Source organism: Diabrotica undecimpunctata, chromosome 6 (genome assembly GCF_040954645.1).
Source record: "Diabrotica undecimpunctata isolate CICGRU chromosome 6, icDiaUnde3, whole genome shotgun sequence".
NCBI classification, from domain to species: Eukaryota; Metazoa; Arthropoda; class Insecta; order Coleoptera; family Chrysomelidae; genus Diabrotica; species Diabrotica undecimpunctata.
Genome location: NC_092808.1, coordinates 97480577 through 97586682, shown reverse-complemented (window position 1 = coordinate 97586682; position 106106 = coordinate 97480577). Strand labels below are relative to the sequence as shown.

General features: G+C 32.7%; 1 protein-coding gene and 1 long non-coding RNA gene across 2 annotated transcripts; one reads left to right on the top strand and one right to left on the bottom strand.

Moving 5' to 3' along the window:
* Positions 1 to 30888: 30888 nt before the first annotated feature.
* On the top strand, positions 30889 to 87821 carry LOC140443607 (lysosomal acid glucosylceramidase-like). The gene is made up of 9 exons (XM_072534958.1): positions 30889 to 30988; positions 37466 to 37892; positions 45175 to 45346; positions 50788 to 51078; positions 60921 to 61031; positions 65404 to 65548; positions 73971 to 74035; positions 74634 to 74908; positions 87638 to 87821. The coding sequence occupies exons 1-9, from the start codon at positions 30937 to 30939 to the stop codon at positions 87735 to 87737; spliced, it is 1638 nt and encodes a 545-aa protein (XP_072391059.1). The 5' UTR covers positions 30889 to 30936; the 3' UTR covers positions 87738 to 87821.
* On the bottom strand, positions 58527 to 60718 carry LOC140443608 (uncharacterized). The gene is made up of 3 exons (XR_011951241.1): positions 60366 to 60718; positions 59779 to 59993; positions 58527 to 59095 (listed from the first exon to the last, which is right to left on the bottom strand). It is a non-coding gene; the product is annotated as an uncharacterized lncRNA (long non-coding RNA).
* Positions 87822 to 106106: the final 18285 nt, after the last annotated feature.

The window sequence follows — 106106 nt, the reverse complement described above, 5'->3', positions numbered from 1 at the left end:
TTGATGTTCCCGTTTGCTTCCGCTGAAAAATATTACTGATTTATTTGTTTTTAGTGCACCTACTCCAGTACATCTAATCTCTTGTAAAGCAGTTATGTGCATGTTTCTGGATTCAAGTTCTTTGACCACCTGAGTTAAGGCTCCAGGCCGATATAGGCTAAGTACGTTTGAGGTTCCTATATTCATTGTCCTTTGTCGTCGCTTTTGTCGTCTTAAAAGATCCTCCTTATCCGAGGCATATGCTTCGTTTTCATAACTACGTTTTTTTTTACAAGAAGGAATAGTTAGTCCCTTGCTAAACCCTCCACCTTTCTCATCCATGCCATCAGATATGTACCATTTAGCTTTAGAGGATCCAAGCTATCTAAATTCCTCTTTCTTGTAAATTTTATGATTTTGGACCTTCTGAGGGCTTATGTAAAGCCCTACAATTAAAGGATATTCTGCAACAAATCTCAGAACCTGTTGTATTATATTTCTGACTGTTTCATTAAATTTTCCGTGAAATAGGTCACGATGCTTTCTTTTGTTGAGTTTAGCTATCAGGCCATCCATGACCAGATTCAATTGGAGAGGAGATAAAGACAAAGTACTCTTGTGATTACTTCTTAGAAGCTGTTATCGAGAAATGCACCAAAGCATCACCTCTTGATTTTTAAGGATATATTCCACTCCCTGTACGAGAAAGTTTAGTGCCGGTTTTACAGAGTCCTACTCGATATGAACTGCCTCTGTTATATCGGATTTTCAACCAGCACACCATCTCCAATATACTTATCGAGCAGTTTTATTATAGTCTTCTGTACGAACGATATCAAACTTATCGGCCTATCGGTTGAATCATATCAATTCTGCTCATTCTGCCTGACACCTTAACTCCAACCTAATAGTCGGTTTCTTCCACAAGTATGATAAAAAAATGTTTTAATGGGTTTTTTGTGGAGGCCAATATTCCGCCTTTTATGTTTTTTTAAAGAAGTAACATAACTTTATAAAGGAAAAATGTAGATTTTCCAACAAATGGGATCTCTCTTAAGTAGTGCTGCTTTTTAAAACTTGACCATAACTCTTACGATGACTTGCAAACCCAAAACGCACAGCTAGCAAATAAATTTTTACACGCTTCAAAAATACTTTTCCTCTTAATTCTTTGGTTTTTAACTAAATTTGATTTATGCCAAATTATCATTACATCCAACATTTCTTTCTAGCAAGGTAATCAACATAGTTTTAAGTTTTAAGTTCTTTTGAAAAAACATTGTAATTCATCTTTACTGGAGGAGAGTACATTGAGAAAATAAAAAAAAAGGAAAGTTTAATCCACTTATTATCATGCATGAAACGACAGATATGTGCGCCAGGTATATAATTTAACGATTCAAATTTTGAATGAAAACTTTGCGAGAACAATTTTTTTAGTTGCCATTAAAGAATTTAATGGGAAAAACAACCAACTTAACTAACTTAATTAACGAACTTGTTTTTAGCCAACGTTATACCGTTATACAACGTTATACAACGTTTATTAGTGAATTAAATAGTTTTAACGTTTCCAGATGCTGCTGCAATTTATGTTAAACCCTACTGGTAATTTAAAACTTTTTTGTCCTAACTTAATTCATTGCACTTGTGTAGCCAACGGGGTAAATAGCAATGCAGAAGAAATAAGAAATATGTTTCCGCTGATAAATGATTTTTATAAATTTTATAAAAAAAGTTTACGTAAAAGCTCTGTTAAAGATGCGGATATATAAAGAAAGACTTCTCCACTAAGACAGCCTTTTCACCTAAACCAGTAATTATAAAGTGGCTAACATGGCTAAAAGCAGTTTTTAACTTTGAATACTGCAATAAAATAAGGATTAGTAATGTCAGAATTTTATGATAATATTTCCGTAGCCATTCGAGAAGCAAAAATTATAAACATTATAAACAAAATCTAACTTGAAACGACAACCATATATCAATAAAAATTATAAAGTAATAGTTACCACGATCACCTTATTTAAAAGACAAGAGGTAAATTGAGGTAAAATTAGTTGATAATTTAAGACAAAAATTAAATCGGCACCTGGAAATAACAGTAAATTAATTAAAAATAAGATATTAATATTGTTTAGAGAAAAAAAAACGCTGTTTAAAAAAAACGGGTTTTTTAATAATAAATACCAACAAAATAAAGTATATAAAAATAAGCACGCAACCACAAATCCTACTTCTACTTGTTATAAAAAACCACGTCATCTAATCAGTAAACGAAATTGTAAACCTGGGAGCGCTTGCTAACGCTGAAATAATAACGTCTAACAAATGTCTAACGTCTGGCAAATAATTAGTGAAATGACTCATGAGCATGATCAGTTGGATTTCTTGTATCGTTTCGCTATTGCAATGAACGTTATTGGGAAACGTGTCAGTAGCGGAGAGAGGGTGTGTATATAGTCAGTATAGGTATATTTAGTTTTCTCAGAGTTACAAGTACATTATGTCGTGTTAGAAGTATACAGGTGCCATTGTGATTAACGATATATTGCTTTTGTTAAATAATGTTTAATTAAATAAAAATGGAAGAGCGTAGTAGCACGGAGAGTATAAATGTGAAAAGTTCTCGCAAACAGTAAGGACTTAAAGCTAAAAAAATCGTGTCTCATGTGATAAGTATTTGAGAAAAACATTGTCTCAGACGGAGGCAATAAGTCGATGTTAATGTATGACAGTTGTATCGTCATCCACTGTTTATAGGATTGTCCGTCAAAAACAACACTTGGGTGTGAAGTTCAGGCCCCACAGACACATCTACCAGGTCAAAAACCAATTGAATTTAATAAGCATAACAATTAAGAAATAAGACGTACAGTTCATTCTTTTTCTTTGAAGGACATTCCTACTCTAGACAATATCTTTTTTGTAATAAAAACTAATGAAGTTTTTTAACCCCAAATCGGTCGTGACACTTTGTGTAAGCAGTTACATAAATTGAAATTTAGTTATGATAAGTATTTCAGGAATTCAGTGTTGATAGAGAAACCTGAAATCATTACATGACGTCGCAGCTATCTGCATAAAATGTCCGTTCCCTGAACAAAATAAAAAATCTATTATTTAGACGAAACTTGGGTCAATGCTGGTCAAACTATTAAAAATATGTGACTTGACGCTACTGTAACAAGTAGTCGGAGCGCTTTTGTTGAACGTCTATCTCAAGGATGCCGATGACCGACAGGTAAAGGATAGCGACCCATAGTGGAAGTGAGAGAAAAATAGACAGTAAGCGAGGGGCATGCAGAAGAAGACACTCGTGGCTCCAAAATCTGAGGAAGTGGTTCGGGCTCACATCGGTCGAACTATTCAGAAGCGCCGCAAACAAGATCAGAATTGCCATGTTAATAGCCAACATTCGCAACGGACAGGGCACTTGAAGAAGAAGTGGAAGTGACAGCGGCTTTCTAAAAGACAGTGGTTTTAGCCGGTGATTACCCTGAGGATATGAATGCAGATAGTTTTGAACAGTGGTTTCAATATGTTTTGCAACGTGTTGAAGATAACTGCGTCATCGATATGGACAATGCATCATACCATAGTCGCCAGAGTGAACAAATTCCCACTTCAAACAGCCGAAAGGCTGAAATGTAAATATGGTTCAGGAAAAAGAATATTCCGTATTATTAAGATGCAGTTAGGGTTAAATTGATGTGTTTAATCAAACAACATCGCCCCAATTATATCGATTATGTATAAGATTTCCATCATATCACTGCGAATTAAACCCCATTGAGCTAATCTGGGCACAAACAAAGGGTTATGCGGCACGACATATTGTATCTTTTAAAATTGAAGATATCAGTCGTCTGCTAAATACTGCTATTAATAAGGTTATCCCATTGGCATGGCAGAATGCTATTTCCTATGTACGGAAGGTCGAAAAACGAATGTAGGTGTTATGTCCTCCGGAGGCGTGTCAGCCGATAGCTGACAGCCATGCCGGACGCATCAAGGAATTTGGATATCGGTCAAAATACTTGGGAATTCCAAGTTTGGCCAAATCCAAATTTCTAATTGATTCGATGCAGGGAAATTCCACTTTCGCTACGTAAAACAAAGGATTTGTTTTACATAAAAGCAGGTAGATTTTCTCTCATCGATCAGTCGAGCTTGCCTCTTCTACTGTAGACCTAGTCGGTGCTATTATTGTCCCAACTAAGTTATTGTTTTATTTCTGATTTCCTATATACCATTTTTTTTATTTTAGCATTATTGTATATTCAGACCTTTTCAGGTTAGAATATTTGTTCATGTACTGATTGTTTGATATTTTGATTATTTTGATTGTTTATTTTTCTTGTATTTTGTGTTTAAGTTGTTCTTCTGTAAGTTAAGAACACTTAGAAATATTTATCTTGATTTTCCTATTTTATATTTTGATTTGTACTTTGTCTAAGTAGTTCTTTCCGGTAAGTCAAAGAACTCTTAGAAATATTTCTCTGATATCTGACTTGTTATTTTATTGTGTGTCTAAGTCGTTCTTTTCCGGTAAGTCAAAAGAACCCTTAGAAATATTTTCAAATCGCATTGTTATTTCTGATATTTTATCTAAGATATTTTCTTCCGTAAGTTAAGAAAATACTTATATATTTGTCTATTTTCCTTTTTCCATTTTGTTTTTGCTAAGCTGTTTCTTCCGTAAGTCAAGAAACACTTAGCAATATTTTCACATCTTTTCTATATTTGATTTTTCTTATTTTCTATTATAAGTCGTTTCTTCCGTAAGCCAAGAAACACATAAATATTTGTGCATTTATTTTACTATATTTGATTCTCTTGTTTAGTTTCTGTTCTAAGTTGTTTCTTCCGTAAGTCAAGAAACACTTAGAAATATTTCCATATTTTACTCTCACATTTACATATTTCATTTATCTATATCTCTGTCCTAAGTTGTTTCTTCCGTAAGTCAAGAAACACTTAGAAACATTTTTCTTTGCATTATATTAATTTACTTGTTTACTAAGTTATTCCTTCCGTAAGTCAAGGAATACTTAGATTATTTTTACCTATCTGTTTTCCATTTTTGCTCTGTTACTTTGTAACTGTTCCTTGGAACCGTTACCTATAACAGATATTTGTCACTGGAACTGTTATTTATAACAGCGATGGTATTTAACCTTTCTACCAGCGACAAACCAAAGATGGTGAATACCCGATCCAATTCCGGGGATAGGAAGAAGCCCGAAGAGCCGGCGATGGGTCCTACAGGCCCAAATGCCCCCTCTCGGCAACATGGCGCCCAACCCACAAAATCCGAATCCACGACCCCAGGACCGTCTTCAAGCCAGCCTTCCACAGCTGACTTTATCTCTGCCCTAATGCAAGCGATGACGGCCCTATCCACTACTCAAGGCACTACACCCCAGATGCCTCAACCTGAGCCACCGAAGCCCAGGATTACATATACGAAGCCCCCTCAATTCTCAGGCCGGGACACCGAGAATCCGCTCAGCTTTTCGACAAAAGCTGAGAATTTCTTAATCAAACATAACGTAGACGAGGACCAATGGATCGACTACCTCATAGACAACTCCCTCCACGGCGATGCGAAGAAATGGACTCAGAATTTCTTATACACGGACCTGCCATACACCACATTTCGAGATTGTCTCCTAAGGATATAGAATGACCCTGCCGCAATTTCAACTCTGACGTCGAAGCTTCATGGAGAACATCAACGTAGAGACGAATCCACGGAGGAGTTCATTAACCAGAAATCTGCCTTATTCAGACGTCTCATGCCACATACCCCCGAGGACCAGAGGTGTATAACGATAGCGAACTTACTGAGACCCGACATCGCGATCTGCCTGAGAGCGAACATCCCCAGGACCGAGGAAGACCTTCTGACAATCGCCCAGGGCATGGAATCTGACATCCGCCGGACCGGCAAACCCCAGCAGCATCAGCAGCAGCAACAACAGCCGTACCGTCCCCCACGTCAGGATAACGCTCCACGACACCCTGAGGCGATAGAAGAATGGAGGAACCCCAGCGGACAGTTCAGGATGCCACCGACGAGTCAACCACCACCTCCACTACCTCAGAACCAGGGAAACGCCAACAGGGGCGCCAACTGAACCCTGTTGTGAAGATGGTGCCCCAACTGAATCCTATTCAGGTAAAACCCTCGACAGCAGGCCTCCCCCAACTCTATGGAAGGATCAACGGGCAGCAAGTGAAGATTTTGGTCGACACCGGTGCCTCCGGGAACTTCGTTCACCAAAGGTTGATCCAGAGACGGGACCTGCAACGAGGACCAGGACTGGTTCAGCTGGCATGCACGGGCAGCACATCCCGCACCCTAGGGACTGTTGCAGTCAATATGAACATTGACACTCTGGACACGACTGTAAACTGCATGGTTATGGAGGATTTGAACCACGACGTTGTGTTAGGGATGCCTTGGTTGGAGCAGGAAGAGGCCAATGTAGACATACCCCGAAAATGTCTACACGCTGGTACTGCCTGCCGAACCACCATCTACTGGGCGACCCCAGCAGAAAAGCAAGCCAAACCACAACAGCTGGAATTCCATCAAACCCCATCCCAACAAGCAGAGCAGTCAACCCAAGAGGACAATGAAGTATTAGACAACCGTCCACGTCAGCCGACCACTGAAGAAACTGAAACAGCGGACATCAGTACAGGCACACACGAAGAAGAAGAAGAAGCCTACATCGTTCCATTACTAGAGACGATGGAGGACGTCGACGAGGAGGAAGAACCTAGCCTGACAGCAGATGACATGCCAGACGCCGAATGCCTTCTACTGATAGAGACAATGGAGCACGGCGACAAGGAGGAGGACACCGACCCCATCCTCGACGGTCCGGTCGACATACCACTCCGAGAGGAAATCCGGAGAAGTCACCGGACACACAAGGGAAAGAAACGACTTCGGAGACGCGAGCAGCAAACCTCCGAAGACGTACCCAGGAGCGAGATTGAAGAGAATCTCCTCCAAGAGTTCACGATGGTCGACGATGCTGACCATAGGACCCTGACCCCTCCGGACGGACGGGATGAAGGAACCACAGCGCAGCCGACCACCAAAGATGACCAAGGATAAGGTCCCATTACGACACGTGGAGATATCAAGGTGAATTGAGTAGCCTTATATCTTCACGACGTCGTAGGACCTCCTCAGGGTGAATAAAGTAGCCCTGACGGAAGCAGACGAGCCACCCGGCACACCTGGACCACCCGGGCCTACTGGACCATATAGAATTAAGTTCAAATATCTTAAGTACAATATCTTAGTTTTTTTTTTATTTTAAGTCTTTTACATTATATTCTTTTAGGGTAAAAATTTTATTATTGTATTCTTTTTTGATTCTTAAATTGTATTTTTCTATTATTTTAATAAATTTTCTTAGCACCATTAGGTCTTTCAGAGGAGGGGGGGATGTCCTCCGGAGGCGTGTCAGCCGATAGCTGACAGCCGTGCCGGACGCATCAAGGAATTTGGATATCGGTCAAAATACTTGGGAATTCCAAGTTTGGCCAAATCCAAATTTCTAATTGATTCGATGCAGGGAAATTCCACTTTCGCTACGTAAAACAAAGGATTTGTTTTACATAAAAGCAGGTAGATTTTCTCTCATCGATCAGTCGAGCTTGCCTCTTCTACTGTAGACCTAGTCGGTGCTATTATTGTCCCAACTAAGTTATTGTTTTATTTCTGATTTCCTATATACCATTTTTTTTATTTTAGCATTATTGTATATTCAGACCTTTTCAGGTTAGAATATTTGTTCATGTACTGATTGTTTGATATTTTGATTATTTTGATTGTTTATTTTTCTTGTATTTTGTGTTTAAGTTGTTCTTCTGTAAGTTAAGAACACTTAGAAATATTTATCTTGATTTTCCTATTTTATATTTTGATTTGTACTTTGTCTAAGTAGTTCTTTCCGGTAAGTCAAAGAACTCTTAGAAATATTTCTCTGATATCTGACTTGTTATTTTATTGTGTGTCTAAGTCGTTCTTTTCCGGTAAGTCAAAAGAACCCTTAGAAATATTTTCAAATCGCATTGTTATTTCTGATATTTTATCTAAAATATTTTCTTCCGTAAGTTAAGAAAATACTTATATATTTGTCTATTTTCCTTTTTCCATTTTTTTTTTTTGCTAAGCTGTTTCTTCCGTAAGTCAAGAAACACTTAGCAATATTTTCACATCTTTTCTATATTTGATTTTTCTTATTTTCTATTATAAGTCGTTTCTTCCGTAAGCCAAGAAACACATAAATATTTGTGCTTTTATTTTACTATATTTGATTCTCTTGTTTAGTTTCTGTTCTAAGTTGTTTCTTCCGTAAGTCAAGAAACACTTAGACATATTTCTATAATCTGTTTCATTTTTGCATTTCTCGTTTTATATTTTGAGTATTTTATTTTTCCACTTTAAGTCGTTTCTTCCGTAAGACAAGAAACACTTAGAAATATTTCCATATTTTACTCTCACATTTACATATTTCATTTATCTATATCTCTGTCCTAAGTTGTTTCTTCCGTAAGTCAAGAAACACTTAGAAACATTTTTTTTTGCATTATATTAATTTACTTGTTTACTAAGTTATTCCTTCCGTAAGTCAAGGAATACTTAGATTATTTTTACCTATCTGTTTTCCATTTTTGCTCTGTTACTTTGTAACTGTTCCTTGGAACCGTTACCTATAACAGATATTTGTCACTGGAACTGTTATTTATAACAGCGATGGTATTTAACCTTTCTACCAGCGACAAACCAAAGATGGTGAATACCCGATCCAATTCCGGGGATAGGAAGAAGCCCGAAGAGCCGGCGATGGGTCCTACAGGCCCAAATGCCCCCTCTCGGCAACAGTTAGATGCTCATATTGATTCTATAATCAAATCCGTATTGCTTACGTTAATAGGTGACAACAGCAGTGATAGTGAGAGTAATGATAATCTCCCTTAAATAGACATATTAAGCTGTGAAAATTAAATGGAAATATTAAAATAAGCAAAAAATATTATAATATATTATTAATTCTGATAAATCTTATTGCAAGCGAATATAGTCTACGATAACATGATCTATTATATTTACTGTAAGTCTGTCTTGGTGATTTCCAGGTGCCTTTGTGTATATCTTTACAAGCTAACTTAAAATCATACAATCGGTTAAAAAAAACTATGAAAACAATTTCAATAAAAAAACCGATTTTTTTTAAATCACAGCTTCAAAAATATTTAAAATTTGTTATTTCTCAATCACCATTTTTTTTTTTTTCATTTTTTTGGGCTGCGATATCATTCCTGTTTTATACCATGCAAGCGTTTACAGCGTACACAGTTATTCTAATTCTTCATGTGGCGGAATTTTCAGGTTTTATTGACGCTGATAAAATGAAAGTATTGGCTTCGTTGCGTAGTTGCAGCAATGTGCTGGTTAATCTGTTATATGTTTATTTTTCTGTGTAAACACATTTCGGCAAAATGTCAGGACATTCATTAAATCCGCTATTAAATAAACTAACTCGGTTATTTGACACTCAAGAGAATTAAATTTTTTAGAAATAAGCTTCGAATCCTGATAATTGCGTTTCACGTTTTGAGATGTTTTTAAAATAAATTATGTACATACAGACTAAAACAAGCATCTGCGGTTGCTAGTACTTTTTCTATTAATAGACTGAATAATTGAATATCATTCTGAAATAAAAAGAATATACTAATTTGAGTATCTTACATCATCAGGTATATAGTCGACTTCCGCTCATCCACTCAGTCGAAATATTATTAATGTGAAAAATTATTTTTTAAACTAGAACAAATGTATTATTTTTATTATTAAAAGCAGAAATATATTTTACTGTTAAATGTATCGTGGCCCCAAGGAAACACATTTTTTACGCGCCTCCAATGATTGAATTCAAAATTTCCTAGAATTCATGAAGAGCACGTGATTTTGGTTATATTTCACCACTTACGGCACGTGATTTTTGATATTTAATTTCCTTTAATATTTGCTAGTCCTTACTAAAGAGATAAACCGCAAAATCGGCACGGCCAACAGGTGCTTTTTTGGGCTAAATCTCCTTAAATCGTTAATTATATCGAGAAATATAAAACTAGAACTCTAAAAAACAATAATACAACCAGTAATAATATATGGGTCAGAGACCTGGACTCTAACAATAATAATGAAACCAAGTTGGGATTTTTCGAAAGCAAAGTAGTAAAAGTTTCGAAAGGCAAATCTATGTTGCAGTGAATTACAATGGAGTGTGGAAATAACGATATAACTTCGAACTTTGTAGAATATATCAGACCCAGATATCGCAGAATACATGAAAATAGGACGTCTGATGTGGATAGGGCGTGTAATGCGCATGAAACGAAATGACCAAGCTAGAAAAATTCCGTTTGATAGACCCATTGGTCAGAGTAGATGAGAAATATCACGGACAAAGTTCTTTGATAACATCGATGAAGACCTGAGAAATATGGGAATACGTGCTTGATGGAGAAAGGCGATTGATAGAAACGACAGCAGAGAAATTCTTGAGGTGGCTTGGACCCACGCAAGGTTGTAAAGCCAGAACGATAATGATGATAACTACAAACAAACTAAAATATATTTTTGACAACATTCTATTTTTCTTTTTTATCTAATTTTGGTAAAGTTTTGAACAGGACATTTTTTGTGGAATTACAAATTGAGCCAGAATGCGCCAGATTACAACTGTCGATGTAAAATGTTCATTTTCAATGCCCAAATTAATTTAATCTGATAAAAGACATAGTTTTAAGATCGAAAATACTAAGAAGCATTTGGTTCTAGCTATGAAGGATACAATTTTAAGTAGTTACACTGTTTAATTAATAATTAACAAAAAAATTTTTATTTCAAAATTTTTAGTAAAAGGTATAAATAAAACACCCAAACGGGCGATAACACAAATTTACTAGTTCACTACTAGTGAGTGAAGTAGAAGTGACTAGTGAGTGTAGTAGTGTCTGGGGGCTTGGGAGACTGAGACCTCGGAAGCCCTGAAGAAGACATCAGAGATGATGTCGAAAGCTCGGCAAAATGGATATCGACGCGGTTCACCCCGGAAGACTGGTGAGTTTAATATTAATTTTTATAATAATATCAATCTTAGCTCTAAGTTTAATTGTACTAACCGCGGAAATCTTTCCGAACATTTTATACATATATATATATATATATATATATATATATATATATATATATATATATATTTCTAACTTATTTACCTGTATGTTAAGATCCTCTGTCTTTTCTAATAAAAATCTTTGCCTTTATGGTCGCCTTTTCTTCAATTTTTGTTACTTATAAATTCCAGCTCTGCTTATGTATAATTCTAATTTGAAGTGTACTCTAGTGTATAGGATTTCTAAGAGTGTGCGACATGAAAATACTTGCTAGGCAGTCTTTGTGTTCTTTTAAATACTCCCAATTTAGTTGACATATGAATTTCCATTTTAAACTATCTCGGGAGACAGTTCCTATTCATTACATTTTATTAAATCATCTGACCAAAATATCCAGATTTTTGTAACTAGTTACCATCAATAATTTGCTTTGTATTTTTTCCAGACAGAATATTAACCCTAGGAAACCAACCATAATTTACACTCCCATAGACACTAACCATTCGTAATATTTACGATTTGTTTCTATTCCAAAGTAAAAACAAATTTTTTTAAAAGTAAAACAATTTTTTTTAATTTTAAAATTTTTAAATGAACAAAGGAACATTATATGCCTTAAATATGCAAAAAAAATCAAAATTTATTTATCTACGTCACAGGTAACCAAACAAAGAGCACGGTGATCTGCGCCAAATACTCTTTTGCAGTGATTGCAATGAAGTAAAGTTATTCTTCTTTTTTTGGAGGGACGGATGTAGCATATAGTATGTTTGTTAGAAGGTTGAGGTCAGTAACTTCCAAAGAAATTTGAATTAAATCGCTAATCAGAAGCTTCACCCAGCGTTGCAACGTCGGCATCGCAAAACGTTTTTCAAGCCATAATCTTGTGAGTTGGTGATGTAGATTTTACAAAAAAGCCTTTCTCGTGATTAATTCCTGTTTATTTTTTGATAAAGTATGATTATATATAATTAGACTTCGGCAAATATGCAAATAAAAATGTAGAAAATATGCGCATAAATATGCACGTGTTTGCCCGAAAATATGCAAATATTTTACAAAATATGCATACAAATAAATAAAAAAATCGTAAAATAGTAACAATTTTATTTAAAAAAAAGTGTACATAACTAAATATTTCCTACTATTCATTAAGATTTACATTTATTTTAAGTAACTACATCATTTTTAAGTATGAATAAACTTATTTAGAATTATGGTAACAATAAATGACCAAGTGGTGTTCAAAATTTTCTAACAAAAACTTGTGGCTTCTGTCTGAATAGATATATTTATATATGGAAAAACTTTGTTCAACATCAACTGATGTAACGGGAGCATTTTTCAAACTAACCAAAACATTTGGTTCTAAATTAATTGTTTCCGAAATATTTCCAGCCAGAACACTGACTACTTCAGAAAGAATATGGTAACCTTTATTTTTTTCCATAGTAGCTTCAAATTTTTTTAAAATATCTTTTCCAATATTACCTCTAACGTTCCGACAACATGACGCAAATTCTTTTATTAATGCTGTACTTTCGAACAATGACAGTTTTGGTGATTCTAACTGAGTAATTGTTTTTTGAACAAAACTAAAATTTGATTTTATAAATGAAAGTTCTTGTTGAAGCAAGTTACTCTGAAAAGTTTGTTTAGAATTTAAAAGAGATTGGGAACTTTCATTTGTTAACGTATCAATTATGTTCTTTATTTTAACAAAATGATCTGCATAAAAATTAGCTTCTTCTAACCATGTTCCCCATCGCGTTAAAATAGGTTGTGGTGGAAGAGGAATGTTAGGTAGCATTTCTTTATAGAGTTGAATTTTTATAGGAGATTTAAGAAATACTTTTTTGACACTGGATATCATGGTATTTACAAGAGGAAACTTTTTTCGTATTTCCTCTGCAACTCTGTTTAATCCATGCGCTACACAAGTAACATATATTAAATCTGGGAAAAATATCCTGCTTTCACCATATAAGGAGCAGCATCCGATAAAATAAGCAGTAATTTATTAGAAGGAATAGTTGTCGGAAGAAAAAAAGTTGCTAATGTTTCTTGTATAAAACGCTAAATTGTTAAAGCATTTGTTTTCTCAAGTTGCTGGCATGAAATAAGATGAGATTTTGGTAAGGTATCTTCTTTAAGAACACCAATCAATAAATGAGCAATATACTTTCCTGAGGAATCAGTGGTTTCGTCTACAGATATGTAAAAATAATTATCTGCAATTTCTTCCTTAATATTAATTAACACCGACGAGTATAGCCCGTTCACATTATTTCTTCTTAGAGACCGATCACTTGGAACATTAAGTTTGCAATATTTTTTTAGAAACGAACTAAAATTTACATTTGCTAATTTTGAAAGCGATATGTTTGCAGACACTAATGCGCGACACAAGTCTTCATTAAAAGTTTCTTGCTCATCTAATTTTTTTGAAGTAGATTGGAAACATTTAGCCATTGAAGTTTGATGTTTTCCTCCTATTTTTCCTTTTTTTGCAATGTGTGATGCAGTTCTCACATGTTGGTCTATCTGAAATTTCTTCTCACATGCTATCTATAAATAAAAATAAAAACCTTTATTTTAACCCAACCTTTAAAATATAAAAATATACAAGGTGTTTTTGGTTAATCAAATAACTGGTTTGGAAAAAAATAACACTCGCTAAGTGTTTTAAATGCAGTATTAATCCACAAATTAGTTTTTGTTACTAACCATTAGTACATCATATAACTTATTTTAAAATTCAAAAAAAGTTTTTTTTTTTGTTAATTCAATTACAATAAAAATAATTGTGTTTTAAAATAGCTGACTTCATAAAAAAAAGTAAAGGTGAAAAATTTTTCTAAATACACACCATTGTATTGTACCATGGACAATTTTTTCTCACTAAAGGAAGCTATTTTTCATTTAAAAACAACCTACGAGTACTAAATTTCAAGTAAATACGTTTATTGGTTTTAAAGTTATTGTTGTTATTAACTAAAAGAATTTAATTTTTTTTAATTTTAACACCCTGTATCTCGAAAAGTAAATAAGTTTGACCCCTCATTAACTATATCGTTTTGTTCAATTTTTCGAGAAGTATCTACAGTCAAACGTTGTAAGTGTCATTTGGAAACACCCTGTATGTATGAAATATTAGATAATTAATAGAAAATATTAGATACTTACAATTTTGCCACAGACTGAACAGTAGATTTTTCCCATATCCATAGACAGCTCTTTATAAGGTTTAATCCAAGTTAAAGCACTGATTGTTTTAGGCATTATAAAATCACAATCTTCCTTTTTGTTACGCACAACGAGTGTTTACGCTTTGAATATCAAAACAAAAATGATTTACAAATCTGAGTATCAAATTAGAAATGTTTAGGTACCTAATTCAATAAACTGGGAGATTTTGGAAAATCCCTAAATTAGGAACAAAACTATTAGCCGTTTACCTGCTGTTAAGATACAATAAATTGTAGATAGATTTGGGGATTAGATTATAAAATGCAAATGAGCGAACCCTTAGCGATTATCCAATAACTGAATGCCTCAGTGACCGAGACTTTCTAAGAATGTTGAGGGCTACTTAAATTGATCTTCTTTGAAATTGTAAATGTTTTGTACCTGTAGAGATTACGTACTTAGATCATTTCTTGATTAAAATGACTACAAAATTTTATACAAGAATTGAAATAAATTGGTATGTTCAAAAATTTTCAAATACAGTATAAAAATCTGAACTTTTATGCACTTTATGCAAACTTTTATACAAATATGCCAAAATATGAAATATTTGCATAAAATATGCACAATATGCAAAATATGCAATATGCATATTTGCCGAAGTCTATATATAATCCAAGAGTTTATACACGCTAAGTTGATCATACCATGGAATATACAAAGCTGCCATCTTCGCGTTTTTCGGAAGCAACTTTGGTGACCACATATTTGGTGGAAAGTGATCACACAACCCTTTGTTTGGAGCGGCCATCTGCGAGTTTTTCTGGAGCAAATTCGGTAGCCACACATTTAGCCGAAGGTGGCCACACCACCCTTCGTTTGGTTATAGTGCAATATGATTTCTGGTTTTTTAGTAGTTGGACAAACAACTGAACCTTTGTGCATTGTCGATAAAACTAGAACGATTTTGTTCTTTTTGAATTTATACGACACTAACGTCTTCTCTCGGTCAAAGCAAAATCTTAAATTTTCGAGTTCTCTATTTTTAAGATTAATTATTTCAGGGGGTATCTCTCGTTTATTTTGCGCAAAGTAGCAATAATTGCAAGGGGTCTTCAAAAGAGTATCTGCAAGGTTTACTGAAGTGAACCAATTATGCAATATGACGTTTTGGTAACTTCCGTAAATAGTTTCAGTCAACTTTTCAACATAGTATTCTCCTATAGATTCTCCATTTAAAGGGTCTGCGTTCAACATGTACTTGGTACCCATGTCGCAAGTCATCACAATTTGATTTCCGTACTTGGTCGTGTTATTCGGGATATACATCCTAAAAGGACACCGACTCCTAAAAGTTAACAACTTCTCGTCAATAGTTACGTAGTTACCTGGACTCTTTACAATTAAAAATAAATTCCTTCGCGGATAGGGGCAAACCTATCTATATTTTTTATTTCGGTTCTTGTGGTTTTAAAGTCGCACCTAAGATTATGTAAAAGAAGTAAATCGAATATTTCGCGGCTTATTGTTAGTCTACAAACGGAGCCAGACATTTTGAAATCAAACATCTCTCTACTATGAAAATTTTTTTGTGCTCCAGGAAATATAAGTAGTCCAACAAGAACATTTAATTTATCCCTTATTACGAGAGAATTAGTATGTTTAAAAACTTTAAAATATTTAGACTTTAGGCTGATTTGAGTATTGGTGTGCAACAGAATTTTACGAACATAGAATTGTTCATTAAATACTTAAATACATTTAATAGTGTATTAGCATCTTTTGCCTGTCCAGATGGTGCTTGAACAATATGCAAAGTATTCCTTTTTGTAGTACGTTTTCGAAGATTTGACGCAGTACACCAGCTATGACCAGCTTTGATACTCGTAGTCAAATTGGAAGTATGCGGTTCAGATTTGTCCACAATACTTTAGATTTCTCCCTCTTTAACTTGTGGAAAACACACTTTTTTATTACCTTTTTCGTTTTAATGAGGTTAAGTTATTATTTGCTAAAATAAATGGTCTTGTTGAATGTCGGTTTCCACAGAAGAAATCTTATATTAAATTTTGTTTTAGGACTGCTACACTTAAAATCGCTGCTTTTATCGCCAGAAAATTTTTGGCTCGTACTTCGATTCAGTCGGGCTGAAACAAAATTGCACAGAGTGTAAAATTTAATCTAATTCACCCATTAATATTTTTTCGGCTTCCAATTTCAATTCTAATCGTGTTAAGGGTCTTTTATCTGAAGCTACTCCAATACCTACGATTCTATACTTCATGCAAGTTTGCCAAATTTTAAAAAAATAATCAGCGTTCCTTAAATTTATGAATGGTTAGTGTTCTGAGATTAATTAGCTTGTATCAATATAATTGCGTGAATATCCTTCAGTAGTCGCGAGTTATACATTTCTTTTTATATGGTGTATGGAGAAATTTCCTTATCTTAAACTAATTTTTCCATATATATCTAATAATACCGAAAATTACTAAAAGCTTGAAAACTAAAACAAAAATCTTTCCTTTCCAAAAATTAAAAACTTTATAAAACAATTGTCGAGTAGATGATTACACTATATAATTATAACCATTTAAAAATGACAGATAAATAATCCGTTGCTGAAAGCTACTTGAACCTACTTCAACATTTAAAATAAATTGATATAGTTCATCAACTTCATATAATACACTCGCGATCATAAAATCCGGGTCACCTTGAAAATCGCCGTTATTTCATTTTTAACGAGCTTTATCGTAAATAATAATAACACAAATACAAACTAATGCATGTTTCTGAGAATTGTTGTCAGCTTAGCGGTTTCCTTTGTAATAAAGAATTCCAATAATGGCGTTTGCGCGGAAAACTGTACACTTCCCAAAATGAACGGTACCTGTAACTGCCGCTTGTTTTAAATGTCTCATTTGTGCTTCGACTTTCTGTTCAAACTCAACAAACAAAACGTTTATTATTGCCGCTATTAGTGTTTATTAGTGCCATTTATAGTGTTTAATATTGTTTATTTTTTGCCAAAAATGCCTTGACTGTTGTTGAAACGGCATGCATTGTTGCGTTTGTGGAAGACGGTCACACTCAACGGCAAGTCGCAAGAACTGTTGGCGTAAGCCTTTCTACGGTTCAACGAGTGCTTCAACGCTTTCAGAAGACGAGTTTGCTAACCAGACGACCTGGCTCTGGACGAAGAAGAACGACCACGGCACGAGATGACCGTTCTCTTGTGTTTCAGGCTTTACGAGACCGGACCTCAACTGCGGTTCTGCATCGAAATTGCCTACAGGAAGTACGAAATTGCAATGTTAGCGTTGCAACAGTTAGGAGAAGACTTCGTTCTTCTGGACTATCTTCTCGGGTAATGGCTACAGGACCGCCACTTGGCCGGACGCATCGAGTTGGACGACTAGCTTTTGCTGGACAATACGTGCATTGAGGAATTAATGATTGGACAAAGTGTTATTCTCAGATGAATCCCGTTTCTGCCTAACTGGATCCAATGGACGTGTAAGAGTTTGGAGGAGAACCGGTGAACGATTTTCACAAGCTTGCATTGCTCTAAGAATTCCATTTGGTGGAGGCTCGGTCATGGCTTGGGGAGGTGTATCTTCCGACTTCTGCACAGAATTACCCTTCATCGAAAATGGGTCCTTAACTGCACGAAGGTACATTACGGAGATTCTGGAAGAACATGTTATGCCCACCATGGCAGGGCTTGGAGAAGATGCCGTTTTTATGCAGGACAACGCGCGACCGCACGTTGCCAGGATCAGTATGCAATACATGGACGAGGTTAGAATTACGAGGTTACCCTGGCCAGCTAGGTCTCCGGACCTGAATCCCATCAAACATCTCTGGGACGATTTGAAAACGTATTCAAACCCATACACGTCCTCCTAACAACGCACAGGAGCTTAAGGATCTGTTAGTGAGAGAGTTTAATAACATACCACAACATGTAATCCGGAGAAAAATTGAGAATATGCCCCGTCGTCTGCAAGAGGTTATTAGAGCAAGGGGAGGCAATACACGATATTAGTCATTGAAATTCCACTGATGTTTTACCACGTTGGGTATTTTTCATTTTTTCTCTCGTATGTCTGTTTCAACAATTTGGTTTGTTTTCTGCTTTTTCAATAAATACGAGTACAATAAAAAAACCGTTTTTTTTTTCTTTCAAAACAAACATTGATGACAAATAAAAAATACATTAGCTTAAAAAAAAGGTTATTACTGCACCAGATGCAAAAATATTCAAGAAACTTGAAATTTTCAAGGTGACCCGGATTTTATGATCGCGAGTGTAGAATGTATATTCGCTCCGTGCGTGACCATAGTAGGGTTACCATGGTCACGAAAAATTGGACCTTTTGGAACTTTTTATGCATAAATTTTATCAAAAATGGGTGCAAATACATGTTGCGTATTTAATTGTGCTAATAATAGCAAAAATAGTGAGTGTAGTTTTTATAGGTTTCAAAGATTACATATAAAATAGAGAAAAGAAAAAGATGGATTCGTGCTATTAATATGAAAAAGTAAATATCACATAATTCCATTTTTATGCAATTGAAATAGGAAAAATTTATTTCATAAGGCTTCAAGCTATCTGCAGCCTGCCTGATGACTTCAGTTTTTATATTATAATTTTTACTATTATTGTTTTTAATTACATGCTCTTATTGCTCTTCCATATGCAAAAACTTGATTTTCCAGCACTAGATTTTTCCCTTTCTTTTCGGTTTGGGGTTGAAAAGATAAAGTTGATGAATTTTTAGAGACCCAGTTTTTAATACCAGATTTATTTTGTACATAAACTTAAAAAATATAATTAAAAAACTAATTATTAATACTTGTCAATTTATTAACATATGTTTAACCTCAAATTGCGAGGTCCAAAACTGTCAGATGAAGGCGGTAGATGTCCCGTCAGTCAAGCACGGAGCGAATAGAGATGTCCTCAAACATTTTAATCATATATTATTAATTGGCTTTAAGTAAAAAAGTAAAGCTTCTTATTATCATCTATTTCAAACTTGCTTTCCATATCTATGATTCAAATATTTTATATAGAATCATTAATTTACTACATATTTGGCACCGTTACCAATATACAGGGTTGTGTAAAGTATGGAACCAAATAAATATCTTTGAAACGAAATAGACGATATTCATGAAACTTTGTATGTAAGTACAATGACACGTAACTCATCTGATGACATTTTTTTACTACTCTCTTTACTACATTTTAATTGAAATAAGCTACAATTAAAGTTTAAAATAAGTTTATTGACGTTTCAATTTCCACTTCGAAAATCGTTCTTAATTTAAATAGGGATACCCAGTATAATTTTGCAGATTTTAAACTAAGTTTTTATTCCTAATTTACACATACTAAGTTTGTGTTTATTATTTAAAACACTTTAAAGTTAAAGAAGAGGAACGTTTATTTACTACGACCAATGAGAACAAAAGGTTTAAAAATAACTTAAAATTTTTCAAATGTTCGCTGTTAACCTCCTGACAATACGCAACCTCTTATTTAATTCGTAAACCCTTTTGTCGAGAATTAGAAAGTAATGATACAACGTGATTGGTCTCTATTATTACCACACAATCCATCATATTCAATTATGATAGAAAAACTCTCTTGATAGTAACTTTAGTGTAAATCATGAGAAAAGACAAGATAAACACAGCAAATTTCGTTTCATTTTATATTTTCAGATAATCCATCTGTGATATATTTGATCTGATAACATTTTACAACTTCTTTAATTTGTTTTGTTTGTTGTTTTAAAACTACAAATATTTTTACAAGCACATATCAATTTTCGGATTATTAAAAGATTTTTTAAATAACTCTTTTTATTTTTGCTCGGTGATTGCTAGGTTTGATATTCCGAAATAAAATTTTATGTCGATTTGATGTCGATAGAAAAAAATTTAAATTATACGAAATATTTACACAAAAAATATTAATCTTTAATGCCAGAATTTTCTAATTATACGTTGTTTTCTGAGTTTATAAATTGTGCTATAGTTTATGTTTTAGTGTTTTAATCGCGAAACGACAACACGCTTAACAGCATTTCGCCAACTGACGGAGTACAACTTATGGTTGGTCACTAAACTAAACTCAGTACAGCTGACTTTAACGTGAAAAGTTTATTGTTATAATTATAGGCATCGCCATATATTCTTTTAGCGTCAGGTAACATGTCAATATCAAATAAAAAGTGGAAATGAGTAAATTAATGTTTAGCGGGTGTTAAATGAAAAATATTCAAAATTACTTCTTCTCCTTTTTCTTGTTGTGCCACTCCTGCTTTTACTTACAGCTACAGTTTACAGATTGTGCATAAGAAAAATGTATGACCTTATTCACACAAATATGCCGCCATTAACCACTAAGGGTAAACAGCCTTCTTGTTAAAGTTATATTTGTGCGTACGTAGAGTATGTTCTATTTGAAGTCGGTTGATGATAACTCGGTCTTTTCTATTACTTGATAAGATGAGTCTGGTTTTGGCATTGTTTGATATTGATGGCAGTGTGATCCCAAGTAGTCTGTCACGCTCTATACATGTGGCTTTTGTGATAGCAATACACACAACCAAACTTATATGGAATCACCCAGTATTTCTGATTTTGTAAAGTATTACTAAATTTTTTTAATGTAAAATGAACTTCGTTTTATACTAAACTAATTTAATTACTATAAAAAAAGTCAACAAATGCTTGAAATTAACAAAAAGGCAAAAAAAACACGAACAAAAATGAAAACATTGCAATGGTTGACTAAAGAAAGATACAGTCTTGTTGTTCATTTTAATAGTCAGTGTTACCACCTCTAGCTCTAATACAAGCTTCAATCCGACGGGGAATGCTTCTAATCAAATCGTCAACTTGTTCTTGAGGTAAGTTTGCCCATTCTTCTAGAGCGGCTTGAATGAGCTGATCCGCATTACCTGTTTTTTTTTCGTCTTTAAAGAGGGGGGGTCTGGAATCTTCAAAAGACATCTGAGTCCAGGACGCCGCCTGACTAACTTTAGTGCAGGATTCGTTCTTCGTACTCCCGGCGATAGTTCCCGAGGTACTTTAAAATGCCCTTTGGTCGCCGAGTCTACGCCGAACGCCTACCTGCTAAACCAGATCCTCCTCTGTCATCCAGCGATCTGGAAGCGGAATGGCCGCTGTAAGGCTGGCATCACTTCCGAATCACTACCTTTATTCATTTATTCTCCATTTATACATATCCACACTCTATTCATCAGCCAGGAGGCTCCCTGTCTCGTACCAGGTAGCGCGTAGAAGACACTTATCGCTCCTAGTTTGGCATAATTGCTAGTTGGGTATTTCCTCCTTCCCCACAGTCTGACTCACGCATTCTAACTCATACAGTGTAACCCACTTTTCTAGCTTCACCTTTCAGCATCATTCACTTTTACCTTTAGCGTTGGTCCATAAGTCTTTCTTCCTCTTCCTTTTTCTTGATCACTGCACGGATATAGCTGTGTATGTTAGTCCAAACTAATTTATTTTTAATCATTCTCTCAATCATTTCTCTCAATGTAACAAAATTCACACCTGTCTCTCTCTCCACTCTGTTCCCTTCCACTATCCATCTGCTGCAATCTAACATCATATGTGTCACAGTGTCCGAGTATCCACAGTATAGGCATTTATCTGTATCAGCCTTTCCGATCCTATAGAGGTAGGTCCTAAAACACTCGTGTCCTGTGAGCACCTGCGTTAGGAAATAATCCAGTCGCCTGTGGCCACAGTCCACCCAATATCTTATGTTCGGGATCAGCATTTTCGTCCACTGTGCCACATCTTCCGTGTTATTCCATTCTTCTTGCAATCTTTCAACTGACCTTTCCCTTTCCTGTCTTCTCTCGGCCATAGTAAGGTTTGGACCTCTTCTCTCATAAAGTTCTTTGCTTTCCACCGCCAAAACATGCATCGGAACACATCCAGTGATGGTTCATAAGGCTGCCGTAGACACAGTCCTGTAGGCGCATGCCACTCGCAACAGACTTGTTCTGTCTACTCGTGTCATGAGACTCCTATAGGCCGTTATCTCTACCGCCTCGCTCCAGACTGGTGCCGCGTAGAGGACGATCGACTGTACAACACCGTGTAAGACCCTCCTCCTTTCGGATTTGGGTCCTCCAATGTTCAGGGCATAACCCACAGTGTATAACCCCGTCATATGCCAGATTTCATAGCGTCGGGCCCAAGACAGATCCCTGGATTACCTCGGCCGTCATGTCCACGATCGTGCCCTTTTCCACCATAATCCTTCTCTCGGACAGATACTCCGCCACCACATTCATCAGGTAACCAGGACATTTTCTCTCCTCCATTGCCCTGATTACCTCGTTCCACTGCAACGTATTGAATGCATTCTTAACATCAAACAACAGCAGGGCCACCCAGTGACGTCCATCTCCTCTGTAATTAATTATGTTAATCCGCATTACCTGGATTATCCATTCGAGCTCTAACCCTTCTTTTAATAGGGTTCCATACATGCTCAATGGGATTAATATCAGGTAAGCAAGCAGGCCAGCTCAGAACAGTGACATCTTCAGTTTCCAGAAAGTTTGTGGCACATCTGCTGGTATGTGAATGGGCATTATCGTGCACGAAAATGAAAATATTTCCCACTGCACCTCGCCACAGCCTAACTATGGGTTCTAGTACCAAATCGGCATACCGGCAACCCGCTAAACTTTGCCGTAAGGGACGCAAAGGTGTTTTTTCTCCCATCATAATACCTCCATAAAACATTACAGTTCCTCCTTTATATGTTGAAATGGATCTGGCAGTTTGCAGTCTAGCTTGTCTGCCTCGACCTCTTAAAACCCCAATTAGACGGTCATCTGATCTCAGGCCAATTCGGGTTTCATCTGAAACAAGGACATTTTGCCAATCTTCATTTGTTGAGTTGTGGTGTTCCAGACACCAATTTAGCCGATCAATTTTGTTCTGTCTGGATAACTAGGGAACCCTCAACTGCTTTTTCAATGTGTTCTTGATTAAATTTTATCATTATAAATCGTATTTCCAACAAAAACCCTTATCTCTTATTTGCAAAAAAAGTTGTCATACATTTCTTATTATTAGTAAGAAACACTGGGTGATTCGATATAAGTTTGGTTGTGTGTATTTTGGTCGGTTATTGCATTGCTTGTCAGGAAGTACACTTCCTCATTGTCACTCATTTTCATATGGAAAGGTACTTAAAACAAAAATGTGTCTTTTTTTAAGCCTGTGGAAAAAAGAATCATTCTTTGAACTTAACAACTATAGCGTTAGTTATATATATATATATATATATATATATATATATATATATATATATATATATATATATATATATATATATATATATGTATATCTTTTTTATTTTAAATAATGCGGTAATTGTATCAGATCTAAGCTGCAGCTTACCCCTTTACACATTTGAAAGCATCAGTGAAAATTTACGTAAATATATATATAAAGCTAAATAATAATGAAGAATGTTACCAATACTACAACTAATGAAAATGAAACCAATGAAACTAAAACTAAGATAGTATATCTCTGTAATGTTCTGCGATCTAATACAATCTGATATTTTCTGGCTTCTGGCTTGTACCGGTAAAATATTAGCCCATAAGACGTATGCTCGATTCCTGTATACCAAGTTCTTGGGTATCTCTTGCCTAGATATGCCGCTACGTGTCCCTGGATACTGCAGCCTTCACTAATTTTACGAGGAACAATGTCTTTCAAAAACTTTTGTATTTTTTAGTCGGTTCTTCAAAAAAACACTAGATATAATAGTGGGTATCATCTGGACACCTTCCATCTTCCGTTCTCTCTTGATTTGTACTTATCCTACTTGACTTTTGTATTGGTTTTAGACATCGCCACTACAAGCAGTCCTATTTGTTTTGATAGTTTATTGTGTGCGTAAAATACGGCCATTTGTGTGCTACTGGTAGGTCTGTTAACCCTAGGATGCATGACTGGATCGTTCTTTACATTTATATAGCATGGTAAAAAATAATCAAGTAGTATATTCGCTTTTATTGAGCAATTTTTTTTATAAATAATACACTAAAACAGATAAAAGTAAAAACCTTTATTAAACAGCATGTTTTGCATACGTAAATTTTATGTTTTTTGCAAATAAATGCATTATAGTTTGCAAACATGAGTTCGGATTTTCGATTCTTTTTGGATGGACACGTGGAGCATCATTTTTTTTTTCACAATTTTGTTGACAGTCAGACGCTTATTTTAGTTGCAAATTTTTATAAATTTTCGCATGTCTTCAAAAACATGCTTTTGGAGTTTTCCGTTTTCAGCCTTTCTTTTCATGCAAGGCAAAATTAATTATGTGGACAGTTCTTCGTTCAGGAATAATCTCCGTTTATCATTTAGTCCATTCTTATAGTCAAAGTGTTCAGTTAAAAATAAAATAAATGCATTGCAAGCTGCTACTTCCATTATATTATTTTAAAAAACAACTGGCCATTTTTTGTTTGTGTTTTACATGTATAATTCGCAATTTTCTGATCCATTATGTCAACACCTTCTATTCTTTTATTAAAGAAATGTAAATTTTTTAATTTTCTTTTTTCTGTTTTATCAATTTGTTTGTCATTATAGAGAGCTAAGGATACTAAGCAATATAACAGCTTTTTTTTGGGTACATAACTCACCAATGTAATACTTTCGCGAAATCCCAAACAAGAAGAATTTCCAGGTCTTTCCTTGTTTGCTTGCATTTCTTTTGGAATGCCCCTTTTATTTTTTCTAATAATTTTAACGGCAGTAATTCCAAGTGACCATAATTTTTTAAACAAGTCAACACTCGTAAAAAAGTTTTCAACTACTAGGTTTCTGGAACTATGGCCTATTGAATCTATCAATTCATTCACAATATTTAAGCCCAAATTTCTTTAAATTGTCTTACCTGATTGTCTTCCAACATATATTTTTCCATCAATAGCATACCTACTTTCTGATTCACATATCCAGACCATATAACTTAAGGCCATATTTTGTCTTAAAGCCTTTGTACTAAGGCTTGGATATTGATGCCTTTGCCAACTTATTATTTTGGTGTTATAGGATCTTTTTGATTTTGTGTATGCTATAAAATATTCTTTTTAAGTACGTTAGAAGATATAGCTAGACTGTTTAATAACTGTTTAATAACTTTTTTAAATACATAAGTCTATCTTTTGACGAATACAATATTATTAAATGCTAATGTTTTTATCATTTTTTTAGTATAGTTTTTTTTTTATTTTGTTCAACGCAATATATTAACAACACTGACGTGGTGATCATCATAATCCGTTGCCTGTATTTATACTTTTATCATATTATTTAATACCCATATGTCCTTTTAGTATATAATAATGTTGGCATGAGACAACAAAATAAAATTTCTGGTAGTTAGATAAAACTAGACCTAACTTTCTGTCATTGCTCTTCCTCTTGATCCTATACTTCGAATTACGAATTCTTCTCTTTTAATATCATCACGGAGCTACAGCCTTTAATGCGCCTGGGCCTTCTGAAGTTTCTTCGTCATTCTGCACTGTCCCTCGCTTGGATTTTCTAGGTGGCAACACCGATCTTCTTAGCATCCTGTGTTACCCCGTCAATCCACCTGAGCTTTGTTCTGTATGTCCTTTTAATGTTTTGTTCACTTCATACGGTTTCTATTTATTATACTAGTAACATCTTTTTAATTTGTTAATACTTTTCTTTCAAAAATAGATAGAGAGGATTTCTCTGTTTTGGTTCTGTTAGTGAGAACGGGGACTATCCGGATTTACCAGCTGGGTACTTTGATAGATCATGATAACGTTTATTTGAAATTACGATTTTCCTTTTTCTTTCCTCTGCTGTGTTATTATCATCGAGGTTAACCGATGTCCATAGATATATTATCTCTTTGACCGCTTCGAAGGTTTAATCATTGACAATGAGATCTGCGTTAACATTTCTAGCTCTGGTTTTTGTAGTCGGCATAAATTAGTTTTTATTTTGGTTTATTTGTAATCCCATTCATTCTACTCCTGCTACTAACTTGGTTATAATTTCCATGGTTCTCGCCCTAGTTTTTGTTATAATGTCTACGTCCATAAATATATTAAAATGTACAAAATTCTAATATTCATAAGCTTCAATTCTATATATCGTTTAATAAAAGTAGATAATTTAAAATTTCTTTTAACCAGTTTCCTAAATTAATATTATTTCTATCGATCTAGGTAATAATATAATCTAATAAAAAATACAACTTTATTAAAACTACTAAACACAAAAAGTGCAATATTTATAATAGCAAATCATCTTCTAATTAAAAATGCAATTCTATTTTTTGATTAGATATCACAACCTCAAGTGATACTTTCTTACCTAAAGACAAAAGATTATCTTTAAATATCTTATGCTATTACGTAAAATTACGCTTTGATAGTTGGTTTTGCATATTTTTTTAATCGAAAGGAAATGTCTTTATCTCTAGATGACTACGCAAATCAAGAAAGTTATTCGGTTATGGAAAAAATTGTAAATTTTTGCTACACCGCGTGTGAAAATATTTCGTAAGATGTTATTAAATGTATTAAACATTAAGCGTCCCTAAAGTAACGCATGTATTCATTATTAACTAAATAAACAACAGTATTAGAAATTCTCGAAAAAGGTCGATTTTTGATTTTAATTTACTATTTTTTAAATTATATTCTAATATACAGGGTGAACCAACTTCGTATGATGACGTCATCATCATTTTTTTCAGTGGAGCCCCCTTTTTTTTTAATTTACATATTTCTCTTGGTGAGCTCATTCCAAAAATACATAACACGTTGCTTTAAATTGGTACCGAGTAGCAAAAAGGCAAAAATTCCAAGTTACCTACAAAATAATAAATTAAGGATAAATGTAATAAACACATTAAATTAAATTACATATTGTTATACAACTACTTTACTATTATGCAATACATTAACAAAACAAACTAAAATTTACAATAAATGTTCAAATCGTTCTCCATTGATCGTGAGACAATGACGGAACCAGTCATTACTTTGATCTTTAACATTCTGTGGCATAGCGGGTGTTATGTTCTTTATTTCCTGATTAAGTCGGTCTTGTAGTTAACGGATATTACCAGGTCTGGTTGTGTAGACTTCAGATTTTAAATAAACAAATAGAAAGCAATCTAACGGCTTCATATCAAGTGATCTAGGGGGCCATGTCACTTATCCCCTATTTTGTTGAAACCATATTCTGCAGTCTAAATTAGTGGGTGTTTGAATATCAGAAAAAAGCTGGATTAGATCAGGAATTATTGTATTTTGTAGAAAATCCCGTTATAAGGCTTCTGTTAAAGTTTTATGAAAAAAAAAATATGAACCAATAATTGTATTTCTCAAAATATCATCCCATACGTTGGCGTTTTGTGATCTTTGCGTATGCAACTTTTGTATCCAGAATGGATTTTCATGAGACCAACAACGGTTATTTTGTCGATTAACATGACAGTTCAAATGAAACGTTAGGTTGGTTTATCATAACCTCGCAGAATTTAGTTCTTCGGTTAAAGTCGTCTTCAGCCAATTCATGGATAGGACGTTCTATATAATGATGGTATTTTATCTTTTTAAAAACGTTTAATACTAAAGACTTTCCAACACCAAAAGCCACAGATAATTCTCGCACTGTACAGTGTAGATTTTCTACTGCTGCCAAAATTATGTCTTGTTAAATATTTTCATTAATTGTTGGCTTACCTTACTTTGCTGCATCACTCACATGGCCCAATTCTTTATATTTTTGCTCCATTCTGTTTACCCTAGATTGTGAAATGGGTTCTGGGTGCCTTTTATGAAAAAATCGTCATATTTCTTGTTGATTTTGCATCTTATCGTCAATACCAATCATCATTAAAATTTTATTTTTATCACTTTCGCTTGAATGCATTTTGTAAAAAAAAGCTGCAAATGATAAATTGCAAAAAATAATAATAATTATAAAATACTGTAAAATATTAAAAATATTTTTATGGTTCAGGTTCTTGGGTTACTAATAAGGGCTGGTAGAAAATATATTTATCATTCAGTGTCTTGGATCACTAAAAAAGCTGTTACAATAATGCAACGTGTTTTTAATAGGTAATTAAAGTAGTTGTACATTAATACATATAAAATTTCATTTAATGTGTTAAATACATTTATTTTTCATTTATTATTTTGTAAGTAACTTAAAGTTTTTGGGTTTTTTTCCACCCTGTACCAATTTAAAGCAAGCAAGTTCAGCAAGAGAAATCTGTAAATTGAAAAAAATGGGGTTCCATTCAAAAAAATGTTCATGACGTCATCATACGAAGGTGGTTCACCCTGTATATTAAATTATTATTTGAAAAAATAGTAATTTTAGATCCAAAATTGACCTGTTTCGAGAGTTTCTAATACTATTGTTTATTTAGATAATAATGAACAGAAAATATTCCAAAATTACAAATTTAACTTATAAAAAATAGATTGTTGGCTTTATGTACGGTTCTATTGAACTGTGGTCTATATTCAGCAATCCCATCCGAAAATGATTTAAAGAAAAAAGAACGTGGTTTCATTAAAAAAAAGTTTCTTGTGTTAAAGATGTAAACAAAAGTCTAATAATTTGGTTCGATAACAAGCCAGTAAATATGTTATCAACTTACGTTGGTGGTAAACCTAGAACCATAAAACATAGATACTTCTGAAAATTTTTAAAATTTTTTAAATTTTTTAAACTTTTTTTTCTGAAAATAAAAAACGTACAAAGATATTTCATGCCCTTGAGCTTATTACTTTAGTATTTATAATAAGCTTATGGGAGAAGTGGACGTATTAGACTCGATGCTGAGACTTTACAGAATCCATCTAAGATCAAAAAAATGGTATAAATAATTTTATATGTTAAATCTTAGTGTTGTAAACACTTGGATACTCTGGCGTAAAAAAATGAACAAAATTGCAATATTCCATTGCTTGAGCTTAAACAAGGTGTTTCTGAATATTTATGTAAATCTGAAAAGTAACTCCCAAGAAAAAGAGGTCGTCCAGTAAGACAAAATGGAACTCCAACGCCTAGTCGTCAAGGAACTCTACCTGTGTTAACCAATGGAAACCCCTAACACCATTAGAAAAAACAAGAAAAACTGCACGACATCAAGAGATACCGTCAAATTCTGTGCGTACAGACAACATTGGACACATGCCAGAATGACAAAAATATCGCAAACAGTGTCAAATATGTACAAAAAAAACTTACACCAGTGTACAAAGTGTAAAGTATTTTTATGTTATAATGAATATCTGTTATAATTTATGTAACTAAATGTAATTTTGTATGTCAACATTTTATTAAAATATGTTGGTCTAATGCATGCGAAACCATATATCGATTTTCAAAAAGGTTTTCAATTTGTAATTATTGCATATAAAACCATATATGGGTTTGCAAAAAACCTTTTATATATAGGAAAAACAATTATAACTTAATAATAATCATCATACATAAGAATATTTTTTATTTCATGTTTGCAAGTACTCATGTAGTAAAGGGCTAAGATCAAGATCAAGATATATACCAGACCACTGGAATACAGCAAATATACTCGTTCATAAGAAAGGTAGCAAAGAGGATAGTAAAAATTACAGACCTATAAATCTACTAACAATAATATTCAAGATATTTAGAAAGATCATCAATAACAGATTATCAAATGCATTAGATGCTGCACACAACAGATTATCAAATGAATAGAGTTAAAGAATACGAAATACCGCTAGAACTAACCGTCATAGATTTCGAGAACGCCCTCGATTCTTTATATTCCAAGGACATAAAAGAAGTTTTGGTCAACCAAGGCATTAACAAACCGTACACAAAGACTAACTAATTAGTAGGTAGTAGGTAATTAATTAAAAATATATCTACAATGTGAAAAAAAATCATTTATCTTTGAGGTGGTGCGTTAACTTTGGAGAGTAGTATATAAAAATTACATGAAGCTGTCTTCCGTATGTAATTTATTCAGCTAACTCTTTAAAAATATATTATATTGTCAATAAGTGATCTGAATGGTCTAAAGTCGCTTTAATTTAATTTAAATAATGAATTTGAAGTTTGGTTTGGTTCTATCATCCATAAATATATAATGATTTTTGTCTTAGATAGCTGGGTCTTTCAGGAAGGTACAAAGGTTACTGCAACCGTTTTAATGTTAATTCATCGTATATAATTTAAATTACCTAGAGTTGTTGTTTTATCGATAGCAATGTGATTAATTGGGAGCTGGCTAATCAAGTTTTGATAAAATATCTTAAACCAATAAAAGGAACTAAGCAATACAGCTGATGATTAAGAAAACCAATTAACACGTTTTATATATAAAATATGTGTTATCACTGCAATAAAAACATATAAATAAAAGAGCATTTTAATTTTCTCCGTTACTTCGCGCAGTACAACATGATGTTTCGTGAAAGTATTTTTTTAACGTTAGGCATTATCCTAGTCGGAGGTAAATCTTATTGTTTAATAACTTTTTTGTCGTCTTTATGATTAGTAATGTTTCAATATTATGAATAACCAATTTATATGACCAGATTTAACATACTTTTACTTATTTATCATACCTATGAATATTTTTATTTCTTTAATCGCCCTTTTTATTTTAACAAAGATATTACTTTTTTACTTTATTTTTACACTACTTCATTGTACTAATCTTAATTATAAAAAAGTATACATCAACTTTTATAATTTGTTCTGTTTCTTAAGTTGCATTTTTAATTTTTAAAAATTGCTGATACTTTTGTCAAAGTTGTATGGCAAAGCTCTATCTTTTGTGCCGTTGTTTATATGTAATTAACTTACAATTTTAACAATCCTCTTAAAACATTTAACGCTATTTTTAGGTGTACTAATACCCGATTCTCATATACTTGCTTCTTATTTTCTTTTATACTTATTCGTTGCATTTATTTGTGTTTGAATTAAAAAAAAAATTCTTGTAACTCTTTGAAGTCTCAACTATTACGGTTTATTTTATGGCAATTTTTAAAAACATAATGTATATAATATATACATACATATATATATATATATATATATATATATATATATATATATAATCACTATTTCTTAGCGTATTCTACTGATTATGATACAGCCTCCTTTACATAGTCATTCTTAATTTCTGCCCACGATTGTCTCATATTCACTTTTCTTTGCCATGTTTCACCGGATTGTTTTCTTATTATTATTGTTTCCATTTTAAATTTGGACATCTTCTTGGCCTCTTGACGTCGTTTTGATACCACAGAGTAATTTTAGTGGACCATCTATTGTCAGTTCTTCTCGTTAAATAACCCGCATACTGCCATTTTAAAGATTTAATTTTGTAGATTACATCAGTGACCTAAGTTTTCTGTCTTTATTAGTTAATTTTTTCTGTTTCTCTTATGCATGTTACCCTATACCTAGCATGCATCGTTCCATTCACCCCTGAGTGACTTTAAGTTTCGCTATTATCTCTTTCTTTAGCGTTCAAGTTTAGCAGCCGTATGTCATGATTGGTAGTACACACTAATCGAATGCTTCTTTCTTCTGATGGAGTACCAATTTCGATTTAAATATAACTGCATTTCTAAAAGATGCCCAAGACAGTTTCATTCTTCTATTGATTTCTGGGAGTAAGGAGTCAGATTTATGTATTAATTGTCTCAGGTATAAATACTGTCTCAAGTGTAGTGTTGTTTATTATTACATCTTGGACATTCACTAGTTTGTTGTACATGGTTTTTGTTTTTGTCAAGTTCGTTTTTGGACCAACTTTATTGCTAACTGCATTAAGGTAGGTTATTATATTCTTGTACCTCTGCAGGATTACTAGAAATCAGAACGATGTCGTCTGCAAATCTTAGATAGCTAAGGTATTCTTCATCAATGAGATCAATAAATTTCTAGAGTTGCAGTGAACAGCTTTGATGATATTGCGTCTCCTTGTCGGACGCCTCTGGTAGTGGGGAATTCTAAAGTGTTTTAGTAATTTTTATGTTAGCTTTTGCTTGTCTGTATATATTTGCTTTAGTCTATATGTACAGTTTGTCAATGCCTTGGTTAGCCAAAGCTTCTATTACTACCTAGAGATATAAAGAATCGAAAGCCTTCTCGAAATCTATGAAGGTTAATGCTAGCGGTATTTCATATTAAAAAAAAGGAAAAAGAAAAAAAAAAAGAAAAGAGGTTAATCTTTGTATATGGGTATATTTTATAAAAACCCTTAAAAGGGCTACATTAAAAACACGAACGTTTTCGGAACAACAGTTCCATCATCAGGTTAACTAATTGAACTGATTTCGGAACTGTTGTTCCGAAAACGTTCGTGTTTTTAATGTAACCCTTTTAAGGGTTTTTATAAAATATACCTATATACAAAGATTAACCTCTTTTTGTGATACGTGGTATACAGCCAGCTGCAGGAATTATTTTCCTTGTGGATTTTGTATTTCATATTCTTTAGCTCTACTTATTTGATAATCTGTTGTGTGTAGAATCTAATGCATTTGGTAATCTGTTGTTGATGATCTTTGTGAATAAATTGTATATAATTGGTAGTATACTTATAGGCCTGTAATTTTTGATATCTTCTTTGCTACCTGTCTTATGAATGAGAATTATATTTGCTGTATGCCAGTGATCTGGTATAAATCTTGATGTTGGTCTTTGCCAGTTCGTAAATACGTCTGCTAAGATATTCCAGGTTTTTCTGCCAGCGTTTTGAAGCAGTTTTGCTGTTATGTCATCTATTCCGGCAGCTTTACCGCTTTTTATTTTTGTAATTGTCGATTTTACTTATTCCGGAAGGACTTCTGGTAAATCTTCTTGGTTACTGATTGCTTCTTCAAGTGTTTCAGGTGCTTTGTATAGTCTGCTGTAGAATTTATTGATGAGCTGTATTATTTAATGTCTATATGTAATTCTGGTGCTTTCGTTAGTTTGAGCAACTATTAGTTTCTTCCCAATGATGAATAATTTCTTTGTTAAAGTTATCTGTTTTCGAGTGCATTTTCTACAATTCTTTCATTGTATTTTTTTAGTCTTTAATAATTTTCCTTATTGTCTTACAAAGTTCTGTGTATTATATTCTATGTATAATACTTTTTACTTTTATTTTACTTTTAAGAACTATTTTGGTTTTATCAAACAATTTACTATGTTCATATAGATGTTGCGGATCTCTGATTTCTTTGGCACTATCAAGGATAATTTTCTTAAATAGAGAGCTGTTTATTTGGTTACGTAATTTTTCATTAATTGTCCTTCACTTTTTTTTAGATTGTTAATATTTATACTGGTTACTGCTAGTTTTGTGATTCATTTTATTCTGCCTAGTTTCAGATCTAGAACAATTTTTTGGTCTGATTAGTCTATGATCGCTGTATGTTTGAAATTTATTTGTTACACTGGCATCTTTTATTGAAGCAATCGTGTTGGTTAAACTGGAGTCAATTTTGTACCTGTTAATTCCATTTAGTGCTACTTATGTTTATTTTCTATTCGGTTTTTTTTAAGAATGTGGTTGCCATAGGCAATAGTATTCCATCCACTTTTTCTGTCTTTACAGACCAAATCTTGCGTTTTCAATTGATATTCAGCCTTTCTCTTTTCCGATGTTCTGTAAGTTGCCAGTTTGATATTTACTAAGGGAGACTTGCTAATGACATATGTTGTACATGTCTTTACTATTTCAACTATTTTTTCTCGGTGTCGTCGCTAATTGTTTCTTAGAACCTATTATTTCTTTCATATGGTCATTTCTCACTTCTATCTTCTCTTGAAATTCTAAGTAAACATCCAAATAATCTTTTATTATATTTTTATGTTAGTTTTTAATTCTTAGATGCATACAATAATATATTTTTGATTAAAATTTATTGTATACTAATTTTTTTGTCATATTCTTTTACTTCATAGATTGCTCTTGAGAAAGAATACTGCTTTTTTTACAGCAGTTGTTCTTCTTTCTATTTCTTTGTTTTTCGGTTCAGTTAACTCAAACATTACTCCCAGGGAATTATCTACTTGGCAGTATGTTACAATTACATCACTATTAAACGTTAGATTACCAGATTATCCACCTATACAGAGATATTTGTTCTTTTGGTTGTTGACCATCCACACAAAAACGTAATCTTCAATGAACTTTCGCATCGCTTACTTAATATTTATATTTCTTATTTTTTTAATATAACTGCTTGGTCATCGGTCAAAACAGGTCGAAAACAACTACAAAATGTAAAGGGTCATGTTTTCAATTTCTATTCCTTTTTATTTTCCACTGTTCTCATTCTACCACAACATATATTTTAAAGAATGTTGGCGATATACAATATCAATGTCCCAAACCTTAATTAACTGAGAATTTTTCCGTAACATATATTTTGAATTTTTACGTTTTATTTCATCTCATTGGCTAGAATGTGTATAGCTTAGGGATGGGAAAAACCTACCGGTTTTAACCGAAAACCGGTTTTTTTACTTTGCAATAACCGGTTTTATCGGTTGTTTTTTTTGTCCCGGTTAAAACCGGTTTTTTATTTTTAAAGTAAAAACCGGTTATTAGGTTTTTAGGGGTGATTAGGATTAGGTTAGGTATTATTTTGGATCCCAATCATAATTATTATTCTCAAGTAATTATTAAAAACAAAACTATAATTCAAATTTTATTTTATTTTATAAATACAGAAGCAAACTTGTAACCTATTGGATTAAAAAAACCAAAAACCGGTTTTTTTGACCGGTTATAACCGCCAGGTTAAACCGTAAGCAAAAAAACCGGTATAACCGAAAACCGGTGTTTTGTCAAAAACCGCCATCCCTATACAGCTGTACTGAGAATGTTATTTATATTTGTATCTAACATTTCTCAGAGTCACTGTTGGTATTGTATAATATACTTTGTGTAAGTCTAAAATTTTTTAATTTAATTTAAATTCAATTTATATATATATATATATATATATATATATATATATATATATATATATATATATATATATATATATATATATATATATATATATATATATATACGAGCAAAGCCCAAAATTGGCGAAATTAAACAATCTTAGCATTGTACGGAAATTATTGTCCACTCCTAGCATTGTACCCACAAACTGTACAATGTCTGAAATGACCAAAATTAAAAATGATTATCGAAACGCTCGTCGATTAGAATGATTATGATTGACAAGCGACACACCAAATCAAAAATCGAAAATTTCTTGTTAATTATTTGATATTTTTATATTTTCTCTTTATATAGATAGTTGTTCTTTTTTAAATTGACAAGAGAACAATAATAAGAAGAAATTGTTCTACAATAGTGTGATAATGTTAGTAAAAATAGATATGAATCGATATGTGTCACATTCTTTCAAACTTTGACGCATGGCTACTTATTGAAATTCGAACTTTGTACAATTCTTTTATATGAAGTCCGATGATTATACCTATTTCGGAGTTTGTATAATAAAGAGGTACAATGCTAGGAGTAAACAATATTTTTCGTACAATGCTAGGATTGTCCAATTTCTGACATTGCTAGTAATAATATATCCTGTATATGTATTATAGTTACGTCTGATTTACGTTACGTTTTATTTGATGTGCCTATGCTAGGATTCGGCTAGTTATTTATTTTGTACTCAATCAGAGTCCTTCAGGTTAATAAAGCAAGTTTACCGTACAGTAGATCCATTATCATCCATATGATATCTCATGTGATATCTCGTATATTGCTATGTGTTCAATAATACCTTGTTTGTTTTCTCCATCTTAATATATTCGTTATATCCTTCCCTTCCATTTTCTGTGTAGCATGTTACGTTAGGATTCAGTCAGTTGTTTATTTTGTCTCAGCCGGATTACTTCTTTTAGTCAATAAATCAAATTTTGTCTTATAATTAATCTATTTTTATCTATAGTGCCCTATGCGATCGCGTTTGTCACTATACGTTCATTAATAATGAAGATACTATGTAGTGTCCTTTTGGTATTCGCCTTTTTTGTTTTTTCTGGCTTAATATATTCGTTATATACTCCCCTTTTATTTACTATGTCGCAGATTAGGATTCGATTAATTAATTATTTTGTGCTCAGCCAGAGGCCTTATTTAAGTCTATAAACCAAAATCCCAATATATTGGATACCCCTTTCCTTTTCAATGATATACAATACCGCATGATCCGACGAACTATTAACTACACCCACCACAAAACACTAAAAAAATATTTTTTCATCACAAAAGAGTGTCAGCCATTTTTTTCGTACAAAAGGAAATACTGTAATAAAGAAAAAAGTTTATCAATTATTAGCAACTCAGTTGTTTAATCGATTGTTATTATGACAATGTAGCCTCCCTCTATATATCGTTCGTCGCGCGTCGGCAAATTGAAACAAATACCACCTTTAGTCCAGACAAATTAAGATATTTTTTGCCCACCAAAAATGAGATGTTTTAACCAAATAATGCCTCAAATAAAATATACAGAACAATTTTAAATCCGATTCCGCTAATGAACTTGGTAATTTTGTCTTTAAAAGCAGAAAAAACGTTTAATTTCTCTTGCTTAATATTTATCCTATAATAATTTTAACTGCACTAATATGGAATAAGTTAGAAAATTACTAAGTTACAATGAGTAATGCGATTGCTCAAATACCGGTAAGTGCTTATTTTTAAAGAGACTGGACTAAGAAATTTTTCCTGTAGTTGTCATCTTTGCAACGAGGTTGTTTATAGATGTATATTACATTGCTTTAATTTTGAGCCTTCAGCTTCAGCTTCTAATAGCTCGCTGACTTCATTTTCGATTATTGAAGTTTATTTTTGGTATTAATTTATTGATTGGTATTCGCTGTTAATGTAATATTCACATTGGTTAAATAATTAATCTTTATTTATATACATTTTTTATTTTATTTTCAATAGTGTGTCTCGTCAGATCAAATAAATGTCTACCCAGAGATTATGGAAAGGGAAGTGTTGTCTGCGTTTGTAATGACAATTATTGCGACAGTACTCCACCAGTTAAACCAGTGCCTAGAGATCAATATGTTATATATACCTCCAATGAAGCAGGTTTAAGATTCGAAAAAGAGGTTAAGCACTACACAAATGCTAAAACAGGAAGACATTGTTTCGTACCGCCAAATGATGATATCTGCGAAGATGACAATCAAAGCAGCTTCAAAGAATGTGGAGTCATTACACCAACCCATCTTATACCTAGCGCAAATATCTTTGTCGAACCCTCTATTCTTTATCAAGAAGTACTGGGTTGGGGTGGAGCTGTCACTGACTCCACTGTTATAAATGTTGCTAATATGAGCGCTACCCTGCAGGATTATTTGATAAGGTAACTATGATTTTGATTTACTTTTATTTTATATTATTTATAATGATTTATTTGTTTCACTTAAAGTAAATATGACTTTTTTGTGGCTCGCAACCATACTTTTGTCTGAAAGATGGTAGCTGTAAATCGTAGTTATTTAAAGCAAAGAAATTATTAAGACTTGCCTCCTGATAACCTCACCGACTGTCAGACTGTAGACATTCGAATATAATTCGTAGTCATTATAAAATGATTCTTTATACAGGCGATGAAGTCAGCTTTACTTAGTATCAAGGCAATTACTTAACATATACACACTACAATATACACAATGTACAATAAGCTAATTTGATGAAGCATGATCGATTTATTCCGGCACTACTTAAAAAACAATATTGTTAAAGGACACATTTTGAAATTGTTTTAAAGAGTCATTTGAGAAATGAAGAAAGTCCACTAAAAGAAGAAGCCATTGTTTTTATCCATTTTATTACATTCAGAAAAATGATGACTGCCTTGAATTATCTATTTCTACTTATCTGTTAGTCGATCTGTCCGTGAACAATACTTCTCCGTTATTAAAAAAGATAAAATAGCAAATGAGATGTCGAATAAAAGATCACAACTCAAAGATCCAGCAATTTTCTTATGTAAAAGTGTTTTAGTTAAATTGGCGGAAACTTTGCAGAGAGTTACACAGCTTTGGTGATCAACATTGATAGACGTGTTGGCCATAGATGGATTATTGCACCAAGAAATCTATTGTTTCTGAATTGCAGAAGTTTAAAATGTCGGTTTTTCAGTTTTTGCTTTTTTAATTAATACACAGTCATTTGTAAAATATACAGAGTTTTAGTTGATACATGCAACTAACTTCAGAAAGCGATTCTGCATAAAAATTAATGGAAGTTTTCTATATAAATTTATGCCCGCAAAAGCTTCGTTTTCTGAGATTTGGGGTGGTAACATTTTTCATACAAACTAACGATTTATTTAGGGGAGCACTTGATATGCAAAGTAGTTCACTTTTTCCATTCCGTCCCATATACGGAGTAGAACGGGATTTCATTTTTTAATAGGTTTTATTGAATACAGTCATAGGAACAGCCTGGATTAAAAATATATTTAGTGAAAAATAACTTTTATTAATTAATATTCCCCTCATAAAATGTTTAACTGACACATAATTCACAGATAAAAAGTGGTTCATCACTTCAGTATCACTGGATTCAGAGTCTCTTTTCTTGTGTTTCCGACTTTTATTTAACAACACCGTCCTTTTTTTAAGCGCCTTCTCTTTGGTGGCTTTACTTTTGTCTTTATTAAACGTAAATTATCTTTTTACTTGCTCTACTTTTTTAGCCGCCTCAGATTTTGTTTCTTGGCCTTTTTTTTAACTATTTCAAGTATAAAGTCATAATTATTATTTCTCCTTTTTTGTTGAGTAGTTCTTTTCTTATTATGTTTTACTTTCCGTGTCGGTATGACCTATCCACCGTTAGATGCTGGTGTTTCAAAGTTTGTTTCGATGAGTAAAGTAGTGGCATCATTTTGACTACAGCTACTTTATTTGTCAATAACAAATCTTGGCGTTACTAGGCTTTAAATTATCATCTATTTAAATATCTGTTGGTTTAGATGGAAGGAAATCATCTTCAGTAAAAGCATTAACATCTAGAGGCCATATTTTTCTTCTTCTGTAGTTGCTCAGTGCTGTTCTCATTGTAGCTGCATTAATGAATGCTGCTACATTAATAAACATGAGACATTCACCATCACTATGTTTATTCCATATTTACCGGACGTACTACTCATATAAATTTTCAATGGGCGTTTCTTCGTTAACATTACGACCTGTTCATCCATAGTGCAAAACTCAAAAGGATTGTTTTGAAGATAAAAGTATAGTTATAAAGATTTCCCATTACTCACGTTTGGGTGCAAATAAATCCGCTATTTTTCCTATTGTTCTTGTTTCTTTATCATCAGACCTTAGGTATACTGCTAGGGATTCAAACTTCTGCTGCGACATCTTAGCACGAAACATTTCATTCAATTATAGGGATTAAAATTCATAACCGTTAAAGTTAGAAACATTTAATGCACCAGATAATAACAGTAGATAATAGAGAACCCAATAGAGGCTTTGACTTCTGTTTTATTTGTCGATATGGTTTAACTTTGCACAGCTATTCTTTTATATATATAATAACGGATTTATTACGGCTGTCGCCGCTTCTCCGCCCCCAATTTCCATCTTTTTCTGTCATATGCAGTTGCCTCTTCCAAGTCTCTTGCCGCCATTGCTTCATCAATATCGTTGCGCCAACTTCTCCGTGGTCGTCCTCTCTTTCTTCTTTCAGGAGGGATCCATTCCAGTACTCTCCTAGGCCATCTGTACTCTGGCATTCTTTTAACATGTCCGAACCAGATTAATTGTTTTCTTTCTATGTCATCATTGATATTTCTCTCCATTTTCATTTCGTTTCTTATTTGTTCGTTTCTAACTCTCTCCAGTTTCGATCTACCGCAGCTTCGTCTCAGATAATCCATTTCTGTCGTCAAAAGTTTATTTCTATTAGCTTTGGTGACGTCCCATACTTCCGAACCGTAAAGTGTAATACTTTGGACTATACTACCGTAAATGTGTTTTTTGGTTTCTCGTCGAATTGTTTTTTGCCAGAGAAGAGAGTTTAAGGCACGGGTCGCTGCTCTGCCCTTGTTTATTCTTTCCCTGATTTCATCTGCGCTATTTCCCTTCTTGTTGAAAATGACCCCCAAATATTTGCAGGATTGCACGCCTTTGATTTTGTCGTCTTCCAAGACTAGGTCACATATTTCATCTGTTCCCACTGAGAGATATTCACATTTTGTCATATTCATGTTTAGACCTGCCACCTCATATTCTTCTTGCAGTTTTCTTACCATATAGCTAAGATCGTAGCTGTCTTCGGCAATTACTACCTGGTCATCCGCAAAGAAAAGTGTATATAGCTTGTTTTCTTCCACCGTTATTCCCATGTTTCTACATTTTTTTACCCATTTCACTAAGGATCTGTCCAAATAGATTTTAAATAAGGTGGGTGACAGACAGCAGCCTTGTCTTAGTCCTTTTGTTGTTTGAAAAGGAGAGGTGATTTCTTGTCCCATTTTAATTCTTGCAAAGTTTTGTTCGTAATATTTTTGAGTGGCGTTAATAAGAATTGGGTTTATTTTCAAGTTACCCATTTCTATCCATAGTTGGGAGATCGGTACACTGTCATATGCTTTTTCCAAATCTATTAAAGCTATATGAGTTTCTCTATTTCTCTGCACTCGTTTTTCCATTGCAATTTTTAATGTGAAGATATTATCCATAGTGGAGCGTCCGGCCCTAAATCCCGCTTGTTCTTCGGGTTGTTTGTCTTTGATATCATTTTCTATCAGGTTTCGTAGTACTTTTGAGTATAGTCGGCCTATAGTAGCAATCACTGCGATCCCTCTATAGTTTTTAGGATCTTACAGCTATTCTTTTACTTTTGCGAAATATTTCTTTATTTGTATAAAACAAGAAACAATATTTAACATTTTTTCATTAAACAGTAAGTTCCAGTCTTATTTATAGGACTGGAGTGTCCTGACTTTTCCTCTGGGGCCTGGTAACCGCGTAACAATATTTCTGACTGCTGTATGATTACGTTTTGAGGGTTGTCGATCGAACGATGCTAGTAAATGTGCAATATTTCTAACTGGTTCATGACCTTCTTTCATAAGTATCGGTATTGGAGTTTTGTTCTTCGACATATTTCTTGTCAGATTCGAAATCGGCACCCAAGTTATCTTGACCATTATTCTCGTTGTATTATTTAGCAAATAAATTTTTAAATTTTCTTTGCACTTCAGTTTGGGTCAACAGACGACGTTTTTCCCAGTGTTTTTTCCTGCTATATAGGAGTTATTTTACTAAAACATAATTTTGAGGAAAATTAGTAAATTATCACAAGCCTCACATATGGGTGCGACATACACTAGCGGGTATTCAATAATTTTTTTTGTGGTTAGATCATCGAGCAAAAAGACAAAAGAGGGAATGTAAAGGTAGTGGGAGCAAAAATATTGTTAGACAGGAAGTGCCATCTTGAGAGGCCAAATTAAACAAGGAAAGAGAGTCTTTCCTTGTTTAAGAAATCAAATTTAGTTGGGTTATGTTATTATTTGTCCCAAATGTCACATGAAATCTTATTTATATTGAAGTTTTTTAACAATTGTTTCACATTTTAGACTGTTATCGTTAATATTTAATTAAAATTTTCTCGTCTAAGACACATTCTGAAAACTATTTTATAGCTACTGTTAATAAGTGTCGGAAAATTTAAATTTGGCGCATTCGCATTTCCGGATATGTGCGCCATCAGAGGCCACTTTTTTGGTCGCCTTTTCATAACGATTAGATTCCCTCTATTGTCTTTTTGCTCGATGGGTTAGATATATTGCTCAAATTAGACAGCAACTTCACACTCGTTCTTGATAGACTATCGCATAAATTTACATGACAAGGCAACAAAATTACTGCTGCATTACTTCTGCGCATGCTACGTCAAGCCAAGTGTCTGAATTGGTACCTTACACTTAGGAATGAGCTTCCAGGGTTAATACAATTGACTATTTTTACCGGGAATAAGCTGCTATTTTACTTTAAAATAATTTTATTCTGACTTTTCGATTTGCAGTTGTAAAATCGTTTATAAACTAAACTTATTTTAAAGTGAAATTGTGGAAAACTGAAACAAATTTCCAACAAAACGTTATTTTTACAACTCTTTTTCGCAAGTTTTTACTTCTACGCACGGAAAAATTGTATTCTAATAATTTTACTAAATAATTTTTTTAGGAATTGTACTAAACATTGTTCTTTTAAGTAGGAAATTTAAACTCATATATCAGAGGCCTTAAACAAAAGACAAGAAGTAGCTGCCATATTTGATATTGAAGGTGCTTTTGACACTATAAGTAGGCAATGTATATTAATCAAACTTATCCTTCTTAATATTAATGGTAATATATTTAACTTCATACGAAATTTTCTATCTTCTAGATCGTTCAGAGTCTCTGTCAACGGTATTTTATCTTCTACTTATACTCAAACTGATGGCGTACCTCAGGGATCGGTACTGAGTCGTTCACTTTTTAATCTAGCAATAAGTGATTTATGCTCTTACCTCATTTCCCCTATTAAACATATCATGTATGCTGATGACCTAGTAATTTACTGTCATGGACAAAACTCTTCTACCACCTCGAAGCTTATTCAAACTGCTGTTGACACACTTTTAAAAAAAACTAGTGACATGGGGTTATCTTTATCCAATGTAAAATCTAAAATTATAAACTTTAGTAGACGTCCCCCTTCTCCATCTCCACTTATTTTGATCAACAATGTCCCTCTTCCTGTTGTTAAACAATGCAAAATTCTCGAATTAACGTTTGACTCACGACTAACTTGGAAGCAACATATATTTGCAATAAAAAGAGAAACGAGCATAAGACTAAACATAATAAAAACTCTATCACATCATTATTGGGGATCTGACGAAAACTCACTTCTTAAAATATACAGATCACTAATACGCTCCAAGCTAGATTATGGTTGTCACATATATATATCCGCCTCCAAAACATATATTAACCTTCTAAACTCAATTCACAACACAGCCCTTCGTCTTTGTATTGGCGCTGTTCGATCTAGTCCTGTAGATAATCTTTATTGCGAAGCTAACGAACCTCCTCTTTGTATAAGACGAAAACAACTGCTACTCTCTTATGCAGCATCGGTATCAGCTAACCCCTCTAATCCAGTGCATCCCTTATTTGTAATGTCCACGTATAATTTACACAATACCAATTTCTTACCACCAATAAAACCTATTCCACTAATTTTAGCACAGACACTTAATGATATCTCTCTTACACATACCCTTCCTCTTTATCTCCCTCCATCTCCTCCTTGGATCATGTCCACGCCCAAATTTAACACCTCGCTCACCAACTTCGATAAAAATAAACATCCGAAAGAGATCATTATAAATGCATTTAAAGACATTATAGATACAAATAAATACAACCTAATATTATACACGGATGCCTCAAAAAATGACACAGGAGTAGGCTGCTCTGTTACAACCTCTCATTCACTAATTAAGTCATCACTTATACCAGCCATCAGCAGCGTTCATACTGGCGAATTATTTAGTATATTGCAAGCTTTTAACCATATATCTCCACCTAATAAGCAGGTTGCCATATGCACAGATTCTTTAGCATCAATCTATTCTATCAAAAATATATTTACTGATCATCCAATCGTCCAAAAGATCCTAGACTCTTACCAAATTATCTTGTCCCAAAACATAACAGTTACCATAATTTGGCTGCCATCACATATTGGTATAGAAGGCAATGAAACTGCAGATCACTATGCTAAACTTGCTACAGCATCACCTGAAATCACCGATAAAATTCAAATTTGTAAGGACCTAAAATCATATATTAAAAGAAGAACCAGACTTCTTTGGCAGCAGCATTGGAACTCTAACCATTCGATCTTACACGAAATACAACCGTCAATAACCAGTCAGCCTACATTTGACTATTCAGCCCTCTCAAGACGAGATCTCATTGTGATAAGACGACTTCGGATAGGACATTCAAAACTCACACACGGCTACCTAATGTCCTCTAGCATCCGTCCCTCCTGTCAAATCTGCCAATCATATTTGACAATCAAACATATTCTCACTGAATGCCATCAACATTTGGCCAGAAGATTACAATACAAACTCAAAAGTGAAGTACGAGATATCCTAAACAACCCTGACCAAATAAAAGCTGTGCTACAATTCCTTAGAGATGAACACTTATATCAAAAAATATAATTAGATTTTAATTTAGACATTGTATAATATATTATTATCATTCCGTATTATTGTAACATATTCTTAATGTAACACTTAATGTTTGTGTAATGAAAATTCATGTTATAGTACCTGTGTAAATGGCCATAGTAGCTGAGCACGTTAAAGTTGAAATAAAAAAAAAAAAAAAATTTACACAATTTTGAAATTTGTAATATCACTTATCAACTGGAGTATATTTAAATTCTAATTATAAACAACCTTTTGCAAAAATTTATACGGAAAGCTCAGATTCAACTCATCATACCCATTTTAAATTATTTTTGAACAAATTCTTAGTGGAATAAAATTTAATAAGTTATCATTTCTGTATTTAAAATTTGTAAATTTCTAAAATTAGTTCAATATTTTAGATCGTACTACTCCGAGGATGGTCTAGACTATAACTTGGCTAGAGTTGCTATGGGTGGAACTGATTTTTCAACACGCTTTTATTCTTACCTTGACACTCTCGAACACGTTGTAGATTGTGTTGATTTTAGCTTAAAGGATTTTAAGCTGGCACCAGAGGATATCGATCTTAAGGTAAATTTATTTCAATAATTTTAATACAATTCTCAAAAATATCAATTTTTTTTACTTAATAAAAAAAAAATGGGGTAATACATTTTAATAAATAAACTACTGTTTTCTCAACTTTTACCAAATTATCATTATACCTACTGTTCCTATATAGCGTGTAAACAAATCAAATGCAACTGCTGAATTTTTCGTTTTTAATAGCTTTTTCAGCTTTTTTTAAAGATTCCCAAAAATTCAGTTTTTTTTAATTATATTTTTAATTATCTTAATTATTAATTAAGATAATTTTAGGTAATTTAAAACTAAAAAAAAACTAAAAAAAGGTTTTTGCATGCTCAAAAAAATAAAATATGTTTAGTGGGCTGAACAATCGGAAGGAAAATCTTGCTACTAATTCTAATAACGTGCCCTAGGTTATTATTTCTTAATTAATTCATGTCAAATTATTGCGTTTTTAAAGGGTATATTGTTTGCCAAATTAAAAACAAATAATTGTTATCACTTTTATCTATAATCACTTGTTATTCTCTTTTCAAATCTATGTCTTTTAGTTTTAAAATTGAATGACGTATTGTCCACAGAAAGACTTTATTTTACTTTAAAGTTACCCTGTTTTAAAAACTCAACAGGTCTTTGAAGGTTACAAAAGGTACATAAGAGATAGGTGATGACAAATTCTGAAGATGTACAGCTGATTTTGTAGATAAGAAATATTCTTAAATTTCTACATTAAAATACATAAACAACTGACCGATATAAATGTAAATACCCTTATTTTTTCAGTATTATTTAAATAATATTACCTTTTTTTGCATAGTGATATGTAATCAAACTACAGTAGAACCTCACTAATCTGACCTCAATCGGAACAGAAGGCATGAAACGGTCAAAAGGATGGATTAACCTAAGACAACTAAAAAACGTCTTTACTACATTGTAAAGTGTAATTAACAATCAAAAAAATAACTACATATTTATACATAATAAAAAAACCAATCTTTAAAAACAGAGTTATTGTTTTTGCTGCAACCTGGTTTCTCGTCCTTTTGCTGCTTTATCTTGCCATCCTTAAGCAACAAAATATCTTAATATTTGCAATTTTGATAAACGTCGACGTATCATAAAGCGACCTCAAAGGCATACTTTGCAGACTCATGAAAGATTTGTTGATTTTCTGCAGGTTTCTCGCCATTTTCAACATTTTCTTCTGATGTGAAAGTGGCAGCTATTATTTGCTCATCATTCAATTCCTTTATAATAAATGAAGAATGAACCAACAACCAGGACATTCGAGCACGCATCGGAAATGCTAGATCCACTTTTAGTCGGATGAGGACCTTCTTCAAGAGTCACAACCTCTCTGTTGATACAAAAGTAAGAATGCTGGGATGCTACGTCTTCTCTGTCTTTTTTATGGTGTTGAATCGTAGACCTTGAACGAAGATATATGCAGAAAACTGGAAGCATTTGAGATATGGCTATATCGGAGACTACTTAAGATCCCGTGGACTGAGGAGGTCCTCAGAAGAATCGAGAGGTACTGACCACCATCAAATCTCGAAAGTTACAATTCTTCTATATATTTGGAATATTATTTGGGATATAAAATATTTGGAAAACGAGATCCAGGAAGAAGAAAGAACATCTTGGTAAAAGAACCTTAAAATATGGTTCAATACAACATCTGTGCAGCTTTTCTGCGCTGCTGCAGATAAGATAAAGATTGTCTTGATGATCGCCAACATTCGTAACGGCTAGGCACATCAAGAATAAGAATATTCAATTCCTTACAATCAGAGTAATTTTCGTCAATATTTGCCAGCCATTCTTTAACGTCACTGATTTTTATTGGTGGACTTAAAATTTAAAAGGCCTGGGCAATTTCCAATGTTGTAAGGTCTTTGATGTTGTTCTCAGTTGCACAAATGTTCATGAACTGTTTTAGGAGAAATTTCAGTTTATGTGATAAATTATATCTTTGATCGCAACTTTTTTTATTTACTGTATCATAAAAGTGATTCTTCAGATATCTCCAGAAGTCAGAATAATTTTACCTGGATGCAACTGTGCGTTGTTAAGAAGCAAAACTGCTTTTTAAGACAAGTTTTTTGATTATAAAACTTACCAAAGAGTCGAAACGAATTTGTTTTGGAACCACACTTTAAAAAGACGACAGTCCATTTAGGCCAATTTCTGGCATCTGTAGAAAACGGGAAGAGCGTTCATATTAAGATTATGTAATGCTTCCGTTTTTTTTATTTTCGATTACGAACAAGGAAAGTTTGTGAACCCACTTGCATTGCTACACAAAGCAATCGTTAGACATAATTTCGACGATTTTTATTCCGAAATGTGTTCTTTTCTTGTTGACAATGTTTTATTTGGAAGGATTTTCTAGTTCAGGCGCATTTTGTTTACATGATAAACTTGCTCAGAAAGCAAATTGTCCAATAGAAAATGTTTCAGCTTATCACTGAACACGTTTGCCCCACCAAAAAAAGATGAAAGTTTTTCACCCGAAGTAAAAAACTGTCGAATTCCATATCGATTTTTTCACCGCCCTTCTGAGGCAGTAAACGTACTAAAGAAAGAACTCTGCTTGGTTATTTTTGCATGCAAAGCAATATCTTTCTCGTGAATAAGTGAAATCTTTGCTATCCAGCTTGTATGATCTGTTCTTCTCACATGTCCATACCAAATTAAGGGTTTTTCTTCGATGTAGTATGTCTTGTTCTACTGCCATTCTTCGGTTTATCTCCTCATTTCTAATGCGATCCATTTTTGTCACTCTGCAGCTTCTTCTAATGATTTCCATTTCATCCATTTCATGTATGTATATATATATATATATATATATATATATATATATAGGGATTCAACATATTCACTACCTTCCCTCGCTCAATTCCATTCTCCATCGTTTAGGCCTCTCTTACTTATGGCGTCGTCTACTTCGTTCCTCCAGGATTTTCGGGGACGTCCTCTTTTCCTCCTTCCTATGGGGCTCCATTCGGTTATTCTCTTTATCTATCTGCTGTCGCTAGTTTTTTTTACATGTCCATACAACTTTAGTCTTTTTTGTTCTATATGTGTTAGTATGTCTGTTTCTATTGATGTTCTTTGCTTTATTTCGTCATTATTTCTCCTATCCATTCTTGTTATTCTGCAGCATCTATGCAGGCATTACATCCCTGTTGCTACTATCTTACTGCTGTTTTTCTTGTTTACGATCCAATTTTCAGCTCCATATGTCATAATACTTCTCACTAATGCTATATAAATCTATGTTTTTATCTTTATATTTAGGTGTCTATCCCACCATACTGAGTTAAGTATTCGGATTGCTGTTCTTGTTTGTCCTAATCTTTGTGTAATTTCTTCCTCTGTTGTTGCCTTTATCGTGATTATAAACCCCAAGTATTTGAATTTAACCTTTATTTATTCCTTTGATTGTTACGTTGTCATCAATCTGTAGATCTCCTATGTCTTCTTCACTTGTAGATAGGTACTCTGTTTTTGCGAGGTTTATATCTAGGCCAGTCTTGGTATATTCTTTTTGTAGTTTCTTCATCATGTAGCTCAGATTGTCTTGGTCTTGTGCAATCACTACTTGATCATCTGCAAAGCTTAACGTATATAGGTATTCGTTTCGTACCGGTACTCCCATGCCTTCGCATTTTCTTTTTCATGTAGTCTAGGCTTTCTCTAAGTATATTTTGAATAGAGTTGGAGATGTAGAATAACCCTGCAGGAGCCCTTTTGTTGTGGTGAAGTCTCCTATGATTCTTGTTCCCATTGTAATGGACAATTTATTTTCTTTATACAGAGCGTTTGTAGCTTCTATGAGGTCCGTCTTTATTTCAAATTTGTACATTGCCTCCCATAGTTCTGACCTTGGTACAGAGTCATACGCTTTTCTCAGGTCCACAAATGCCAAATGTATATCTCTATTTTTTGCTTTTTTCTTTTCCAACAGTTGTTCCAGTGTGTATATGTGGTCTATGCATGATCTTCCTGCCGTGAAGCCTGCCTGATCATCCCCGATTTTGCCTTTTATCGCTTGCTCTATCTTTTCTCGCAGTATCTTCCCATATAATATTCCTATTGATGATATTACGCTTATTCCTCTGTAGTTTTCGCATCGTTTTTTAACTCCTTTCTTAAATATACATGTCATATATACCTCCGTCCATTCCTTTGGGAGCTGTTCTCCATTTTTGGCTTTCTGAAATATCCATTGTATCATCCGGTGTAATTTTTTTGATCCGTATTTTATAAGCTTAGCCTCAACCTTATCTAATATTTGCAATTTTGTTTGTTTCGCTGTTTTCCTTACTGTTTGGTCATTATCTACTGTCCTAGAAAATGACTCGAATATCCTCCTTGTACGTCGCCAGTCTTTTATGGTACTCACTCCGACTCCTAGTATTGGCAAGATTATTTTAGGCTTACGTTTAAAAAAAATATATCCCCAATGATTGCACAAAAGTAAACGAACAAACATTGAAAACTCACCTTTTCCAACCGTTCAAGAACCTGTATATTTCTGTTTATTAATCACACTGCCGTGAATCTCATTCAACTCTCATCTAATGATGCCTATGAAAATTGGTGAAATACAATGGAAATACAATGATCTGTTCAACAGAGTACATTTGGATTTCAATCAGCTGCATACCCAATTAACCTTAATCTGTTTTTTATATTTATAATAATATAATAGTTATTATTAATTCTTCTTGTAAAGTTTAAAAAGATTCGTTTCAGTATTTATTTTAAAACCATTCTACGGTTTTAAAATACCGCCCTTCCGGTAGAGATCTATGGAGGAGTATCACCGAGCTGCAAGCCCTTATCTCTTGCCGTACTGCTCCAACATAGGCCGATCAGACACCAGCATATTCTAGTCTAAGCCACAGATTCATTTTAGAATTTTAAACTGCTGCGTTACCCTTTTTTATTTTTCTGTGCACCGAGCCGCAACTTGAACCCACATCCACTGAACCATTCGACAGTGAAGCGAATGAGAATCGGCCGCCTGGCCCGCTTGGCTATCTGACCGACATATATATTTATATAAATAATATAAATTTATTATTTAAATACGTCTTACAAAATAATAGTAAAATTTCATAACTTCTTGATGGAAAACCTAATTATTTTTTCGGGATTTTCCATTTTCGCTGTTTGTACAAATAATCACCCTTCGGGATAAAGAAATTAAATAAGAAAATTAATAACTAGCTGAGTTTTAGCACCTTACTATTTTTGTTACTTCGGATTTCCATCCTAACACATTTAAACTAAGACCGTTATTTCACCTTTTCTTAGATTGATAAACAGTAGTTTTTATGTTTACTGAATAAAATTAAATATTAATCATGTGATTAAGATAAGCCATATTCATCTCTATGTCTATATTAACATCTACATCTCTTTTATAGATACCATTTATTAAAAGAGCACGTTCACTAAGACACGATTTAAAACTATTCTCGAGTACATGGGTGCTTCCTACAGCATACAAGGAAAACAACAGCTACATGGGATTTTTGGGTTTTATCAGAAAAGAAGTGTACCAACTGTTAGCTGATTATTACGTAAAATTCTTTGATTCATACAAAGAATATGACTTAGAATTCTGGGGTGTTTCATCAACTAACGAGCCTTTTATCGCTATGGCGGAATTTAGTATTCCTGGTACTCCAGGAAATCTTTGGACTCCAGAAGAATTGGTTAGTATAAACTTTTATTTATCTCTTAGAAATATTGTTGTACAGGGCTTATAATAATTTTGTATATATTGTTTGTTCCATTAAATCGGTCACTCAAGAAGTATCAGTTCAATTTAGAGATAGAGATTAGTTTTAAAAAATAAAAGGTGTAAATTATTTTACCCCTTTTATTTTAAAGGTGGGGTATTTATATATTTGTTAAGATACTAGTACCTTTTTGGTATTTTAATAACTTTTTCCTCTACTCCTTTATTATAGTACAAAATGCTTTATTTTGCAAAGGTAACTTAACTATTGTTTTGTACAAAAATATCAGTTAATCTCCGGATTGGCTGGCCCAAAATAAAAAACTTAAATGAAATTTTAAAAAGGATGATTTATCCTATACCAGTTTACTTTTTATTAATTAAAAAATATGAGAAAAAAAGAATCGGACTTGAAAAAAAGTCCAAAGTTGACCACTGACCAGAATATTTTACGCCAAACTATTATTTTTCTTATTTTTTACCCTAATTGAGGTGAATTCACATGTAAGATTTGATTCAGTAAAACTACAAAGATTCACTTAAATCGGTCCAGTCAATTCCGAAATTAAACGTCGACAGTGCCAAAAAAAAATGATACTGCTCCTTTGTTAATTTTTGAAGTTTTAGTTGCTTTTCTGCAAGGTGTAGGCATTTTTCCGTAACAAAAATATACTTGTAAATGTCCAAATAACTACTGTAAACACGATTGAAAGATAAAAATAATATACTTTGTGGTGTATGTAAAAGAAACGTATAGCGCACGTTGCGCACCAGACAGCTGCATAGTACCGAGTAGTCATAATATGCGCTAAATACTGTTTTTTAGAGACTTTAAATTTCTTTATAATATTTAAGTAAATCATTTCTACAGGTATAAGGAGGTACATAATAAAAAAATATTTTTTCATAATTCAAAATTGTACTAGCACCTTAAACGATGAAAATTATTTTTTCATTTTTGTGTATTTGTTGAACAAACATTATCTTACTTTTTGAAAGTATTTATGTTAAGATAGCATTTTTAACAAACGACTGAGACACGAGACAGAGAGGCGAGACTGAGAAACCAATAAATAAAAAATAAAATAAAATAAAACGTTTATTGCCTTAATTAAATTTACATGTCACAAATAAGATATTTTACACTTAAGATATTGTAGCTTCTTTCTTGACGTCCCGCTTCCGCACCGTCTACTGATTAAACTTCTTTCTATCGGATCTTGAATTTTTTGTCGTGGATTCCTTGGCTTCTTTTTCTGTAGGTACTTATTTTCGGCATCGTACCTACTTTCCTGATTGGCTGACTTCGGCAACCACCCGGCTAGACCTGATCATATGGTTGATCAATCTGTGAGTCGATCTAAACATCCTCTTGATCCTATTCTTGGCGGGGATGTCTCTGGTCTTAAGGAGTCTTTTTGTGGCTTGGTGAAAGAAATACCTTGCCCTTTTTTCAGCCACCTCCCTCAGTGGTGTATACTGGAGCCTTTCTTTGATATTCCATTTATTGATTTATTTCGTGTTGCATATATCGCCGTGTCGTCTGCCTAGAGGACTGTAGTTGTTCTTGGATCTATTGATAAATCTGAAACAAAAATGAACTTCACTAGAACTGAATTCTAAAAAGTTTTCCTGCACATTTAAATAACCACAGCCAGGTTTTAAGTCTTCTTTCTTAAAGGAACAAGTTTTTTTTGTCTAATTTTTTGCAATCGTTGTACTAAGTTTTATGTCTACTGCTATATAGCTATATGTGCTATATATGCTATATATAATAGTCATTACTCTCTTAGTTTTTTGGCCAACAAGAAAAGCTTTTTCTATTTTGGGTACTTTTTTTGATTTTTCACACTTACATGTTTGAAACTCACACTTGCAAGCAGGTATATCAAATAACTTAGAGGCCTCTTCTTTAAATGACTCTAATTTAAGTTTAATGGTCTGAGTATTCTTCCTGTTCTTTAAATTTCTCTGAATAAGTTTGTAACATTGGTGAAACGTTTTGATTTTGTCCCATATTAGATTTTTACTCACTACAAGAATTGAAGCTTTAAGCCAAATTTCTTCACTTTTTTTCACCGTTTGTTTTAGAATATCACTAACAGAAGGATTCTTTCCGGCATTCCGGATTCTTTCCGACACATAACATCATTAACCGTTGGCAAGACTCTATCATTCAATAATTTTGGATTATTGATAATTTGGATTAATTATTGTTCAAAAACAATATACTTGCCTTTACTTCTAGTTGCCATTATTGTTTTCCCACCTACCTACGATAACGTTAAAATTTCACACAGAAATAAGCCTGGCAGTCGTAATAGTAAGCGTAAAACACTTGAACAAGTTAATACAAGTTGTTACATGCGCAGTACAGCTACAAAATTTGTTTTAATATATTGTTTTGAGTGACAAAATGTATCTTTTTTCCGCTATGACAGCTTAAAAATGCTATTATTTTATTAATATCTTTATTATGGCAACTTTATCGGAAATCAGTAAAATTCAGAAATTTAAGGACCTTGAGAAATATTAAAATCGGTCAAGCAACTTTTGCCACTCTTTTTTTCTTAACACGCATATTTTAACAACTATGTCACACTACTTGGAGAAAAAAAAAATTTCGTTCCACCCTACTGCCCATCTTGTGTATCAGTGCCTTCTTCCAGCTCGTGTCTTAAGCCTTCTCGATGTCCAGGATGACCATTCCTGTTTTCTGTCTCCTGTTAAAACTGATCTTTGTGTCGCTGATGACTCTTGCTAGTTAGAGTTCGCAGTTTCTTCCTCTTTTGAATCCGAACTGGTCCTTCTAAGTAATTATTCTTCGTTCTGCGTGCTGCTTCATCAGCCTTCTGTAGATGATTTTTTTCACTACTTTTCCCAATGTTTCCAGTGGTGAAATGGGTCTGTAACTTTCCGGTCTTCTTTCGTCCTTCCTCGATTTTAGTAAAGGGATGATCGTGCTTCCAGTTTCTCGGAAAATGTTGTTTTTCCAGGCAGTATTTAAAGATGTAGTACAGTTGTACTATTATCTTATTTAATAGTTCCTTGAGGACAATGTTGTGGATTCCTTCTAGTCCTGATGCTCTGCTTACTTTTGGCTTTTTGGATTTTTGCAATTTCTGTTGGGTTAATGTAGTCTTCTTCCTCTACTAAAAATTCATTTCTTCTCTTTATTCTTTCATATTCTGCTTTGACCTCCTCGATAATTTTTACATCCGACATGTTTTGGTTTTGCCTGAGTATTGCTGCCATTCTTTTTGCGATTGCATTGCATCCACTTTTTATGAATTTCGAAGTGAGTTCCCTCAATATTTATGATTTGTGGCATCTTTTGTGTTCCTCTTCGTTTGGCTTTTAAACACGTGGTTTTCTTCTGCTTTCCTAATGTTGTGGCACTTGTTTTTTGTGAGACTCCTGAGTCTTAGTCTTATTTCTTCAGAAAGTTTGTCTCCTTGAGTTCCTTGTAGTTCTGCCTCCTGTAGCCCCTGTAGTCCCTAAATTCCTGCCTTTTTGTCCTATGGAAATCTCTTCTGGTCCTATTACTGTCCTTAATGATGTCCTTAAGTTTTTTCGGTATGATTAGTACTCTATTGTTCGTCATTCCTTTAGGGATGTTGTCTTCCATAGCTTGTTGAATTTTGCTTCTTCTATTGATTCAAATTCTCTCTTTTTTTGCATTTGTTTAAGTTGTCTTCTGTAGTTTGGCCAGTTTGCTTTTTTCCATTTCTACCTTTCTACTGGTTTCACTGTTGGTAGGTGTACTATTAAAGTTATTTTTCCTGTCACTAGTTTGTGATCGGAGCTGCATTCAAAGTGAGTTCTTACATCTTCTATGATGACCTTTGGTGATGAATAAGTCCAACGTAGAATTTGTTTGTCCTTGAAGAGACACCTAGTAAACTTTTGCTCCTTAAAGTGTGTACGCCATTGTCAGCTTTCCCCTCTTTGCTAGCAGCACACTGCCACACCCACTTTTGTTCACGCTGCTCTACCCTCCAAAACTCCTGCAAAAAAGGAAGACTCTTTCTTAACAAGGCATATCCTCTAAACGAGGTAATGATGTTTGATGTTCGAGACAAGCAACGTAAGGAAAACGTTTATACTTAAGTACATCAGATGTAGAAAAAGGGCGTGTAGCGGCTTTAAAACTGTTCTTTAAAAGGCTATTGGACAAAAAAAAAGACGATATATTTTTCGTTTTACATATTAAATATGAAAAAACGGAGGTGTATAAATTTTAAATTTAAAACAACACGTGAAGAAAATTTTTATATTTTCTATAACGATAACATCTTTGCAGGATTCTACTTAAGGATGAAATAGTGGTGAGTCCGAAGTTCGTCTTCCTTATCGTGTAATTTTATTTGGGAGGTTATTATTTTTAATACGAAACCATGTACAAATCGGTCCTAACACAAAAATATCGCACAGCGACCGATTTCACTACTGCTCTTGAACGAGACTGTCATGACACAAATAGGCGACAGTCGTTTGCCGCTTTTCTCCGTCTCGGGCTGTGGAAAAAGACATAGACATATACAGCTTGTAGCATTGAGACAAGACATAAACATACTATAATCTGTTTTGCCTACCTCTCGCCTGCCCCCGTCTTCTGTCTCGGTCGCTTGTTTTGGAATGATACCACAGTTTAACCACAAACAGTTAGGACACTCGGAGTCGGCGCCTTTGAAGTATAAAAGTATCCAGACGCCATATTGAAAACAGACCAAATCAGTTACGGACTGGCACAAGAGGTTAGAACAGAGACGTGTTTATATTATTTCAAAGTTAGTAAACAAGTTAATTTGAATTAATTACAATCGACAATATATTCGTTTTAATTTTAATCCTCAGCTGGTATCGTTATTTTATAAACACACAACTGGTATCGTGGGGTGCGTAAATACTCCAAAATTAAAGTGACCAGCATTTATCTCTGCATTGAAAAAAAGAAGACATGTCTCATACAATATTTATTATTAACTAAAAAATACAAAAGTTAAATATTACTATTAAAAATGTTTTATTTATTTTATATAAAAATAAAACTTTTCTACCATAACCAAATAAGAAACTGAAAAACTTCTATTCCTACTAAAGTAAAAAACAACTCTTACAATTATTTCGGGAGGCAATTTTTTTGTGTAAACTAACTTAAATAGACTTACTTTAACTTCTACAACAATAATTTAACAAAAGTAAACTTACAAAAAATTTTAACAAGTAAAAATTTAATCGGAAAAATTAAGAGGGAGTGATGAATACGTATATATCTTAATTTCTAAAACAATCTTCTAAAAACCTCTAAAAATTAAGCGGGAGTGATGAATACGTATATATCTTAATTTCTAAAACAATCTTGACAAAAGTTTCGGGTGACACTACGTTCCTTACAACTTGCTCTCTTACAGTCACCACATGATTTCACTTTTCTGTCTTTATGTTGCGGACATCTTGTTTGCTTAGCAGGTTGTCGATTTGGAAGTTTTTCAGTTGGGTTTCTTGAACTCTTGTCTTGACCTGTTCCAAGAATTTTTATGATTGTGGTTTTTAAATCATTAGAGAGCTGTTTCATATCTTTTCTTCTTTTCAGATGTTCATTCAAAAGACTTTTACCGAGTAATATCGTGAAATGTTTTTGAGACAAAGAACATTGACTATTTGCGCTTTTATAAAAAACATGCATTTTTTCTTGTTATATCTGAAATTACATAAAAGACAGCCAGAGGCCATCTTTTTTATTATAAGTTTTTTACCTGCCTTTTTAAATTGCATTCACTACAGTTTCTAGTAGAATAGTTGTGAATTTAAAATTTTTTAGTAGCAATTGTACTTATTTGTTTTTAAAAATATTTCGTACAGTTCTAGCAGTGATACCAGTTTCTGTTGAAATTAGGGTGTTGTTACAAGGAAAATTGATTTCAGTTAGACTACTTACGGCAGTTTGACGCTGTTCCTGTTCTTGATTAATTGCACGAGCTGGTTTATCTCTATCACTATCCGTGCATTTTCTACAATTCTTTTTTCACAATCAGTTTTTTTAAATTTCAAAATAATGTTGTGAATTGCAGATTTTGATGGTACAGGGCCTTCGAATGAAAACGAAAACGTACCGATTATATCGTTGGCACTACTTCCAGAATAATATCATTTAATAATTTGAATTTTATGTTCAGTTGTAAAGGTTACCATTTTCCTAACTGGAAATATCAATTCCATTATTTTTTTTGCGAATAAAACCAGAATTATTATTTATTTATTTATTTATTAACGGGATGTCCCCATTTTTTACAAAATAATTAACAACGTAAAATATCCTAACCATAACACCAATACTAAGACTAAATATTAAATAATTATTAAATATTGTTAAACAATTATTAAATTACATAAATTAAATTTTCCTGAGAATCGTTTTAAAATGAAATGAATACCTTAAGTTCTTATAAAAATGAAATGAAAACTCCCAAGTTAAAGGTCACTCATCTTCGATCCCTAATATACTAAGTCAAACAGTGCTTGAATCTTACAGATTTTATATCCAGCAGATCCGACACCCTGATAGGGTAAAAGGAAGGGGAGAAAGAAAGAAATATCCAGCAGATCATAAGATTGACTAAAGTCATTTCCCAGTATCTGAATTCTGATATGGGAATTTGGCATAGTTAGTGTGATAGTGTTTTATAGAGAACAAAGACATTTCTTTAAGAATTCTAGTGCTACATCTAAAGTTGACAGGACCTAATAAATCAGAACAGTCAGTTGTATGATTAAGTAGTTTATAGAGAAAGACTAGATCGCATTTTAGTTCTATAGTTTTCTAAGGAACTGATATTTAGCCTTAACCTTAGTTCAACCAAAGACAAGTTCTTTAAGTTTAATCTATAAGCACAAATCCGGAGAAACTTATTTTGAATTTTTTCGAGGGTGTAAATATGGTTAAAATAGTATGGTGACCATTCTCTAGAAGCATAAGACAGGATGCCACAAATAAAAGTAAGATATAAAATTCTATATGCGGGTACCGAAATATCTCGAGAATTTCTTGTGATAAAACCTAGATTGATTGTGATTTCATTACTAATGAAAAAATAGACATATATTTGACGTTTCCCTTATCAAAACTGAATGTCACTTTAACAAAACTACAATTAAATCTAATGGGTGATAAAAACAAGCTCGTATGTCGGTACTAGTTTCATACTATATTTGGCTTCTCTTTGCTAGTAGAACAACCTCATACTGTTCTTTTCGCACTAATTATGCGTGCTATATACAGTTTTCAGATTACCACAACTGTATAGTATTTTTTTGCTACTAACATTTATATATTAGCTTATTCTTAATGTAAGCTTAATTTAATCTAAACAAAAAAAAATGAAAAACAAAAAATTATAAAAAAACTATTATTTGTAATATTTGGAACATGAACATGTATTTAATCAGACTTGGAACATGAAAATTTGGTTAAAATTATAATTAATTGGGCAATTGTTACAAACCATTATGTATTTCTGCATTTCCTGTAACAGAGTTCTCTGAGGGAATATTTACTTCACTATTGTGAACAGTGTCGGCAAAAGAAGTTAAATGCATTGTAATACTTTTATTAGAAGTAAATCAACAAATTAAAACAACTACATGGCACTATACTAACATTTATTTTGCATTATTTACCTATAGAGAAAATTTACTTCTTGTAGTAATTAAATAAATAATAGTAATTTTTCATGTTAGTAGTAAAAAAAAATCTATTTATTGCTCCAAATGATTAATTTATTTTTTATAGATTTATTTGAAATATTTTATAACTTGATTCTCAAGTTCATTTATTTTTTGGGACAAACGATAATTTTCATTTCTCAATTCCTTTACTTTTGATCTGAGAACTTTCTTCCTTGGAGTATGGGAAGATAGAAGTAAAGGTGTTTGCGTGCTCAATGTTGGAGAAAATTCTGACAGTGGTGAAGTTGATTTGTCTACATTATCTGTAAACAGAAAAAAATGTATTATATATAAGTCAATACTCTTGTAATAATAGAAAAAAGTCCAAATTAGAAATGTTATAATGTATTATATATTTCTTTTGGAAAAAGAGTGCTAATTCTATCACTTGTTATGAATGAATCCTCTGAATGTTTAATAATAGTATTAAAATTCATATATCTTTCAACAACTTTTATTTTTAACTGTTTTTTAAAAATAGGATTATACATAGAGTGAATCAAACATATTAAATAACCATGTATAACCTGTAGAGCACTCTTAACTTTGATATATAATAACATAAGGAACACTATTTAAAATTGAAACATAGGTTTCAATAGTTTAGAAACCGCCTTTTAATTTTAATAACGTTTTGCACTTGATGTCTTATAATGAAACATTAATATTTGATATTAAAAATAAATATCTTTTTGGGATAACCAACATATTTAAAACTTCACTGTCCAATGAATCACATATGATTCAAATAGCGTGGTTATATGCTAAATGGATTATATAAAATCCATTCATGATTCAAATGTGATTCAAGAGCAGGTCATGATATTTAATATTAAAATAACATTGGACTTAGAGACTCTTCGTAGCTATTACCATTTGGACAGTGAAGTTTTAAAAATAATAGATATAAGTATTTACCAAAAAACACTAATAGAAAATGACTTACCTAAAAGTGAATATGAATGATCACGGTGATTGTCTGAGGATCCCTGCATACATGAAAAAATGGTAGGAACTGCAGTAGGCTTAAGCCTGTTACGGAGATAATTTAAGAAACAATTGTCATCAAAATGTAGATGACAAAGTTGATAACTTTTATGAAAAGCTGGAAGCTTTACTTATAAATGCTCCCGTACAGCAGCTCGTGTCCAGGTTTCTGCCCTGAAACAAATATATTTTAAGAATTTGAAAATTATTGAAAATTGACTAGATAAAATGGATAAAAAATATTACTACGCGAAAATTTAATCATTATAGATTACAAAATTTAGCAAATTTGAGTTTTATGAACTTTCATAACAAAATAGAAATATCATTTCTATATAATATATATATATATATATATATATATATATATATATATATATATATATATATATATATATATATACAAAAGTAAGTACACAAATATTATTTTAATAGTTGTAGAGGTACAGCAAAAAGTAGGGGTCTTCAAAAATGAACCAGTCTTAAATCATTTAAACTTGTAATTTACCTTTATTAGTTACGGATATTGACAAAAGTAATACATACCTTTGAGGATACTTGGGAAACGTAGAAAACGTACCTCCCGTCTTCGAACGTGAATTTTTGCAAGTGTTCACAGCACAATGGTCTCCAGGCATAATGAAATTACAAATATCTCTTGGAAACCACAAAACTAATTTAACTAATATATACCTACGTATAATATACGAAGTTGAAATTTGATAATACAATTTAGTTCTAAAAAGAACTATTTTTAGACTTAATTAAAATAAAACGACACAAAAATAAACAAACAAATCACGACAGATGACTACACGTCACATTAATACCAGTCGGATGTCACTACGTCACTAGCGGTCGGTCTGTTTTCAATATGGCGATATGGCCTGCGCTAAATGATGCGCGTACTTTTTCCCGCCTGTCGAGTGTCCATACTATTTCTTTTTATACTATGATGATACCTTTAAACAACATACTATGTAGATATATTTTTAATTATAAACCTAAGTCTCGTATAAGAGGTTGTTGATAATTCAACGCACACTCAAATGACATGCTTATTGGTGCTTTTTGTGTGAATTAACGTAAAAAATATTTTAGGGATACTGGATCAGGGATTACCTAGGACCTACAATTAGACGGTCAGCTCATAACCATCTTAAACTGATGACTGTAGATGATCAAAGAAGTTTATTGAGAGTCGTTCCAGAGGTAAGTTAAATTATATCTCCTTTTTCCACACGCATCGATTTTTGTATGATTCTTTTGTCGCGAGTATTACTACTTTTTGAACAGTCTAAAATTTTCAAGAATACCCAGATGTTTCATATATATGTATAAGAGGGTAATTGGTATCGTTTGGATATTTTTCATTTTATATTGCTTTCGCATTAGTTGTATCCCAAGATTTCTGTACTTGGCGATCTTCTCATTATATATAATAAGCATAATAGTATTATAATATAAAGCCCGAGTAATAATTGTTGCTTGTCTAGTTAGTTTATGAATTAGTAAGATATTCGATTAATTCTATCGCATTGCTAGAATCTGTCAAGATGTCGTTTTTTCTATTCTGTTCAACACCTATACCGACATTTGTCATTTTACATCTACTCCAGGATATTAAGCAAAATTTAACCATGTTCAGGAGATCATAATACCCAAGTATTTCACTATTAGGGTAATATATACCTACAATAAGAAAACTTATATATTTTCTGTAAAAATGTAGGCTTCCTTTTTTAGTTATTGACAACTTAGTAAAAAAATGGTAGTTTTAGAATTTTTGCCCATTGATAAGCAAATATTTATTTATACTTAAATACAAACATTTGTCTATTAAGAATTAGAAAAACCTTAAAATTGTCATATTCTGAAATATTTTAAATCAATTTGTTACTTCAAAAACTGCAGAATAAGGCCAAGTCGTTAATTGTTTGTAACTTTGTATAAAATGTACTTACAGTTTTGTGATTGCTCTCAAAAGGTATCGTGTTGTGCTTAACAAACCCTTAAAATTTCAGCTTGATGCATCAATAAGTTTAATAGTTGTTAATTCCATCAAAAAATTGTTTATTCCAGACGTCATTTTTTGGGACAGTGTGCACCGTTACACAGTCTTGTTGGAATGTTTTTCAGTCCCAATCTGGACCTTGCAATTCCAACTTTATCCATTAATTAGTAAATTAATATTAAGCTTTTAAAATTGTTTATTCCGGAGGTGATTTTTTGTCATTTTTTTTGGAGCTGTGTGCGCCGTTACACGATTTTGTCAGAATTAGGTACACATTTTCCAATGCCAATTCACCCAAGTTTGGTAAAGATCACTTCTCCAACGCAGTATCTTTGAGTGGGTCTCATGGCTCGTCCTGGGTGATACACGGATTTTTGAATTATCAGAAATGATAGTTTTGTTTATTCACGTAACCGCTAAAATAAAAATAAGCATCGCTCATGATAATTTAAAATCGTCATCCTCTTCTTTGATATTTAAAATGGCTTGAGCGTAGGTTAGACGCGTTTGGAGATTAACAGCTAACAGCTGATGCACGGCCTGCACTTTGTAACGGAATATCTTTATATCTTTCATTAAAACTCTGAGTAAGGACTGCGAGGTAATGCCAATTGTGTGGCACGTCATGTTGTCGACGTTCCAGCTTCCTCGTCGCCATCTTGGACAACAGCAGCGATATTCTCAGCAGAACGGCTGCTCCAAAGCAAGCCAGCCTTAGAAACTTCTAATATTTTTTCTATTTTATCTATGTACTTGGGCAGTTGTAAAATGTTTACGTCTGAAATATGATATTTCTCAAAGACATGGCACAGATCATTCATTTCTGTATCTAGGGGTGCTTGAAGGGTGATTTCATTAACCCTAGGACACTAACCTTAACTAACACTACCGCAGATACTAACCATTCGTAATATTTACGACTTTTTTTTTCAATTCCAAAAAAGTAAAACAAACAATTAAGATAAAATTTTAATAAAAATTTTAAATGCACAAAGAAACATTTATATGACTAAAATATGCTTAAAAAATTTAAAAATTATTTATCTAAGTCACAGGTAACACAACAAAAAGCACGGTGTTCTGCGCAAAATGATCGTTTATAGTGATTGCAATGAAGTGACGTCATTCTTCTTATTTTGGAGATATATATATATATATATATATATATATATATATATATATATATATATATATATATATATATAGCATTTAATACTTCTGTTAGAAGGTTGATTGAGGTCAGCAATTTCCAAAGGAAATATAATTAAATCTCTAATCAGAAGCGTTGCCGAGCATTGCAAAGTCGGCATCGCAAAACGCGTTTCAAGCCATAATCTTGTGAGTTGTTGATGTAGATTTAACATAAATGCGATTCTCGTGATTCATTTTTGATTATTATTTGACAATTTATGATTATATATAATTTAAGAGTTTATACCCGCTATGTTGCTTATACCATAAAATATACAAAGCGGCTATCTTCGAGTTTTTCGGGAGCAACTTCGGTGACCACACATTTGGTCAAAAGTGTCCACACCACCCTTTGTTTGGTTATAGTGCAATATTATTTTTGGTTTTTTAGTAGTTGGACAAACAACTGAACCTTCGTGCATTGTCAATAAAACTAGAACGGTTTTGTTCTTTTGGGATTTATACGACACTAACGTCTTCTCTCGGCCAAAGCAAAATCTTGAATTTCCGATTTCTCTGTTTTTAAGATTAATCATTTCAGGGGGTATGTCTCGTTTATTTTGCCGCAAAGTATCAATAATTGTAATGTTGTAAGTAGCCTTTAAAAGAGTATCTGCAAGATTCACTGAAGTGAACCAATTGTCCATTGTGACGTTTTGGTAACTTCCGTAAATAGTTTCAGTCAACTTTTTAACATGGTATTCTCCTAGAGATTCTCCAACAATATGAAAAATATTCCTTTTTGTAGTACGTTTTGCATAGTAACTTTCTCTAAAAAATATATCTTCTTCTTCTTATAGTGCCGTGCACCTATAGTGCGTTGGCGAATTATCTTAAGGCCAGACGTCTGTCTTTTGCGGCATGCAATAGATCGCCAGTGTTATTTGTACCTGTCCAGTTCTTTATGTTTCGTTAGCCAGATTTGTTTGCGACCTACACCACTCTTGCCTTCAATCTTTTTCTGGATGATTAGTTAAGGGATTGCGTATTTTTTCCTCTCAGAATATGGCCGAGGTATCGAATTATTCGTACCTCGATCAAATTGAGTAGTTCTCTTTCAGTATTTGCCTTTCTTAAGAGTTTCTCGTTTCTCACCCTATCTGTCCATGGTATGCGGAACATTCTTCGCAAAGTCCACATTTCGAAGACCTCCAACATATTACTGTAAGGTACTCTTAACGACCATGTTTCCATGCCGTATGACAATATGGACCATACATAGCATTTAACCATCCTGTAGCGAAGATTGAAGGAAAGATTGCGATTATATAGTAGCGGTATAAAAATATATAGGGAGGATTATTTGTTTTGGTTAGTATCTAAGCCTTTAATTTATATGTGATAACGTTCACTTTAGTGTTCTATACAGTATTATAAGAGTTTTGAGTTTTTTGAGATAGACCTTTGTTAGCTTGGTACTCTGATAGACCATGATAAGGCAACTGTACAAAAAGGGTGTACATATGTGAAATTATGAATATAATTTCAGTTAATGAGGACTGTATTACATAGGGCTGGTTCAAATAAATTAGGATATGTGGTAAAAGGTTATACAGATTATAGCAAATTAAGTTTATACAAAGTCTTACCAATTCTTCTGCTGCACATACACACACTCGCGGTATTTAGAGGCTTTCAGTCGCGGTTGTTCTTCATACGGGGAAACTGTCCGGTTACCGATTTCTGAACACGTGTTTCGCGTATTAACACTTAGATCACGATGTAGAGCACATTTGCGTCTGTACACGATTTAAAATAGTACTTGCGGTATTTTTCGCGTAACTATAAGCGAGAGAGATAATTAGAGTGGAGAAAAAGCGTGGTGAGTCTGTACCAAGCGATAGAGAGATCGAAAAAGAGGACGACTGTTTCTAGCAACAGTCAGCAGTCAAGAGAGAATGTCCGGTATCATCGAGAGCCGACAGGGAAGAGAGTGTGACTTTCTTTGCTATCTTACAACTGTCTGTATTTCTAATGGAGTGGGGTTAAAATGTGAGTAGGAAGGGTTGGAGAACGGGAAATAATTGTAAAATTGTGGTAGAATGGTAGCTAGTAATACAGCGAAAAAATGACATGATTTTTCGCATGTGAAAAAATTGAACAGCAACTACTATTTGCAATTAGTAGTTGCCTTTTGATTTTCACTGATATACTATTATTGGAGTTAACGTTAACCTATGTTCCTAGATACATGAACTGTGACCGCTTTAAAGTTTTTGTCATTGACAATTTGATCTGAGTCAACATTCCCAGTTCTTGTGTTTGTGTTAGTCGCCATAATTTAGTTTTCTTTTGATTTGTGTGTAATCATAGTTGATTACATTAGATATATAAACTATTTCTTATTTTGGAAAGTTATATATTTTTTGTCTTTTTAAGATCATTAGAGACAAAGAAACTGAAGATTACATAGATGGATTTGCCACACACTTTTATATGGATTTCCCAAATAATACCTACTTATTAGACGATGTTCACAGAGACTATCCTGACAAATTTATTATGTCTACAGAAGCTTGCGTAGGTAAGAAAATTTTAATATATAAGTACATAATATTATCGGTGTAAATATATAAGTTTTTTAATTACCACGAATATGTTCAAGAATTTGTTAAAATATATACATTTAATATTTTAAAAGCAGTCCTGACTACCAATTTTTATCACTAGATCTTGAGATGCCATATTTTGAATATAAACATAAAGACACTATATTTTGGATATTATTTATAAAACCGAATGAGCTTACGAGAAATGGTAATATTTCACAAAGAATATTTCTTTCGAAATTTAAAATTCGTTTGAAAATTATTGATAGCAGTTTATGAGCTGCTTCAGCTCATTTTTAATTTATTTTGTATTGTATTCGATAGAATATAGAGTACTAAAGAAGATACTGATTGTGTTGGGTAAATAGTTAAACACGCCAAGTAGATATCCTAACCATCTGAACATATTTTGTTATATGTGTGGTGAGTTACCTTTTAAAATGTCAAAGAAGAAATTTTACCCCTTTGATAAAAAAATGTTGATGAACTTTATTTTGGCTGTAAGGTAGATGACTAGAACAAAAACTGGGACTCACACATATCTTGTGTAACGTAGACGGTTGACTGGATGGGTCAATGGTTTTCGTCACAGGCGATTGCAGTTCCAATGGTGTGTACGGAACCATCGGATCATACTTTAAACTGTGACTTTTGCTTAAACAATATAACAGTGATAACTAGAAGGTCAAAGCATACTTTAAAAGCCTAACTTGTGATCCGACCTGCATAGTCATAAACTAGCAATACTAGGTCCTCCAGCATCCATAGAAATTCGTGACAGTATAAATCCTGAACAAGATTAGAAAGAAGGTGAAGATATACCAGATTCTAGATATTAAATAACCACCAAGCCTCATTTACTTGCTTAAAGTGATCTTGGCTATTTAGTTTGTGGTTTGAATATATCTAAAACACAAGCGGAACTGGTGTGATTACCCTTTAAGGCAATGGAATTTTAAGGCAATTTGGAATTTAATTTGTAAAAGTACTAAAGTATTTTACTTTAGCAACAGGCAAGATGATTTTAAGATTTCTCTATTCCAATAAGAAGAGTTAGTGTATTTTAATGATATTTCATCAGAAATGAATAGTTTAGATCATAAGCATACATCAGAAGAGTGGTCTATATTTATGGACTTAACCAAAGTTAGCTTTAAGTCTGTTCCATGGCATAACGATCATCAATTCCCTTTAGTCCCTTTCGCCCATTCTGCACACATTAAAGAGACATATTGTAAAATGAAACTGGTTTTAGAAAATATCCAATATGTTGATGCATTTGAAACTTATGTGGATATAAGTAATGGATTCGACTTATAGTCTCCCAAAATGTCACTATTAATTTTTAAAAGGTTATTATCATTAACTGTTAGCGTGTATAATATTCATATTATACTAATAATATATTCAGGTTATACCGAATTAAAGGATTTCTTATAATCAAAACTCATGAATTTCCTTATGATTTCGTATAATTTAATAGCATTTCCTCTAGCAAAGTTTTTTTAAAAATGATGTTCTCAAAACGCTTAAAATGTTATTATGGGAATTTAAGCTGTTATTGACAGAATTTTAAACCATAAAGGAAGACAGCTGCTCAAAGCTATGCAAAATAACAACGATCCCAACGATCCATCCAATGGAGAGCCTAAGTATTAGCCTACTGACAGAAACAAAATGCCTGATTTGCTCGATTTCTGTGTTACCAAAAGTATCACAAAAATACTTTTGTCTGCAAAGTCATGTTTGACTTATCTTCCGACCACTCCCATATTCTAAAAACAGTAAACTGTAAAGCAGTTATAAGAGGCAATCCAAAACTTTTCAGTAATAACTATACTAAGACCAATTTAGAACCATCTTAGATAAAAAAAACTGTAATTAAATATCCCACTAAAAACTAGTTCCCAAATCGACGAAGCCGTAGAACACTTGACTCGTTCAGTACAGCTGGCTGCACGGCATTGTACGCCTTATTAAAGAAAAAATATGTATTACAATAATTTTGGCTTACCAATACTCATTAAAGATGAAATTGCTTACAAAAGGAGACTTAGGAAAATCTGGCAAAAAACAAGCTCGTCACCACGAGATAAGAAGGCAATACTTAACAGAGCAACGATGAAACTGAAAAGAACTCTTAACAATGAAAAGAACTCTTAACAATAACAAGAACTATTGCATGAACAACTACCAAAAACATAAAGGCGATCGAGTCAACAGAGTACTCATTATGAAAGGCTACGAAAAAAAATGAATAGACTTCAACTCGTTATTTCACAAATCCGTACGAAAAATGGTAACTGGGCCAGAACTAACCAGAAAATGCTAAGCCGTTTGCTAACCAGTTAGTCAGCGGTTTTCAACTACACCTCTCAAGGCTAAATCCTGAGGAAGAAATTGATATTTTTAACTTCCTGAAAAGTCTATTACAGCTTAAAATCCCACTTAAAATTTTTAAAATCAACCAAGCCAAAGAAACTATTAACACTAAAATTAAGCGAAAGAAGTCTCTTGGTTACGATCTAATGATAACTATAATAGTTACAGAATTAATCATCAACGTTTTAGGCCACTTTCCGACATAGTGGAAACAAGCAAAAGGTATACTCATTCCCAAGCCTGGGAAACCTCTGAATAGTACAACCTCTTAAAGACCAATTAGTCTGTTGTTAATTGCAGGAAAACTACTTAAAAAGCTCTTGTTCCTAAAATTAGAGCCCATGTTAAAAAATTTACAGATAATACCAAATCATCAATTAGGTTTAAGACTGCAACACGCAACTATAGAACAAATACATCGAGTAACAAAAAAACAAGTTTTAAATATGTCAAAATCTCAGTACTTGGGAATGTTCATCTTATATCTAATACACAGATTATTGCTATTAGATATCGCTTTATTACTACGCCATATTAGTATAAGTATAATATCATTTATATGAATAGTGTATATATACTAATTATCAACACGGTATTACATATGTCTCCTGTGCGTATTAAATACACAGATTATTGCTGTTAGATGTCGCTATAATATTACACCATATTGGTATTAGTAAAATATCATTTATATGATTCGTGTAGGTATAATAAACTAATTATTAGCACGAATTATCTCCCGTGTTCTCGCATAAACGAAAAACATTGTATTAAATAATTTGGATCTACTTAACAATATTGATACATAGTAATTCTGAATAAACTTCCAATTAATAGGATTAATGCAATTTCCTCCTTTAAAGGTATTTTAACTGATATAGTGAATATGATAATAAGTAGGAATTTAAGATTTACACACATTTTATATCAAAAATAAAAATATATCTTTACTAAACCTTCACGAGTATATGCATGCTAATTAAACTGAATTACTCATATGCAGTATTTACTTTTTTTTTTAATTTTTAATGATAATAATGGTACTTTGATTTATTGGCAACATATATACATATATGTATATGTATGTGTCTGTATGAGTACGTGTGTGTGGAAATATAAAGATATCTCTTGTGACACCCCTTATGATATAGTACCAAAATATCGGTTATTTATATGAAAAGGACCAGCCAAACATACAGTTTCTGAGATATACGGATATTATGTGAGTTTTTAAATGGGACCACCCTTATTATTTTACAATCTTATGCTATATTTTTTTATTGCCCATACGGTATGGACAGCGACTAACCTTATCCTCATCCATAAACACCTGGGAAAGAAACGGAAGAACCAGATGCTTTCAGACCCATATGCCTGCTAAATACACTATGAGGGATTATATCACAAACATGAGGATTAATATAGTTAAAGATGATACAATGAAGATATCTGTGGAAGTGCCACAGGGCTCGGTCTTAGTACCGCTACTCTGGACTGTACTTTATAACGGCATACTCATTACGCAGACGACCTGGTCATGCCGGTGTAATCCTTCAAACATGACTCCATAATGGATGGTGCAAGTACAGGCCTTGAACTAGGATGTGGGTAGAGGAGAGAGAAATAACGCTAACCAAAAAACGAAGGCCATAATCTTTAATGGCCCAAGAGCGAAAGAGCATATCTCCTTCACTTTAGCTAGACAAAGTATCTTAAATGCTAAGACAGTCAAATATTTGGGGGTCATACTCGACACAAAAGAGAGTTTCGGTGAACACGTAATATATGCTGCGAAAAAAACTGATCAAGGAACATAAGCGCTAACAAAGATCATGCCAAACATAGGTGGTTCGGGTAAAAAAAAATACTCATGGAAGTAGTCTACTCCACAATACCATACGCAGCATCAGTATAGCAGCAGGTAATGCGTAAACAAAAATACAGAAGAATTCTGAGGAAAGCTCAGAGCTATATTTAAAGATAACACAATGAAGACATCCGCGGGAGTGCCATAGGGCACAATCCTAGGACCGCTGCTCTGTTCTGTACTCTGTAATGACATACTGGAGAAAAGGAATGCAGGCAATTGCTTACGCAGACAAACTGGTCATGCCAGTGGAACACTTGCAGAATGGTCCCATAATGAATAGGGCAAACACAGCCATTAAACTAGTTAGGATGTGGCTAGAAGAGAGAGAAATAACGCTAACCATACAGAAGATGAAGGATATAATCTTTAATGGTTCAGAGCAAGAGAGCATATCTCATTTATTTTGTCAAAAAAAAGTAACCTACCTATCAAAGACGTCAAATATTTTGGGAGTCACACTGAACACCAAACAGAGCTTCGGTAAACATGTAATATATGCTGCAAAAAAGCCAATTAAAGGACAGAAGCGCTAACAAAGATCATGCCAAACATAGGAAATCCGGTTTAAAGGAGAATTCTCATGGAAGTAGTTTACGCCACCAAACTATACGTATCACCAGTATGGCAACAGGTTATGTGAAAACAAAAATAGAAAAGTATTCTGGGAAAAGCTCAGAGCAAAGTCATGCTGAGGATCATCTGTGCATCTAAAACGACTTCGACAGTTGCCTTAAAAGTGTTAACAGGGGTGCCACCAATTCACTTACTAATGAAAGAAAGAGAAATCACGTACCGCATTAGTAAAAACGAAAAAGCAGATAAGAGAGAGGTGACGAACGCGAAATGTTAAGAAGAGTGGAAAACTAAACATATTATTGCTAAATGGACAAGAACACTCACACCGGACTCAAAATACTAGTTAGGACATGATTATGGGAAGACTAACTACCTCTTCATACAGTTCCATACGGAGTATGGTTCTTTTATAGCCTACGTGGTAAGAAAAGCGAAGTAACAAGACAGCAACTGCGTTTACTGCGGGATTAAGGACACGACGAACACTGTGTGTTCGATTGCAAAAGGTTCGCGAACGAGGGAGCAAAGCTGTACGAAAGAGTGGGTGAAGTTAGGGCAAATAACATAATGGAAGTGACGGGAAGAGAAAAAAAATAAATAGAAAAAATCCTGAAGGCAATGACTAGAATAATAAAAAGGAAAGAGATCCTAGAAAAGAAACGACAGAAGACAAACACTGAAAGAAAAAAAAAAGAAAAGAAGGAAGCTGCACATCTGTGTTAGGACAGTCTAAACAAGACTAGCTGCGCGTTGTTGGCTAAGGCTGGTTTTAGTTTAGCATCATGGATGCATCTGAGGATACAACTTTCAAGGAAAGAAATAAACTCTGATGTATCTTTTTATCCTGAATCCAGCACACGTCTAGAGATGATTTTACAGCGTTAACAAAAAAAAATCCAGCAGAATTTAACATACTAAATAACAAATTTAATGATAAATTTAATTCATTCGCTCTAATTAACTGTTTTATTGTCAAAAGTTGTTATATTCCAGATGTGTTTGTCACAAATAATGCGGCTTTATATTCACCTAAATTTATTTTCTACTTTCTACTAGGATGATACTAGATAGTAAATCAAACTGTACAGAAAACTAACACATAATAACAGAATTTTAAACTACTATTCAAATCATATTTTTAATCTCTTGAATCTTATATTACATTAAAGTTAAAGAATTATATTGTTACTATTCTCCTCGAACTAATCTAAACCGGGATATTTCGTGCCAGGTGGATTTATTTATTTATTGATCGGTATTTCATTTGGTAAGGCTGTGTTAGAGATAACTACTGAAGTGTTGAAAAAGACAAGACACATAATCTGGGAACAGTCAAAATAATCTATAAGTTCTTTGCAGTTACGAGAATATTCCCGACTAAATGAATTCTGGTTTATTCTTAGAACATTTCTTCTTTTTTTTCTTCTTCCTCTTTATAAGCAATTCTGCTTGTTCATTTGTGAATTAATATCTCTATGGAAGGTTGCCACTTCATCTTTTGCGCGGTCTTCCGATACTTCTTTTGCCGATTGGTGACTTATCTTTTATTATTTTGATCACGGGTCTCCTCCATTCTGCTTATGTAATTATTCCATTCTTTTTTTCTATTTTCTGTCCATTTAATTATACATTGTACGTTACATTTTTTTTCTAATGTCTTCACTTCTCTTTCGATCTCTTAGAGTATTTCCTGTAATTCGTCTCAATACTCTCATCTCTGCCGTTTCCAGTAGCCTTTGCGTTGTGGCTGTGTGGGGTCTTGTTTCTGAGGTATATGTTATTATTAGTCTTATACTGGATTTATAAATTCTTAAATTCATCTTAGTGTTAATGTGTCTGTTTCGCCATATAGTGTTATTAAGGCATCAGCAAGGCAAGGTTCAGCTCTTGAACCATCTAAGGTACTCTGATGACATCGCATTAAGAAACGATAAAAAAGAAGAATTATTTGAAATGATGAAAGAACTGGACGTAGAAGCTAGAAAGATAGGCCTTAATATGAATTAAAGCAAGACCAAAATCATAACAAATACCGATGAATCACAATGAGGAGCGGACAAGATGAAATAGAACAAGTTCAGGATCTGGGCAAACTATAAAACTTAACAAAGAAAACCAAACAGCAAAGATAAAAAGACGAGTTATGCTGGTATGGGCGGCATTTGGCAAACTAGGGTACATTCTTAAAAACAAAAGATATCCACAGCATTTAAAGACCAAAGTATACAATCAATGCATACTCCCCGTTCTCACTTATGGTTCCCAAACGTAGACATTTACAAAAGCAAACATGGACAAAATCATAAAAATCCAAAGAAAAATGGAAAGACAAATGGTACACATAAGACTAATGTATAAAAAGAGAAACGAGTGGATAAGAGAGAAAACAAAAGTGGAGGATGTTAGACAAGAAGTTGCAAAATTGAAATGGAGATTTTCCGGACACAATATAAGACAAAAAGAAGACCGATGGAACAAAATTCTCATAAGTTGGAGACCGTGGGAATATAAACGAAGCAGAGGAAGGCCCCAAATGAGATGGGCAGATGATATCAAGAAGCAAGTGGGCTCTAGGTGGATGACTACAGCGACAGACAGAGAAAAATGGAAAATGATTGGGGAAGCCTATGTCCAAAGATGGACCGAAGAAGGCTAATTAGATATATAGAAGGCATCCTGCCAATCTATTTAATTTTTGTACTTGATCTCTCACTTATTTGTCCGGGTCTCCATAGCTGGACAATGCAATTCCTAGGTAGTCTATTTCCATTACATGTTCAATACTGATGACATCAATTTTTATTTTACATTTGGTTGGTTCTTTTCTGACTACTATTGTTTTAGTTTTCTGAGACGAGATTGTTATATTCATTTCTTTTGCTATTATGTTAAATCTGTGGACCAGTCTTTGCAGACTATCTTTATCTTGGGCTATTAATATTGCGTCGTCTGCGTAACAGAGTATTTTTATTTCTTTGTTTTTTCATTCTGTACTCTCTTTCTTTGTTAACGCTTTTCACTTCCGTATAAAAGAGAACTTCTCTATTATACGGAAGATAAATTACATCTTTGAGACTCACTCTGTGGCACGCTTTCTCTAGGTCAATTGGACACAGAAATGCTGGGTCAGAAATTTGCTTCATAAATAATATTGAATCTGTACACGATCTTCTACTACGAAAATCCTGTTGTTCATCAGCTAACCTTATCCTCTGATTTATTAGTACTTGCAAAATTTTAGTTTTATATTAATTATAGTAGAATTAGTTCGCTCGTTCTCTCGTTCGCTTAGAAAATGTAGTAGCTAAATAATATGTACCTACATATTAAAAACAATTTTTTTATTATTTATTTTGATACACAATAACAATAAATTTTAACTGACATAAATAATTAGATAACTCCCAGTTCTTACTTATGATACCTATATTCCTACCCATACCTTTTATGATTAAAAACACTCATAAACACGATATATTAGTGAAACAAATTCTTTACATTTAAAAATATTATAATATTATTATAAGTCTAAATTTTCTAAAGCATTTCTGATATTGATCAAATTTTAGGTGCTCTTGGAATCTTTTTGGGTGACTGGTCCAACGCTGAGACATATGCTTACGATATTATTCAGGTCAGTACAAAAAATTCTTTACATATTAAATAATAATTAATGACAAAACAAAATGCTCAAATTCGCTACCGGTAACACTGACTCCGTAACGGAAAATGTCATGGTGCTCTCTAACGCCATCATGCGGCTTCACTGCCACGCTATTTGCTCCTTTGCATCTGCTTGGAGTAATAACATATACTTCAGAAATTATATTATTGGTCTGAGTGTCTTGAGGACTTCTTCCTCTTCACTATTACATACTTTACGCGTTCAAGTATAAATAAATTCTTTTGATAATTATCAATTTCGATATTTCACATTTGCTGAACACCCCATTTCATGACAATATTGTTTTAACTTTTATACATTATACCAATATTTCGTTTAAATGCTAAATTGAAATTTTGCAGCTTTCCTAGTACTGTTACTGTTACTAATCTTTTTAATTTTCCTATAATTTTCATCGAGATCGAGTTATGTGTTCTATTTAAAATTTTGTTAAACATTTAGAATCGGATTAAATGGCAATCAAACAGATGGCATACAGTTAATTTTAAGTTATAAATTTCATTTAAATTATATTAATTACTTATATTTACCGATTACTTTTATACAGAACATGAACCACTGGGTAACAGCATGGGTCGATTGGAATATGGTCCTAGATACTCAAGGCGGTCCTAATGTCGCTGCTCCAAGAGATGCACCAATTTTAAATAACGGCACCGAATTTTACAAACAACCACTTTATTATGCAATTGGACACTTTTCCAAATTTGTACCACCAGGTTCCATAAGAATTTACTCATCCCAATGTAATGAAAATGAATTGGTCACTCAAGTTGCCTTTGAACGTCCCGATGGAGGAATTGTAGTGATCATTTTAAACAGGTATGATTTTTATAAGCAAATAAATAGCTCTGTTGATGACAAACATGAGTGCGTAACTGCACAGAATTTTATATTTATATTTTTAATATTGGTATGAAGCTATTTTCTTGCAGAATTTTTAAAGTAGTTACTATTTTAATGGAAATAAGCCACAATTAAAGGTTAAAATAAGTTTATTTCCACTTCGAATATCGTTCTCAAAACACAAAAAATTATAAATTAAACAAATTTTGTTTTTGGTTACTTGGTGAAAAAATCTTCTAATAATTTAATTTCATCTGACTAATTTAAATTGACAAGTCAGAGATATATTATTATACAGTTTAAAATAGATGATTTTAAATAAAATGATATGGCTAATATCGTTGAGTTGCATTCCTGGAACCACTTTATGGTAACACAGTTCATTCGATTACATGAAAACTTCAGAATATGCGTAGGAAAAAATCATAGCATGTAATTCGTCTTTAAAAAGACAACCACATGCCATGATGACAGTCAAATTCTCCTGTTAGTGATTCCATAGTAAATGATAAGGAAAAAACCAGAAAAAATACCTCATAATATATTATCCCGATATGGTAAGTATTTTATCTTACATTTAGTTTACTCTCAATAAACACCAAATTCTGATTTTATATATTTTTTATTTAAAAAACAAATTACGTATCCTCGATATGGTACTGACTTATTAATAGTTGTATTTTCTTTTTATTAACTTCCTCTTTTAATATGGGTAACCAGATCCTACTACATTGTGCTGAAGAATTTGCGACACAATTGGTCTCATTTAGCATAATTAGAGCCGTTTCTTTGATTGTTTTCTTTTTACCATCTGTTTCTTTTAGGACTATACTTGAATCACTCTATTGAAGCCTATGTTTATTTTCCCATGCGTGTTTACATATTTGAGATCTATCAAATTCTCTAAACAATACAAGATTAATGTTCACTTATTCTAACATTTAATGGCCTTGATGTTTCACCTAAATAAAAGTAATCACATTCACAAGGTATTTTATAAATACAAACCTTTGTTCTTTCTTGTTCACGGTTGCGTTTAGTTTTAGATAAAATAAATCTTACTGTGTTTGTTGTTTTGAATGTTGTTATTTATTTTCTATCGTGTTAAATATTTTTCTGATAATCATTTTATGTATGGAATTGTTTTTTTTTTTTTTTTTTTTTTTTTTTATGGCCTTGGCATAGCCAATTGACCAGACTATTTTGTAATTTGTATTCACAGAACAACAATCAGAGTTCGAGTTAGTACTAAATGTAAGTTTTAATTTTTCTTTTTATTTTTATTTTTTTTTTTTTTTTTTTTTTTTATTTTTATCTATTTTTTTTTTTTTTTATTTCGTTATATTACTTTTTGATATTGAATGTAATATGTATATATATTTTTTATTTTTTTTTGGTCATCTTTTGTAATAATTTTGTTTTACATTTTTTTTTTGTTTTTTTTTTATATATATATAATTTTTTTTTTTTTTTATTTTTTTTTTTATTTTTATTTTTTTTTATTTTTTTCATATTAAAAGGTTTATTACATGATTGGTATGTTCGCAAATTGCTTACAAGTTTCATCTTAATTCTATGGTTAGTAAATTATATTGTTTAAAGTTTATATTTACAATTCCTTATTAACTGATAAATACAATTATAGATTTCTACGTTTCCAGAGAAAATTAATTCATTTATGTGAAATGGGAAACAGACATTTAATTTTCGTAAGTTTTCATATAAACACGTAATATTTCCTTGTTGGTTTACACATTCTAATAGGATATGTGTTAAATCTCCATATTTACCACAAGTACAGTTTGGAGTGTCTACTAAATTCATTTTGTACATTCTTGAAGGTGTTAGAGCATGATTTGACCTTAGCCTATTAATAGTTTTAATAAAACTTCTGTTGGACTCTGAATGAAACCACCTTTTTTTAAGAAGTGTGGGTTGCCAATATTTAAAGGATGACTGACTTTCTGATTCCGTATAATTGGCTTGCCATTTTAATTTGAGCTGATGTTTATTATATACATCTATATCTGACACCGGTAAAATATTGTTGTCTATGGTTTCTCCGCTTGATAATGCTTCTTTTGCCAGAGCATCTGCTATTATATTACCCATTATCCCAGAATGGCCTTTGATCCATGCGATAACAACTTCTCCTCCGAGCTTTGAAACCTCGTAGTACAATTTTAAAATCTCTGTATCAAGATGAGTCAATTGCTTGGATTTATTTGTTACACATAATCTTTCCACTGCACTTTTACTGTCTGTAAATATTACACAGTGCTTCATTTCATTTGTCAAAGCGTGAGAAAGAGCAAACTTTAAACCCAGCATTTCGGATGTGTAGATGGTGGCTTCATCAGGTAACTTATATTTATGCTGTAGTCCAGAATTCTGTTGGTATACTGCGCAAGCAGTGTTATTTCCTTTTTTTGAACCATCAGTAAATATATAATAATAATTAGGCCATTTCTTCTGAATTTCTGCGTTAAACATGGGGCCTTGGACATCATTGAGAAATTCTGTCTTGACTTTTATTGAGAACAGTACATGAGGCTTTTCAGTATAAACTGGTGGAAGATGACCCTTGTAAAGCACCTCTTTGAATTTAGAGAGATTTCTATAGCTTACCGCCACGAGTGGAGATTTTTTCTTAAACCAATACCTTTTAGTCAAATCTAAAACAGCCAGATTGTGTATATCTTTAAGAAATACTTGGTCTCTGCTAATGGTACGAGCTATATATTTGTCGGTAAGATACTGCCTCCGTAAATTCAATGGCGGTTCAACAGCTTCAATTTCCATTACATTAATTGGTGTAGATTTCAGATACCCAAGGCACAAGCGTAGGCACTTATTTTTCTGTACCTCAATTTTTGTTAAATGGGTGTTCGATGCGTTTCCATACAAGTGACAGCTATAATCGAAAACTGGACGTATCATAGATCGATAAAACATTAAAGTAATGTTGGGATCTGCACCCCAGTTTGTTTTACAGAAAGCTCTTAGGATATTCATAGCTTTTTCGGTTTTTTTAATGATATGTTGAATATGATCTTTCCACAAAAGTTTTCTGTCTAAATAGGTTCCCAGGTATTTGATACAGTTTTTAATTGGAAATTTGAATTGACCACAACTTATATACCCTTCTGGAATTCTATGTTTTCTGGAAAAGAAGCAGATTTCTGTTTTGGATTCTGATAATGTTAATCCATTTGATTCATAATATGCATGTATTGTTGAAATAGCTGTTGTTAAATTTTTTTTAGAAACATCGATTGATTTGTCTGATGAATAGAGTACCACATCATCTGCAAATTGTAGTATTTTTGTGTTAATAGGAACAATGACTTCTAAATCTATATTATATAAAATATATAAAAGTGGACTTAAAATACTTCCTTGCGGCAGGCCTATATTGGACAGTCGAGGAGAAAAAAATTTCTCATTGATTTTTAAGTAAATCAATCTCTCTGAGTACAAAGTTTTCAAAAAGGATGTTATACCTATAGGTATCCCGACTGACAATAACTTTTGTTCAAGGATATCCAAATTTATATTATCAAAAGCAGATGATACGTCCAGAAATGCAGCTGCAGTAGATGAGTTTTCCGTGAAATTGACTTGAACTGTTGTTACGAGAGAAGTTATGGCATCTTGCGTGGATTTAAACTTGCGAAAACCAAATTGGGAGTGTGGGAGAATGTCATTAAATTCTAACCAATGCTCTAGTCTATTTTTAATTAGTCTTTCCAGGGTTTTAAGAAGACAAGAAGCTAGAGATATTGGGCGATATGAATTGTGATCGTCATCACGTTTGCCAGGTTTTCTTATAGGTATTACAATATACTCCTTCCAGCTTTCTGGAATTGGTGCTTGTTTCTGCCAAATATTATTTAGAATATGAAGTAGATGGATTTTATGTTCGTTTGTCAAGTTAGAAATCATAGAATAAGATATATTGTCTTTACCAGGAGCAGTATTGTTATTTTGTTTGAGGACCCTTCTTAGTTCCCATAGATAGAACGGACGATCTAAGCAAAGGTTATCTCTAGAAACAGTGGCTATGGAGTTGGTAATATCATTCGGAACCCAATCTGGAGAAATTTTTTGGTAAAACTCTGTTATCCATGGTTCGTCCGGGTCAATAGGTAATTTATTGGATTGTTTGCGATTTTTGAAGCAATTTACTTTCCTCCATACCTCCTTAATGGGAGTATTTTGATTCAAACTTTCACAATACTCCCTCCAGTTTTTCTTTTTCTTCTCCTTAAAGGTTTTCTTCGCTAATGCGTCCATCTTTTTGTATTCTATTAGGTTACTTATTGTGGGATTTTGCTTATATTTAATATAAGTTAATTTTCTGCGTCGGGCTGTTTCCTGGCACGATTTGTCCCACCAAGGTTTTGGAATGTGATGTTTGTTGGTAATATTCGTGTATTGTGGTATTGCTGTATTCGCTGAGAAGTAGAAGTTTTCAATTAGATCACCATACGTCCTGGGTTGGTTTAGAGATGTAAAGAGTGATGAATACAAATTCCAATCTGCTTTGTTGAAATTCCAGATTTTGTGTAGTCTCTTGGTTTCTTTTCCCTTTGGGTGATAAATTGAAAAGATAATGGGTAGGTGGTTTGATCCATGGGGATCTTGTAAAACATTCCAATTCAGTAGCGCTATAATATCTTGAGTACATATTGTGAGGTCTATTGCAGATGCTCGTGAATGTGTGGTTAAAGGAACAAGAGTGGGTGAACCGTCATTTAAAAATACAAGGTTACACTGCTCGATAGCATCCAATAATGATTTTCCAGATGTGTCATCAACTTCACAGCCCCATGCGACATTGTGCGCATTAAAGTCACCTCCCAAAATAAAGGGTTTTGGTATAATTTTAAAAAAGGATAGCCATTGCTGTGTTGTTGTTTTGTTTTTCGGTTCATTATATAGGGATACAAGATGAATGGTTTTATTTGTTGATGGTAGTTTAAAGGAAATACATGTGTATGTAATAGGAATATTTATGTTAAATCTAATTTCTTGACATTTAATATTTGTTTTCAATAAAATAGCTGACCCACCATATCCATCTATACGATCTGTTCTAAAGCAATTAAAGTTTTTAAAGTTATAATACAAACCAGGCTTAAACCATGTCTCCGATAATAAGGCAATATGAATTTGATTTTGATGGAGTAAAAATTCTAAATTTACTTTATTTGAGACTGCCGAACGACAGTTCCATTGCAAAACGTTTAATTTTGAGTTTAGGTCTGTGAATTTGATAACATATCTGGATTTACATGTTTACTAATTAGTTGGATGATTTCTGATTTAGAAACATTTAAATTATTTGTTTGTTGTAGAGAATTAACAATTTTCATAACCAATTCTAAAATTACATTAATTATACTAGGATCTAGGACCTCTGACTGTCGATCTGTGATAATTGTTTTTTTGTATTGAGGGCTACTTAATATTCCTCCCGAAGTACTGGGAACATTAACATGAGAAATAATCTCTTTTCTGATCTGTTCAGATGGATCAGGAGTATTTGGTCTTGGCCTTTTATTAGATTTATCTTTTAATTCGTTTGAGCTACTGTTATAAAGCAAATGGGAAGCAAATTGTTTTCTAGAGGAGTTGACTTTTGGAATATTCTGAACAGAAGTAGAGGAAGAACTAGATTGTAAATAGGTAGAAGAAGTGGGTTGAACAAGTAAGTCAAATGGATGGCTCGTATTGCTTTTATTTAAAATATCTGCATAGGAAGTTTTGGGAACCTGTTTATTAGCATCAAAAAAGTTTATGTTGGAAAAACTCATAGCTTCCTTAATTAATTTTTGTCTCTTAAACTCTGGACACACTGATAAATTTGTTGTATAGTGATTTCCTTGGCAACTGAAACATTTTGGGATATAGTCATTTATTTGGCAATCTTTTGTATTATGTGACTCTTGGCATTTACCACATCTTGGGCGACCTTTACACTGACTGCCCAAATGCCCATATCTGAGGCAATTAAAACATATTAAAACTTTTTGTGTATAGTGTTCAACCTCTTTAATAACTTTATTTATTGAAATATAACGCGGCAATATCTGAGATTTAAAGGAAACAATACACGATTTTGTGGGAACGTAAATTATTTTTTTTGAATCATTTTCAATTACTTCCTGTTTGCGTTTAATTCGCCGAACGTTTACAATTTCAAAGTTACAATGACTATCATATTGTTTAATTTTTGATTTTACATATTCTTCAGAAAATTCTGTATCAATATCTCGAATTATCCCTTGTCGGAATAGAATGAATTTAGGTATATACAATTCTAAGTTATTTGTAACAAATACTGATGAATTTTTTTGATTTATTAAATAATTTGCATTTTTGTAGTCTGTTAATTTAATCCTAATCCTATTACGACCTATAGAATCAATATTTGTAATTTTTGAGTCCAATTCAGGAAACGCAGAAAGAATAATGTCACCAACTCTTAAAGCATTTAACTTACCGGTGTAAGATTCCGAGCAATTTTCTACGTAAACATGATATGGTCCGGTATCTTTATTTGTATATAAATAAACCTGTCTATTATTTACCTTCTCATTAACGTTAGAAACATTATCGTTTTTTCCCAAAGAATTAGACATTAAATTTGTACTTACATTCTGGTTCTCTTGTTTTTGTGAAATTGTTTCCATATTTGTAAATTCCATCATACCAACCTGAATTTCATCTTTATCATAAGGGGGAGGGTCTGGGGGCTTGCTGCCCCCATTTAATTCACTCATCTTTATGAAAAAACACCTATAGTTTCACCAAAAATTAATTGTTTATCGCAAAAACAAATAGGAAAAAAGTTTTGTTATCGATACTATTAACGCCGATAATTTACACACGTCCGATCGATTTGAATTCTACCGAACAACTGTATGGAATTGTTATTTTCCTCGTATTATTTCTTGTGTATGCTGTAGAATCTCGTTCTAAGTTGTTCTGTTCTATACGGTCGATTGTTGAAAATGAATTAGTATTCTTTATACCTCAACGTTAAAGGATAATCATGTTTTAATAAAACAAATGTTAACAATTTTTTTTCCTCTAAGAACGAATTTTCGTTAAAAGAAGTCATTTTGGCTTTTTGGAAAGGATGTAATGATTCCCTTTTTACTATTGATATTGTGATTTGATGTAATTTAAATATCTGTTGTTGTGTGTTGATTTTTTATGCACCTGAGTCTCATGTCCAGTATCGTTTTTAGAGATTTAAACATCCAGGAAAGGTAGTGTCTTATTATACTCCTTTTTTTTGCTTTTTCGTCATTTACTATGCAATCACTTATAGTAAGAGAATATTACTGTTATCATGGCATGTATTTGTCTCTTTAAAGACAAATTACATGTTATGACTTTCTCTGACAAATATTCTGAAGTTATAGTTGATTTCTTGTAGTCGAATGAAGTACCTCACAATAAAATCGTCCCAGGAACGCAACACAGCAATATTGGCCATATCATTGTAAAGTACTTTAAAACATGGTATTTTCCTACTGTGTATCCACATTTACCTTAGCTGATGTTGGTGTTAAAATCTTATATGATTACAGTTATATCTATACATTTTGTGAGGTGTAATCTCTATTTAAGTTGTCTAAAATTTCTATTTACACAATTTACTCTTTTCGTTGTTATCAGTTGGTGCATAAATCTGTATGAAATTTAAGTAATATTTAATATTCAATACCGTTCAATATTTAATGGCGACAGTGTAAAAACAGTATGAATTATTCCTAATAATTTCGTACGTTTCATCTTTTATCGAAGATATGTTAGACATGATTTTTTCAATTTATTTTGTAGTTTGGCACATTCTAATAGAACATTTTTATCTCTGTAATTTCATCTGTCAAAAATATGGCGTCATTGACATTTGTTTAAATATATGTCATGTTATACGTTATTTGAAAGACAATGTATTACTAACTATGTTTCTAGATATGTATCCAATTATGTCACTTTGTTTTAAAATCGTGACCACTGAGTTAGGAAAATAATATTATACTAACTCTCAGTGACAAATAAACTCTGTATTGTTTCTGGTGTTAAAGTAGCTGCAAAAGGGCTTTCAAAAATATATGTCATATACTGTCATTTAAGGAAAATGTGAACGTCATATTTGTTACCGACATCAGTAAATAAATACATGAAATATATTGATACCTATATGAAAAATTAATAAGATACGTGAATTACTTTAAGTCTGTCATTAAATCAGAGAACTTCCGGCGTATTAGGGACAGTTTAAAGTTTTTCCATAGTCGACATTAAATACTGAACCGTTGCCATTTTAAATCATCCAAACAGAATACAGAATCGTACAAAAATCTTAAAACCTATTTATGACACCAGAGCTTTTATAGTTATTTATGTACTAAGGGTATTGGTGAGGGTCTCTGGCCCAAAGGTTTGTAAGTCGCCCGAGGGAATATACATCTACCCTCGGTTCATAGAAACTTTTATGTCATACTAGTTCGTTATTTCATCTACAAATAAATATGTTCTAAAAAATCAAAAAATTCGATTTCATTTTGACAATATATTTACTAGTAGACATTCTATCGTCCGTGTTATGTTGCTTCGCTACGGAAATGCTGTCAAACGTGTCAAACTAAAACCGTGAAAATGCAAGATATTTGTGAGATTAATGTAATCTAAATATAACGGGATCCTTTCAGAATCCCCAGTTTTATGTGAATTCTAAATAATGTTTTGAAATGTGGTTGAATAAAGATGTTCTCTTTTTGTTTGTATCTTTACGCCCGAGAGGGCTAAAAAGTACACTTTATGCCCGCGCGGGCATAATGTACACTATTACTAAGCGGGCAACTAAGCAATAAAAACACAATACTAAACTAGTATGACATAAAATAAATTATAATCCGCTACCCATACAATAATTTTTAATGATTTTATTAGAATTAAAATATAAAACCAATTAAAAAAATTCACCAGAATAAAGATTTCGTGAGGAGCTTTAGAATAGTTTAAACTGCATCTAAATAATGGGAAACATTGAATCCAAGTGTTTTTATAACAAGTTATTACACTTTTATCAAAGGAGCTGCGTTCAAAATAACCATATTTAGTAATAAAACACCCTACATACTTATGATTAATATTACCATATGTCATTATATCCGAAGAGTTACGTCACAAGTTTAGGTTTTCATTTTTTCAGCTTTTATTATTAAGAAGGTAATAAAGGCTGTTTTTCAGTTTTATTGTAACTCGTAAAATGTTTCTGTTGCTATTGTAAAAAGCAGAAATATCTTTTTTTTTTTATCTTAAATCGTAACGGTTTCCTTCGCACAATATTTATACACACTTTAAAATGTTCTTGAAAGCTGTTCTATAAATACATATATTATAAATGTAAAAAATAATATAACAATCAAATATAATACATTTTTATATAATCCAACAATAGAACATTAAAAATTTTGTTTCGAAAACTTATTCTAATAATATTAAATAAATAAAATTTATTCTAATGTATTATCACTACAGCTGTTTCGGCAGGTCCGGGCGGATCTCAAGTGATCTTTTTGTCATGCGTTTACAATGCGTGTTTAGTACACTTTTTAGTCTTCAACTGGTTGAAGAGGGAAGAACTGTTTGTCTCAAGTTGGTCATTCAGAATTATTTTTGTATTTTTTAATTTTTTAATTTCTATAGGTTCTAATAAAGGTGCCTTACTCCTTTATTTTGGATGTAAAGAATTTGAAATTGGCCAATAAAAGAATGGTTATGGTCTAGAAGGTGAACTGTGTGTGTAGAATCTGTTTTTCTTATATTGAAAGCCGTTTTGTGCTCTGATATCCGTTTGGTAAAAGTTCTAACAGTTTGGCCGATGTAAGTTTTTGGGCAGTCGCCACATTTAAGTTTATATACACCACTGAGTAAGTGCTTTTCTTGGCTCTTGTTTTTCCTAATATATTTGCCTAAGTTGTTTTTTGTTTCGAACTTTTTTTCTTTTCGACATAAGAGTTCCAGTACCTTCTATTCGATAACGTATACAAGCAAGATATAAAAAAAATTAACAAACACAAAAAATGAAACACCAGCTTTCAGAACAATCAACAACTTACGCAAATGCATTAAGAACAACAATAGTCAGAAGAAAAAGTACTTACATAGAGGTGTTTACAAACTTAAATGTGGCGACTACCTAATAACTTACATTCGTCAAACTGGTAGAACTTTTCAAAAATGGACATCAGAGCACAAAACGGCGTTTAGTAAAAAAAAACATATGCTACGTACGCACTTTACCCTCTAGACCATAATCATTGTTTTAATGACCAAGTACAAATTCTTCATATTCAAAATAAAAGAATTAAGTTATCTTTATTGAAATCTATGGAAATTATTAAATTAAAAAATACAGGCATATTTTTTTCTTCCTCTTCTTCTGTTTATATAGACATGACTCTGTTTGTTTTTCAATGTGCCTCCAGTAAGTTGTCGTTCCATCGTTTTCGTGGTCTTCCTACTGATCTTCTTCCTATTGGGGAAACGTCTTTTGCCGTCTTTACTACTCTATTTGTTGTCATTCGGCTTATATGATCGTTCCATTCTACTCTTCTATTTCTAACCCAGTTCTTGATGTTCTCCACCCTGCATCTACGTCATATATCTGTACTTCTAGCTCTGTACCGTAGTGTCTTACCATCCATTTTTCGAAGTGTTTTCGTCTCTGCTGTTTCTAACATTCTTTTTGTCCTCTCTGTGTCAGGTCTTGTTTCTGCCGCGTATGTCAATATTGGTCTGATGACTGTTTTGTAAATTCTGCCTTTCGTCTCATTTGTTGCCAAAACATGTGTTGTTTGTTCTTAGTTCGTTATTCGTGCAGAAGTTGATCATCAGTTCACCATTTTCTTTTTTAACATTCTCGTTATATTTTTGTATAATGCCGGGTATTACTTGATTGCCTATTCGAGCGTTAAAATCCCCCAATATTATCATCTTCCCTCTGACCTACTTGATCTACTGCTGTTGTAATTGGTCATAAAACGCTTCCCTTGTTGTTTGAGGCTTGTTATTTTCTGGGCCGTATACTCCGGTGATGTTCAGGTCTTCCTTGTCCATTCTTATCTTTACCGTTACTATTCTTTCTGATATGTATTGACACTCTTTGATGTGATTAGACATAAATCTAAATATCCAATTTAAGACAAACAGTTCTCCCATCCTTAACTTGTTCAGTTGAAGACTATAAAGTGTAAGCGCATACCAGAAATCACTTGAAGAAGGCACTCTACCGAAACAGCTGCAGCGACAATAAATTGTCATAAAGTCTGTGGAAGTTTTGAAAACAAACAAAGTATTTTATTGTTAGAACAAATGAATTTCCATTAAGTAACGGTTGAATACATTTACGTATTTTAGATTATAAAAGATTTGATTTTTCATATTTATTAAATGATACGGCAAATCTGATTAAAATGATATATTTAATCTTAAAACTAGAATAAAGCAAATTTTAAAACTATCGAATAGCTTGTGGCACTATCAAAAAAATTTTAAACATTTATAAATTTTAAATGTAATGAAATGTTCAACCTTTTTTCCTGGATAATACCGACATCGAAAGCGTTATCGTACACGTAAATAAAAGAACATAATCGATTTTATAGTAGTGTAGTGTCAACTGCTTCAAACAATGTTTTTAAGCTTTTAGTATTTGTATCTATGTGTATGTTTGATGCTTTTAAATTCTAGTTAAAATTTAGCAACTCATAATGGCCAAAGAATTACGCAAAATGAAAATATTGTAATATAGCTTTAAAATTTTAAAATGCCAGTTGACGAAAAAGCTTTTATATTTAAAAGCAAGATGATTTATTACTTCTCCACATTTTCTGAAAAGCAGAGAGGTGATTTTATAGAATAACTTTTTGTGCTTTATAAATCAAGGGCATATCCGTTACAAGTTTTATTAATACTTAATATTTATGCGTCACTTGAAATTAACGTTCACAAAAATTTCTTATTTTAAATTTTCAAACAGATTTATGTTAGCTAAGACTGAAGAAGCTTCATGAATAAAAATATCATATATTTTTTTGAGGTTATACTTAATATAACTTAAATAAAAATAAATGGAGAGAATATTTGTTAATATAAGGTTTAAATTTAATTTAAAAAATAATCATAAAATAGTATAGAATATAAAAAAAATATTTAAAATCCTTTATAAAAGGTATATAATTAAAATATCCAAGCGGTCTATATCACAAAACGTTTTCGGAATCTGCATTCCATCATCAGTGTTTCTAGGTGTAGATGTTTTGAGCCACTAAACATTTGGGTAAAAACACCTTAAATGTAATTAGTTTAAATTTACATAACATTATTCGATCTTCAATGTTAAGATGTTAAAGATACCAGTGGAATTAAAAACATGGCAACGCACGACTCTACATGAGGTTGCTGGTTCTGTGACAAAGTGTCTACGAGAACTGTGACACATTTCTTCAGCGTACAACCTATATTATACGCAAGATGTTTCACCTAGACATGAAATATACTTGAAATATAATATATAAAAAAAGAAAACTTGAATTAGCAATCCTACTTTTTAATCAATCTTAGAGAATTAGAGAAAACCTAACAATTATAACTTTAAACAATTTTTTTTTGTTTTAGGAGTGAAAAACAAGTCGAGAGAAAGATTATTGACTGCAAGAAGAACAACATTAATTTAGATTTAAGTCCACGTTCCATTACAACTGTCCTATATTGGTAAAAATACAGTGAATTATAAATGTCTTTCTTTATGTTTTACTTTTGTTTTGATTGTTGAATTCAAATATACTCTTTTTAGCTAAAATATTCGTTTTTTTATTTGTTTTACATAAACTGACTGTAATTTCTGCCTGAGGTGCAAATTAAAAAATAAAATGACGAAGTGGTAGAAAACTTTCGAAAATTTTTTAATAAGTGGATAAGAATACCTAATTTAGAAGAGCCATCATTGGTTGTAATGGATAATACTTCAAATAAACAACCTTCAACTACTTCAAGAAAAGATGAAGTTATTAGTTAGTTGACAACAAATAATATTAAATATGACCCACATTTTTCTAAAGCTGAATTGCTACAGATAGCCAAAAACAACAGAAAATAAAATATATATGTAATTGACGAGTTGCTCCGAGAACATGGTCATGAGGTGTTGAGACTGCCTTCTGATAACTATGAATTTAACGCAATAGAATTAATTTGGGCAAATTGCAAGTCGTATTACAACAAGTATATTGGTACACATGGGCATGGGCATTATTATACTGCTGTTTTAAATATGTGGAATAAGGCACTGGAATAATGTAATGCAAATATTTGGGAGAAATGTGTCAGACATACTTACTAATGAAATTATCAAAAAATGGTATATCCGAGACAAGAGTATGGTGAATGTTGACATTCAACCAATTATAATAAATCCTGGTGACAGCTCAGATTCAGACAGTGACGAGAATTAAAATACACGAGTTTCTATTTCAGTTGGCATTCGGTTGGCAGTTTATTGTTATATATAGTTACCCAATCTTTTATTTCAGTCTTATTTAAAGGCATCTTTGGCACTTTCTCTAAGAATATGCTATCATATGGAGCGTTATCTAATATAACTATTAGGGATGGTTCAGATAACTTTTTTAATAGTTGATTTTCAAACCGCGATCAAATATTTGCTTGATTCATTTCTTCATGGTAGTCCATTATAGCCGATTTAGAGGAAAATATAGCCTGTGCGCCCTTAATATAGCCATTTTTATTACCAGCATGAAGAATAATATATCTAAAAAAATGTTTTAATAGATTTTACACATATTTTATTCTCATCTTGCCATAAGCGACATATAGATCTGTAGATCAAGTTTCATTTATAAAAACAAACTTGTAGAGTTCTTTTTTTTTATATTTTTATATTATGTCAAAGATTCTGCTCTCTTCACAGCAATATGAGATTGTTCCATCAGTCATCGGCTAGAATAATCTTTTAGCCATTTAAAACCAATGTCTTTCAGTACAATATTGAGTGACATACGATAACCACTAAGCAGATCTTTTTCCTTCAATTGAATCCATAAATGGGTCAAAGTCACATGAGTGACAAAAGAAAGAGTTGCAATTCTGACTTTTGGATACCCAGACACAGACGAGTATTAGTAAGATTGTAGTGTTGATAACTCAATTTTTGTAAAATTTGCACTTGTGCCACTGCTTCCCTAAAGGCGCTTTATATTAAAAATATTAATTATTTTTTATGAAATTCACTCGATAGTTTTGTATTTTAAAACATATTAAATCTTCTTTACAATATTAACTTTATTATTGTGACTTTTTTTAAATTTATTTATTACCGTTCTATATTTATGTTTATACTAGTAATAGTCGGTATGAGGTTTAAACTGTTTAATGTTGAGTCCATCAATCTCCTCAATGGTGACAAAGAATAAACACTTCAATCAAAAAAAGAGCGTGTCTACTTAGTACGCACTTAAGAAGTTATACTTCTATTATACGATTTTAACGAAATAAATATATTTTGAACAGTATGTTTGTTTTTTAAAAACTAAACTAATTTTAATACTTACTATTTTTTTAAAAAGTCCTTAAAATAATACCAAAAATTAAATAAAAAAGTAAGGCAACAATCATAACCGCGTTCGCCACTGTTGCTATGTGATACCTAATAGAATAAAATTGATACAAAATTAATTATTTTGGCAGATTGTACAAATAATATATTAAAATAGCTTTTGAATCTTGTTTTCATCATATTTTTAATAATCCTTTTCCCGACGAATACTAATCCAAATACACAAAAATGATAATAAATAATATATTTATTAAATTTAACTTTATAAAATACATCGACCGAGATAATAGCCATTTCGTAATAATTACGTTCACAGTAGTAGGGATCAATGATAATTACCTACACGTCGACGTACGTTTCATTTATGGGGGTGTATGTACGATGCATTAGAGGAATAATAATAAAATATAAATATATATCATTTGATAGCAAATTTAATTATTGTATAAACTAAATAATATGTTTAAAAATGATAATTGTATTTTAAAATGAGAATTATTACAAAAATTTAAACTGACGACTGGAGTAAAAGATAACTTTTACTCCAGTCGTCAGATATGAAAATGACACTAAACTCCTAAAAATGATACAAACAAGCTGAATTTTGCCAAGAATATTAATTTTTGGGATCATAAAAAGATGCAAAAAAGTTTACAACTTTTACCCCCACGCTTCTTCCTAAAACCCCCTTCGAAAGGGGGTAAAAACGCAAAGAAATCGATTTACCAAGAATTTGTACGCCGTAGAAAAAAATGTTTCAACTAAAAAATGTAGCAAGATAATTAGCACTTTTTGTATAGAATGAACTGTTATCTTAGAAACAACGCTTGAAGCGCTCTTCGATTTTGAGTATCAGTTACGGGCGCCAAATTAATGTTTAATAAAATTTGTATCAGCTCCACGGTAAAAATTCGATATCTTTTGATTCAATTATCCCATCGACAAAAATCAAGACGCGTTTTAAAGATAAATAATTTGGCTTTCATATGCAATATTTTTATTTTGTCGGAAATGAACTTAGATTTTATAAAGGTGTTAAATAAATAGACATGACGCGATTTTTGCCATTTTTTATGAATCTTATGCGATCAAAGCAATTTATGCCTTTTATTGACTGTTCACTAAAAAGTTTCGATTAATAAAGCCAAACCTTTAAAACCCATAGCATGAAATTTTAGTTTTGTATTTTGGCAACAAATATGAGGCATCTGAAACACGCTTACCAAACGCTGGATTTAAACTTTTACATAACAAACGATCTAAAACATTAAAAACTTTTTTTTTAATTACACTAGTACGTTTTTCAGAAGAACCAAACTTCTGCTATAAACTGCGTCCAAAACCGTCTTCTTGAATGCATTTACCGTGACGTGAGATCGTTTGTAATGTAAAACATTAAATGCTGCCTTTCTTATTCATATTTCAAATGCCTCATCTTTCTTGCCAGAACTCAAAATTGAAATTTTATGTCATAGGTTTTAAAGAATAGCCTCTAAAAATGGAAATTTTTCTACAACTGGTCAATGAAAAATATCAGTTTTATTGATCTCACGAGAGTCATAAAAAATATCAAAATTCGCGCCACATTTATTTATTTAACACCTTTATAAAAACTGAATTTATTCTCGGTAAGATACAAAAACTGCATACAAAAACTACCCTCTTAACTTCTAAAACGCATCTTGATTGTTGTTAATAAGACACTTAGATATCGAATTTTTACCATCGAGCTGATACAAATTTTATTAAACATTGATTTCGCGCGCGTATCTGACGTTCAAAATCGACGGTCGCTTAAAGCGTTGTTTCTTAGAGAACAGTTCATTCTACACCAAAAGTGATTATAAACATATTTGTTTAAAATTACCTGAGCTACATTTTTCATTTAAAACATTTTTTTCTACGGCGAACAGATTCTTGGTAAATCGATTTTTTTGCGTTTTCATCCCCTACGAGGTGGGTTCTAGGAGTTCCCCGGGAATAAATGTGGTAAACTTTTTTGCTTCTTTTTTGGGGTCTCAAAATTAATATTCATGGCAAAATTCAGCTTGGTGGTATGATTTTTAGGGGTCAACCCTCTGAAAACTGGACTATTTCGTTAGGAGCAGAATCTTTTAGTGACAGATATTCGTTTCATTTTTTACTTCACATTTTAATGTATATATTTTGTTAGTTATTTGTCATGCAACTTTTATAATTTTATAGTATTTAAAAAAAAAAGAATTAAAGTGGAAACTCGTAATATATATAACTTCGGATATGATTCTCAATGTTCAAGAGGGTTGTCGTCGTCGGTTCAGTTACTGCAAAGAGGACGTGGCTTGCAATTCAAACATTTAATTTTAGCGAAAATCAATCTTTATTTTATAATTTTTATAATTTAATTTTATATTATTTATAAGTGGTATAATATAAAAAACACATTACTGAAACCAGCTTAAGAAAGTTTGATACAACATAAGTCAGAGGCTAAAAAACAGTGGGTCACAGAAGAAATACTATTACAGATGGAAGAAAGAAGAAAATATCAAGGAAAAGATCTACAGAAGTATAAGGAAAAAATCGAAACAGTTAAGGAAATCTATTTGATGAAACAATGTAAAGAGATAGAAAAACTAGAAACAAAATATGATATGAGAAATATGCACAAAAAAATAAGAGAAGTGTCTGAAATGGGGCGAAATAGACAGCAGGGACACATAAAAGACAAAAAAGGAGTACTACTAATAGATTTACCAGAGAAATTAAGAAGATGGGAGAAGTACGTTACAGAACTTTTCCAAGATGAAAGAGGTGAAATGCAGAAAATACCAGAATTAAATCCTTTAGATAGACAGAAGATCACGATAGATGAAATCGAATATGCTATCAAAAACTCTAAAGACAATAAGGGAGCTAGATTAGATGAAATACCAGTAGAACTGTTAAAACTAGTAATAGAGGATAACTTGGAAGTATTGTCAGATTTATTCAACACGGTGTACGATACGGGAATAATACCACAAGAGTGGCTGAAGTCAGCATTTATAACTATCTCTAAAAAACAAGCAGCAAAAGAGTGCTCTGATTATCGAACACTAAACCTCATGAGTCATACTTTAAAAGTACTGCTGAAAGTAATACATAAGAGAATATACGAAAGGCTAGAAGAGGATATTACCAAGACGCATTTCGGGTTCCAAAATTTAATGGGTACTCGAGAAGGACTATTTGCCATCAACATATTAATTCGGGATGTCGGGATGTAAACATTGATCTACGCTTGTGCTTTGTTGACTACGAAAAAGCTTTCGATAAAGTAGGACATGAAAAACTAATATTAATACTTATGAATACGCACATTGACAGAAAAAATTATAAATATCGTGCATATAACATTTATATTGGAACCAAAGTGCCATAGTTCAAATTGGTGAACAACAGAAGAAATGAAGATCTGTAGAGGATTTAGACAGGAATGTGTTTTATCGCCACTTTTGTTTAACTTATATTCTGAAGAAATTTTGCAAAACACGCTCAATAATATCAAAGCGGGAGTTACCGTTAACGGAAAATTTATTAACAACTTACGATATACAGACGACACTGTGATCATAGCAACGAGTATAGAAGATCTACAACATCTTATCGAAAGCTTAAGTATGAATAGTGCTGAGATGGGAAAGATTAAAGTAAGAAGATCTGTTGGCCGAAGGCAGAACTCATGTTTGAAGAATCTCCGTGATTGGTATAGATGCAGATCGATTGATTTGTTTAGAGCAGCAAGTTTAAAAATAAAAATAGCCATTATGATTGCCAACCTCTGTAGGGAGACGGCACTCTAAGAAAAAGAATCTTTATTTTTCAAATAAATATTCCTTTGTTTTTTTTATATCAGTATATTACTATATCTACTATATCACTATGTCTAGTTAGAACTACTAACAGAGAAACAAAAAATTATAATGAGATGGAAAGAATACTTTGAGGAAAACCTAAATGCAGACAATGGAATTAATGGAAATGAGACAATATATTCTTTCGGCGGAGCATCACGTCGAAAATACGAGTTATGGAGAAGTAGTTCAAATAATAAGGAAATTAAAAAACAGTAAAGCGCCAGGAACGGACGGAGTTTCGGCAGAATTGTTAAAATATGAAGGACCCGAACTCTGGGGAAGAATCCATTACCTGATAAAGTTGGTATGGACCAAGAAGCAAATGCCGGAGGAATAGGCAGTTGGTCTTATACAGCCAATATATAAAAAAGGAGATGATAAAATGCCAGAATTACAGACCAATTACATTGCTAAATGTAATACACAAAATCCTTTCTGGGCATTATCTACACTAGATTGTCATAATACTCCAAAAATATAATTGGTGATCATCAAAATAAATTTAAACCAAATAGAGCCACTACAGACAAGATATTCATACTTAGAACGATACAAGAGAAAGCTTGTGAATACGACATAGAACTATATAATATGTATATAGACTATAAACAAGCTTTTGATAGTTTGAAAAGAGACAAAATCCTCGATGACCTCCGAAATCAAGGTATATCAAAAAAATATATCAGCCTCATAAAAATGACATTTTCAAAAGCCGCAGTTAAAGTAAATAAAGAACTGTCTCCCTTGTTTGACATCAACATGGGGGTGAGACAGGATGATGCACTTTCAACCATGCTGTTCAATCTAGTTCTTCAGAAAAATCAATTTAACCGGATATATAAACACCAAAACTTGGTACAGACAGACATTGAAGTAACATGGACTGCTCTAAAAACAAAAATAACAAAGATACAAGAAGAAGACATCGGGTTCATAAAACACAACAAAAAACAAAAATGGATAACGCAAGAGATCATGGACCTCATGGACGTAAGACGAAAACATAAAACCAGCCCAATAGAATACAAGCGAATCAACAAAATCATTAGAAAAAAGTGCAGGGAGGCGAAAGAAAACTGGATGTAAACAAAATGCCTAGAAATCGAACAACTTCAGGAAAAATACGACACCTTTAATATCCATAAAAAAGTAAAAGAAATGACAGGTAGACACAAAAAGAGAAAAGCAACAATATTAAAAAATGATAATAACGAAATAATTATGGGTACAGAAGACAAACTAGAGAGATGGAAAGAATACATACAAACTCTCTTTGGCGACGCTAGACCTTGTTCTCCACCATCCACAGACAATCGAATAAATGAAAAAGGCCCAGAAATAACCAAAAAAGAAGTGATTCACGCAGTAAAATCTCAGAAAGATGGAAAAGCCACCGGTCCAGACAATATCAATGTCGAAATACTTAAACTAATTGCAGATAACGAAAGTAAAAGCCTAGATTTAATAACAGCACTATTCAATAAGATAGATGACACAGGTAAAATACCAACAGACTGGCTAAAATCAACATTCGTAGCATTACCAAAAAAATCGAATTCCTCACAATGCGATGATTATCGAATATTAAGCTTGATGTCTCATGTCCTTAAAACTTTTCTCAGAATTGTCCATACACGAATTTACAAGAAGTGCGAGTTCCAGATGAGTTACACTCAATTCGGATTTCGAAACGGATTGGGAACACGAGAGGCTCTTTTTGCTTTAAATGTATTAACGCAACGATGCAGAGACATGAATGTAGATGTATATGCATGTTTTATTGACTATCGAAAAGCATTTGACTGCGTTAACCATCAAAAGATGATCGAAATTCTGAGAACAACTGGAGTTGACGAACTAGACTTGCGAATTATCTCAGAACTATACTGGCACCAAACGGCAACAATTGAAATAGAGCACACAACATCCGAAGACATACAAATCCGACGAGGAGTGAGACAGGGTTGCGTCTTATCACCCCTACTCTTTAATTTGTATTCGGAGTCTATATTCAGAGAAGCATTAGACGAGGTCCAAGGCGGAATTAAGATTAACGGAATCAGCATAGACAACATCAGATATGCTGATGATACCGTCTTAATAGCAAGCAACGCACAAGAACTACAAAATATAATAAATGCGGTAGTTCACCACAGCGAAATGTTCGGTTTACATCTAAACGTTTCCAAAACTAAAACTTTAGTATTTTCAAAGACACCGATAAACGTACAGGTGTATGCCAAGGGTCAAATAATAGAACAGGTAAATTACATAAAATATTTGGGAACAAATATCAATAGTCAGTGTAATCCAAAAAAAGAAATCCTATCAAGAATCGAACAAGCAAGGAAAACATTCATAAGCATTAAAACATTTTTTACAAGATCAGGCCTTAGTCTACAGCTTAGAATCCGAATGATCAGATGTTACGTTTTTTCTGTCTTACTGTATGGCTGTGGAAGTTGTACAATGGACTCTGAAATAGAAAAAAGAATAGATGCCTTTGAGATGTATATATACAGACGAATGTTAAGGATTCCATGGGTACAAAGAGTTACTAATGTTGAGGTACTTCGTCGCATGTGTAAACAAAAAGAATTACTAAGAATAATCAAAGAGAGGAAAATGCAATACTTGGGTCATGTGCTGAAGGAAAAGTACAGGGCAAAAGATCAGCAGGAAGACGCCAGAACTCGTGGCTGAAAGACCTGAGGAGATGGTTCGACCGCTCATCCGCAGAGATCTTTCGCGTAGCAGTTTCCAAAACTACAATTGCCATTTGTATCGCCAACCTTCGAAAGGAGACGGCGCAATGAGAAGAAGAAGATAAACACCAAAACAGTACAAATTACTGCATATGCAGACGATGTTGCCATTATTGGTAGAAGCAAGACACCACTAATGCAAACGTTCAAGGAAATTGATCCTGAAGCACAAAAAAGAGGGCATAAAACAAACGAAACAAAAACTAAATACATGACCATCAAAAGAACACCTAAGAATGAAAATAATATAGCAATAGACAACTATACTATTGAACGTGTGGATGCCTTCACGTATCTGGGTACAGAAATCAATCAGAAGAATTCTGTAATATATCAGCCTTATAAAAATGACATTGTCAAAAGCCGCAGTTAGAGTAAATGAACAACTGTCTCCCTTGTTTGACATCAACATGGGGGTAAGACAGGATGACGCACTTTCAACCATGCTGTTCAACCTAGTTCTTCAGAAAAATCAATGTAACCGGATATATAAACACCAAAACAGTACAAATTACTGCATATGCAGACGATTTTGCCATTATTGGTAGAAGCAAGACACCACTAATGCAAACGTTCAAGGAAATTGATCCTGAAGCACAAAAAAAGAGGGTTTAAAACAAACGAAACAAAAACTAAATACATGACCATCAAAAGAACACCTAAGAATGAAAATAATATAGCAATAGACAACTATACTATTGAACGTGTGGATGCCTTTACGTATCTGGGTACAGAAATCAATCAGAAGAATTCTGTAAGTAGCGAAATTAATGTACGTATTTTCAGTGGACATCGTACATACTATGCTTATAAAAGATTGATGACATCGAAATTATTAGCCAAAAGAGCCAAACTGACTATCTACAGAACTTTGATTAGACCCGTAGTAACCTATAGTTGTTATGTGAAACCTGGGTAATGACCAAAAAAGAGGAAGCCCAACTCAGGACATTCGAAAGAAAGATACTAAGAAAAGTATATGACCCGATGCAAGACAAAAACGGCACATGGAGAATCAGAAAAAACGACAAGGTTAATGAACTGAATGAAGCGTATGACATTGTAAGATTTGTGTAAAGTCGAAGACTGTCTTGGCAGGGACATGTTCAGCAACAAGAAGACACGAAAACGACAAAGAAGATGTTACAATAGAAGCCTATAGGAAGGCGGAGAATTGGAAGGCCCAGGACGAGATAATTGGATGACGTGGAAGACGACCTGAAAACCATGAATATAAGACAATGGAGGAGAAGAGCCCAAGAGAGATCTGAATGGAAGGACATAGCCAGACAATCAAAGAACCATACAGGGTTATGATGCTAAAAGAAGAAAGATATCTCTATATCAGTAAAATATATTTTATATTAAATAAGTTACATACATACTTCTTTGTGTGTGAATTTATTTAATTCAAAAAATAAATATTTTTGTCCACCCTATATAATTTGCTAATATATTCTTAAAAACAAACAGCAATGTTTCACTGGCGTCGGAGATAAATGATAATATAAGATGGTTTTTGCATCTTTACTTTTCTTTTTTGTTATGTAAAGGAATATAAATTAGAAATATCGGCCACTTAGCCGGTTTCCAGTATTCGATATAGCGATACAGGTATAGAATATCTTGTGCAGCGTTGCAGAACATATCTCTTGTATGCTAATTTCTCAGACTTGCAATTCTGTATGACTCAACTACATTGAGAAATTACTTCATTGAGGAAATTCCTGTAATTAAACTAATTTAGCAGAACTTTACTAATTTAATAGTTGTAATTAAACCTTTGATGTAGTCTGATTATTTAAACAGACTTTATAGAACTTTACCGGTGCGTCGAAATCTGATTGACAATACACTGTTTCGATTTTTTTACTAAAGCGTATACCTACTGTTTTTACTTTATATGAGTCCCATAATTTCTTCTAAATTTATATTACAACATATTCATAATTGTATTCTAGGTTTTAGATAATTAAGAAATTTTTAAAAGGAATGACGTTTTTTTATAAAACTAAAAATAAAAAATGTTAAATTAAGTCTGCACCATACGGAAAAATACCGATAATTAATAACGAATAATTTTTTAAAACATCCCATATTCAAACAGTTTTTATATTGGTGGAGATACGTAGACGATGTACTGGTATGTTTCACAGGAACTAACAGGCAACTCGACCAATTTTTATCGTATATTTATTCTCTTTATAGTCATATTGAATTTACAATAGAAACAGAACAAAATCAATCCATAAATTTTTTAGATTTAAAAATTACCAGACTTAAAAACAAACATGTGATCTCCATATTTCATAAACCTACACAACATAAACTGGCAGCCTATCATAGTATGTTACATAGATTAACAGCAATTCCTATGTCAAAATACAATTTTGAGACAGAATTAAATATCATTAAGCAAATAGCAGTAAACAATGGATACAACGAACAAACAATTAATAAAATGTTAAATCAAAAACAACACAAGAAAGCCCTGAACTTAGTATTTCCACCACCAGAGAAAAAACCCAGTACCTTCTGCTCGATTACATATACAGGCAAAATATCAACAAAAATAGCCAAACACATAAAAAAGAAAGGAATAACACCAGCTTTCAGAACAAATAACAACCTAGGCAAATATATTAAAAACAACAAGAGCCAACATAAAAAACACTTACACAGTGGTGTGTACAAACTTAAATGTGGCGGCTGCCCAAAATCTTACATTGGTCAAACAGGTAGAAATTTTAATAAACGAATAGCAGAACATAAAAGGGCTTTCAATAATAGAAAAACAGATTTTACATACGCACTTCACCTTCTAGATCATAATCATTCTTTTAATGACGAATTTAAAATTCTCCACATTCAAAATAAAGGCCTTAAGCTATCTTTGTTAGAATCTATGGAAATCAACAAATTAAAAAACACAGATATAATTCTGAATGACCAGCTTGAGACAAGCAGTTCTCCCCTCCTCAACCTATTTCATGAGAGACCATAAAGTGTAAACCCATACCAAAAACAGATCACTTGAGAAAGGCAATCAGCCGAAACAGCTGTAGTGATAAGAATATAAAATAAATTTTGTGGAAGTTTGAAAACAAAGTTTTCAGTGTTTTATTGTTACATTATTTCAGGGTGTTTGGCATATATTGTATTTTTTAGAAAGTCACTTATTTCATTATAATTTAGGATAAACGGTGGTGATCTGTTTTCTATTTTGTCTTTAATTGACTCTAGTGAAAGTAAAAGTTCTTCGCGGGAATTTCTGGTTGACTTTGTTGACTTTTTTTTTGGTTTGCTTACTACAGGAGAAGTAAATATCTATGAATCGGTCTGTGGGGTATTTTCGTTAGTGTCTGGAGAAGATAAGATGAACCTTTTTAGTTGATTAGGGACATTTGTATTAATTGGATTTGGTGTTATTTCTACTGGAGTAGGATTTCTGATGTTGTTTTAGGTTGATGATGTTGGAGTTTTTAAGGAAGATGTTTCACTTTTATTACATATGGATCCTGTCAGGTTATTGTCAGTTTCCATAATTTGTTCTGTTTGGTTATTTAAGGATTTTATTGTAATTAATGTGTTTTGAAAAGTTTCTGGGTGTGCACTAGCAGTGGATAAATTAGCTTTGTCAGAACTTTGTAGTTCTGTTTGGTTATTAGATGTATTTACTGTAGGTAATATGTTTTGAGAATTTTCTGAGTATACATTAGAAGTAGTGGGGTTTGCTTGGTTAGAGCATTCAGCTTCCTGATGGCCAATAGTCTTGCATTTTGTACAGTTAAATCCTTCTATAGAAAGGTATAAACGATAAATTGGTATTATCATAAGAGATAATGAAAGAATTAGGAATAGATATATTGTCTAAAGGTGTAATAAATATTTGCCTTCTAAAACTCAAGCCCTGATTGTATTCGCTTTCAGGCATACCTACTCTTAGAAAAGTCATTTTTGAGACGGAGTTTATACCCATATGATGTAGTTCTTGTTCAATTAACGAGTTTGGAACAGTAGGACAAGCATTTGATATGACTAGTCTTTGAGCTGGAGAGATACGTCTTCTTATTTCTACTTGAGTTTCTTTTATATTAACATATTTGTGGGAATGTAGTAGTGAATCGACTGCATTTTTAGATGATAGATATAGACATATTCTATTGTTGGCAATTCTGAAAGCGAATGATACGTTACGTGGACCAACTAATGAACCAACGGCGATGATGTAGTCATGAACTTTAGTTCCTTCAATACTGAAAAGTATTATAGATTGTTCTATTGTTGGATCTTTAAATATGTTGACAACACTGGAATATGAGAAGTGAGATGAAGTGTGAGTAGTATTCATAGTTTTATTCGAAGTCATGGTTAATTAATTATAAGTCCGGCCCTATCACCGGTTCGAAAACCGGTGTGGATTTTGACCTAAAACTGGATTTGTTTCTATTTCTTCGGAACGTTATAGGTTATCTTAATATTAATATAAATACTATGAAGTGATTTTTGGTACTCACGTAACGTTTACTCGGTTGACTTGAAGGTAGCACTATAAAGATTTTCTCCAATAAGTTTACTACCTTTTTACTGAGTGTAATAAGGTATATCACAAGTCATTTTGACCATTTTTATATTATTATTTTTATAAATAAGGGAGATATGGAGTGTATCCCACAAGATACATGGTCAAATATCTAAATTTACTGTAAAAGTTTATTATGTATCTTATAAGAAATATAGCCTACGATTTTATGAAACCTCACAATAAAAGCAGAAATTAAAAGTACTAAAACTAGTTTTTTGATAAAAAATGAAAGCAAAAAGTAATAAAGTAAGTAAGTAAGTTAATTTTTCATTCTAGTCAAAAACAACCAAAACTGTTGTAAAACTTACTTAAGTGCTATTATGAAAATAATTAAATAACAATTTCTATCCTTTACTAAACAACATGTAAGACAACATTTTGAACATGACCAGAGTGCCTTTCCTGATTTGCAGTACCTACACTTGCCTTGGTATCATAAATAGGAAAATGATTAACTTTATCAAATCGTATTTCCTCTGATGGTCTCGGCAGAACGCGCTTTTTATTTTTTTTAATTTCTTCGTTTCGCTCCTCAAACACTCTTATTTTTTCGGCCCTTTGTTGTTAGAGCCTCTGCTATGCACTGTCTAAAATATTTAAGAGTATAATCTTTGAACATGTATTGTAAAATATTTTTATCCCTTCTATACAGAATCCATATACAAATATTTATACAAATAACTAGAATTTGTGAAAATATGGAGAGGTACCAGCGACGAGTTTTTATTGGAATTCTGTAAAGGTTTACCAGCACGTCTATCAGATCTACTCCACCCATGTGAGAATTGTGGTGGTTAATGGGAGAGGGAACGACCCTGTTTCTTTTTTCTTCAGAGAGTTATCATCTCCTAAAACACAATTTTTTAACCGATCCTTTCTCATTGTTCCCAGGGCTAACATTCCACAATCATGGCGAAGAACGTAAAATAAATCAAAACTTGAAAAGAAATTATCGACATAGATAACACAGAGCGCCAGTGATTTCATTGATTGTGTTAGAGCAAAAACAACTTTAGGCCCTATCAATGCTAAGGATTCTTCTTTTTGTGAAAAAGTATGCTGCCTAAATGTGTCATCTTCTCCATAAACTACGAAATCGTACACAAACCCTAAAACTCCGGCTCTAACAAATATTTTAAAACTCCATTTTTGGTTTTGATTTTATGTACTGTCGTCGTGAACCAGCCTTTTTCCCTTTATAAGACACCATCATCTCGTTGATACTCTGGCGTTTTTCTTCTTCTATAATACAACAATTTCTTCTCACTATGTCCAAAACTGGACGAATTCGGTGGTACTGATCGTTGTTTATATTATGATCGTTATTAGCGAAGTGAATATAACGACGAATTTTATGATATTGTTTGAGAGGCATTATTTCTCATATTTCATCGTATCTGAAGTTTACACTCCAGTAGTCCAAGTATGATGGCATAACTACTATACCCATCAAAATCTGTATCGCTATTAAGTCACTTATCTCATCTTTAGTAACGCTTATCGACTTGCCTGTTTGCTGAAGTGAATAAAGGTTTATATTGTTGACAATCAATACTAATAGATCGTCTGAAAAAAAAAACATTTTAAAATATTCTAATGGTGACTTTAATTCATCCACCACAGAAAAGTTATTTTCGAAATCACAGGTTCACAGGATATTTAAATTCTTCTTTCGTCCAGTGGTACTCAACCAAATTCTGTCGTTTCGTGCGTTTACTTTGTAGGTTGGTTTGTATTGTCGTTAATCTCTATAGATGGTCCAAATATCTGATGTGATCGGGTTTTTAGAGGACTCAAAGCAGATTTAGATATACTGCAAATAGATTTAGGCGTATTGTAAACAGATTGATGTGTTGATAGCTCTGGTTTTGAATGTTTAGTTTCGGATACTGAATTTGTATCTGATAATGTATTAAAAATCTAATCTAAACCATCGGTTCCAAACCAACTTTAAGTTCTTAATGGTTTAAAATAACTTTTATTTTCTTCATCGCTCGAATTATCCATATCAGAAGAAGGTGGTGAAAGTAATGCCAAAATTTTTTAGGACCTTGATGATGTCATATTGGTATTTCGCTGAAACCAAGGAAATACTATACTTATATAACTAAATTCCTCAATAAAAGCAATTCCCACTTCTTCTCTGTTTAAATTACAAGAACTCGTGCTTTAAGTCTTCTGCTTATTTTTGCTTTTCATATAATCTTTTCAACCTTAAAAGTGCATTTTTTGCTTTTTGAGCATCTAAATTGTTTAAAATTTAAAAACTATCAACTTATTCAACAAAAATGACAGGAAATTTTATTATTTAAAATGATCCAAGAAATCTAGAACATGTTTCTCTGAGCAAAATTGGTTCTTTTGGAATTTGTTTAAAAATAAATATTTAAACAATTTCTTCCCAAAAATTTTGCCGGCTCCTTCTACTTTGTTTAAAGGAGATATTTTTGAGTAGGAGTCTATAAAGAAAGCAAATCAGAAACATTTTTCCTATGGAAAGATATTTATACCCATTAATAAAAACGGATTATGGAGATGTACAACTCCAATTCAATCTGATACACTGCCAAAAAGAGCCCTAGATACTAAAACGCAAAGAACAAGACCAAAAGAAAGGATACGTAAAAGGTAGGAGGATTAAGTAGCAGTTGACGATCAAAATTTGCTAGACATGAGAACTTGAAAATCTAATCCAAGTTTACCCACTTATATCTGATAAACCGGAAACTGAAGTTTTAAATTTCTAATAAGACATAAAAGAAGCATTAAAGGTCACAAAGAAAAACGATATTAACATCATAATGGACGATTTTAATGCCAAAGTCGGTAGGGGTAGATGTGGTAATGCGGTCGGTGATTTCGGTCTGGGTAACAAAAATGAGCGAGGAGAGTTACTAATTGAATTTTGTAACGACCACGATTTCGTCATATTCAATACGTGGTATCAACTCCCACCCAGAAGATTGTATATCTGGCGAGCACCAGGAGATCGTCCAGGTCATATGATACGAAATTAAATTGATTACATCTTGATAAACAAAAGATTCCGTAACTATATAAAAAGAGTGGCCGCTTACCCTAGGGTGGACATTTCATCTGACCACAACCCCCTAATCGCGAATGTAAGGCTTCAATTGGCAAAGGTTAAAAAGCCATCCATAAAAAATACATAAACACTAGAGAATTAATGAGAGATGAAGAGCTTAGATCTACATACAGTAAGCACATCAATAAGTACTTAAGAAACATACAAGGAAATTGCATAGAGGAAACCTGTAAGAAAATAAAAATAGCTATAGTCGATGCTGATGAAGTAGTTGCAAGTAAAATAAAAAGAAATCACAAAAACGAGTGTATGACGGAAGAGATACTTGATCTAATGGAGCAACGCAGACAGTACAAACTACATCAGAATCAACAGGAATACAAGAAAATCCAACATACGATAAGGGCAAGAATTAAAAACGCAAAGGAAAGCTGGATGAAAGAACGTTGTGAAGAATTGGAATCACTACAAGAAAAGGGAGACAGTTTTAAACTACATGAAAAGGTCAAAGAAATTTCGAGTATATACAAGAAACACCATGAGATTCGCCTGAAGAGTGATCAAGGAAATTACGTTCACACCTAAGAAGAACTAGCTAAAATCTGGGCAAACTATGCTTCGTCCCTCTTTGCGGATAATAGACTGAATCTGCCAACTACTAACTTACACACGGAAAATTTATCCGGCCCTTACAATATTCGCACCGAGGTGGAGTACGCTATCCTAAGGTATCCCTAAATCACAAAGAGCGACAAAATGCAAAGACCACAGAGTGATAAGCTTAATGAGCCATTTGCTTAATGTGTTTCTTCGCATACATCACACAATAATGTTCAGAAAGCTGGAAGATCTAAGCGGTGCGACACAATTTGGTTTCAAGGGCGGACTGGGTACACGTGAAGCAACTTTCTGCTTGAATACACTTGTACAAAATTGCATGGATCAACAAAAGGATATAGTGATAACATTCCTCTATTATAAAAAAACGTTTGACACCTTAAAACATAAAGCAATATTAAAAATGCTATCTCTATTGGAATCAAAAAGCACGAGTAAGACTGAACAAATCAACCAATACAGAAGAATTTGAAATTTTAAGAGGGGTGCGACAGGGCAGTATTTTGTCTCCTATGCTCTTCAATCTCTATGTGAAGAACATTTTTGCAGAGGCACTGGAAACAAGTTTCCGATAAATAACATTCGTTATGCCGACGACACCGCGATAATAACAGACAACGAATATGATATGCAGTTGATGTTAAATACTCGTAAAATAAACATTGTAGGAAAAATATATGGCTTGAAGATAAATGCTGTAAAAACTAAATGCATGGCAATAAGAAAAAGCGCACTTTTAAAAATACAACTGCAAGTAGATAATGCTTCAATCGATCAAGTGAAAACATTTAAATTCTTGGGAATGATGATGAATGACCAATGGGATCCTCAACAAGAAATAAAATGCCATATCGAATAAGCAAGATAAGCTTTCATCAAATTTAAACCGCTACTATGTAATCGCAATTTTTCCTTCAATATCCGCTACAGGACGGTTAAATGCTATGTATGCTCCATATTGTTATACGGCATGGAAACACGGACGTTAAGAGTACCTTCCATTAATAAGTTGGATGCCTTCGAAATGTGGACGTTGCGAAGAATGTTCCGCATACCGTGGAGAGATAGGGTGAGAAACGAGGAAGTCTTAAGAATAGCAAATACTGAGAGAGAACTACTCAATTTGATCAAGGTACAAAAAATTGAATACCTTGGCCATATTCTGATAGGAAACAAATAAGAAATACCTCAACTAATCATCCAGGGAAAGATTGAAGACAAGAGAGGAGTAGGTCGCAAAACAAATGTCGTGACTACGGAACATATAGAACTGGACAGGCAATAGTAACACTGGCGATCTTTTGCATGCCGCAAAAGACAGACATCTGGCCTTAAGATAATTCGACAACGCACTATAGGTGCAGGGCACTATAAGAAAAAGAAGAAGAGGACTTGAAAAAGAGCAGCAATATTGGTGGCACAGTTTGGAGGGGTAAAGGGTCAAATTTGGTTCGTAGCGTCATTAAGGATAGAGATTTTGATTTAAAATTCTGACATACTAGATATAGTTTGTAGATGGTTCTTTGTAGCTTACTCTCAGTGAGGTAGAAAGCTAAAAAAATTAAAAAGAAACTAAAAAATCATAGAATTATAAATTAAAATAATACTATAACTTCCGAT

Bases quoted from the DNA above. Each gene is read 5' to 3' on its own strand.
- LOC140443607 (XM_072534958.1), top strand. From the start codon at position 30,937: ATGATGTTTCGTGAAAGTATTTTTTTAACGTTAGGCATTATCCTAGTC. The intron at 45,347-50,787 runs GTAAATTTATTT...TCTCTTTTATAG, and splicing joins CAGAGGATATCGATCTTAAG to ATACCATTTATTAAAAGAGC. The intron at 51,079-60,920 runs GTTAGTATAAAC...AAAATATTTTAG, and splicing joins TTTGGACTCCAGAAGAATTG to GGATACTGGATCAGGGATTA.